The sequence below is a fragment of the Schistosoma haematobium genome, chromosome 7 (genome assembly GCF_000699445.3).
Source record: "Schistosoma haematobium chromosome 7, whole genome shotgun sequence".
NCBI lineage: Eukaryota > Metazoa > Platyhelminthes > Trematoda > Strigeidida > Schistosomatidae > Schistosoma > Schistosoma haematobium.
Genome location: NC_067202.1, coordinates 9,855,674 through 9,997,764, shown reverse-complemented (window position 1 = coordinate 9,997,764; position 142,091 = coordinate 9,855,674). Strand labels below are relative to the sequence as shown.

Below are 142,091 nucleotides of genomic sequence, written 5' to 3'. Positions count from 1 at the left end.
TATTAACATCCTCCTTTTAGTAGATCTTTGTTTCCTAATCACTTCATAAAGTGTTTCTCTTAATCTCTCCAAAAAAGAATAAGGTTGCTAAGCAACTAGTGGTTTTGTCTCTTATATTGTAAACATTTCGTTTTTCTATCATTTAATAGTTATTAACTCGTTGTGATCATAATATATTAACCAAGCAATCAATCGATAGAGAATGCAATAAGCATAACTATTCTGTTGGTCGTTTTAGCTCAATAATTTGTACGTAAGTTATGCTTTTTTGTAATGAGGAGAATAATGACAATGGTAATAGCTAAAGGACATTTAAAACAATGACTAGTGATGTAATTCATCTGAGGAGCATGTTTACTGTCTAATTTTGTCTAGTAGCATAATATAGTGTGTCTTATTAAAGACACAGTTTTTAATAGTGACACATTTTAAATGTCGATTCTGGGACTTACATATTACCATTGGTAGGTTTTCTTAAACTATTATTTAGTCGACAGAACGCTTCTAACTTAATCAGACCGTACTGTTTTATGGAATAAAATCAGTACATAATTACGATACAGAGATGCATCGTCCAACGCTCCTTGGTTTTCAGAGGCACTCCGACGAACACCAATCCGACCTATAAACTAATCTCCACAAAATTCACCCAACTAAGCTACATAGTCTTTGAGTGATCTTAAGAACGGCCTTATTATAAGTTGATTTTAGTTGGAAGAAAGCTGAGAATCTTGAAGTATATGATAAGATTTTCTATTCTATGAAGTGATGGATTTCCAGGCATATGACATTCATCTTATTTGTAATCTAAAGATGAGTTTGCCTCAATAGATATGTAAGTCTTTTAACCACATTAGTGCTATGGAAAGGGAGTTTGGGCCAGCTACTTCTTGTAACACGTTCGGATGTTCATCGCCCTGGAAGTATGAATATGATGTTCAGAGACTCCGCTGTGGCACTAAGCACTACAGTCGATACGACATTAATAAACTAAATTCCGATTACAGTGATTTGTGTGCTGTTAAACTACAAGGTTCAACAGAGCTAAAATGGATTATCGTATGAAACGACGTCTTTTCATTACCACCTCAGACGTTCGAACAGATCCCATCCGAAATGTAATAAAGAATTGATCTTTCGCCATCAAAAGTCTCCGGGTATATTTTATAGGGCTAGCTCTTGGCTCGAATATGCTTATCCGGCTTTTAAGCCTAGACGGGAGTCGTTTGGATCAATGATGGGCACAAGAATATAGTTTCTTTCGGATTACATGTGTCGATTCTGATCACGGTCTGGTTTAGTTGTCATAACAACATTCTTAACGGAGTGACGTAAGCTGATTAGCTGTACCCAACGTCTCAACTAAATATCAAACTGAACTAGGTTCAAAGCTAACTAATTGTTCACTGGGAAGTGTGAATGAGAACTTGTTGCATTTACAATACATTGAGACTATGATACCATTTTGATTTAATCGAAAAACAAAGATTTACGTTGATAGCATTCATTACACTATATGGTTAAAAACGATTCAGCTAACTATTTATTTTAGATTAAGAGAGTTTCTGTGGTATTTGTGTGAACTAACGAATCCTTTGTACTTGTTGAATGCTTGATTTCGAATTCCAAATATAGTACATTCATTAGTGCTTATCTAGTACTTCTTGTCCTAATAAAGTTATTACTGGGATTCCTAATGTGTACTATAATTTAAATACTCCTAACTATCATATTGGCGTCGCGATGGGACAGTTAGATATTCATCCAACTTCTGAAGCTTTTGAGGATTATTTAGAAATGTTTGGAATCTGGAGCATGACCAAGAAAGATGTTGAGGGTGATAAAATTGTGGCACATTTCCTGACATCGGAAAAGAAGCATACAGCTTAATAAAAACTTTGGCGCATCCAGAAAAACTTATCTCACTTCCTTATGCAACTCTTAAGAAGCTATTGATTAAATCATGTAAAGTGAACTAGTTTTGAATGCCGTGAAATGGCGAAATTTTATAAGATGATTCGTCAAAATGACTAAAAGGTTAGGAAATTCATCCTTGAATTGCAGAAGCAGGCTGCCAAATGTAATTTCGGTGATCAACTTCATGTGCAACTGAGAGATCGAGTAATTGCAGGAATTAGCATATGGGGTATGGAAAGAGAACTGTTAAGAATGCCAAACTATTTCCTTTCAAGATGCTAGAGCGGCATGTATTAACTACGAGGAAGTGAATGAACTTGATATCCAGTCGATGAGAATTTCTAGTACTTTGCTTCGTCGTCATGATGAAATACAATTTCATCCACGTAATTCATGTGCATTTCGTACTGCTAAATGTTTTAAATGTGGTAAGATAGGACACATTCAGTCAGTATGCAAAATTGCTGTTCATTTTACCTCAAGTAGTACCAAATCTCTTAATTTATATTCCAATAATTGGGCTGTTCCTAATAATCATTTATCTTTGTCTACCACTTCGAAAGGTAATGCTCATATTCAAAAGCGATTATGTACATCGCCTGGTTGATTTCATGACTTTATTGTGAACACAGGCAGTATAGAGTCCAGTATTTCATTCGAGAACATGAAATCTTTAGATCCTAACGTTGTGGTGCGACCCACTGAAGTATCAATATTTGGGATTACTGGACACAGACTGCCCATACGAGGATGTTGTGAATTGCTAATAAGAGATTATAATTCTTCATACATACCTTGTGAATTTTTAGTTAGCGAAACAGGACTGTCAATACTGGATTTAAAGAGGCTTAAGGGGAAGTTTCTAAAGAAAACTCTGATACTTTACTTAAAGATTTGATAGCTACGTGTGCTAAGAGCAGTGGGGGTTTATTATTATTTATTTGAACACATAAATATTAGTACAAGGGGGCACCAAATATATATGCGACACACAAAACAATGAGAATGGAAAGAGAAAAAAGTAAGGAGCGTAAAAAAAGAACAATAACGACCAGATTAGTGTAATAGTAATTAGGGGAAAGGAAACGTACAACCAGTAGAATTCTTTCAGTTAAGGGAGATACAACCACTTTTTATGAAAAAAGTAAAAGGTTACAGCGAGATCTCCACTGGCTTCTATTCTGAGTCATATCTAATAACGTCTCTAGCCACTGTGTAACACCATCTCTCGGACCCCAGTCAGGAAGGAACAACAGAAACTAGTCCCGTACAGCTTTCTTTCATGCCCCGACACCATGTCATACACTGACCACCTCTCCGCTTCTTCCAACCAGTCCCAGCGTCGGCAAATAATGCACGACGTGGAATTCTCTGGGACGACATTCGGAGAACATGTCCAAGCCACCGAAGTCGGTGTTTCAAGATGGCGGCACCAATTGGGTTATCGTTTCTGCGCCCAAACACACGATGCCGAACCTCTGCATTACTAACATAGTGTTGCCACTGGATGTCAGCCATCCTTCGGAGACAACGATGATCGAACACAGAGAGTCGTCTAACGTCCTCAACTCGGAGAGGCCAGGTTTCACAAGCATAGAGCAAGACTGCTCTCACCGACGTGTTGTAGATCCGACCTTTTACAGCCAGACTAACATCACGAAGGCGCCAAAGGTGGCCCAGATTGGCATAAATCGCTCTGGCTCTCGCTATACGTGAACTGGTCTCACCACATATGCCACCATCCGCACTTATACAGCTACCCAGATACACGAACTTCTCGACTACTTCTCTCTGCTCACCATCCGGGGTGACTACAGGATTGAACTGCGTTGCGAAGAATTCTGCCCATCGTCCAAGACGTCGATGGACGTTACTGATTGGCATCCCGTCATCCTCTCAGATTGTTTCGCTCACATCAGGTCTCTTGCTGCCAGTGACTCGGATGAGTTGGAAGAGCTTCTGGTAGCTACTAGATGCAGCTGCTGCCTCCAGCCTATTAGCACGTTTCGGCCATCAGGCTTCTCGGTCATTACGCTAGCTTTGCCCGATTTGATTACGTAACGGTCTTCGTTTCTTGTCAAACTCAAGGTCACCAGAAGTAGACCGACGGGCTTCGATGAGTTGTAAGTAGCCCGAAGAAACCCAGGCTTATAAGTGAGACGTTTCGCGAACCTTCAAGAGACTTTACTCGCCATTTTCATGGCGTCATGAAGTTGCAACCAGTGCTCATCTACATTTTCCAGTGGAGTGATAGCTAGCCTAGAAGCTAGCTCGGTTCGATACTTAGTTGCAACCAACGTTGATGGCGGTCACTTCGTTGGCCACTGATAAGTGAGGTAGGATTGGCGCAGACCAAGGCATGGTCAGAGTCCAGATAGGTACTCCAAAAGGAGTAGCAGTCTTGTACAGAACCACGCCAGCGGCAGCTGATCGCGATGTGATCAATCTGAGTCCAGGCTTGAGATGAAGACGGAGGACGCCAGGTGGCACATCGGCGATGACTGTGCCGAAAGTCAGTGCTAGCCAGAAACAGGTTGTGGTCTGTGAACAGTTGCCGTTGACGGTCCTCATTATCTGTCCTTCAACCAAAAATTCCCCATCGGCCACCTAGACGACTCTCTTCTGTGCCTAGACGCCCGACCTGAGCATTCAAGTCTCCGGCTAGTACTACAATATCTGTCGAACGCACCTTCTGGAGAAGAAGAGATAACTGGTGGTAGAACTCATCCTTGATTGCATCCAGGTTGCAATCTGTCGGGACATACGCGGAGATCATACCGATTTCTTCTCACTTTGATGGAACTTTCTGATCTAACAACACATAACCGACTGTTAATGGGGATCCAATCGAATAATGCTGCCTCAGATCCAGCGCTTAGTGAGATACCAACGCCAGCATGACCAGACGGAGACGCCACATGGTCGCCAGATAAACGCACGTAAAACAAGCTTTTTGAAGCGACAGATGGAGATAGGATTTGTAGTGCTTCGCCAGAGTCTTCAATACGGGTCTTGGATAGACAACAAACGTCGATATTAAGACATTCCAAAGACATAGCCAGCCCTATCTGTTGTCCAACCTGCATAAGTGTGCGAACGTTGAAGGCAGCCAGTTTGTATAGTGCAGGGGGTTTCAGAAAAACTGCTTCAGTATTCGTATTTGGTGGTAGCATACAATTTTCAACTAGGCAGTGACTCGAAAACATTTAGATAGAACCGAGTTTCCACCATAGGCGAGCTGCTATATAAGTCGAAAAATAAAGATACATAAAGTGGGGACAAAAGAGAGTGAATAAATGACGTGGTAAATAATAGTAATAATAACAATAATAATAATGTGAATTTTTGAATAGAATTTTCAGTATATATCGTCATTTTCATTTTATTTGTGTGAGGGTTGTGATACTGCCCGGGTGCCCAAACCTAAGCAGGTGGTTTTCTTAGGGGGCCAGTCCCCGAGCATTTGACCTAAAGGTCTAACCCACAAGGCAGTGGAGCATCGTAAGGAGATGCAATCCCATGGCAGCCAGTGACCAACGATTGCTTCATACGCCATTTGTTCCCGCAGGATACTGGAGCCCATGTGCACCATTGGTTTGTGATCCGGTTAAAGCTCCGAGTATTCGCTTTTCGTCACCTCATTTTCGTAAACAACACTGGTGCCACGAGAATTCAGTGAGTAGGACTTCTCTCCCAGAGGCTATATACGCGTGGCCATGTGAGAGCATTTCGAGAGGGAGGGTGAGCCCACCCCACTCCCGGCCATACCAGGGCATTTGGGTATTTGGAGGTATGAAAACTCAGCCTATAAACCTCAAATCCAGGGTGATCCAGTCTTTCTCAACAGATGAATAATTCCTTATGGTCTTCGAGAAGCAGTACATAAGACATTAAACGATTTGTGTGCGAAAGGCATAATTTAGCCGATTCAGTCTTCAGCATGGGGTACTCCTACTGTTACGTCACTGAAGTCGGACGCCAAGACCCATGGAATATGTGGTGACTATAGATCAACACTGAACTCCCGTCTGTTGAAGCAAAACGTGCACGACGGTAGAGGCTGAAGATATTTCAAACCGACTTCATGGTTCTAAAGTGTTTTCGAAAGTTGACTTTAAATATGCTTATCTTCAAATCCCTTTAGATCAATCTTCATCTTTTTTGACGACACTAAACACTCCTTTTGGTCTGTTCAAATACAATTTCCTTCCGTTTGGTCTAAGTTGTTCTCCATTCATATTTCAGGAAGCCATGAATAAGGTAGGTAGTAATCTGAAAGGTGTTTAAGTTTATCAAGATAACCTCATTGTTCACGGTTCTGATAAGGCAGTTGATGACCAGAGACTTAGTTCACTAGTGGGTGCTCTTCAATACTATCCCCGTTTTATTCCTAATCTTTTTTGTCTTATAAATTTTTTATTTATTATTTTTACCTCCAATTCAATCACATGGGGTGAGGAACAAAGGTCATGCTTATGAAGTCTACTAAAGTTTCTTCAAAGTAACGTTCTTCGAATTTACTCTTTTGGTGTAAGTTCTGCGTTTATCACTGATGCACCACCTGTGGGTATTGGGGCAGTTTTGGAGCAGGAAGTTAGACCAGTTATTTGTGTTTCACGCAAATTTACTGTTACTGAACAAGGTTATTCACAAACTCAGAACGATTCACTAGCTGTGTTTCTGGCTGTTAAAAGACTTCATAAATATTTATTCAGACGGGAATTTGCTGTTGTTACTGATCATGAAGCTTTAAAGCTAATTTATCATCCTGAAAAATCTTGAGCACGTTCCTCAGCTGCTATGGTTCAACGATGGAGTATTGCCTTGAGTGCATATGAGTATACGGCTCAGCATAGGAGTGCCAAACAAATTCAGCACGTTGACTACATGTCTCGACAATCATTACAAGATAGACCTGTTAATACTTCAGTGCAACCTTTACCAGTGAGACGTTCAGATCTCATTAGAGGAACTCGCAGATACTTTGGATGTATGCTGAATGCTATACGGAAAGGTTGAAATGCCAATCTGAAACGTAGATTTCCTGTCTATTTTTCAAAGCGGGATGAGCTATCAACTACTCCTAATGGTGTTTTGTGCTTGAATGATCGTGTTGTTATTCCTCATTCACTGCGTAAATCTGTCCTTGAAGATCTTCATAGTTGGCATTTCGGTTTTGAGAAAATGAAGTTGTTTTCAAGGCTCACATGTTGGTGGGCAGAGACAAATGCAGATATATGTCGAACAGCGAACAATTGTGAAAAGTGTCATCAGTTGGCCATGGCCAGTGTCGTCTGAGGCCTGGCAGAGAGTTCATGCAGACTATTGTGGTCCGTTTCTTGGCAAATACTCTGCACTTGTAGTCATTGATTCTTTTTCAAAGTGGCCTGATGTTTTTTTCACAACTTCACCAATTGTGATTTCACAATCCAAGCCTTAAGAAAGGTGTTTAGTCGAGAAGGTGTTCCCATGGTGTTAGTGACCGATAATGACTCTCAATCTGCTGCAGATGCAGCCAATAGCTGGTTGAATGTTATGGGGTGCAAACATCTGTTTACTGCTCCCAGACATCCTTGTTCTAATGGTCAGGTAGAAAATTTCGTCAGGACATTGGAAACTGCTACTGACTCTATTGCCGCCTCAACATTTGATGGACTGGAGAGGAGAGGAGATACTTTTCTACTGCAATATAGAAATGCCAGACATTCGGTGACGAGAGAAACTACATGAAAGCTATTAAAAGGAAGAATTGTTCGGTCGAATATGAGATGTGTGGGGTCTGCAGAAGCTACATTTTATCGTGAAAATGATCTTCGACCATCCACGGGGATTGTGCTGAAGAATGTCGGGAAATCGATGGTGCGAATTCTAGATATCAATGACTTGAGTACACACAATCGACATGTTGATCAAATACAAATCCAGGAACCATGTGAGTCTGTTCCAATTTCGGTTGTTAATTCTAATGCTAGTGAATACAGAGTCCTTATCGAATGCACTGTCCGACAGACACAGGATGACCTTGAGGAGACGACGTACAACTGATTACAGACACCTCGACTACAATTTAAGCTGTGGCAGATGTGGTGTTTGAATGAACTAATGAGTCCTTTGTACTTGTTGAATGCTTGATTTCGAATTCCCAATATAGTACATTCGTTAGTGCTTATCTAGTACTTCTTGTCCTAATAGAGTTATTACTGGGATTCCTAATGTGTACTATAATTTAAATACTCCTAATTATCATAGTTTTCTCTTTGTGACCTGAAAAACGGAACCTCATTAAACTACAATTCATTCAGAAGGAAGTATAATAACTTCTGCATTTTGTTACTTTGTAGAAGTCTGGTCTGTCGTAAGACTATTTTGACTACGAGAAAAAATAAGGGGGATAGATGTTTCGACAAATCACCTCAAGACTTGACAGTAATTAGCTCGATTCCTCACTGTTTCAGTTAAAAAACAGTATTGTCAAGTATATTTTAAAAGTACTCCAGATGGCCAAGTTCCACGGTGAAAACAATGTTACATGAAATACGCCCATTACATTATAAGACAGTTTAGCGAAGGAATTCTTTTCCAGAAGTTTGTTTTTAAATCTATACACTTGTATAAATATGTGATAAATTATCGGTAAATCAACAGTTATATCTTTCAGAATTCGACTACACCATTTTCAAAAAATATTGTATCTGTGGTGTTTGTATGAACTAATGATTCTTTCATACTTGTTGTTTGCCTGATTTTAAGTTCCAAATGAAATAAGTTTGTTTGTGCTCACCCAGTTTTTTCTGGCTTAAATAGCGCTATTCTAGGGGCTTCTAGTTCGTATAATAATTCAAATACTTCTAAATATCACATTGGCTTCGCGATAGAGCCTGTGAAGGAACAGTTGGATGTACATTCAACTTCTGAATCTTTCGAAGATTACATAGAAAGGTTCGAAATTCGAAGCATGATCGGAGAAGATGTGAAGGATGATAAAATTCTCTCATTTCCTCACATTGGAAAGGATGCCTACTGCCTATTAAAAACTTTGGCATTTCCCGAAATGTCTATTTGAATTCTTTAAGCAATTCTCAAGGAACCATCATTAAATCATGCAAAACATACTATTTTCGAATGTCTTGAAAGAGCAAAACACCATAAGATGATAAGCCAGAATACCAGAAGGCTAGGGGATTTATCCTTGAATTGAAAAAACAAGCTGCCAAATGCAATTTTAGTGGTCAACTTTATGTGGGGCTGCGGTATCGACTGGTTGCAAGAAATAACATACCATATCTAAGAAGAGAGTTGTTAAAAATGCCGAACTGTTCATTTCAAAATGCTAGACCTGCACGTAACTACGCCCGTAACTCTTGTAGGGCTACTGCCGGTCCCAAGCCCGGGTGAAGGAGAAGGGTCGGGCGTGGGCACGGCAACCCCACCCCGTAGACAGAAACCCTTCTAAACAAATTAAACCATATAAAATCCACCTTGGAAATTGAAGGATCGTCTTCCAGAAGAATTAGGAAGGCTCATAGTGAAGGCCAACATTCTTGAGAAGTCTCTAGGCTGATTCCTCTCCTAACAACCAGAGCAGCAAATAAGGTAGGTACATGGAATGTTTGGAAAATGTGGCAGACCGGGAAGACCAGTCATATGGCAACGAAAACGAGTAGACACAGTAGATCAATTTAGATTTTTTATTTTTATCTGTGGGCTACATAATCCTGATGTCGATATTCACACCAGGATTTTAGCGCGTGTTGATCTGTAACCAAATATGACTCTGCAAATGGCCACAAACGACTGCCAGTGGTTGCTAAATCTCAAATATGATACTGTGATTGTGTTTCGAAAGGCTAAACCTTACTTTTAGTTTCGATGAATTCACTCAGACCTAAATCTTCCAAGAAAAGCACTCCAAGCAGGCAGCAACCTTCCGGAAAACCACCATCACCATGTTATTCTAGTGGGGCGTGACATTTAGTGAAAATTTGCCCGTTCAAGAATTGCGAATGCCGCCAATGTCACTGCATTAGTCATAAAAAAGGCCACTGGTCATCGAAAAGAAGCCACTCTAATGTCGTTGCGGAAATGCGAAGCGACAGTTGCAGAGTCAAATCAAAATCACGTTAGCGAATTCCAGAACTTATTGGTGAATGGAAAACCTATACGTCTTCAGTTGGACACGGCTTCCTATGTTACATTGATTTCCAAGAAAACGTGGTGTAAGCTAGGGTGCCCACGCATCCAACCAACAGAACATGTTGCTCGGAATTCCTCAGGAGATACAGTGAAGCCAACAGGAGAAATCATGTGCAACGTTTAATTCAAGGAATATAAGTTCACTGATGTTTGTTATCTTACGAATCGGCGTGATTTAGATCTATTAAGATTAGACTGGTTTGAGAAGATTAATATCTTGAATAGTTCATTGAATGGGGTATGTTCTCACAATCCTTCCTCTGAATCTCACCAAATTCCTCATGATATTTCTGAATCGAATGCCTCCGATGTATCATGTTCTCCTTATATCTATGAATCCAATGCTTCCTATGGAACATGTTCCCGTAATATTTATGGATCAAATACTTCTGATGTAAAACGTCCTCACAATGATTCTCAATCAAATGCTTCAAATAAAGTGTGCTCTTGTAAGATTTCAGAACCTCATGTACTTTGTCCTAGTGTTATTTCCACACCAAGGTTCTCTATTTCCTTTCAAATGTCGACCGAATCTCACTTAAATCATCTTCGACAAAAGCATGTAAGTGTATTCCAAAGCAAACTGGGCTGATGTAGGCTCACCAAAGTATTTTTGTCGTTAAAGCAAAATAAAATGCTCATCATCAGACCAGAACGACTAGTGCCTTATGCTGCTCTGTCAGTCGCTGACTTAGAACTTGACGGATCGGAAGCACTAGGTGTCGTTTAAACAGTAAATTATTCACGGTGAGCTGCTCCCATAGTAGCTGTGAAAAAGCACTTCGGACTGTTCGCATATGTACTGACTTTTCCACTGGTCTGAATAATGCCCTAGAGGATCACACTTATCAACTTTCCATGCAGGAAGATTTATTTATTTATTAGACTAAATGGGGGGAAGTATTTTGCTAAAATTGACCTTGGTGACGTATATCTTCAGATGGCAGTTGATCCAGCATACCAATCACAACTGATGGTTAACACCCACAGAGGCCCTTACCAATATAAACGTTTATCTTTTTTTGTGAAACCAACACCAGCCACTTCTAAACAATTAATGGATACTATATTGGCGAATTCGTCCGGAGTCGCTGTCTGTTTGGATGATGTAATCACTGCAGGTTCAAATAAGTCTAAATTATTCGATAGAGTCAATTCTGTTTTAACAAAAATATCTGAGTATGGATTCTATCTAGAAGATGGAGTGTAGATTTTTCATGGACTTTGTTTTGTTTCCGACAAAAATGGACGACGCCCATATAAAAAAACGTACGGGCTATTCAAAATATGTCTCCTCCAGCTAATGTAGCAACACTACATTCATTCCTGGATCCCACCAGTTATTACAGTAACTTTTCGCTACAATAGCGTCGCCTCCCATCACCCCATGGACCATTCATAAACTGATAATGTAAAATGAGATCGATCCACCGAATGTCAAAAATGTTTTAACAAAGTAAAGTCATTATTCACGTCCGAACTACTTCTTACATATTTTGGTCTCTCACTGGAAATTTCTGTTTCCGCAGATGCTTGTGACTACGTATCTGTGCTGTTATATCCCATAAGTCTCCAGATGGCAATGAAAAAGCTATTCAACATGCTTCAAGAACGCTGACTTCGGCAGGACGCAAGTGGAGTTAAATTAAAAATGAATGATTGATATTAATTTTTGCAGTTAAAATATTTGACAAAATGCTGCATGGTAGAAGACTTACCTTGTTCACTGATCGTAAACCCCTATTATCGATTTTTGGATCTAGGAAAGGTATACCGGATTATATTGCAAACCACCTCCAACGATGGGCAACAATGCTGTTAGGTTATGATTTCACTATCGAATACAAATCATGCCGATGCATTATCGCACCTAATGGGCAATCACAAGCTTGAAAATGAAGTAACTGCTATTGCTTCTATATCAGTAAAAGATGTAGGCAACATGTTACTCAATTCAACGCAAATCTTTCCAGTGGCAGCTGGTCAAATGGCTAATCACACTCCCCGTGATCCAATCTTGAGGCAACTAGCTTCATATATTCAACGCGGTTGGCCTCCACGTATAACGTTTCATGAAATAAAGCAGTATTATCAACGACACAAATCTTAATCCATTGTAAACGACTGTATTATGTTTGCTGATTGTGCTGTAGTTCCAACCTACTCTCACTTATCCTTCAACAGCTGCACACAGCTCATTCAGGCACTGGAAGAATGAAAAATATTGCTCGAAGTTATGTATACTGGCCTGACATTAATGAACACATCGACAATTTAGTGTGTGTGTGCAGAAAATGTGTTGCAGCTTCGAAACGTTTACAAAAATCTGAACTCTATTCTTGGCCATCTCCAAATGAACTTTGGTCGCGTATACACATCGATTTTGCAGGCTCATTCCAGGGTACATGTTTCCTCGTTTGTGTCGAGGCTTATACAAAATGGCCGAAGATTCTTCCTATAAACCAAATCACTTCCCAAGAGACGATTGTGAAGTTATGGCACCTATTCACCAGTTCCGGAGTCCTAGATATTCTATAGTCGGATAACGACACCCAGTTTACTTCTTTCGTTTTCTCAGATTTGGAGTCAAACATCTTAATTCACCTCCATATCATCCACAATCGAATGGTCAAGCGAAAAGGTTTGTGGATACCTTCAAGAGAGCGCTACTGGGCAGAAAATGGGAGAAGAAAGTAAAGTAAATTCTTGATGATTTTCTATTGGTCTACAGAACACCTCCAAATCCACCAGCCTCAAATCATTTATTCTCCGGCAAAAATTATGTTTGGCAGAAAAGTCAAACCTGCTCTCGATGCTATAGAACCAAAGCGGAACGATACACAAAGGAGAAACCGGAAGATGGAAATTCAATCATGGGACGAAACGTAGAATCTTCCAAAATAATCAAAAAAGTATACCTCTGTGATTTCCGGACTCACCTCCGCAATGGACCAGTGGATGCATACTTAGGAGAAATGAAATGTAATGTATGTGGTAGAAGTTGAAGGTCAAAAGTAGATACGTCATGCCAACCACATACTAGAAAATGATGACACCATAGAAAAACGAGAAATTGGGCTAAACGTGGGAAATCTTCCTGGAAGGTCGTTCAGTGACTCAAGAGACTATTCAGTCTGAACAAAATTTTATCAAGAGATCATCACAGAAACGCAGAAGACTAGATATTCTGCAAGTGGACCCAAAGAGAAGAGCGTGTGTTTCTGAGGGGAGATGTCAATGATGATATCTTAGCTATTACTTGTTACTAGTGACTAATCATTTTTCTCTCTTTAATTTATTCCAGGTAACCAAATTGGTCACGTCTACAAGGATCACAACGCCATCCAGTTTCCCTTATTTGTGCACTTGGTTAAATGGTGGTCGTAACTTTTTTATCAAGGGGGATGATGATGTAAACAGAGAAACAAGAAGCCCCGACAAATTACGGAAGTTATTTTCCGGGACATTATTTCGTACACTTCAAGGCCTGTAAAACATTAGCATTAATTTTTGTCCCTAGTCTATTTTACAGATCATACGCTTTCGTTTGACGTATGATTCACTGCCATAGTACGTTCGGTTCCAAAGCTATTGTAATTTAAACGTAATATTTTGTACTCTATTTTCTACTCCGATCTCAGGATTTGGGCATAATTATAATTCCCCAATTGTTTTCTTGTTGTGGTCTTGTTGGTTATCTATTTATTCATGTATCTTTTTACACCGATCTGAAATCGGGAACCAGATCAGAATTGAGAATAAATCGTGTAGTGTTTCAGTTGACTTGCCTCCCCTCACGTGCTCGTCAGTCAGTCAAGTGATAGAATAGTTTTCGTCCCTCTATCCCAAGCAGTTGATATCACTTCTAACTCACGCATGCTAACCTCAAGCTTAAACCAGTCAGCCTATCACGTCAAGGTCTTGATCTATATTAGACAAGCCATCCTGCATAGAAGTGGGTAGACAGATCATGGATGTAACATTTTGCAAACAAGGAAAGGCGGAATCTCAATGAACGTTATCCAATGTTATGCATCCATCATGACGGCGATAAAGATTAGTCCTATGAGAGGCTGCAATCGGTCATACCGAATTGTCCAGGAACGGACCTGACAACACAGCTGAGTAATTTACTACAGTGAAAACTGTATATTTTGTAACAGTTTCATGTTGCCTGTAAACTGGGATGCCTCGTGCAACAAACTGTTATTTGAGAATAAATTATCATTAAAATTAAAATTATCATTATTAATCTTGATCGGAGATCTAAATGCCAAAGTTGGAATTGACAACAACGGTTATGAAGATAGCATGGGACGACATGCACTAGGAGTAAGGAACAAAGATGGTGAGAGATTTGCAAATCTATTTGCATTCAAGAAGTTGGTTATAGATGACAAAATCTCTCCACACAAACGCATACACAAATCTGCATGGGTCTCATCAGACCACACCACGTAGCTCTGGATCGATCATATCTGCATCAGTAAAAATCTCACAGGACCAACAGAAGACATGAGACCCAGGAGAAGATCTGCCATGGCTTTGTACCACCACCTGGTGGTTGCCAAGATGAAGCAGAAGCTGAAGAGGCATTGAACAGCTGGGAAAATAGCATCACAAAGGTTAAAAACAGCATTACTTCGAGAACCTAAACGAATTTAAGATAAGTCTCAACAGCAGGTTCTCAGTCTTACAGGATCAAATGAGTGGAGAAAAAACTATTAATTTCGACGTTTCGTGAGCTTCTGGGCCACAAGAATCATCACCATAAGGGATGGATCTTCATTGAAACCCTGGACAAGATCCAAGCGAGGAAAAACAAGAAGACAGCAAATAACAGCAGCAAAACAAAAACCGAGGAAGTCAAACCACAAACTGAATACACTGAAGCAAACATGGGATAGTAACCGCTAGGAGTTGTGATGGATTTATATATATATATATATATATATATATATTCGTTTTATTATGAGTTTTATTCGACCTATTGACTACTATAATTCGATTTACTACTCTTATTCACAATTTATCAGTTAGAGTGTCCCACACTCACAACCACTTTCAACTCGATCTTTTATAATTGTTATTTTTTTATTTTATGGTGTGACGACGTTTGGTCTGCTTGTATGTAAACTATGTTTGTCTGAAATATATTATTCATACAGCGAAGGATGATGCCTATGTACTGGGCTGAATAGACAGGACTAGGCAAGACATTACTACACAGACGGTCAATAAGGACTACAAATTGACTCGAAGCTACTAGTTCTGTTGTATGCATCGATGGCTTAGCATACAGAGAAGGCCAAAGAAGTCGGTATTCCAATAGGTGACCTTGTCACCTGATAAAAGACAGGGCCACAGAACATAATAATAATATATTTCTACATGAGCAGGTACACGCCATTTTTACAGGCTTGATCTATAAAGTACAACATTTGTTGGCGCACATGATGCTTCCCAACTTATTAAGTTTATAGTTGTTATAAAGTAGACTCATGGAGAGCTTGCTGTAAACCATCACCTTGAGGAGACGCGATTAAATTCACATTATCTCTTGTTAGAGTGGAATGAAGTCAGAGGCTCCATATTAGAGAATGTAGTAATAAAGAACAATTAGTTGTGATGTTTAGCAAGTTGGAGTAAGCTCACGTAAAGGAAGGGAGGTCAAGGTTCGTAAAATGAAAGCGGCTTATTAGAAGGGAGTGTGCATATAGAGGGTGAAGTGTTAAGAATACCAATGACAATATCTTTTATTGTCTAATTTTTTCTTTCTTTTTTTGCTCATCTGATGCCAGCCACACAATCCTAGTGTAAAAGTCCGAGTTAGCATGTTATAGGTTGTCTTAGTAGACTAGCTAATCCAGCATAAAATTGGAAACATGAGTCTGAGTGGTCAGTGTAGGAACGCAATCTATGTCACATAAAGAGCTTGATACATACAGTATGTTCTGCCTCACAAACATGGGTGGATTGAAGTCATCGCCCTTACCATCAATGCTTGCTGGTCAGTAGCTCCACCCTCCCACCTATTGTGATTTTAGGCTCATTTAAGCGTATTTTGGATATATGTCATACCTCACACACTCCTCTGTGTTTCACAAGCTGTTGGAAAACACCATTTCAATAAGTACCATTTTACAAGCATATCAGGCAGTTACAAGTTATGGACTGAGGGTAAGGCATCGAAGCAGTGCTTTAAAGTACAAAGTATAGTTTGCCAATCAGAGTATATGCATTAAGAAGGGTACCGTGTAGGATAGTCGTTCACTAAAGCAGGTGGAAAAGTATAGATAAGGTAACGAGTGGAGAAATAATATTAATTGCTAGTCAACATAGCGTACAGAAGAGTAAAAAGCTAATAAAGAATAAACAAGACGAAACTCACATTAACTTGGTGCTGATGTTATTTTGTGTTATCATAACCAGTTGATGGGTAACAGGCTCCATAGATGCAAGACCACTGGTAGTAGGTAGTCGATTGTGCGGTCCTCTTGACTTTTTAGGGTGGTAGTTTGTGTCCCTTAGCGACCGAGCTTAGTTGAACAGTATCGATAGGTCCAGTGAGCTACCTGTCTACTTTAAGTGAAGAAATTGGGTGGGAAAAGTAACTAATACAGCTGCAAAGTAGGAAAAATAGGGCAAACTGAACTTGAAGTCCATTTTGGTCTAGACATGGAGAGAGCCTATGATGTCTGAGTGGGGCGCAGATGTGTTCGTACGTGCAAGATCAGTGCAAGTAACGGCTTGGTCAAGCAGTTTCACAAACGTATGTAATTCATCTACCATGCGAATTTCGGAGGGAAGACTGTTCCATACTTGATGAGGAAGATGTTTACAGCAGGATCTGGCGATACACCAGCTGAAGCACTTAGGTCAGAAATGGAAGCAGCTACAAACATGCTCCACATTCTATTAAGGAGGATTTAGGAGGAATATTAAGTGCTGAAGGTCTGGAATAAAGACATCTCATCAAGATTTCAAAAGCAAGAAGCCAGAGCAAATGTGAAAACTGATCTACAGAGGCATCACACTACTCTCAGTAACAGAAAAGGTTTTTAAAAGTGTTGCTGAACCGGACGAAAGATTCAGTAGACTCCCAACTTCGAGATCAACAGGAGGAATTCCGTGAGGATAGGTCGTGCACAGACCAGATTGCGACATTACAGGTCATCGTTCAACAATCAGTTGAATAGAACTCACCACTATACATCAACTTTCATGATTATAAGAAAGCATTTGACAGAATGGCTAGGAGAAAATTCTTCGACGCTATGGAGTATCTGAGAAAATCGTTAACATCATTCAGAATTCGTACGACGGACTACAGTGCAATGTCGTGCATTGAGGACAGTTAAAAGACCCATTCTAAGTAAGGACTGTAGTCAGATGCTACCTTTTCCCTCCTTTCTCTTTCTTCTGGTGATTAACTTGATTATGAAGACCTCGACGACTGACGGAAAGCATGAAATATGTTGTACGGCTTGAAGTCAGTTGGAAGATTTCGCCTTCGCAGATGACCTGACTCTTCTATCCCATACACATCAACAAATACGGATGAAAACAACTAGTGTAGCTGCAACCTCTACATCAGTAGGCCTCAACATACACAATGGGAAAGACGAGATCCTCAAATGCAACACGGAGGACGCCAACTCAGTCATACTTGATGAGAAAACTCTGGATAAGGTGGAAACATTCACGTGCCTAGACAGCATCATCGATGAACAAGGAAGATCTGATTCGGACGTGAAGACGAGGATTGGCAAAGCAAGGGCCGCGTTCATACAACTCAGGTACATAAGGCATTCAAGACAACTGTCAACTAATATCAAAGTCACAATTTTCAATACGAACGTCAGAAAAGTTAGTTTTATTGTACGGATCTGAAACGTAGGGAACTACCACAACCATCATCAAAAATGTACAAGTGTTTATACACAAATATGTACGCAAGATGCTCAATGTCCGTTGGCCGGATACCATCAGCAACAACCTACTGTAGGAGCGAATAAACCAGCTTCCGGTTGGAGAAGAAATTGAGAAAAAACGCTAGGGATGTATAGGACATACATCATCAAACTGCATCACGAAATAAGTGCTAGCTTGAAACCCTGAAGAGAAACGGGAAAAGAGAAAGACCATGGAACACACTGTGCCGAGAATTGGATGCAGGCATGAATAGGATTATCAGGAACTGGAAAGAATTGGAAAGGACTGCTCAGGACAGAGTTGGATGGAGAATTCTGGTGAATAGCCTGTAATCCTCCACGCGGGGTATCAGGCATAAGTATGGGCGGCCACGTCCGCATGGCCAACCCATGCCATACCGATTAACTATTTTGAGTTCATCATTTCCAACCTTTACTAAGTGTTGCCTTTTGGTGGTAAATTTTTATCAGTTATCACACGATCTGCTTCAAGGAACCGGTTCCACCAGTTCCACCTTACTTATAAGGCAGGGAAAAAGTGATAATCCCGTTCAAATCTGTCCGCCGTTTCGTTTCGTCAACCTTGAACGGCCTGATCAGAGGCGGTCATTCTGCATTTCAGTTGCTGTGGGTGTGTTGGGTCCTATGAGGATTAAGTTTTTCCATATTTAAGTCATCTGATGCATAAAAATCACAGACTAACTGCTAAGAGCATTAATTTAACATTTTCTGTTTTGTAGTGCACACGTTAGTTCTGTTGTTCCTTCGTAACTTGATCTGTGGTCCCAACTGCTATAGTGAACGCCAACACCTTTATATAATTTCTTGATAAGGTCCAGAAAACAACGTAAGGAAGATAAGATAACGTAAAAAGTTATAGATACGCATAGTTTTCGTGAGTTAAGACGAAATGTCAACTGAAGGGTAAGTCCTAAATATTTGTTGTTCTTCTTTCAGTAATTTTTATTCATGGAATAACCCTTTTTTAAATAATTAATGCGTTTTGTCTGTAGTGCTTCATGCTCAAGTGAAATTTCAGTGGACCTAAGCGACGCGTTTCAACGTATTATGCTGAACAAGGGATTCGGAAGCTGGATTGAATTTGATAATTCGCTAAAGGATTTCCGTAAAGTATGGTAGAATAAATCTATGTTTTTTCAGATAACCCATACACACTACGTTCACGCAGGAAGTAGATTGTTGAAGGATGTGAGATTTAAATACTTGTTCATGGTGTTTCGTTGCACGTTTGGTCGTAAACGTAAATCAGAAGGTTTGACAGTGAATAAAAAACCGTGAGGACTTTAACTAATGTGTGGCATTTAAGGTCTAAGTTTTTAAACTGCCAATCGATGTTTCGTATAAGACTAAAGGGTCAAGAATACGTTATAAAGTCTTACAACATGTCTCACAACCATCTGTGTAGTAGTTCTTGGATGGTTTGTGATCCGTGAAGTAGAAGATTGTCATCAGAAGAAAAAGAAAACTTGAAACCAGTTATATTGCACTGTCAGTCGACAGATGAAGTTGTAGAAAGTATTAAGGAGAGAACAGGTAAGCAAGTGACCGCTGCTGACGTCAAAAATATGAAAGCTGAACTCTTCACTGGTAAGTGTATATAAATATATTTCAGGTTGTACTCGGAATCAGGTAATGCGCATGATGCGACAAAACGGTGAAGTTAGAGAGCATGTAGAAAATGGATGTATTACGGCAATATGCTTCAGCAGTTATGACCAGATACGGTTGTACAGTCAATATCCCGAAGTCGTGTGTATTGATTCTACGTATAAAACTAATAATAAAAAGTGAATATGATTTTCGTTTTATTCTTCTATGTAGATATTCATTATAAATTCGAATAACAACTATGTTGCAAGCACAAGCATTACGGAAATTAATGTGTGATGGAAAAAAGCCTGTTAATAACGACAATATGTAACGTGTGCGCGCAAACCAGTGGCTTACCCTCCAGTCCGTGCCTACTTATGCGTTATTGAACCTATGATTTACCCTCCCTCTAAGTGATGTGCAAAGGCTTTAGGGTGGTTAGAATAATTTTAATACCAAGATATTTAACAAATCAAGCGCGCGAAACCTGTATTATGACACATGAACATTTTATTATCCGATATAGTATAATCAAAATTACAATGCCCACGTAAAATAAACAATTGAATAAATATTAAGGCTATAACGTTTAATCTTAACTGGAGATTTAAGGAAACTTATCCGTGTATGGTATTTGTAATAAGTGATGACTACTCCATATTCTTGTTCAGTGGCTGATTAGATTTCCAAATATAATGCGTTCGGCACTGTAGAAAAGCGACATCTCCCATTTTTGCTCACACGCAATGTATTTTCATGTGTATCTTGAAACCTATATGATCTCGGGCTACTTTTACAGAGAGCTTAGACGCCATCTGAAACTACATTCAGGATGCAGCCGAAACAAATGCAACTCTTCACTTTATGCAAAGACAACTTGGTACACTCGCCCCAGAATTGTTTCCTCCACATTAACACGTACCCAAAACATTACTCCAAAGTCCACAATATTGGGTCTCCACACTTCGAACGAGACATGTGTCACAAACCAAGTATAAAGACCGACAACCAAACAGGTCAAAGAATAATCTTACATAGACAGACTACGACACTTGGAATTATTCTCGCTGAGCTATAATAGAGTGTGTGGTGATCTGATAATGATGTACAACATATGAGTATGCCAAGTCGCCCCAACATGTGCATCCCACCAGAACATTATGAGCATGCTTAGCAAACCAACCACCGGAAAACTGCACATCAAGGAGAGAAAGCTCGGTCACACTCACATTTTTTCTCACTTTGTCTCTCCCATTTGGAGTGTTCTCACAACCGAAATGATCGCAGCCTCCTCAGCGCATACCTACAAGAAGAGACTTGACGAACACACGCTCACCCATAGATTACCATCTATCACTTTGACTAGCTGTGCTGGATGCATATCTCGTAACTTATCTACTACTATCGCTATCAAATGTCATTAATTTATTTCTACCTCACTCACTGTCAACTCCGTCTCCCCTTTTATTCCTACACTATGGTTTGCTCACGATGTTTCCATTGCTAATTTACTAACCTGTTTATTTACTTACTCCTTGAAGTGGTTGTTCACTTTTAGCATTGGAGTTTTCGTCATATTATTTCTCACATTGCAATCATCTAACCTGCTGTCTGGTAATGTGACATTTCCTGGTTCAAGAAACCTCAAGTGATCTGAGAAAAACCCACTCACTATCATTAGAAGATGTACAAATCCAAGCCATTAATAATAATAATAATAATAAACTAGATACCAAACTGAGTGGAAATAGTAAAGTCGAGTGGCTAGACTGTCACTCACTGAACACTGCGAAAGGCCTAAAAGCGCACAAAAACATTAAGAGGCGAAGACAGAAGAAGCAGTCGATTTACATAAGCTCATCACGAAGCGGTTGGAATTTGGATCCAAGAATGTGAAAATCCCTGTCAAGGCCATTATCACTAGTTTCAAAACGTTACTCCACCAACTCTTAGTTTTGACTGTTGGGTTGTTTCTACCTCACGGTTGTGTAAGTGCTGATTGTTGTCGGTCAGTCATCTTCAAATGGTGAGTTTGGCACCGGGAGTAAAGCATCTCCAAAGATTTCTGCCACCGCTTAACTCGAAAACGTAATTATTTGCTTTGTCACCATCCTATAAATTTTAGTGGTCGCGTGCATATATTTTTCTTCACTTTGGTGATATACTCGTGCTATCACTTATCCCGAAAACCGATTAGTATTGTAAAGTCAGTACTTCATCAGAATTGTTCTGAAGAAGCCCACAAAGAGGGGAAAATCATAGATCCTGGAAACGAAACATTCTGTGACTGGGCCCCTTTTGGTATGTGTTCGTAAACTGACAGCTTTGAGTCTTACTCCTTGTGTTAGATGGTCAAAATTATGATTCCCTTTTTGGAACACTTGATCTTATTTTCCTCTCCTTTTACGCCGTTAGTATGTTCTTAAGGTAAGTTGGTGATTCATTTTTGTAAACATGCTGACACGGTAGTACGGACTTACTTTTTTATTGGTCCCATGGATTGAAATTTCTTAAACAATGTTTTCGGTTACTGAATTTGCCTATTACCGCAGAATCACTTTCAAGAACTATCTTTTTCAGTCTTGCACAATGAAGCGGACAGCATATAACAATGTATAATCAGTGTAGTGCAAGAGCTGAGTAGTTTTTGAACAGCGCTAAAAGACAAGTGTTTACAAGAGATTTATGGACAGGGGGTGTTTTTAAGTGGCCTTTATGAAAGTGAAATATTTGTGAGGTTATTGACAAAACCAAGCTGTTGTAGGAACAGTGAGTTGATGGTCAGTCGCTCGGTTATCAACTGGTAAGCCATGGTTCTGGCCCTCATTCCACCTATTTCGGGTTGAGCAATTTGGTTGTATCGCTATCCATCATACTAGTGGGGTTCAAATCTAGAGTTGTAAATCTGTATTTGGTTTGTGATTAGGTCAAGACGAATACATGAGTCGTGAGAAGTGTTGAAGAAACAACGTTCTTTTTTAGTGAGAAAAATACCGTAGTAGTCATGATTCCACAATGCCCTAATTCACATCATTGAATACTTGTCTTCTTCTAAAGATCTAGCTCCTACTTCCATCAGTCGTACTTTATTTGGACACATAAACATTCATACGAGGGGTCACCTAAAAATGTGTCCCACTAAGTGGTTATCATTCAATTTATGTGGGCTGGGATACTCTCCGAGTGCCCAAACCAAAGGTTGTTTTTCTTAGGGGTCATCTCCCGAGCCCTTGACCTAGAGGTCTAATCCACAATGCAGTGAAACTGAGTCAGATGCGATCTTATGGTAATCACTAGTCAAGAATAAGTTCATCCACCACTCGACCTCCCAGGATCCTGAAGCCTGTGTACACCTCTGACTTGGAATCAGGTTTTGCAAACTTCTTTAGGTGGATCCGCCGTACCCACCAAATCGGTTTAGCCTCCAGATATTCACTTTCTGTCCTCTCACTTCCGTAAACAACGCCACCGCGGCGAGAAAGCAGTGAGTAGAAATTTCCCGGCAGTGGCTTTATTTGTGTGGTTATATGAGAGAATTTTGAGAGGGAGAGCGAACTCTCTCCACTCTTGGCCATATTAGGGGATTGTGGGGCACTTACATCAAACGATATTCGCTACCTTGCAACATATAGAAAATCAGTTATCCCAATCTCATAGTGTCACGACGGCTCGCTAGTATAAGTAACTGCAGCGTTCAGAGATTGTCACTACATCGTTTCTGACAACTGAATATTTTAGTAGCTGTAGATTAAGCATTTTTTCAAGGAATGACAATCAGGAACAGAAGACTAATAACGACCAGATAAGTGGTTTTTAAACAGGTTCTCCCATTCAAAATCAAAGTCTAGCAAAATTCGTATCATGAAAATCTCCAACAATCAAACTTGTCCTTCAGTGTTCAAAAGCAGTCTTCCATTTATTTCCTGTGGTGTTGGTTTACTACTAACGTGCCCTTCAAAATGATCTGTCATGAAGTTTGGAAACGTCTAAACATGCTTACAGTAAATTATGTACAGTTTAGTGCTTCTCTGTTTAGAAGTCCGCGTCCCAGTCAAGCATTTTTGTCTGTAGTTTCACTACGTGAACAGTTTTTGCAAAGCACATGATAAGCTATATGTAACCTCTCGTTTTTTTGCCATCAACGGTTATACCTTGCAACCAGAGTTGGAAGAACTACTGCAGCTTGGCATACTAGTTATTTAGAGAAAATCGCTGTCTCGAACGTTACGTGCAAGGAAAGTTAACAAATAACGAAGAAGTTCGTTCATTCCTAATAAGCTTTCACTGGTCACAATGTGGTTAGGATTAACAATTCTCAAATAAGTGGAGGAAATATGACATTTAATAACTTCACATATTAGCGTAAATGTTAAGCTAGGTCAATCCTAAACCATCATTTAAAAACATTTGTGAAAATATTCATTTTAGGGTCATTTCTTTAGGTGTTGCCAAACATTTTCAGCTTCATGTTTAGCTCAAAAACTAAGCCAACCAAAAACCACCAATTTGTAGAACAAACTTCAAGTTGCAAAACATGTTTTGATAAAAAGGACTTAAATGTGTGCAAAGGTCCTACTACATAAGGGTGTTACGATAGCATTTTCAAGGTGAGTTTAACCACCTTCCATCTTTCCAGTTCGTTCTGTATTCATTAAACTGAAGTCACGTTAGAAATATGACGATTGCACATTGGAAAGTATGACGAAGCCCTTCATTTTTCTATTGAGACTCAAATTAAGTTGTCAGGCAGTTGGATATACTCTTGGTCAACGAAGTTATCGTAACCAATGATCAGAGACTTTGAATGATATGGCTCAGAATCGTTTACCGTGTTGTAAGTGCACTCACCCTTTGTCGTCCCTGAAATCCTGAGCTTTTGAATTCGCTATAACTCTTTTGTTTCACTAATTTATATTTTCTCGAATGGTATCTTTGATGTCTAATCTTTTCTATCACCGCTCATACTATTACTACCTCTACTCTTCGGGTGCCTGGCCTGATAGTTTAATCTTTCTGTGCTTATTGGATGTGGGAACTCAAACCAATATACATACGTACCAGATTCCACATTTTCAATGACTGATTGATTGAGTATGGTCTCAGTATAACCTATTCTTTTTCCCATATATATATGAATTTTATTATAGTGGACATGTTGCCGATAAAATTGACCTTAGAATTTACCTATGCTTTGGTACTCTTCTTTCTGGTGTGACGACAATAGCCTTTGGTCTTGGATACTTTTTCAATGTTCACTCGTTTGCTTACTATGCAGTTACTCAGGTAAGCAGACATTAATAACATGTGTATAAAAAATTTTCGGTTATGGGGTTGTCGTAGTAATTTCTTTAGTATATTTACAGTGCGGTAATCTCTCATTTTGAGCTAATATTGACTTAGTAATCTTCATTATTTAGTATCATATACGTTTAGATGTTTGTATACTCACTATTGCCTGTTAGAATTACTTGGTAGATTTTGAAGTAGGTGGAAAGTGAATTAACACTTAGATTAATCCATCTTATCGGTTTGTCTCTAGTTTATTCTGTGATGCGTTTATGTATTATTATATTGTTTAAAAAAATAAACCAATAAGTAAGTGTGAATATGTTTGTCTATGAATTCATTTACATGGATTAACTGGATCGTTTGCTTCACGTGTGCTCATTTTCAAGCCGTGTTGTCTGTATATGGTTTTGTTTACAATCAGTAATGCTCCTATTATTTCGACTCCTTTGTTGTTCATCTTGTCAATTTCATCTCAATGTGTTGATGTGTCATGGTTGGTTGGAACACATGACAAGGCCATTGCTTTTAGCTAAATACATCCTCACTACACACAAACTTACAGGTACTTTTAGTGCAGACAGAAATGATGAAGAGTTCTTTTTTGTTGGTATTAAAAGATTACATTGTGAACTAGTTGTTCCAAGCGATTCCTAAAATGGTAAGCAATAACAAGAAAGCCGTACGATAGTGATCACCAATCGAAAAGAAGTCCGGAAGCAAAAAGCACAGATGAGATACTACACAACACTAAGACAGAGCGAAAACTATTCTTTTAACAGACGACTAAAATAATGACGTAATACTTTGTTGGATTCATACACCCTGTACATTCAGTCAAACATTGTGATACTAGAAGAAATTAACAGGCAATACGGTTCGCAACCGCAAATATCTATATCAAATTAAAGTCTTGTCGAGGTTCATATAATTCAGATGTAATTTTCATCATGGATACCTGCTACAATCCTACTGGAAACTGATGAATAATTAGTATTCACTTTATCCAACCTTGAGACAACATCACAGTGTGTATTATCGACCGATACAGGGTCAAGTCAATCGGCTTCCAAGTCTCGTGATGACCACGATATTCTTGAATCACCATATTAGAACTCAATGACTCATAGTTTGTAACTCTTATCAATATGAGATAAATCGTGAGTATCGTTTAGTGTCATCCGATGAACATCCGTTTCACTCCACGCATGACTAATTTCATGGCTTCTAACTAGAGGTTCGTAGACGTTCTCATTTGAGCCATCAATAGTTACTACAAAATATTTAGATTTAAAAAGGTTGACAGCTTAAACATTCTTAACTCGTTTATACGAATATTCGTCATCAATAGAATTTAATAGTTTGAAAAAATTGGGCGCCGAATATAGAGAAGACATGTGAAAATTATATTTAAGATAATCTCAGCAATTGAAATTTAAATAATTCCAACGTTTCACCCAGTAAACTTGTCTGGACTTCTTCAAAACCATCAAAGAATTATATAGGGTTAACAATGTTAATCCAATCGTTTTTGGATGTTTATTTTAGTAAATTGGATAACATGAGTCAGTTTAATGTGAATCATGTAGAAAGTTCACGTTGTGAAACTAAATGACTGAACGAATTGTGTATGTATGTGTAAGATTGAGTTATTAATGCTTGATATTCAGTGTTAATATGTTTTATGTGAAGGAAAAATAAAAGTTTCGATAGTGTAATAAGAAGACGAAGGTAATCAGAACTATGTGATATGTTAGCGCAATACATTTCGATCCATCTGATCACACATATACTTGTTAAGAACTTACTTACTTACTTACGCCTGTTACTCCTCGTGAAGGAGCATAGGCCGCTCACCAGCATTCTCCATCCAACCCTGTCCTGGGCAATCCTTTCTAGCTCCGTCCAGTTGTAATTCATCCTTTTCATATCTGCTTCTATTATCCGACGCAATGTGTTCTTTGGCCTTCCTCTTTTTCGCTTCCCTTCAGGATTCCAAGTTAGGGCTTGCTTCGTGATGCAGTTTGACGATTTGCGTAATGTATGTCCTATCCATTTCCATCGTCTTTTCCTAATTTCTTCTTCAGCTGGAAGTTGGTTTGTTCTCTCCCACAGAAGGCTGTTGCTGATGGTATCCGGCCAATGGATGTTGAGTATCTTGAGAAGACAGCTATTTATAAATACTTGTACTTTCTTGATTGTGGTTGTTGTAGTTCTCCAAGTTTCAGCTCCATACAGTAGAACTGCCTTGACGTTCGTATTGAAGATTCTCACTTTGATATTGGTTGAAAGTTGTTTTGAGTTCCATATGTTCTTCAATTGTAGGAATGCGACCCTTGCTTTGCCGATCCTCGCCTTTACGTCTGCATCGGATCCTCCTTGTTCATCGATGATGCTTCCCAGGTATGTGAAGGACTCTACATCTTCCAGAGTTTTGCCATCAAGTGTGATTGGATTGCTGTTCTCCGCTTTGAATTTGAGGACCTTAGTTTTCCCTTTGTGTATGCTGAGGCCTACTGATGCAGAGACTGCTGCTACACTGGCTGTCTTCATCTGCATCTGTTCGTGTGTACGTGATAGGAGGGCTAGGTCATCTGCGAAGTCCAAATCGTCTAATTGGTTCTGAGCTGTCCATTGTATTCCGTGTTTTCCTTCAGATGTCGAGGTCCTCGTAATCCAGTCGACCACCAGAAGAAAGAGGAAGGGAGAGAGTAAACAGCCTTGTCTGACTCCGGTCCTTACTTGGAATGCATCTGTCAGCTGTCCTCCATGCACTACTTTGCACTGTAGTCCGTCGTATGAGTTCCGGATAATATTGACAATCTTCTCAGGAACTCCGTAGTGTCGAAGAAGTTTCCATAATGTCCTCCTATCTACACTGTCGAATGCCTTTTCATAATCAATGAAGTTGATGTATAATGATGAGTTCCACTCAACTGATTGTTCGACGATGATCCGTAGTGTTGCAATTTGGTCTGTGCACGACCGATCCTTACGGAATCCAGCTTGTTGATCTCGAAGTTGGGCGTCTACTGCATCCTTCATCCGGTTCAGCAACACTCTGTTGAAGACTTTCCCTGGTATTGACAGTAGTGTTATGCCTCTGTAGTTTTCACATTTGCTCAGATCTCCTTTCTTTGGAATCTTGACGAGTTGTCCTTCTTTCCAGTTCATCGGCACTTGTTCCTCCTCCCAAATCTTTTTAATAGAAGGTAAACCATGCTTGTAGTTGCTTCGATGTCTGATTTCAGTGCTTCAGCTGGTATGTTGTCGGGTCCTGCTACTTTCCCGTTCTTGATTTGTCTGACGGCCATTCTAATTTCTTCCGTAGTTGGTGGATTGACATCTATAGGAAGATCTATGTGTGCTGCTTCGATGTCCGGTGGATTCATTGGAGCCGGCCTATTCAGGAGTTCCTCGAAGTATTCTACCCATCTGTTACTCTGTTGTTGAATTTCGGTGATTTTCCTGCCTTCTTTGTCTTTGACCGGCCTCTCTGGTTTACTGTATTTCCCTGCTAGTTTCTTCGTTGTATTGTGAAGCTGTTTCATATTTCCTTCTCTAGCAGCTTTTTCTGCCGTCGTTGCTAGTTCTTCCACGTATTTCTTCTTGTCGGCTCTAATGCTCCTCTTCACTTGTTTGTTTGCTTCTATGTATTCAGCTTGTGCTTGGACTTTCTCTGCTCGTGTTCGGCTGTTGTTTATTGCTGCCTTCTTGTTCTTCCTTTCTTTGATCTTGTCCAGTGTTTCTGTAGAGATCCATTCCTTATGATGGTATTTCTTTAGACCGAGAACCTCTTGACACGTTGAAGTTAATGCTTCCTTGATGCCTTTCCAGTTGTCTTCCATAGTAGTTTCTTCTTTCAGTAGATCTTGTAAGGCTTGGAACCTGTTGTTGAGAGCTATCTTGAATTCATTGAGTTTGTCAGTATCTCGAAGGAACGCTGTATTGAACCTTTGTATTGCTGTTTGTCCACTTGTCCAGTTCTTTTTTAGCTTCAGTTTTAAATTGGCTACAACTAGGTGGTGATCTGAAGCTACGTCAGCACCTCTCCTGGTTCTCACATCTTCCATTGTCCTTCGGAATTTTTGTTGATGCAAATATGATCTATTTGGTTCTCTGTAGTGTGGTCCGGTGAGATCCATGTAGCCTTGTGTATACGCTTGTGTGGAAATATTGTGCCTCCTATGACCAATTTGTTGAATGCACATATATTTGCAAATCTTTCTCCATTTTCGTTTCTTTCTCCCAGTCCATGTCGTCCCATAATATCTTCATATCCAGTGTTGTCTATTCCGACTTTGACGTTTATATCTCCCATCAGAATGGTGAGGTTCTTTCGTAGGCAATGCTCTATGATTGATTGCATCCGCTCGTAGAATTGATCTTTAATGTCGTCGTTGCTATCATTGGTGGGTGCATAACACTGGATAATATTCATTAAGATCCCCTCCTTCTTTGTTTTGAATGATGCTTTGATGATTCTGGATCCGTGAGATTCCCATCCTACAAGTGCATTTCGTGCTACTTTGGACAGCATAAGAGCGACTCCCTGAGTGTGTGGAGCATTGTCCTCTTCGTGACCGGAGTATAGCAGCATCTCTCCCGTAGCTAGCCTTTTCTGTCCAGCTTGGGTCCAGTGGGTTTCGCTGATTCCCAGTACTGCTAAGTTGTATCTCCTCATTTCCATTGATATTTGACTGGTCTTCCCGGTTTCCCACATTGTTCGAACGTTCCATGTACCTATAAAAATTTTTGCTCTGGTTGTTAGAAGGGGCATCGGCCTCGTGGCTTCCGAAGGAACTCGGCTTTCACCATGAAGCGTCATAATTCTTGTAAATGAAGACCTTCTAACTCCCAGGGCAGAGTTAAAATGGTTTGGATTATTTTTTCTGGTAAGCGCTTTTTAGCGAGTTAGTTTTCTACGGGATGGGGACGCTAACCCCATGCCCAACCCTCCTCCTTTACCCGGGCTTGGGACCGGCGGCAACCCTATAAGAGCTACAGGCGGAGTTACTTGTTAAGAACATTTATATATAAAAATAAAAGGTCAACTAGACTAGAAGTGAAGGGTTAGAGGAGTCAGAGGTAATAAGGAAATAATGTGAAAACAATCTGAAACCTCATCACTCTGGATAATGAGCTAATATTACCAGGGTAGGTTTAAGGTGAGAACAAACTGTTTTTGAATACACAAAGGGGGTTGGAATTTTCGTATTCAATTATCTGGATGTTTCTCCCATATAAGCTGCATTACAATCATGGCAGTTAATCTCATAGACAGTATTTTGTTGTTCTTCCTTTGGGAACCTATCCTTAACCTTCACTAATGCCGATCTTATGGTGTTACACGCCCGAAAATACACTTATGTCATGTTTGTTTAGAGTCCTCTTGATTTCTCCCGATGTTTCACTGCGGTATGAAATGACCACGGTGAACTTCCAATCTTTTGGTATACATTCTAGTTTCATTTTTCTTTCATTTCTAATAATCTTCTTTAACAACTCTTTTGGATAGTTGTTATCCTTAGGTGTAAACAAAACTATTCAGTTCAACTTGTTGGTCTTCCTTATCTGTAACGAGCTTAATACTTCTGTTGATTAATTTTTTTACAACAGTGACTTTCGTACATAGCGTGTGAGCCGAACCATAATCTAAGTATCTCTCAGAATGTGTTGATTTCCTAAATACATTTATTTTCAACTTATTATTATATCTTCGTCCAACCAAACAATCGAGAAACGCTAGATTGCGGTCACTGAATTTTATTTCCTTCGTTAGTTTAATGCTCTCCGAAATGTCGTTTACATCTCCAAACAATTCTTCCAAACCATCCCACTTAGTGATGATAAAAATGTCACAAAAATGACACACTTCTCGCGATTGTACTGGTTTGTATTGAATGCATGAATAAATTCGCTATAATCGAAGAAACTAATGAACCCCTTGCTATACCTGCTTTTTGTCTGCGAAGGTCTCCTCGAAATACGAATTAGGTGGACCTTAGACATAATTCCAAGTATTTGATAACGTCAGATGTATCTAATGGGCATCGTAAATTCAAATCTGAGTCAGATTCTAAACAATCAAACAATATCCAACACTATTGACAGATACATTAGTAAATAAGGAAGATACATCAAAACTTACCAATATTTCATCCTCTTCTATATCGATGGTATCGATAATATTCTTGAATTCCAGAATCTCTAACTCTATGATTAATCAGTTTACCATACGGTTTAGATATCCTAGTTAAGTATTTCGCCAGATTGTATGTCGGTGAATTTGTAAAATCGACTCCTGCTCTTAGTGGAGTATTATTCTTGGGAATCTTTGGAAGTATAGAGTCTTCAAGGGTTACAGCTCTTTGGATATAACATGTACCATAATGACGATCCTAGTTTAACCTTTAACGATTGTAAGATTTTACTGGTTTCATCCTTAAGTTTATTAAGCGTTATCCTACTTTTTATTAAATAAAGAAACGAAAAGTAGGGTTTTCATTATCCACCCGGCAATTTTTGTAAAATTTTTTTAAAAAATCCCCCCTATTAAAAATTTTTTCAACCCCAAAATTACAATATTTTTCACCCCGTTTCGTCCAATGAAATGGCTAGTTTTAAAATTCGTCTTAATTGGTTAGTTATGTCTTGTCGAATTGTTATAAAATATCAGTACTTGTCGACGAAGTACATTTTAATCATCATTACGTGCCGAGTGCAAGCACTGTTGTTTCTCACGTAACAGAAACGGAGGAAGTCTTTTTGACAACATTGTTTCTCGTTGCGTTCCCATCGCTTGAAGCGTTAAAGTCCGCTATCACAAATTATGAAAGATCGACTTACTGTCATTGTGTAGTGAGAGATTCGTATTTGGGCAGAGATGAAAATTCGTATATTAGATTTGTGTATTGGAGAAATGGCCGTATAAGATCTAGCGGTTCGTCACAGCGGATTAGATGGAGGAGGTAATTTGGTTAATGTTATTATAATTTTCTTCACGAAGGGCTTCCATGAACACTCAATGTCCGGCCTTCATGTTTTGTAAGATTATAGACGGCTAATGGACTGTTGTACGTGGGAATGTGCATCACAATCACGAGTGCAATTCCCTGAGATATCAAAGTAATTCATAGGTGCGCAGGTTAACGGAGGCCGAGTTTGAAACTGTGCGACCGCTGCTGATATCTGGTACCGCTGCATTCCACATTAAGAATTATGCTTACCATTCTTATGGGAAACGTCTGAATGATCAAGATATCTTTAATATGCGGTACAAAGTGTTCTCACACGCGAACCTTCCTGGTAAGCAATTTGCCAATTTATAATGTAAACGATAGGTGATTACGGAAAATTAGAAGCTCACATAACATCTTTGGGTGGGCTTTGCGAATACGAATTAGACGATGATAACTGTCTATCGTATTTTTTTCTTCACGACTGGTGATCAAATGATTTTGGCAGGTCGTTTCTTTGATGTTATTGGTTTGGACGGGGCATACAAGACGAATAACGAGAACATCTATTTATATCAGGTCGTCGCCCTTGATATGAATTTTAAGGCAATACCTGTTTGTATTTCATTTATAAGTCGCGAAACATCGACTTTTATTTCTCGATTCCTGTTGTTTTTCCAACGGTCAACCAACAGTCGACAGGTGGTAGGCATTGTCACGGATGATTCACCTGCAATAGCTGCTGCCATCACGCAGGTGTATCCAAATGCTCACCATATTTTGTGTCGTGTACACCTTGTTCGCAATGTTATAAAGAGGGTAAGTGTTTCGTTCATTAACATTAACCCATTAACCGTAATTGTAGAGGGTACGATCAGAAGTGATATAACTTTTTTTTCGCCTGATGTTCACTCGAACGGTTGAAAGGTAAATCAAAAGCTACATAACATTATTTTGTAGTTTTAACAATGTATTATCCTTAATCGAAATATCCGACGGAACGTTTGTCCGATATGTTAGAGACCACCTACTACCGAGAAAACACAAATGGTCTACTGCTTTTCGACCATCAGCAACGCTACTTCAACTAAATAATACGGACTTCGTTGAGACAAGTCATCGAATTTTGAAGGTGCATCAGCTGAATCGAAAAACACCGGTGCTGAGATCTATTTTCAGTGTGCTACTTCGCACTGGATATTGGATGGAAGCAAGATGACAGAAATATACCTCAGATTGTCGGATAAAAGCCAACATTAGTCAAGAGCCAGAAATACGTCGACTTCAGGAACGACTGACACCAGCTGCACTTTGTACCGCATATTAAAGATATCTTGATCATTCAGACGTTTCCCATAAGAATGGTAAGCATAATTCTTAATGTGGAATGCAGCGGTACCAGATATCAGCAGCGGTCGCACAGTTTCAAACTCGGCCTCCGTTAACCTGCGCACCTATGAATTACTTTGATATCTCAGGGAATTGCACTCGTGATTGTGATGCACATTCCCACGTACAACAGTCCATTAGCCGTCTATAATCTTACAAAACATGAAGGCCGGACATTGAGTGTTCATGGAAGCCCTTCGTGAAGAAAATTATAATAACATTAACCAAATTACCTCCTCCATCTAATCCGCTGTGACGAACCGCTAGATCTTATACGGCCATTTCTCCAATACACAAATCTAATATACGAATTTTCATCTCTGCCCAAATACGAATCTCTCACTACACAATGACAGTAAGTCGATCTTTCATAATTTGTGATAGCGGACTTTAACGCTTCAAGCGATGGGAACGCAACGAGAAACAATGTTGTCAAAAAGACTTCCTCCGTTTCTGTTACGTGAGAAACAACAGTGCTTGCACTCGGCACGTAATGATGATTAAAATGTACTTCGTCGACAAGTACTGATATTTTATAACAATTCGACAAGACATAACTAACCAATTAAGACGAATTTTAAAACTAGCCATTTCATTGGACGAAACGGGGTGAAAAATATTGTAATTTTGGGGTTGAAAAAATTTTTAATAGGGGGCATTTTTTTAAAAAAATTTTACAAAAATTGCCGGGTGGATAATGAAAACCCTACTTTTCGTTTCTTTATTTAATAAAAAGTAGGATAACGCTTAATAAACTTAAGGATGAAACCAGTAAAATCTTACAATCGTTAAAGGTTAAACTAGGATCGTCATTGTGGTTGATGTTATGTACACTGACATCAGGAGATCATTTACTGTATTCTGGTCGTGGAGAAAATGTTCCTCATCAATTTCACGTTTCAAAGACACACAAGAAGCATTTATGATATAAGAAACCTATACCTCTTGGGTCATAGGGCATCCTTCAGAACAAGGACGGAAAATATTAAAATAAATATCATTCAATGCTATGTACTCATCAATGATGACAGTGAGGACGTCAAAGACCTGACAATGGAAAGCTGCAGTTTCTACTAGAAAGGTACCCATGAAAAGACTTGACCATTTTGATGGAGAACGTAAATGCCAGTGTCGGAATAGACAGCATTATGTACGAACGCATAAGGGGGCTCCATGGATTAAAAGAAAGGGACGAGAGTGGTCAGGGATGTGAGAGCAATAAAATGTACCATCAAATTGTTAGGAATGAAACCGAAGAAACTAAGTCGTAGTAGGTGCAAGAAACACAGGAGGATCACACTACTGTCAGTACTAGGTAAGGTTTTGATAATCCTGCCAAACTCAACGGGAAATTCAGTTTATGTCCGAATTCGGCACTACTAAGCTAGCCTCAGAATGTGTCAATCATGTACCGAACAAGCCGCAACACTGAAGATCGTTGTTGAACCATTGATTGAATGGGACTTATCACTGTACATCGATTCCCTTAGTTATAAGAAACCATTTAGCGTCATGGACCAAACAACCCTGCAAAATCTTCCTCGACATTATGGAGTAGCTGAAAAGATTGTTAGTATTATATTGATCTCTTACAATGAAGTGAATTGCGAAGTTCTGCATAGAAGGAAGCTCACGGATGCATTCCCAGTGAAGACCAGTGCCAGACAAGGCTGCCTCATCTCACCTCTTCTCTTCATGTTGGCTATTGACTAGATTATGAAGACCTCTAAAACTCACGAAAAGCACAGAATTTAGTGGACATCTTGAGCACAGCTGGTTTACCTGGACTCTGCAGATGATTTAGTCGTACTGTCGCATAAAGCAACAAATGCAAGTGAAGACACCCAGTGTAGCAGTGGCCTCCGCAGATGTAAGCCTCAACATTCACAAGGGAAAAAGCGAGATTCTGAAGCACAACATAGCGAGCACCACCAAAGTCACACGTGGTGCTCTGGGACACTTTGGGGCCTCATCTAACTGGACACCATCGTTGATAAACAAGGAGGATCTGATACAGATGTGAAGAGACGAATTGTCAAAGCAAGGGAGAGTTTCATGTAGTTGGCCAGTGTCTAAAACTCTGAAGTACTATCATGCATGATCCAAGTCAATTTCCAACATTTGAAACGTCAAAACAGTTCTACCGTACTGAGCTGAGAATTGGAGAACTACCCCAAGCTTCTGAAATAGAGTACAGGTATTTATAAATAGTTGTCTGTTGAAAATACTCTAGATCCGTTTGACCAGAGACCAGATAACAAATGAAGTACCGGATAAGGAGGGAATTGGGAAAAGATGATTGAGGTGGATCGGACACAGTTTACGGAAACCATTAAACTGTATCACAAGGTAAGTCCTAATCGGTAGACTTCAAGACAAAAAGTAAGAGGCAGACCAACTAAACGTGTAGTGTCGACAATCGGAGTCGGACATCAAGATCATTGATCGCACTTGGCAACAGTTGGAGAAAGGTTCCCAGGACAGATTTGCTTGGTGATTCTTCGTCAGCAGACCATACCTCAATAGGGATAACAATTTTCAATACTTACTTACTTACTTACGCCTGTTACTCCTCGTGAAGGAGCATAGGCCGCTCACCAGCATTCTCCATCCAACCCTGTCCTGGGCAATCCTTTCTAGCTCCGTCCAGTTGTAATTCATCCTTTTCATATCTGCTTCTATTATCCGACGCAATGTGTTCTTTGGCCTTCCTCTTTTTCGCTTCCCTTCAGGATTCCAAGTTAGGGCTTGCTTCGTGATGCAGTTTGACGATTTGCGTAATGTATGTCCTATCCATTTCCATCGTCTTTTCCTAATTTCTTCTTCAGCTGGAAGTTGGTTTGTTCTCTCCCACAGAAGGCTGTTGCTGATGGTATCCGGCCAATGGATGTTGAGTATCTTGAGAAGACAGCTATTTATAAATACTTGTACTTTCTTGATTGTGGTTGTTGTAGTTCTCCAAGTTTCAGCTCCATACAGTAGAACTGCCTTGACGTTCGTATTGAAGATTCTCACTTTGATATTGGTTGAAAGTTGTTTTGAGTTCCATATGTTCTTCAATTGTAGGAATGCGACCCTTGCTTTGCCGATCCTCGCCTTTACGTCTGCATCGGATCCTCCTTGTTCATCGATGATGCTTCCCAGGTATGTGAAGGACTCTACATCTTCCAGAGTTTTGCCATCAAGTGTGATTGGATTGCTGTTCTCCGCTTTGAATTTGAGGACCTTAGTTTTCCCTTTGTGTATGCTGAGGCCTACTGATGCAGAGACTGCTGCTACACTGGCTGTCTTCATCTGCATCTGTTCGTGTGTACGTGATAGGAGGGCTAGGTCATCTGCGAAGTCCAAATCGTCTAATTGGTTCTGAGCTGTCCATTGTATTCCGTGTTTTCCTTCAGATGTCGAGGTCCTCGTAATCCAGTCGACCACCAGAAGAAAGAGGAAGGGAGAGAGTAAACAGCCTTGTCTGACTCCGGTCCTTACTTGGAATGCATCTGTCAGCTGTCCTCCATGCACTACTTTGCACTGTAGTCCGTCGTATGAGTTCCGGATAATATTGACAATCTTCTCAGGAACTCCGTAGTGTCGAAGAAGTTTCCATAATGTCCTCCTATCTACACTGTCGAATGCCTTTTCATAATCAATGAAGTTGATGTATAATGATGAGTTCCACTCAACTGATTGTTCGACGATGATCCGTAGTGTTGCAATTTGGTCTGTGCACGACCGATCCTTACGGAATCCAGCTTGTTGATCTCGAAGTTGGGCGTCTACTGCATCCTTCATCCGGTTCAGCAACACTCTGTTGAAGACTTTCCCTGGTATTGACAGTAGTGTTATGCCTCTGTAGTTTTCACATTTGCTCAGATCTCCTTTCTTTGGAATCTTGACGAGTTGTCCTTCTTTCCAGTTCATCGGCACTTGTTCCTCCTCCCAAATCTTTTTAATAGAAGGTAAACCATGCTTGTAGTTGCTTCGATGTCTGATTTCAGTGCTTCAGCTGGTATGTTGTCGGGTCCTGCTACTTTCCCGTTCTTGATTTGTCTGACGGCCATTCTAATTTCTTCCGTAGTTGGTGGATTGACATCTATAGGAAGATCTATGTGTGCTGCTTCGATGTCCGGTGGATTCATTGGAGCCGGCCTATTCAGGAGTTCCTCGAAGTATTCTACCCATCTGTTACTCTGTTGTTGAATTTCGGTGATTTTCCTGCCTTCTTTGTCTTTGACCGGCCTCTCTGGTTTACTGTATTTCCCTGCTAGTTTCTTCGTTGTATTGTGAAGCTGTTTCATATTTCCTTCTCTAGCAGCTTTTTCTGCCGTCGTTGCTAGTTCTTCCACGTATTTCTTCTTGTCGGCTCTAATGCTCCTCTTCACTTGTTTGTTTGCTTCTATGTATTCAGCTTGTGCTTGGACTTTCTCTGCTCGTGTTCGGCTGTTGTTTATTGCTGCCTTCTTGTTCTTCCTTTCTTTGATCTTGTCCAGTGTTTCTGTAGAGATCCATTCCTTATGATGGTATTTCTTTAGACCGAGAACCTCTTGACACGTTGAAGTTAATGCTTCCTTGATGCCTTTCCAGTTGTCTTCCATAGTAGTTTCTTCTTTCAGTAGATCTTGTAAGGCTTGGAACCTGTTGTTGAGAGCTATCTTGAATTCATTGAGTTTGTCAGTATCTCGAAGGAACGCTGTATTGAACCTTTGTATTGCTGTTTGTCCACTTGTCCAGTTCTTTTTAGCTTCAGTTTTAAATTGGCTACAACTAGGTGGTGATCTGAAGCTACGTCAGCACCTCTCCTGGTTCTCACATCTTCCATTGTCCTTCGGAATTTTTGTTGATGCAAATATGATCTATTTGGTTCTCTGTAGTGTGGTCCGGTGAGATCCATGTAGCCTTGTGTATACGCTTGTGTGGAAATATTGTGCCTCCTATGACCAATTTGTTGAATGCACATATATTTGCAAATCTTTCTCCATTTTCGTTTCTTTCTCCCAGTCCATGTCGTCCCATAATATCTTCATATCCAGTGTTGTCTATTCCGACTTTGACGTTTATATCTCCCATCAGAATGGTGAGGTTCTTTCGTAGGCAATGCTCTATGATTGATTGCATCCGCTCGTAGAATTGATCTTTAATGTCGTCGTTGCTATCATTGGTGGGTGCATAACACTGGATAATATTCATTAAGATCCCCTCCTTCTTTGTTTTGAATGATGCTTTGATGATTCTGGATCCGTGAGATTCCCATCCTACAAGTGCATTTCGTGCTACTTTGGACAGCATAAGAGCGACTCCCTGAGTGTGTGGAGCATTGTCCTCTTCGTGACCGGAGTATAGCAGCATCTCTCCCGTAGCTAGCCTTTTCTGTCCAGCTTGGGTCCAGTGGGTTTCGCTGATTCCCAGTACTGCTAAGTTGTATCTCCTCATTTCCATTGATATTTGACTGGTCTTCCCGGTTTCCCACATTGTTCGAACGTTCCATGTACCTATAAAAATTTTTGCTCTGGTTGTTAGAAGGGGCATCGGCCTCGTGGCTTCCGAAGGAACTCGGCTTTCACCATGAAGCGTCATAATTCTTGTAAATGAAGACCTTCTAACTCCCAGGGCAGAGTTAAAATGGTTTGGATTATTTTTTCTGGTAAGCGTTTTTTTAGCGAGTTAGTTTTCTACGGGATGGGGACGCTAACCCCATGCCCAACCCTCCTCCTTTACCCGGGCTTGGGACCGGCAGCAACCCTATAGGAGCTACAGGCGGGTGGGTGATAAAACGTCAAGAAAATATTTACGCGGAAATTCTTCTGATTCGTAATTCTCACTTGCTTCGGTTCGCTGTGTGATGATAATGAACGTGTCTGGATTCGTTAAAATGAATTTAACACACAGAGATATATGGGATCTAGTGATACTATGTGTCTGCAAATCAGTTTCTCACTAGACTTGATTATCTGTCTGAATCTCTGTATAAAATGGTTTTAAAGGCAAGGTTACCAACCAGATAAACTGGGTTTCCATTCAGTAATATGATATGCCTATATACAGAATATGAACGCGGAAGCAACATGATTAGATACTATAGGCGATTAGAGGATTTCATATTTGTAGATCATTAATTTCCGGTGAATTAGCGTTGGGCTTAATGCTTTCACACTACCAAGTTTACACGTATATTAACTATACGTACACGTCTACTCCATAAATTACATGAGTACAGAGATTCCTCTTTAGTATGTTCAAATACTGAGTGCCGTGGTGTGATTTTACAATCTAACGTTTACAATACATTCTTCTGGTCTTTGATTATTACCATTAAGCCCGTTTTCTCAATAAAATACGACGCACACGACTTATAGTGACATTTTATCCAAGTCTTTTGATATATATATGGCTTGTTGCTAGGTCCAGGTATCCAAAGTTCATTGAATATCTAATAATTCAAATACCTGTCAATTATCTATCCATCATAACAGAAACCAAGCTCTAACATAAATAAACTTTATAAAGGTTCATGGTCATATTGAAATATCCTATTACTAAATTCAAAATTCTACAATAATTCACTGTTGTTGCTACATATTCTTATAAGAACAAAGATAAGATTAATAGCTTGTTTGTAACATCAATGCATCATTTGATTAATCTTCCTCTATGTTCACTTCCTTCGGAGACTAATTTTAAGTCTTCTTGAAAAGTGTGGATTCTTATCTACATAACATTCGCCATTTATTATTTAAAAAGCGATGTTGAAATTGAAACTTTCAAGTTCCCATAATTTCTTAATTATGAACAACATAATGTTTTCCAATCTTTGCAATATTGTACGCTGATATTTTTTAGGGTGTTGCTGGAATAGTTCAAGCATCCGGTTGGCCGGCAGTTGTAGCTTGTATGGGGAATTGGTTTGGTAAAAATAAGTAAGCAGCTTTACCATTTTTTTTTCTTTTCTACAGTCCTGCATCACAGAAATGTACTAATATTATGCCTTGACGTCTACGTTTCTATATTTAGAAAACACATATACTTTTCGAATTGGTCCACCAAGGTTTTTGATACCTGTATGATTACGCCACCGGATTGAGCTGTGCTGTTCAGGTTGTAAAGAGCTTGAATAGTGTCTGGTTCTCCTGAATACAGAATGATATAACGGTCAAATAGAAATATTTCTTCCCCTCTATGATACATTTCTACTGTACGATAATGAGACTGGTGACCGATATTATGCTACCATTAGACTAGATGCTGAATTGATGTTTGCCCCCAAATCCCCAGGTACGGCTAAGAGTGGAGAGAGTTCGCTCTCCCTCTCAAAATTCTCTCATATAACCACACAAATAAAGCCACTGCCGGGAAATTTCTACTCACTGCTTTCTCGCCGCGGTGGCGTTGTTTACGGAAGTGAGAGGACAGAAAGTGAATATCTGGAGGCTAAACCGATTTGGTGGGTACGGCGGATCCACCTAAAGAAGTTTGCAAAACCTGATTCCAAGTCAGAGGTGTACACAGGCTTCAGGATCCTGGGAGGTCGAGTGGTGGATGAACTTATTCTTGACTAGTGATTACCATAAGATCGCATCTGACTCAGTTTCACTGCATTGTGGATTAGACCTCTAGGTCAAGGGCTCGGGGAGCGACTTTCTTTACCTTCTTAAACAATTATCGTAAGTACTTAATGACATACAAAATCATTGTATACTCCCTTATCCTTCTATTCCTTACTGTCCCCATTCTATGTTTACTTTTATTTTCCAACTCACGCAATAGCTCACTTGTGGTGAAAATTCTGTCTTGTCTGAATGGTCTCAAGTCACTCACTGGTCATAAGTTGAATGCTGCCACCGATTACAACTTCTCAACCATTCTTTCTTAAACTATGCGTACTTTTCAGACTAGTTTTCTACACTAACGCATGTCGGATAATAGATATGGGGTTGAATCTGTCTTTAAATATCTTATCACCGACGTCGGTTGTCTATCAGAAACCTGTATTCAAGATTCTAGTGAAATACTACACATTTGATCTCCATTTCATAAATCAAGAGACTTGTTTTGTATACGTTTTTCTGGAGACTGTGGGATCTTCGTCCGGTTTTGCTGGCCTTTGTGTCACACTACGCTCCAGAGCAGATGCAGCACTAATAGATTGGATCCCTATTAACAGTCGATTATCTGTTATTAGATCAAAATGGGAAGAACGATGTCTTTCGTAATGTTTGCCTACACCCCGACAGATTGCAACCCAAATACAATCAAGGATCAGTTCTATCACCAGTTAAATGGTCTACTCAAGGAAGCTCGTTCGACAGGTACTGTATTATTAACTGGAAATTCAAATATCCAGATAGGGTGTTTAGGCACAGAGTAGAGCCCTCTAGATGGCCAGTAGGGACTTGTTGGTCACAGGTCAAATAGCAGCGACCGTCTCCTGCAGCTTTGTGGAGACTACAACCTGTTTCTGGTTGGCACTAACAATCGACACAATCATCTCCGTCATGTTGCGTGACGTAATTTCTCCTCAACTCGAGCCTGGACTCAGATTGATTATATCGCGACTAGTTCTTGATGTTGTGGTTGTATATCGGACTGCTGCTCTCTTAAACGCACTTATCTGGACTCTGATCATAACCTCTTTTCTCCAGTCTTATTTTACGTTTCAGTGGCCTGTAAATTCATAGAATTTGTATAAACACATTTTCTGTACCCGAATGTTAAGGCGAGCTAGGTTCGAGACTTGTTATCAACATATCGTAAAGCATAGATGAGCACATGACGTCATGACAGTGACGGATAAAGTTGCTTGTGGCTTCACGAAGCGTCCCGGTTTTAGGCACTGGGTTTTTACAGGCTCCTTACAGCTTGAGGCACGTCGGCCTACGGCTAACCTCTAGTTTAATGATAAACGTAATTCCTTACGTAATTAAATTGTGGAAAATGTGCTTAAGGACCTAGGAGCCTAGTGGTCGGAGTGTGTTATCGAGTTGGAAGCAGCAGCTGCATCTGGCAACTGCCGGAAGCTCTTTCAACTCACCCGAGCCACTGAACTCAAGAAGTCTAGTGTGAGTGAAACAGTTTGTGAAGCTGATAGTACGCTAATCAATAACATCTAACGTCTTGGATGATGGACAAAGTTATTCGAGAAACAGTCCAGGTGGTCTGCTGCCCAGGAGACATCAACCAAACTGTTCTTTCCTTTCTGGCCAGTCTAAACTAATTCACCTAAGGAGGCGGAAGTCCACACGTAACTTCAAGTCCTGGAAGCACTATGAATTGCCAGACTCAGATGATTTACGTCCGACCATTTTTAAGGATGATGGCGAACTTCTGGTTAAGAAACTGGGTTATTTGCAAAGGTTTTGGAACCAGAATATGTCCCAAAATTCTGGAATGGGACAACTGTCGTCCATATCTTTAAAAAAAGGTTTACTTCAACTATGCAACAACTAGTGGGGGATAAGTCTACTTTCGATTTTGGACTCTTATTTATTAGCTTCCGTCATACTTTGTAGATCATTCAAAACCAATGTAAGGTTAATTCACAAACAGCATGGTGGTTTTTGTCCTGATCGAGAATGTGTTGATCATATCTTCACTCTCCGCCAAATTTTAGAACACTGCCATACTTATTGCAGGCCAACAATTCCGGTTTTTCTTGATATCAAGGCCGCTTTCGATTCGTTGGACTGAACTGTCCTCTGGGATTGTCTTTCCAAGAAGGGTGTGCTTAAGAGATTTATTAACATCTTGAGGAAAACGTGCCTGTCCGGGTTGAGGATGTTAAGGAACTCTGTGTTTGATAATTACTATCTCTAAAGGATTTCTGACATTCAGTGGTAATACCATGTTAGTTATGCGGAAGTTCGGCGACGTGTGTTCGTTCACGGTGACGACAACTCAATTAGTATCACCATCTTGAAAGATCGACTTCGGTGGCTTGAACGTGCACTACGATTATCATCCCAGAGAATTCCACATCGTGGATTATTTGCCGTCACTGGAAATGTTTGGAAAAGGCGGAAGAGTGTTCCGTGTATGACAGTGTCGTGGTATAAAGGAAAGCTGTACGGGACTAGCATCTTTGGTCTTTCACGGCTCTAGTTGCGGTCCTGGAGATAATGCGACACTGGTTTGGGATGTTTCCGGATATGGCTCGGAATAGAAGTCAGTGGCGTTTCTGCTATAACTTTCTTTATATATGTAAGAGAAACTTATTTGACTGAAAGAATCCCTTCTGGTTGTATTTTTCTTAACTAAGCTGCTCTCATTGGTATTATTTTTTTTTCACTTCCATCCACTTATTTATTACGCTCACCTTCCTTTCTTTATCCCTTCACAATCTTATTTTCGTATTATGTGGTTCATGTTTATTTTGATCCCTTTTTGTACCAATATTTGTTTTCAAATAGTAATAATAATACTATATATACACAAACTTGACCACCTTATACCAAATACCTGATTCACGATTATAATAGAAAACCCGGTTAATACACCAGACAATACCTTATTCAACGTAATTACAAGCAGTCACTTGATGAGTCCAATGTAGAAACCAGTAATATGAAGGCAATCATATTCAGTAATTAGTGTCTTAGTCCATTGTCAATGGTCATTCCTGTCTTACTTTCATTACTGCACATCACATATTTAAAATGATCCTTTTACAGGGTATATTTATCATTGTAAATTGGAACAACGGTTAAGGCATTCAACTGTAGCCAAGGTATTCGTCCAAACCCAGCTGCACTTACTTGGGTCTGGGGAATCGGTTAGTATTGTTGCCCCTCACACTTAGAGTGGAACTCGAAGCCACAGACATGAATCCATACCGAAATGGATTTCCAAATCCAACACATAAAACAACCAGTGTTTTCTTTTAGCTATTCAGATTATTATTGTTACTTCATTCTACGTTCAGCTGTTTATCATCGCAGGATACAATAAAAAAGCTATAATTAAACAGCTGTCTACTTTTATTTCAGGATACAGGTTTATTCACTCTCTGAGGGATTATAATCCCTTTTACTGAAATAAGTGAGGTAGTGGTGACTTTATGTTATAAAGTATGGGGTTTTCAAACAGTAGGTCATAGGTTCAACCCTTGCTCTACCTACTTCGTTTTCGACAGCAATGTGGCTTGAAGTTGAGTTTGTAAAACTTTACTTCTTATTTGAACCGCATTATTATTAGCATAACAACAGTATTTATTATAAGGTAACTAATGCTATTTTGAGATGGTGGAGAAGATTTGTAGCTCAGGTGGATGATTTTGGTAAAGTTTTGTTCTCTAAGCTGGATGGTTTGGTCGTGGAGCTTTCATCGTTCTTCTGAATGACATCATCAGCACAAACTCCAGACTTCTATCTGAAGTTTGTGCTGATGATGTCGTTCAGAAGAACGATGAAAGCTCCACGACCAAACCATCCAGCTTAGAGAACAAAACTCCACCATAACTATTGCTATGTACGATTACTATGCAATCTATTATTGTTAAAATATATTAACATCACTTTTTGATAGTCACATAGATTGGGATCCTCAAATTAGACTTTATTCTTCATTCAGTTAATCGGTAGGAATAAGAGAAACGTGTGATGAATGCTTTAATTAAGCGTGTTATGTTAGCCGGTACAGTAATGTATTGGGAAATGTCTAACCTTGGGAAAACGAAGACTTGCTATCATCATTCTATTTGGTCATCACCCCTTGGTGTGTACCATTCAGGGGTTGTATAAGCTTCTTGATTGGTGACAACAAAATTATTAGTTAGAGATATTATATGAAACGATGCATAAGTAATTTAAAAAAATTAGTCCCTTTGATAAATTTCGATAATGCAATGAGAAGACGTAGTTTATCAGAATTATGATAAACTACGTCTTCTCATTGCATTATCGAGATGCGTAAGTAACCTAAATAGTTCAGACCCATCTATTTTTTATTGGTTTAGATCATAGATGTAGTATTTAGTCTTAGCCTTTTTTATTTGGGTTATTTATTATTATGATTATCATTATTACTACTTGTTATAATCTCTTTCTTCTTACGGTTGTGACCCAGCTATTCCTATTGCTTAGTATTCTTGGACACCGATTCACTCGACAAGTCCCCAAATCAGAACACGGTTGAACAGGAAGGAGATTATATTCCAAATAACAAGGTTAGATGGAAGCAAGAAGCAAGTCAGAAGCGCAATAGGGAAAACGTCAGTATATTTATAGTTTTTACATAAGAAGATTCCAGAGTATTCTCCAACTATCGACTAGTGCTGATTGGTTAAGAATTAGCCAATCAGCGTGCATCAAAACAATCATGTATTGAGCATGCTTTAATCTAATCTATGTCCCGCTAACACTACTACTGCTATTATTGCTATTACTGTTGCTACTATTACTATTTTTATTATTATTATCGTCATTACTATTATTATTACCGTTATTGTTACTACTATTATTATTGTTGTTACTATCATCATTATTACTGCTACCATTATTGTTATTATTACCATTATTATTGTTATTATTATTATTTCGGGCAACACTTTCTTCATGCTTGTCGATTGATTGGTGCTTAGTGTCGGAAACGAACTGATATGCTTTTATGCTAGATCCTAGGGTATTTCTATCTGAGATTATGGAAGTTAGTAGTATCGTGGTGTGTGCTACTTATATGATGTTGGTTGTGAATGGAAGGTCTGGCAGCAGAGAGACAAGAGGATCGAACAGTGAAGAATGGAAACAGGATGCAATTTGTATGCAAATGCAAGAACAATGAAGTCGGAGTCATTTTGAGACAATTGGCGGACATTTTGCAAATTAGGTATTTACTTTATGATTGCTAGATTTTATTAACAAGTCCTGTAATTTTGTGTTAAATACATCCGATTGTCCCCACCCGTGTTCTATTCACTACAGTATAACTTCCATTTATTTTTACCTTAATTTTCAGGAGAGGATTTTTTATGGGAGTTTGGACAGCGCATTCTAGCATTGGAAACATTTTGGGCTCCTTAGTTGCTGGTGCCTTTGTAGAAATAGCTTGGGGATGGTCATTTGTTATTCCAGGATTAATAATTGGACTTCTCAGCGTACCAATTTATCTGTTTCTTGTACCGTGTAAGTTTACTTTGTTTTTTAACACTCGATTTGAGCCTTTGTGTGATGTGTTTTATTGTTGAAAACTCGCTACGCACTTCGGAAATATCGACACAATAGTGGTGGAAAGGGTTAACTCAGTAAATGCAAATTGATCGGATTGAGTTAACCCAACAACGCTATGCGTCCACAATTCAAAAAGACAAAGTTTGACCTGCGACTGCAGTAAAATACACTTGACGGAGGAATGCTACTGTTGATGTATAGATTTCCTTTTCAGTAATTACTATTTGCATTTAAATATTAACTTAGCGGAATTTATTCTTGGATTATGATTGATATCAGTTCGGAGTAAAAATCTTAGTGATTCCTATATAAATATTTATTCTTGTTGCTGAATCTATTATAATCATATTACCTTTTTAATCATAAATCAATTCGTAACCAAACATTGTGTTGTCGTTGGCTAAAAAAGTGATTTAAGATCGTTTGTATGCTTTGCTTCCATCCTGACCACAACATTAGTAACTGAATTTGTCGAAATTTATCCGGATGCTAAACTGAATGATCATCATATTGAATTCATCAGTATTCTTACTCTTGGTCGCTTTTTATCATTTACATAGGTTTTTGTTTTGTTTTCGTATTATACATTTTTTAAAATCTAGTGGGGTTCAAGGTATGAGTTACATAATCGTGTTTTTGTAAAGCTCTTGTTTTTCTTGAAATTCGGTTTGACATAAATTGGTACTAGCTTCGTAGCAAATTACTTTTTAGGATACTGTTATCTAAATAGATGAACTGTAAACAATCACCAGATCGGTTTGATTTATTCTAATTTTGATGATACGATTTGCGAGTCTGGATAATAGCGAAGTGAATTAGAATATCACAATCTTTATATTTTTGAATTGTGGATATGGTAGATAGGAAAAACCTTGCTTATCACCGGCGACTGATGACTCCACTAACTTTGAGAAATTAACTCCAAGCATCCGTTTTAATCGGTTAACAACGTATGCATTCTATTGTTTATCCCAATGAAGTTTGAATCACTGGATTTAGGGACTCACAATAAACGATGTAAGAAATCACTTAGTACTCCATCTGCTCAGGTGATCACAGTTCTTAACAGGATGCAAGAAAAAGTACGAGTTCTTAAATAGTGTTCATGAATCGTTGTGTAAATTTTATTCCACGTTACTCATATCGTCTTCAAATACTGGCTTGTTAATACACCTCAAAATGACAGTCTTTAAACCAATAGACCGTCTTTGTAGCGGAATTAGGACAAGGAAAATAAGTATAGAATTGGTAGGTTAGCATGTGAGTTACGCTAACTGCTATTAAGTTAGTCATGTAAGATAACTGTGTTATTCACGTGAGGCTAATGCTTTAAATTACACAACACTATACAGTAGCCCTGATTCTGATCAACTTTGTTTATATTGCCGTTCAGGTATTATATTCATTGACGTGTAATCTAATTCCCAGTTAGGTCTCAGTGTTATCTCAAAGAAGACCAGTTAATTTTTGTTTCTCAATTTCATGTCATCGGTAATCGATAAAAACAGTGTTTACGGTTTGTGTAGGCCATATCACTTGTTCATTCCCTATCGACTAGAAAAATAGTTCGAGATTTTGTTCGTTTATTTGTAAGTTGAGTGCCTATTTGCCTATGCTCAGTGGTTAATTACATATACTTTCACTATCGTACAAATTTACCAAGTATAAACTCGTGTACTCGGTGCTATGATCCACAATATCCAAATATTAATCGGAGTCATATCATACATATATTCTTTTATATTTAGATCCTGAATGTGTTGAAGTTCAACTTCCTGTCCAGCATAACGCAAGTGTATGTTTAAGCACTTTAAATATATTTGAAAAATGTCTTTTTTTAAAAAAAATTTTTGAACTTCCAATGTACAGTAACTTGCACTTAACCGTTTAAAGTGATAATAGAAAGTTACAAATGTTTTTTTCATTGTGTATTAAAATGTTCCTAATAGTGTTTCACTAATCATGAAGAGCATTTTATAGTGAATGTAATCCTTTTACTAATTTTAGATCTATTTAGTCGGGTTTGTGGCAAGCCGCGTGTATGTCTGTGTTATAGCCCAAAGCCGCCAATCAGAAGCAGCGAATTACCGATCGGACTAAGGCGTGTAAAACACGTGCGAGCAACCTAGAGTTCTGATTGGTCCTGCTTCCCGCCTAGCCCAGCCAGTTAAGTCCAGAACACAAGTCTAAGCCTCTGCGATATGAATCATGTATTTCAAACATACTCTGTTTATATACCAATCAAGCAGACCACATCGTATCATAAAATAGAAAACAACAGTTGTACAAGATTTGGCCAAATGTGGCTGTGAATGTGGGAGGTATAGATTAATAGACAGGGAATAATTCAAGAATGGAAAATCGTATAATAACAGTTCATATGTTAAAATAAAGCTTATGATAAGAGAGACATGAATATGAAAAGTTAAGTTATTTAACAATTATACTCACAGTATTGGTCCATAAATAGATCCCAAAAAATTACCACTCATTATTCTTATCGGGAGGCAACAGACTTTGAGAGCTAACGATAATAATACCTTGCTCCTTAAACTCAGAGTAGAGTGGCGTTTCAAGCCTTATTGAAAGCTGAGTCATTTAAACAGTTACTCCATTCATCCTGTGAAGGTTTCCTGTTGACTACCTTCAACTACTATCTAAATCTCAATACATAGTGCCCGCAGTGTCGAGTCACCTAGACTGGTGGCCACATTGCAACATGATCGATAGCATTCGATCTGCACTAATAAGGACTAGACAAGCATGACATTGATCACCACCCAGTGATCAATCAATTGTGATTACATCTCAGTCCTACAGGAGGTTAGTCACGGCTCGGATAGCTCAGTGGTAACGTCTCTGACTGTGAAGCTGGGTGACACGAGATCGAATCCGCCAGGGAGCACCAGTTCCCTCAAGATTACAGGTACACCTTGCTGACGAGTGCCAAGTAGCACGAAACCCGGGTCCAGGGTTTCCTATTGACTAACTCCTTAACAGTTTCCCAATTTGATTGTACGTCAATCAGTGTTACTAGTTTTAAGAGATGGTTTGATATTTAGCCCCTAGACGGCCTGGTACGGCCGAGAGTGGGGAAAGTCCGCTCTCCCTCTTGAAATGCTCTCGCATGGCCACGCGTATACAGCCATTGTCAGGGAAATCCTTCTCGCGGCAGGGGTGTTGTTTACGAAATTCAGAGGAAGAAAAGCGAATATCCGGCGCTTTTACTGGGTTGGTAGATATGGAGGATCCACCTATGGGAGTTGGAAAACTTTGATTCCAAACCAGTGGTGCGTCGGGGCTCCAGGATTCTGAGACACCGGATGACTCATTGTTGTTCGCCGGTTACCATTAAACTACCTATCCTAACGTTGTTCCGTTGCCTTGTTGATCAGACCTTTGGATCGATGGCTCCGGGTATATTCCCCTGAGAAAACCACCTGCTTCAGTCTGGGTACCCGGGCATTATCACAGCCCACACACAAATGAAGTGACTTGTGTTGCACATATGTATACGGTGTCTCTTTGTACCAATATTTATGTGTTCAAATAATTCGATATGTAAAACATCATATCCAGGCTAATTCAGTCAGTGCAAACTTGAAACCCCATCAGTTTGGCTACCGTCAATTAAATTTTTAATGTATAATGGAATCAAAATTACCTAGAAAAATATATGGAAATAGTCAAATATGGATCTAATCACTTACGTATTTATTGAATCATTACATAGAGTAAATTTGTACACATAATCACGTTTATATTAAGGACACCACCCTACTTGATCAACGTCGAATCAATTTAAACAGGAAATTAAATGATTTGGTTTTATTTAGGCTGTGGTTTTGCAAACATATTTGCCCTATACTTCGATAGAGTTAATGGTTATATGTAGTAAATCAGTCAGTCAGTCGGCAACAACGTAGAACTTCGCATCATATCATTATGAGTAAAGTTTTCGCATAAGATCATGACAATAATTATCAAAATTATTTGAACTATATTAAGTGTTTTGGATTGTCAATTCGAGCATTTCGATAATGCAATGAGAAGACGAAGCTTATCAGAATTATGTGATATATTTGCGCAATACATTTCGAACAATCTGATCACATATATACTTGTTATGACATTTTTATGTGAAAATTATGAGGTCAACTAGACAGGTTAAAGGTAAGCCGTAACAAAAAAATAATAAAATACACAAAAATGTGATAACCACTCTGGATAATAAATCAGTATTATCAAGGTAGGTTAAGGGTAAGGACAAATATTTTTCGAACGCATGAAAGGGGTTTCAGTTTTCGTATAGCTAAGGCTTCAATAAACCTTAGCATACGTCCTTGAAGGCTTTTGTACAACACTACAAATGCTGACTTGATGTCAACCTTATGACCAGTCTCAATCAAATGTTTCGTAATGGAGGATGATATCTGTCTATCCTGTGACCATTGGAATTCATTTGTTCCTGCAACCATTTTGGCATGTTTTCACCCACCCTTGATTGCAAATCATGATTGCTCCTCCCTATGTACGTGTCCTGCACATACATGTAAATTGATAAACGGAGAGTTAAATTAGCCATCAACCGGACATTTTATGCAGCCCAATTCGTCATTATTGAAAAGACAAGGTGCATGTTTCATCAAAAGCCCAAATAGCACGTAAGCGATTGTGTCACATTCCATGGATGGATAGACACAAAGACTGTATTCATTGAAGTTATATGTAGCAAGACTTCAATGAAAACAGTCTTTGTGTCTATCCATCCATGGAATGTGACACAATCGCTTACGTGCTATTTGGGCTTTTGATGAAACATGCACCTTGTCTTTTCAATAATGACGAATTGGGCTGCATAAAATGTCCGGTTGATGGCTAATTTAACTCTCCGTTTATCAATTTACATGTATGTGCAGGACACGTACATAGGGAGGAGCAATCATGATTTGCAATCAAGGGTGGGTGAACACATACATACCACTGTAATTTTATGTTGGTTAACATATATGGTTTCGATGTTATTATTTTTGTCATAGGGACTAAGATGTTGACTTACCTACGAATTGTTAAATATATTGCATATTTAATGATCTATGGTTATCATTTAGTACCAATAGTTCATGATGCCTGTGAATTATTATTAGCGGGATGTAGATTGGATTAGAGCACGTTCCGTGCGAGATTGTGTTGGGGCACGTTGATTGGCTACTTCTTAACCACTCAGCGGTGGCGAATAGTTGGAGAGAACTCTAAAATCTTATGTAAAAATATAAATATACTAACATTTTTCTTATTGTGATTCTTACTTCCATCCAACCTCGTTATTTTAGATAAAATTATGTTCTTGTTCAACCGTGTTCTGATTTGGGACTTGTCGAGTGAATTAGTGTCCAAGATTACTAAGCAATAAGAGTATCTGGGTCGTAGTAAGAGAATCGATAACCATTATAGCCTCGTTTATTTCGTATGGGTATGGTATTATACGGACTGGAAATATAAACATGCTATCTGTTCCTTCAGTTTTTATTGTGTGTGGGGCTTTTTTAAAAGTCGGGTTTTAATTTGTCCTTTGACCACCTCATATCGATCCGAAATATCGGACGGACGGACGGACTGTCACCTTCTTAACCATGCAGTGATGTTTTAATGATTAGACTGCCTAGCTTTCATCCATCGGGTCACAGATTCGAACTGCATTGCAACTACTGCTTGGGCATTCGGGTAATATTACTATTCTTGACACGACCGTTACTCAAGGTCAGTTGATGAATAAACCTGTATTTGGCAACCGAGTTACAGTTTATCTTGCTAGCGATTTTTTATCAAATTAGTAAATTCTGCTTTTGCGTATCGTATTATCTTGTACTGTTGTGTACATTTTACAGGATTATGGTTCCATTAACCAACAAATCAGAGATGGAAACTCGTTTGAAGTGAGTCTACCTGTTTTGCACTTCGCCTGTAAAAAGCAAACTTGTTTAATCAAGTAAATAACATGCTTAAGCATTCAAAAGTATTTATATATAGGTTATCAAAATTCCGTACTAGAGAATTCTTATTATATTTGACGGCCACATTGTTACTCGTACTCGATGTTCAAAACGACGATTAGGCATATCTATTATTTAAATAAAGAAGGGTCTGTAATGTATCATTAGTAGCCAGGCTAATTCGTGTACATTGGGTTTTGTCTATCAGTCAGTCGGCACCAACGTAGAACTTCGTACGTACGTACGTCAGTTCGAGTTGCCATACCACATTAGTAAAGAGACGCAGTTGTCGATTCAAATCCCATAGTACTAGAGGTAGTAAAAGTATAAGCAGTAGTCGGAAAGATTAGGGTTTGAAGATGTTATTCAATGAGTATAATCCAGTGAAATAAATTTGGATAGAGAGAAAAGAAAGGGAGATGAAGAATTCAGAAGATTAGAATTTGGGAGAACACAAAGAGTGTATGCACCTGCGCCATTGCAAACAATTTTGATCCATGTCACTCAACGTATCTAAACATCGGTTACTATCATCTCGCGGATCCCAACCAGGTAGTTTACACCTACCAACGTGGCTCAGTCCACTTGTCAGTGGCTTCATGGATTTGTGCCATGTTTTGGTCTGGCCGCCCCTAGATTTCTCCCAACCTACACCTACACTATAAAACACCGCATGTCGGTGCAGTCGGTGGTTGGGCATACATAACACATGTTCCAACCATCTCAACTGTCTGTACATTAAAAATTGTCATATTGATTCTTCTTTGCACTCAAATGATTCTATGGCCTACTGTTTACGCTTAGCAATTGCATTCCAATAGGACGAAATTGTTTCATTTCATCTCAATGAGTCACCATCTAACAAATGAGTAGAATCCGATCTTTTTTTATACTAATTTTAGTCGGTTTTTGTATATTGAACTTCGTAGAAGTAAATACTTTACAAGTTTTTTCTTAAATTATATAATGATAGTAGTTTCATATAATCTCTGCAATTCTCAGGATACTACTAAGTGGATCATGACCATTTTTTGTCGATATATATAATAGTCACTTAGCCTTTATTTTACGGCAAAAACAGCATTACTCATTGTTAGGTGGGATTATGTATTACACGTGAAAACAATAACCTTTACTATATATACTGACACAAGTTTTCTAATTTTGTTGTTTTCTTTCTGTCGACTTAGTTTTCATTGTATCAAGCAAATAAATTCACTTTATTTTAAGTATTGTTGCTTAAGTTGGAATTTATTATTGCTTATAGTAGATGCTAGCTTGAGTTTTTAAAACCACAATTACCAATTTATTATCAACATAAAAATAGAATCTTAATTAGCACATCAAATAGAAATGTTTACTTTGCAGCATAATTTGTAAGAGACTGACCTCATAGAACTCGTCAGTCGGTCACCACCCATAAATATGATAACCTCATCCATTCCTAGGAAATAGTCTGAAACTTACCAACACGGCTCAAACCAAATATTGATGACTTCATAAACTGACACCATGTTTTGGTTTGTCCACTCTTCGCTTTCTTCTAATCTAGACCTACACAAGGAAACCGAGCGTTCGTTGTTGATAAGTAATACATGTCTTAACCACCTCAGTTAATTCAGATTCATAATCTTAGCAAACGATTTACTATCTTTGCCGACAAAACTCGAGGGTAAAGAGGGTCTTCGTCATCACAACGTAAAACCTGACAGTTATGTATGTGGGTTCAAGGTGCCATACCCCATAAGCACAGAGAGATGAAATTATCGAGGTAAATCCCAGAATATTAGAGGTAATAATAGTATGAATAGTGATAGAAAAGATTAGACATCAAAGATACCATTCGAGAAAATATAAATTAGTGAAACAAAAAAGTTATAGAGAATTCAAAAGCTCAGGATTTCAGGGACGATAAAGGGTGAGTGCACTTACAACACGGTAAACGATTTTGAGTCGTGTCATTCAATGATTCCTTCGTACTTGATTGTCCGAATTCCAGATATAGTACGTTTACTTGTGCTCATCTAATTGTACCTGTCCCAAATTGCACTATTTCGGGAATTCCTAGTTAGTAAATTAATTCGAATACTTCTAATCATCACAGCCTGGTAATGCCCTTGGGACATATGCTTCCGACCAATTTATTTATTTTAACACATAGATATTGGTACAAGGAGGCACCAAATACATATGTGCAACACAATCTCATTTGATATGTGTGAAGGCTGTGATACTACTCGGGTGCCCAAACCGAAGCAGGTGGTTTTCTTAGCGGGCCACACTCGGAGCCTTCGGCCTGAAGGTCTGATCCATAAGACAGTGGAGCATCGTGAGGAGATGCAGTCCCATGGGAGCCGGTGACCAACCTTAGGTTCATATGCCACTTGTTCCTTCAGGATACTGGAGCCCATGTGCACCATTGGTTTGGAATGAGGGTTTTCCAACTCCCCTAGGTGGACTCACCGTGTCCACCGGCCCGGCTAAAGCGCCGGACATTCACTTTTTGTCCTCTTGATTTCGTAAACAACAGTAATGTCACGAGAATGCAGTGAGTAGGACTTCCCTGGCTGAGGCTATATACGCGTGGCCATGTTGGAGAATTTGGAGTGGAAGAACGGGCTCTCCCCACTCTTGGCCGTACCAATGATCTCCAACCAACCTTGTCATGGGCTTTTCTGTTCAGCTGAGGATTTCAGTTTAGAGCTTGTCTCATGATGTTGATGAGAGGTTTCCATTATCCGTGTTCGACCCACCTCAAACATCTTTTCCCCATTTTCTCTTCAACCGGTAGTTTGATTGTTATCTGAAATAGTTGGTTATTATTGATGGGCTCTGACTAACGGATCTGATGTATTGTGGGCAGAAGGCTATTTATAAATATATGTACCTTACTTGGAAAAGTTGTAGTAGTCCTCTATTTCTAGGCTCCGTTTAATAATTCTGTTTTGACGCTTTGACACGTTGGAAATTCTGGCTTTGATCTTGAATGACAGTTCTGTAGAGTTCCAAATATTCTTCAATGGCAGGAAGTATTCCATGTACCTACATCTTGTTTTAAGCATGGTTACTAACCCTACACCTAACCGTCCTCTGTTACCCATGCTGGACACTGTCACGAGATCTTTAGGTTCAACAAATGGAGTTTTATCACCTGACTGTTCAGAGTTAAAACGTTTATGAGGGTTTTTAAATAATGAACTAGTGGCCAAAAATAGGGTAGTTTGATCAACAAAATTCACTGTTTAAGACACCTTAGCTCACACGAATAGATAGTAAGACAAAAAATAGATAAGGGTTCGTACTATTGGGATCCGTTTTAAGTACTTATTGATATGATATCGTTCTAAAATCAATTTATTTCTTATTAGTTCCTACTACCAATCCATAGATTGTACATTTTTAATACTAATGATTAAATAAATATTAGTCGGGATCCGATTATTTTGGTTTGGTATACTTTTTGTTTTCTCGTTACCACACAGACACACACACAAGGTAAATGTTCTCACCAAGAGAGAAATGCCATTATCATAATAAAAACTAGTTAAGATTGTTTAAGTTGTCAACCTTTTTAAATCTAAATATTTTGTGGTAACTATTGATGGCTCAAATGAGAACGTCTACGAACCTCTAGTTAGAAGCCATGAAATTAGTCATGCGTGGAGTGAAACGGATGTTCATCGGATGACACTAAACGATACTCACGATTTATCTCATATTGATAAGAGTTACAAACTATGAGTCATTGAGTTCTAATATGGTGATTCAAGAATATCGTGGTCATCACGAGACTTGGAAGCCGATTGACTTGACCCTGTATCGGTCGATAATACACACTGTGATGTTGTCTCAAGGTTGGATAAAGTGAATACTAATTATTCATCAGTTTCCAGTAGGATTGTAGCAGGTATCCATGATGAAAATTACATCTGAATTATATGAACCTCGACAAGACTTTAATTTGATATAGATATTTGCGGTTGCGAACCGTATTGCCTGTTAATTTCTTCTAGTATCACAATGTTTGACTGAATGTACAGGGTGTATGAATCCAACAAAGTATTACGTCATTATTTTAGTCGTCTGTTAAAAGAATAGTTTTCGCTCTGTCTTAGTGTTGTGTAGTATCTCATCTGTGCTTTTTGCTTCCGGACTTCTTTTCGATTGGTGATCACTATCGTACGGCTTTCTTGTTATTGCTTACCATTTTAGGAATCGCTTGGAACAACTAGTTCACAATGTAATCTTTTAATACCAACAAAAAAGAACTCTTCATCATTTCTGTCTGCACTAAAAGTACCTGTAAGTTTGTGTGTAATGAGGATGTATTTAGCTAAAAACAAAGGCCTTGTTATGCATTACAACTACATATTATTTTTTGGTAAAACTTTCTCCTTGTCTCTTCAAGTTTCACAGTTTAATTATTGTGTTTACAATACTACTTGTCATATCAATCGAAGAGCCTCTGAATACTGTGGAACTCAATACATGAATGCTTTTTTACTGAGTCATGATTCTTCAGTAGTATGTGTTTTGAAATACGTTCAAGACTAAACTTTAGGTCATCCCGTTTCTGAAGTTAGAACTTATTCTTTGTGTTTAAGTTTTTGTTCTGTGACAGATTTCGTGAGAACTCGATTTTTGTACTAAATATTCCTTAATGTGCTTCCAACTCAATATCCGTTCTACTGTATCTGTTACCAGACCTTGTTTGTAGAATGTGTTCTAGCTATTTTAATCCATTCATTTCCGTCCCTGGCGGTTAGGTCTTTCTAAGTACGTAGCTGACACACAGAATATTCCCAATATAAAGATCGTATGTTTCCGGTCTCAAGCACCTGTTCCTTGAGCTATTTCGTCACGTTTCCAGGTTTTTGTGTCATTTAATCCAGTTTTCTTTTCAGGTACCCCAAGAAAAAATATCCTTACATGGTGTGGCCCACGCGAATTCTTTGTCCTCAACCTACACTATCAGAACAACATGCCCGATTTACATTTCTTACTCACCGATTACAGAACCACAACTCACTACAAATAGGAAGTCACAATATGTATTTACCTAGGTCATTTGTAGTACAAAAATGTATAGCAGCCACTGTGAACAACGGTAAAAGATATATTAACAGCCAGTAGATTACGTGAAACCTTGTACATCAGATTTAATGAATACCCGGTAAAATGTATATAGTAATCCGCGGTAGCATCGTCTACAAAGTTCCACCTATTCGTTCTTATCTAAAATAACCTTTGTAGTCTTTGTATTTTATCCTTTTTTTCTACAACAAGCTTTTTCTCACTTTATCTCTTTCAGGGTGTTATTGAATATTCATTGACTTTATTCTTCTCTAAGCTAGTTTCTTATACTTTCCTATTTTGGTTACCTATGTATATACGTGAAGCAGGCGGTTTCGACCCATCATCATCAGCTGATTTATCAGCTGTTTTTGATTTAGGTGGAATACTCGGTGGAATTATCGCTGGTTATGTATCCGATTGTACTGGATCAAGTGCTATTACATGTGTTGTAATGATTGCTTTGTCGATACCTACGGTAAGAAATCTTGCATAGTGGTTATGCATTTTCACTTAACTTTTTTTCACTTTTGTATTGAAGGGAAAAAAGTCGATAATATGTGTATGTGTATGTGTAAGTGAAAGAGATGGAATCCATATTAAAGTTGAAACAAACTGTGTAATTTATGTGAATTTCGGCTAAGTATACTTACAACGGGGAGATGAACATAAAATATCTACTAACATCAATCTTCAATGGTATTTTATTCCAGTAAAGCCACTTAGGTTATAAATGATAATGTGGTGCGTTTGGTTTCAATAATAAAGATTTAAAGAAAGAGAGTATTCACAAAATTGTTTCGATATTAAAAGACTGATTAGACGCTCTCTCTCTCTCTCTCTCTCTCTCTCTCTCTCTCTCTCTCTAATTAATTTTCAAATTTTTGGAAGTTGCAGAAATCGTTGGTTTTATTCAGTGGAGGTACGCAATTTTGCTAACAAGATTTAATTAATCTCAAAAATCATTATTATAGCCATTTTTGATTTCAGCAGATTCTTTATCACTTATAATATTCTTTTTGAGAATAAATAAAGATAACATTCTTCAAGAGCAATAGTACCCATGTTCATTTGTTGTATAGGCTTGCGAACGCATCCATAATGTTCTCAACATAAATATCTTATCTGTCCAATTTGCCATAGTTTATATCAATTTACTTATGTTTGTTACCCCTCGTGGAGGAGCGTTGGTCACCGACCAGGATACTCCGACCAACTTTGTCCTGGGTTCTCCTTTTCAGCTGTTTCTGATTGCTATTCGTTCTTTTGTTGTCTGCCTCCAATTCCCGACGTAATATGTCCTTGGTTCTTCCTTTCTTCTTCTTTCCTTCAGGATTCCATGTTACGGCTTGCGTCGTGAACTTTATATCATGATATATATGCATTGGAAAGTCATCAAGAAGAATAAATTTGGAATTATTGATACCAACGGTAGTTGGAAGATGAAAGAAACACTTAAAAATATGCAATAAGAGTTTCGAAATATATCATGACGTTGGAGATTTTGTAAATTGTGAAACCACTATTTGTTTAAACGTCAGTTCAAACAGGAAGCCTAAAATTCTTTATTTAGTAAAGGCTTTCATTAATATCAACTTTTAGTCTTGATCTAATCACCTTGTATTCCTATCTGCCCTACCTCAGTTAAACCGAAAGAGCATGCCGATATGAATGACGATCGGATTTACTTAACACATCTGCTCTATCCGTGTAAACTTCCTATATTGTTCATATATTTCCAACATATTTCAGTCACCAGATGATACCAGATAAAATCTAAGCTTAAGAACATGATTTAGCCCTATTTCAACATTGATATTATGTTCCTAATATGAAAAATCTTAATCTTGTTAGTTTGAGAATCGCTTATTTGTTTATTTGTAAGTACTAGTCAGTTAGTCGGGAAACCATTGATACGTATAAGTAACCGCTACTTTTCAAATTGCACTTTAAGAATGTCGATCTCATTAAGTCATTTGACTTCATTTCATATTTAAAGAGGAGGTCGGGATGTAGTTTGCTTGATGGTATAACACGATCTTCGTTAATGTTACCAATATTTACCATCAGAGTCATGAAACAGTTACTGACCTTTTCCTCGTTCTCATTTAATTTTTCACTTGTAGTATAAGACAAAATCTCCGTAACTATTATCTCCGATTTCATTATTCATTATTGTTTTTATTCATTTATTTTTATCCAACATAGTTGTATCTATACTCAGTCGTTGGATTTCGTTCTTTAGCTCATTGTATCGGTAAGTTGAGCAAGGTTAGGTAGTTCATTTTATTTCGGTGTATAGTTGCAATTTATGTGTTGCTAAGTTTTGGGAAAAAATTACTTCTTGTTTAATGTCCGCACTGTGTAATTGATAATTCTGTGCGTTACCACACGGTCGTTTGACACGTTTCTGGTTTCCAAAGAAATCATCCAATTAGTATTTTTGTATTTCGTACAAGAAACTAGTTGAATTTCATGATGAAACTTACTAAACTGTGATATATCCAATATCACTGAGTAGAAAGAGAGTGAACCATATTTTGATAAATAATCGAAAATTTAGTACTGTAAATACTCTGATAAGGGTGCAGATCAGTGAGTAAAGTGTACATCTTACAACCATTAGATTAAAAACTAAACCATCACTGCTGTTGGCTTCAGTTTAGCCAGATCAGTAGTATTTTAACTACTTATCTGCGTAAACAAAAAGATTGTGATTCGAAAGCCAAATGAATATACGAATCAGTAATCGGTGCAAAGCTACATAAATATATGACTTATTTGATAACTTCACTGACGTTGATTTTACTTCAGTTGTCATTCTTTCGATAAAACAGAACGACCTTTGTTTTAGATGGTAAGATTGATCAGTCAGTTACTCTTCATCGTCGTCTAGAGTTTTTGACTGATACCTTGGGGTTGATGTCAAGCATTCTTTTCTAGTTTCGAAGTAATTTACATATGCTCAATAAGTAATTTTTAGTTTGCAATCATTATAGGTAAAGTAGAATATCAATGGTCCATCGCAACACTTAAACTAATATCTTTCTTTGAAATAATTCTATGATGTATAACAACTTATCCTTCATTTTCATCACACGGTAGTCTGCGGACGTACTGATGACAGATACTAGAATAGAGCAGGCGACAGCTATTGTTGTATATATCCGATACCTTCAATCCTTTTTGAAATTTATCTATCATCATACTCAGCTTTTCAGTACTATGGCATTTTATATGTCCTGCAGTCATCCACTCCTAGATAGTGTAAAACTTGGAACATTATATATATATATATATATATATATATATATATATATATATATATATATATATATATATATCACATCAGGACAACGAGATGAAATTATCAAGATAAATATCGAAGTGGTAAAAACAGTAGTTGTATTATCAATGGTAATAACAATGATTAACCATAAATGTAATTCGAGAGGGAAGAATTAATTCGTAGGATGAGAAGTATGAAACAAATTTGAAGCTCAGAATCTAAGGGAAAATTAACATATATTGGATTTCTAGCATGTTTAATTAGAAACCTAATTCTCCACGATGTATATTTGTGACCAGTTCAATTGTTTGCACATTATCTCTTACTGAGATTTAAGCAATCAAGTAGTATTATCAATCAATTGTTCAAAATTGTAAATGGTTACTGGTTCTGTTATTATTTTTATTATGCTTAACAGATCCTTTAAAAATATACTTTTCTAATGACTAATTTCTACATTATTTTAGGTTTATTAATCCCATTGGGATTGTTTGTTAATGGTCCTTACGCTTTGATTACAACAGCAGTTTCAGCTGATCTAGGTACTCATCTTTCATTGTCTAAAAATTCTCGTGCATTGGCTACAGTAACAGGTATTATTGATGGAACAGGTTCAGTTGGTACGTTGTGCTAACAATACTCACTTCATGTTGCACTTAGTTTTATTCATAGTTGCGGCTATTTATCCTTGATACTTTGATGAGGAAAATCTTATTAGTATATATCTAAAGCTAACAAATCCGTAAAAATGTAATTCAAATGACCTAACCTATCGACAGTGGAGATTTGTATACCATGTGTTGAATGGAGTCACAATATCTAACAGTTTCTACACTTTGTTGATAACTTTAAGTAAATCCGTCCAATGGTTAATTAATATTCTTAATATACAGTAATATATTGTCAGTCATTTGTTAAACATAGGTTTATATCAAACATTTTATAATCTGTTTCGAACCAGTGAATAACCAAAGTATTATATATTTTGGTAGGTCTTTGCGCAAATCAAGCATTAAATTAGTAATATCAAATGAAGGGAATTATTTAATCTTAGAATGTTAATTATTGAGTCCTGACTTATTGCCTCAGCTGTTATATTCATATTTGTCCATCACATTGAATATACATTTAAATATATGTGGTGTTCATGGTATTCGAATGTCCAACTAATCTGCATACCGTATTGAAAGAAGAGTAAAACGATGCCGTTAAGAGTGAAGGAATAAGTTATTTCATAATTGGTACATCTAAGCAGCTGCAAATTGATTCTAGCCACTTTTTAGTTAAATTGTTTCCATTATAAAACTGCTGTAGAAGTTTAACCGTTAGTTTCTTCACTAACTGAACTTATTTGGTAACATTGAAGTATAGGGTTTTAAGCTGTTTATTGTTAGATTGTGTTTTAATACCTTTTGTCGACTTCATTATGATCGAAGAATAAAGGTGAATGAAATCTAGGTTAAACTATATTATACCGATGACCTTAGGTAGTTTTTAGGAGTGACCTTGAGATCAACTAATCATAATGCAGTCTTTGTGAAAGAATTCTATATTACGAAATGATAAAATTACAAAGGATTAAATATTTTAAGACGAATAGTAAACTTATCAGGGCTAAATATCGGCAAGTTAGACTGAAGATCATTACCGTAACCTTAACTCGTATTCCTAACACTTTATTCCGCAAAAACGTCATCCCGTCGTTTCAAGTTCCGTAATAGTTGTTGGAACCATTACTTTCAACAACCAGCTATTCACACTGGCGTTTTAAATTTGTTCGAATATTCCCTAATTAACTATCTTAATTTTGGAACGACATATGTAAACGAACAATATTGTTTTAAATTAGATATTCATCAGGCTTTACTCTAATGTACATAGATATTTACATGGAAATATTAAACCAATGGAGGCATTACATTAGTCAATAGTCACAATCCGGCAGATTACTTAACTAAATATGATAGTATCAGAAGGGATTTTTGTGGATATTATAGTAATTTCAATAGCCGAGATCATGAGTCACTTGAATTTGAACCACCATGGGAAACCTGAAAGCACTGGACGGCCGTCTCGTCCTATTGTGTGACTCCTCGGCACTGCGCATCCACGATTCCACCTCGCGAGATTCGAACCCAGGACTTATCGGCCTCGCGCGCGAACGCTTAACCCCTAGACCACTGAACTTGCCGGCATCCAACGGTGTTAATGTCTAACTCACTGACGGCAATGGTGGACGTGTCGCTCAATTTCGTGGATTAGTCGGAGTAAATAATGGAAATTGATAGTAAGAAGGCAAGTGTACAAGTAGTAGTGATACAGTTTATAAAATAACAAAAGTTCTGATCAATAGTCCAACATAAGAAGTAGGTCAAACTTCGATAAATAGTTTTTGAAATAATAATCGCATAAACTAGTTAAAATTTGGCGGCCTGCTTGAATATCTGGGTTACTTGTTTTTGCCATCTGATTATTTCAACAAGTTATCTGTTTTTTCATTTGTTTTAACTTATAATTATGTCCATTAATCGCATAACCTATTCAGACGCTTTTATGAAAAGCCTACGACCTTTCGCTGCACAAGTTACCAAAAAGTACTATCAAAGACATCGTGGTGGTTGGCAATATGCGTTAAAGAGAATGAACATTAATCGTATGTCGATTCCCGAGCTGCTAAATTCTAACTACTGATCACTAATCAACAACATGGACTATCTTCAATTCCCACTAAGTCAAAATATGTATCGTAATTGTGGTGTCATCAAAATTCAAGAATCTTGGTTAAATGATTTACAGGATGACTGCCTAGTATCACTACGTGATTTCAAAATTTATCGTCAGGATCGATCAAACAACAAAAAGAGGTGTGGTGGTAGTGTAGCTACGTTTGTAAACATAAACTGGTGTCGATCTTCGTTTGTGTGTTTTAAGTTTTCAAATGCCTTTATCAACTGTCAAACTCTAAGATGTTGTCCAAAACATCTGAATAAATACAAATATGTTTATGTTACCAATATCTACGTTACTCCAGATTGCACATCATCTGCACTATCTGTTTTCGCTGATGAATTCACTGAGTTCGCTGTTTCTGCCTTCAGTGACTCACTTTCAGTTGTATGTGGTGATTTCAATTCATGTGACTGTAACTTCCTTACGTCACTAGGTCACCAAAATTTAGTAGATTTTCCTACCCGTTTGAATGCTCATTTAGACTTCGTCTTGATTAATGATGTGGGTATATATGCGACTCGTAAACGTGCTCCACTGTCTAGCTCGGATCACTGTATAATTCGTGTTCTACCTAAAGTATATGGAAAGCGTGGGAAGAGTACACTCTTACATCAAACCAAGAAAGTCAAATATAGGGATTACTCAGAAGAAAATATCCGAAATCTGAAAAACATGTTTCATACGACTAACTGGGAATCATTTACAGATGACACACTGGAAAACACTACTGATGTTATCACTTGTTACCTTAAATTCTGTTTTGATATTTGTTGTCCCACTGAAACCATTTTTGTAAGTTTTGATCGACTTACATCTTCACAACTAAAACGACTACGGAGGGTGAAAGAAAGAATGTACAAGGAGAAAAACTCTTATGAAATTCGTAAGCTAAATGGTCTGATAAACCTAGAGATTAGACGTCTCAACTGTATGTCTACTCAAAAACTCTTGTTTTGCAAAAACTCTCCAAGTATGTGGAAACTCTTTAAAGAACTTACAGGTGACAGACAGTTTAGAAGCGATAACCAGCTGAATGTTTGTGACTTAAATATGTCTTTTGTACGTCAGTCATCTAATGTGATGCTCCCTCTATCCACGGGTTTAAATAATAGCTGTTTTCCTACTTTCACTGAGACTGATGTACGAGGATGTCTCCAGTCGCTTAATTCATCTCGATGTTTGGGACCTGATGGTATCCCAAATATCCTTTGTAAAAAGTGTGCTGACGTCCTATGTTATCCGTTCACAACTATCTTTAACAGATCCTTCTCATCTAATCTCATACCGAAAATGTAGAGAAAGATGTAGATAATTCCTGTACCCAAGAAAGCATCTGGTGATAAGAATGTAAAATTTAGACTTATTGCAATAACTTCACTCTTCCTCAAAACAATGGAAAAATTATTAATACTTCCACTTCAGCCTGCGATAAAAGAGCATATTGATCCATATCAGATTGCATACAGACGCAAAAGAAGCACTTTAGATGCTGTTGCTGTCCTTCATCACAACATAGTGTTCAACTTAGAAAAGGGTAAGAAGTATGTTCGATGTGCTTTTCTGGACTATGCTTCAGCTTTTGATTCCATACCAAGACAACGATTAATCAACAAGTTAATCAGCGTCGACACTGACAGCTGGATAACCAACTGGCTATGTTCCTACCTCTCTGGAAGGGAACAGTACACTGTGTTTGGAGGAAAGTGTTCAGAGTCTCTTCTGTCTCATGAAGGGGTACCACAAGGAGTTGTTCTTTCACCTCTTCTTCTCTTTTTTTCTGCATGATCTGCCATCTTCCACAGAAAACACTCTTGTGGAATATGCGGATAATCTCACTGTATGTATGCCTATCTCTTCCTCTTTACATTCCATAGAAATGAATGAGTTTTGTTTCGTATTGATTGTTGGTCTGTTGGTAATGGTATCATACTTAATCCGTCTAAATGTCAAGCTGTTAACTTTAGCATGAGACATGAACGGGATCTAAACACCATTTTGAGATCCCATAATGCTTGTACCATTGGAGACTCTTTGATAAACACAGTATCGAAGGTCAATTATCTTGGTGTCACCTTTTCCTCTGATCTATCTTGGTCTTCCCACGTTTTATTGTTATCGAAGAAGGCTTTCCGTCTGACTTACTACATAAAGAGATTGCATGCTCTCGGGATTACTCGTCATTTACTCTTACAATTTGTCAATTCTTGCATATTACCTATTATTCTTTACTGTTCTCCATTATTCTTTCCCGGGCTCTTGAGAAAAGACTGCTGTATTGCGGAGAGTGCTGAAGGCAGTTAGCAAGATGTGTGGTGAATCTTTCGAGGTCATAATTACTATGGTTGTGGATAGACACCTAAAGTCATGCAAACTCCTGATAGGTGTTATTTTATCAGATACTAACCATCCCCTTCACTCATATCTTTCTCCTTGTATATCTTTTGGTAGAACGAGACGTAATTACATTAAAATCCATGCACCCAAGCAAAAGTATAAAAGTTCTATAATACCTTACCTAGCAAATATACTCTGTGACGAACAGGTTGTTAGAGTTAACCTAGTCAATAACCTGCATTCTTAACATGTCTCTAATTTTAAAAGTTGTACAGGTTTTCGGTTTTTTTTTAGAAAAAACTTTTATTTCTTTTTGTATTTGTTACTGTGTTTTTTTTGTTGTTGCGTAAGTAACTTGATAGCGGATAATACCCTGTACTGAGAATTCTATATTATACCAAAATATAATATTAAATAAAGCCATTAATAATAATAATAATAAAATTACGTAATAAAACTCGTGTAAACAATCAGATAGTGAAGAATATAAATAGAATGAGATGATTGACGAAAAAATGCGTAATGTGAAGAATTGATAAAATCGTTCGTTAAGTCGTTTTGTTTTCGACAATAATTATTGTAGACAAATTGATAAAATAGCTATGGGCTCATATTTAAGTCCAGTTTTAGCTTATTTCTTCTTAACAATAAGAAATGAACCGTTCATGTAAGCTATCAATAAACTAGATCTACACTTCCGTTACGTGGATAACACATTCGTGACCGTAGATCAAAATACTAATAATGAAGAAGTCGTAAATCAGTTTAATAGCGTACACTCATCAACTTCATAGGTTGATACTATAGTTTGGTCTGTTCACTCCTAGATTTTCTGCTGATCTACTCCTATGTCATTCAAGATCTAACCTGGGGGCAGCCAGTAACAAGGCCTGTATAACATGTATATTAGCTATTTCAGTTAATAAACGTTTATGGTTTAATTAATTGACTTATCATTTCTATTTATATATCATACATTATTACTGTCGTCGTTTTTACAATCATTGTAACTGTATAAAAGATAAATATTCTTATTTCATCGGCGGCATGATGTGTTGTTTTCATTTTTCACATTCGTTAAATTAGGTGCAGCACTCGGACCTTTACTGTGTGGTCTCATGAAACCATATGGTTGGTCTGTCATTATTATTATGCTTATGGTCGCGTTAGCTCTGGCTGCAGTCGTAAGTTGTGTTTTCTATTACTTATTCTTTTATCTCCAAATAATCTGCTCTTAAAATGTGTTATAAGTTCTTGTGTTCTGCGGTCTGATCCATTTACGATATGTACGCTTCTTGCAGTATACCAAACCCGCTATGCAGATAAGAAGAGTGCATGACTGGGATGTTTAATTGCCGAGCCGAATAGTAATGTGGACAGATCATGGATAGTTAAACAGTTGTCTTCCGTGACCTAGATAGCTGTATGTGGGTTGAGACCCTTGTCTAAAATATATGCTACTTCTTTCCGTCTCATTTTTTCTAAGTGATTTCCCACTTAACATTTAAACTTCAGATGACTCGTGACCGTCTAGATTTGGAGAAATCAGGCAATATCTAAAAATCTTATTATCATCTCCCCCTCCTGATAAGTTTTTCCGTTTATTTTTAGTTGATGTGAGGAACATGAACTTCCTACGTAATAAAGTATTTAAGAACTTGTGGAAGATTACTTCCTAATTTAAATATTTCCACCCCATATATCAGCTAAAAATTGCTAACTGGGACCTGCCACCCACCATATGAGGTAGAAAACTCCAACTAAGAGTCACCAGACGATTCCATTCTAGGATCTTTCCACCTGTCGCCAAATGCTACTCATGATCTTGATGTCTGGCTCCAATTATCAGCGACATTTTTTGGCCTGCTTCTTTTCCTTTTGTCTTGAAGAATATAAGTCAGGGCTTGACTTGTGGTTCAGTTTGATGATTTCCGTAAACTGTATCCGATCCACCTCCAGTTTCCTTTCCCGATTTCCTCCTCAACCGGCAGTTGGTTTGTTATCTGTAATAGGTAGGATTTCCCATTCGGTTCAGCAGCACTGTTGAAGTGGTTTTTGTACTGACAGAGGCTTGATTGCAGAATTCTGAATGAAGCTCTCTGTCGTTACCGCAAGGTTCAAGCTGTGGGATGGATTATGGTTAGTCACAGGATTGACAAACACCTCATCAAATTTCATCCAGCCGAAAAAGCAGTCAAGAAAATACCGTAATTGAATTATTTTGATCACATAACTTCCCATGTTCATAAATTATCTTGTGTCATTTTATATTGGCTTTTGTGTTTAATGGATAGAAAGTATACTTGTTAACTTATTTGATTTGATTGCCTGGTATTCACAGTTAATTCTTGCATAAGAAATCCGAATACTACTTGTTTAAAGATAGAGTAATGCAACTATCATTGTATTATAATTTGCTGGTTTATGATACGACACATGGTCAACTATCTCTAGATTCTTTTATTTCAAATTGTATTGCACTCGATATAATCACATTAGATAGAAAGCATGTACTACCACGATACGTTCATTTTATAAGTTTAGGAATTAAGTAAAAAAATGATGACATATATATGTGCTTATTTATTATGCTAAGCTTTTATTACTGTCCGGTTAACTGTTAAAGTGGAAATATATTAAATGGTATTATGATTCGAAATGGTAGTGAACAAGAATACGAGTGGGGACAATCGAATACAATTTGACAAAAAATTACAGAGGATCTCAATAAAATCTGAGAACCATATAGTAAATCATTAATTTGCAAAATATCAATCCATTGTCTCAAACTTGACTGTTCCTATTGCGAACATCAATCCATTGTCTCAGATTTCATTGTTCACCCGTTCTCATACCAATTGCGTTCCGTTCTCGCTCTTCTCTCATCGACCTCCTACTCAAATACATTGTATGTCTGACACCGTTACATACTACTTATGTGGATATAAGTAAACCACACCATGGTATTAGTCATGAGACGTAATTAGATGTTATAAATAAATTACCGCTATTTTAATTTTTATTTCTAATGCCGATGTAACTCTTTTGTTTTAAAAATCTCATCACAGTTGCTTTTCCGTATGGTAGCCAATGAAAGTCGTCAATGTTGTTTCAGTGTTGAACAATCATTATTACCATCATCTTCATCACTGTCGAATGCGGCTGATGCTTAAAATCAGAAATGGTTATTCAGTATTTTCCAAACCTAAGCAAGATTTCAAAGAGATTAAGTCGAAATGCTTCAATAGATTTATAAAACTTGAATTTTGATACTGTATGTTCGTGTTTTCTGCAAAAAAAGGAGAGAAAACAATGTAATATCATCATTGCTTATTTGTCAAAGTTGATTTTCCCATTCTGTTGGTTTGTCGATTTATTTTCTCTTTTTTTTGAACTGACAATGTTCTTATCCATTTTGACATTGATAAAAAATATTTAAGTTTTCTGTATCCAAGAGGTGACAATTATGATTAAGATAGGGGGTAATTTTTAATCCAAAACTACTTATCCACGTAAAAACTTTTTAAAAAAAATGAGAGTATAAATGATTTAATAATTAATTTTAATAATAGTTTTCGATACATATTTAGCTGAAATTATTGATTTTTCTATTTACAATATAATATACATAGAAATATATATATATATATATATTTTTTTTCCGTATTATGTGTCATTTTATGAGTTCTATTGTTTTATCCGTTTACACGACTTGGCTACCCTTTTCATTTTGCTTAATGTAAAATTATAACAATTTTAATTTGTATTATTCTTGTCTTTCGTTCTATTTTATATTCAAAAACTTTTCAATTATTACAAATTAATTATAATAATAATAATAATAATAATAATAATCTCTTTATCATATTGTAAAAATTGAGCATGGAATTATGTTTCTTATTAATTGGTTATTAGTTATTTTCAAAATATAATCAAGCAATAAACTCTGAATGTATCAATCAACGTTCACTGATCTATATATGTATTATGAATTCTTTTAAAAGATCGTCTTCCTTTTAATTTATGATAAATAATATCAAATGTATGAGATTAACCGCGGTACACTTACGTTTATTACTCCTCGTGGAGGAGCATACGTCGCTCACCAGCATTCATCATCCAACCCTATCCTGGGCAATCCTTTCCAGCTCTTTCCAGTTGTTATTCATCCTTTTCATATTTACTTCTGTTTCCCGACGTAGTGCTCTTTTGCCTTCCTCTTTTCTGCTTCCCTTCAGGATTCCAAGTTGGCACCTGTCTCGTGATAAAGTTTAGTGACTTCCGTAATGTATGTCTTATCCATTTCCATCGTCTTTTCCTAATTTCCTCTTCAACTGAAAGCTGGTTTGTCTTCTTCAACAGTAGGCTGTTGCTTATGGTATCCGGCCAATCGATGTTGAGTATCTTGCGTAGACAAATATTTATAAATACTTGTACTTTCTTGATTGTGGTTGTTGTAGTTCTCGACGTTTCAGCTCCGTACAATAGAACTACCTTGACGTTTGTGTTGAAGATTCTAACTTTGATATTGGTTGACAGTTGTTTTGAGTTCCATATGTACTTCAATTGTAGGAATGCGGCCCTGACTTTGCCAATCCTGGCCTTTACGTCTGCATCGGATCCTCCTTGTTCATCGATGATGCTTCTCAGGTAAGTGAAGGATCCCACATCTTCAAGAGTTTCACCATTAAGTGGGATTGGGTTAGTGTTCTCCGTGTTGTATTTGAGGATCTTGGTTTTTTCTTCGTGTATGTTGAGGCCTACTGATTCAGAGACTGCTGCTACACTAGTTATCTTCATCTGCATTTGTTCGTGTGTATGGGATAGGAAGGCTATGTCATCTGCGAAGTCCAAATCGTCTAATTGGTCCTGAGATGTCGAAGTCTTCATAATACAGTTGACCACCATAAGAAAGTGGACGTATTACACTGATTCAATTCAAATTAGAAAAAAGTTCTAGTAATCACTTGATCACACAAAATACCAAATATGTTTTGGCTGAAATATGAACCACATTGGTCTAAGTCGGTAACGTCTACTGATTAATTACAGGTGGATGATTATAGATATTTAAAAATAAGTCATTGGTTGACCTGCTTTCAAAAGCTGTGCTCAGTGTATCTGGAATATCATTAAATGCACGGCGGTTGTGAACACTATTTTTTTTCAGTTGTATGGATCATTGAAATGGCTGCAAATGAGAAATTTAAACGATTGTGGTTTTCTATCGTTAGCCCTATATATATAATTCTATTAGATTCAAATAAATTTTCTTTAAAGAAATTGGCTAAACTTGAGAAAACAATTGAGCGAGAACTACAAGAGTATTTTTTGTTTAGCTATGGATTTCTAAAACTTTATTTATAAGTAGTCTAGTTTTGCATTTCTTCGGTTGGGTCAGAAATACAACTGGATAACGTACTTCGCTTAGATTATCAAGTTATAAGTTCTACATAATTTATAAAATATGAGAAATAAACCATGGACAAACGAAATTAGTTTAAAACATCTTTCAGTATACTGCCATTTTCTCACCATAGGTCTACATTAATATAATAATAGTAAATATACTATGAAAATAATAATTACACAATTTATATCAGTTTATATACATAATCAGCTTAATATAGATAGTAGCATTATATGTAGAGAACAGGTATGTGATATCAGATTGTTTTGAAGTGCTTCGTTCATGTGTGTTACGGCAACACCCCGGTACGGCCGGGGATGGAGGTCACCTCTCACATAGCCACGTGCATACAACCACTCCCAGGGAAGTTCTGCTCACAGCCTTCCCTTGGTCGGGGGTGTTGTTTACGAAATTCAGAGGAAGAAAAGCGAATATCCGGCGCTTTTACTGGGTTGGTAGATATGGAGGATCCACCTATGGGAGTTGGAAAACTTTGATTCCAAACCAGTGGTGCGTCGGGGCTCCAGGATTCTGAGACACCGGATGACTCATTGTTGTTCGCCGGTTACCATTAAACTACCTATCCTAACGTTGTTCCGTTGCCTTGTTGATCAGACCTTTGGATCGATGGCTCCGGGTATATTCCCCTGAGAAAACCACCTGCTTCAGTCTGGGTACCCGGGCATTATCACAGCCCACACAAATGAAGTGACTTGTGTTGCACATATGTATACGGTGTCTCTTTGTACCAATATTTATGTGTTCAAATAAATACATAGAAGGGGATCAGCCGGGAACCGAAGATAGCTTACTTACTTACGCCTGATACTCATAATGGAGCATAGGCCGCCGACTAGCATTCTCCAACCCACTCTGTCCTGGGCCTTCTTTTCTAGTTCCATCCAATTCTTGTTCATTGTTCTCATGTCTATTTCCATTTCCCGGCGTGATGTGTTCTTTGGTCTTCCTCTTTTCCTTTGGCCTTGAGGATTCCATGTGAGGGCTTGTCTTGTGACGCAGTTGGGTGCTTTCCTCAATGTGTGTCCTATCCACTTCCGGCTCTTCTTCCGCTGGGATCTGGTTTGTTCTCTCCCACAGTAGGTTGTTGCTGATTGTGTCTGGCCAACTGATCCGAAGTAGTTTGCGTAGACAGCCGTTAATAAACACCTGTATTTTCTGGATGATGGCTTTCGTATTTCTTCAGGTTTCTGCCCCATACAGTAGAACTGTCTTGATATTTGTATTGAAAATCCTGACCTTGGTGTTTGTCGAAAGTTGCTTTGAGTTCCAGATGTTCTTCAGTCGTGAATATGCTGCTCTTGCTTTACCGATCTGCGCTTTCACATCTTCATCAGATCCACCATGTTCATCAATGATGCTGCCCAAATATGTAAAGGTTTTTACATCTTCCAAATCTTCGTCAATTGTGACTGGATTGGTGCATGCTGTGTTGTATCGGAGAATCTTGCTTTTCCCTTTGTGTATATTGAGACCTACTGCTGCTACACTGGTCGTCTTCTCCTGCATTTGTTGTTGTGATTGCGATAGGAGGGCCAGATCATCTGCGAAGTCTAGATCGTCCAGCCGTATCCTAGATGTCCACTGTATCCCGCGTTTCCCTTCAGGTGTTGACGTCTTCATGATCTAGTCGATCACCAGGAGAAAGAGAAAGTGTGAGAGTAAGCCGTAGTATCGAAGAAGCTTCCATAGTGTTGTTCTGTCCACGCTGTCAAATGCTTTTTCGTAGTCAATGAAGTTGATGTAGAGTGATGAATTCCATTCAATTGATTGTTCCACAATGATCCGTAGAGTTGCGATTTGGTCTGTACACGATCTATCCTTACGGAATCCTGCCTGTTGGTCACGAAGTTGGGCGTCTACGCAGTCCTTCATCCTGTTTAGCAAAACCCTGTTGAAAACTTTTCCCGGTATTGAGAGAAGAGTGATGCCCCTGTAGTTATCACACTTGCTGAGATCGCCTTTCTTTGGTGTTTTGATCAGAAGTCCTTCTTTTCAGTCTGTTGGTACTTGTTCCTCATCCCAAATCTTGCTGAAGATAATGTGGAGTATCCTTTCAGTTGCCGCTACATCTGCTTTCAGTGCCTCTGCTGGAATGTTGTCTGGTTTTGCTGCTTTGCCACTCTTGATTTGTCTGATGGCCATGCTTATCTCTTCAATTGTTGGTGGGCCAACATCTATTGGGAGGTCCGTGGATGCTGCTTCAATGTTGGGTGGGTTCAGTGGGGCTGGTCGATTCAAGAGTTCTTTGAAGTGTTCTACCCACCTGTTTCGCTGTTCTTAAATATTGGTGATTACTTCGCCTTGCTTGTTCTTCACTGGTCGTTCTGGTTTACGATAATTTCCAGCGACTTTCTTTGTTATATCATACAATTGTCTCATGTTTCCTTCTCTTGCAGCCTTTTCCGCCGTCGTTGCTAAATCTTCCACATATTTACGCCTATCAGTTCTGATGCTCTTCTTCACTTGCTTGTTTTTTCTGTGTATTCAGCTTGTGCCTAGGCTTTTTCTGCTATTGTTCGGCTGGTATTAATTGCTGCTTTCTTGTTACTCCTTTCTTGAATCTTATCCAGTGTATCAACAGTGGTCCATTTCTTGTGATGGTGCTTCTTGTGGCCCAGAACCTCATGGCATGGTGAAGTGATTGATCCACTTCCAGTTGCTCTCCATAGTAGTGTCTTCTCCATTGAGTAGATCATGAAAGGCCTGGAACTTATTGCTGAGGACTATCTTGAATTTGTTGAGTTTGTCAGTATCCTGAAGAAAGGCCGTATTGAACTTTTGTGATGTTGTCCGCCCCATTGTCCAGTACTCCTTGAGTTTCAATTTCATCTTGGCGACCAGCAAGTGATGATCTGATGCTATATCAGCTCCTCTCTTGGTTCGCACGCCCCCCATCGTCCTCTTGAACTTTTTGTTGATGTACATATGGTCGATTTGGTTTTGTGTAGTGTGATCCGGTGAAGTCCATGTGGTTTTGTGTATGCGTTTATGTGGGAATATGGTGCCGCCTATGACCAGTTTATTGAATGCACATAGGTTTGCAAATCTCTCACCATTTTCGTTCCTTTCTCGCAATCCGTGTCGTCCCATGATGTCTTCATATCCAGTGTTGTCCGTTCCAACCTTGGCATTGAAATCTCCCATCAGAATGGTCAGGTCCATTGTTGGGCACTTCTCGATGATTGACTGCAGCCTATCGTAGAATTGATCTTTAGCGTCTTCATTGTAGTCGTTGGTAGGCGCATAGCATTAGATGACGTTCATTGTAATGCCCTCTTTCTTTGTTTTGAAGGAGGCTTTGGTGATCCTTGGTTCATGAGATTCCCATCCTATAAGTGCATTTTGTGCTTGTTTGAACAGCATCAATGCAACTCCTTGTGTGTGGGGGGCATTTTCTTCATCATGGCCGGAGTATAGCAGAAGCTCCTCTGAAGCTAGTCGTTGTTGTCCAACTTGCGTCCAATGTGTTTCACTGATCCCGAGCACCTCCAGGTTGTATCTTCTCATTTCTGCAGCAATTTGGAATACTCTCCCGGTCTCCCACATTGTACGAGTATTCCATGTACCTAAATATATGGTTGCTCTGGTTGTCAGAAGGGGCATCGGCCTCGTGACTTCCGAAGGAATTCGGCTTTCATCATGAGGCGTCATAGTTCTTCTAAATGAAGATTTTCTGACTGCCAGGGCAGAGTTTAAAAGGTTTGAATAATTTTTTCTGGTTATCGTTTTTTTAGCGAGTTAGTTTTCTACGGGATGGGGTCGCTAACTCCATGCTTAACCTCAACCGAGGATAGCCATCATATATATTTCGATAGCAATCATTCAATAGCGATCAATATATGATCTAATTGGAGTCAGATCTCGGGCCATTAAAATGCAATCTATTTCATTGTTATCATTGATTAGTGAATTATCTCATTTGGCTTCATATTTTCACATAAATATTTATGCACGTTAGATTAAAGCCTGATGAATATTTAATTTAAAACAATATTGTTCACTTACATGTGTTGTTCTAATAAAAGCGTTAACAAAATATTCGGATAAAAAGTCAATTTAATTGTATTTGCGTAGAGATAAAAGGATGAATATGCAGACTCTGTAAAAAAAAAAATGAGTGGTGGAAAATTTTTGCAGAAGGTACGGTGAGTCAAAGTTCTGTTATAACCCACTTTTTGTATGTTGACATGCAATATATGCAATCTTAAATTCACATGGTATATTTGTAAACGATGTATTAGTTCACTATTTGGCCCCCCTGCTGAATCAATAGTTTGGATATATAACCGTAGAATCTCATAAGAGTCCATTGGAAAGAATATCCTTCGTTGAGATATGTGTCATAAAATATACACTTAGCAATCAAGTTGGTTTGATATTCGAATGTCAAGTTGAAAATTCTTGTACAAAAAGTTGCTGCAGACACATTCAAGTGAAATGTCATTATTGTAACTATTGTTTTACTTTTTGTATGCCATATCCACTTAGATACTCGTTGTTTCACACACTTAAGATTTGTTATTACTCATCTATGATCTAATCTGACTCAACCCTTAAAGTGATGTAAACTATTTAATTCTTCTATAATTGCTAAGCGATACATCTTATTGAACTTCAAAATCTAGGTAGCCGTTACTTAACTATATTTCTGTTACAAGCCCATTTTATTAATTGACTGGTGTCCATATATCACGTAAAATAATTAGTGGTGTGTACACTAAAGTAGTTATCACTATTTAATTAATCAAGCCTGATGAGTATAAGAAATTCTATTCTCCGTAATTCTAACAAAAGCAAAATATTATGGTTGATCATTTTCAATGATACCTCTTTGACCATATCATGAAACGTCTGCAAATAAAGTCCACTTTTCGAAACAAATGAAATACACAATGTAAAAACAGGACATTCGCGATTTAAACCATGCATCTTCATAATTATGTGTATGACGTCAAAGAAGTTTGTTTTGTCTTACTTAAACGGCTTGTGGCCTGAAACATTGAGTTCTTTTTTCGTTTTTACTCAGGAGGTTATTTTTGAAATAACACAAGAAATTGTAATTTTCAAGCTGAACAGCATTTAAGTACAAGTAGAATCCAAAATGGTAATATTGAACCAGATATATTTTTTGCCGTCCAGTGTTTTTGGTGTACATTGGTTGAAGAAACAGTCGAAACCTAATGATTGACAAGTTCTAAAGAGAGCCTGTTCGCATAATGCAGCGACCTTGCCGGTCGAAGAAAGTTGAGTATTATACAAACTTAGAATAGTGTATGGACAGGAAGATAGCCCATTTTTATGTTACGGCCGTAGTTACTGAGGAAACATCCGACTAGTGTCTCGGCCAAAACACTGTCCCGAAAAATTTCTGAGAACCTGTCAGTCAGGTCGGAAGTTTTCCTGTTTGTAACTCTCAAGGCTTCTGGCTTAGCCTTCACAGATACATCTAATGCCTCTAACAAGAACTAGGTTTGATATGTTTCTCGAAGATCAAGATAATCTTAAAAAAAGCTATAAATTCACTCGCCTTCTGCACGTAGATTAACCTTGAGCAAAGCTTTTACTCATGATTCTCCCCTTTTCCCTATTGCCCTAGTTCAAGTCCAGAGTCAGTCATCTACAGCGTAGGATCAGGCACACATATGCATCGGTCCAAGTTGTCACACCTCATTAGCACAACAAGATAATAACCTAATTCATAGAAGCAGTTCTTTCAATGCTAGTAATATATAAATAAAGATTGCATATAAGAATATAATGCTGGGAGAAAGAATTAGTTCGTAGGAAGAAAGGTATAAAGTAATTTTAATCTCAGTTTATGGGAAGAAAAACAGTGTATACATCTACACCATTGTGGTCGATTCTGAGCCATATCACCCAGAGTCTCCAACAATTGATTAACATAGTTACGCGGACCCCAACCAAGTAATCTGTATCTACCAACATGTCTCAGATCAAAAATTGGTGATCTTATGGACTGATGTTATGTTTTGGTTTGGCCGTCCGTAACTTTCTTCCATCCGTCTCAAACACTAGTCAGCATTGCGTTCCGCTGTGATCAGTAGTTGAGTATGCGTAATACGTGGCACAACCGTCTCAGTCGATTTAAATTCACAACCTGATCAACTGATTTACCATCATTCCCTAATACCCTAGTGTCCAACCTCACTATTACTTACCCGGTGATCTGTGGCATTTGTATGAACTAATGAGTCCTTCGTACTTGATTGCCCGCTGATTACGAATTCCATATATAATACGTTCATTTGTGCTAATCTAGTTCTACCCTTCCTAAATTTCACTATTTTATGTGGAATTCCTGGTCATAGCATTGACTCAAACATTCCTAATTATCATACTGGTGTTGTGATGATGCCTGCGATTGGACAGCTGTATAAAAATTCAAATTCTGAAGCTATCGAAGTTTAAATGAAAGGTTTGAAATCCGGAGTATGATCAGAAAAGATGTTAAAGATGATAAAATTGGGGCTTATTTCCAAATATTCGTCGGAAATTATACCCAAAGCTTACTAAAAACTTTGATATTCCCAGACAAGTCTATTTCGCTTCCCTATGCAACTCTCAAGGAACTACTTGTTAAATCTAGAGCTTAGATTCCAAATATGCCGCATATAACTTGAGAACTCGACGCTAGAACACTCCCAAGTCGCAAATGAGAATACGGAAGACAAGTGAAAGGAATGTTATTCCTGTGCACATTTGTTGTACTCAAATTTTAAACTTGTTTGTCTGTAACTTTGACCTCGTACGTCTTCGGTTTCACGCTGCTGTTTTGGTATTTTAGAAATTGTGCTTCTGAAACCCTAACATTGAAGGCTTGTTGTGTAATTGTTATAATCACCATTTAAACAATCTATCTTATTGACTACATGTGATCTACGAATAAACTTTTGGCACCTGAACTGTAATTTTATTCAATCGTTATTTGCGTCGTAAGTTACGAGTGTGTCAATCGACCATACTTCAATAACGAACTAAAGTAAAATTTTGACGTAACATGAATGTTCTTCATTTTAGATTTGGTTTGGATTGAATTTTTAATTGTATTCTTTGATTTCATTGAGTTACGTCTGAATTTATTTGAATTTGACTTGTTATAACTGACTGTGTGGAAAGGAGATATACTATGGAAACGAGGAAATTTTCCATTTTTACTCGTTCGTGAGCCACAGATGTGCTTCTGATTGCCTAAACAGGTTTTGATGCTACTTCAGGACTACTGGGTAGATGTTTCTAAATCCTGGGAGCTGTAATAATCGCATTGATAATAGTTTCCTTGATACTATTCTCAAGTGATAGTATATTTCTCAAGCTTTCAGCTGGTATCGGAACGGTAGTGTTTTCTCCTTGTTTATGCTCTAATTTATTTGTGAACAGAAATAAAGGTTGGATATGTTTATTATTTTTAGGTTAGTGAGGTCGCTGACTCTGTTGTATGAGATGTTGCATGCATCTTATTTTGTCGGCTTCCGTTGAGTCATGAACCTACCTCGTGTTGGTTTGCATTTTGTTGATTAACTTCGTCTGGAAGTACCTTCCACCGTTTAATGCCATGAAGTTTCATCAGTTTCTTGGTGCTTAGTGTGAGCTATGGTCATATCTTTCTATGTAAATTTTTCATTATCCTAGGCTCTCATTTCTACCTGAACCAGACCATGAATTCAATAAATTAAGTGAGCTTCGGAATGTGGTTTTAGTTTTAGAGTTTACAACTCATTCCACCCCTAAGAGTGTCCAATAATACTACAAAATCCAATCACTTAGCAGCGAATCGTTTAGCTGAAAGATTCCATCACCAACAGAAAAGCTAGCTCATATCATAAGCTGATACAAGGAACAAAAATGATTTACTCTCACTAGTTCTTCTTAGCGAAATCTAGTCTCTTATTAAAAATGACATCAGACGTACAACAGTTGGATTACAGTGCAAACGTAGTTACATTCGAGTAACCAGTCAATGGAAGATATTAAACGAGTAGCGATTGTAACTTCCAAACTAAATACGTTTGGAATGATGAATAACGGTCTAGGTTAGTCTACGTAAGTGCTATCTCCCAGCTGAAACCAAAACAAGGTAATAAATGACGGTTCTAAATTTCATTATAGATTTAAACGTACATTATTACCGAGACAAATATTATCACCCAGTTATTCAGACAATAATTGCTGTCAGAGGTCAAATACTACTTTTTCTGGTTAGCTCTTTTTTAGCGATTTAGTCTTCTACGGGATGGAGTCGCTAACCTCATGCCCAACCCTCGTCCATTATCCGGACTTGGAACTGGCAGCAGCCCCAAAGGGGCTCCAGGCGGAGTAGTCAAATCTAACTTACAATAAATAACCAAATTGATAAGAGAACTACCAAGTGCAACAAATAAATGTTGTCCTATCACTTTTGGGTAGATCACATACAGTTCGTCATAACGTGGAGTGTTCCCAATTCTGGAACAGTGCTTCCGTTCACAATCAAACATACACAATTCTACTCAATGCAAGCAACGCAACCAAGAAGGGGGTATGATCAATATGTTGGCCCCAAGACTAAATTTTGACTAAAACAACATAGATGTAGTTCAGAGAAAACATGGAAACTCAGTGAAGGCGTAAGAAAAACAAAAACTGCAGTAAAATACAAATAGTGCCATCTTAAATGAAGTTAGAAGCTCAACAAAATGTTCATCTGAAGGAATCAAGGGAAATAAATTACAACAGTGTGTATGTGGAGGGATTTTCAGATACAACACTTTCGAAGAGAATCTTACAGTGATTTATTTGGACTCACCATATATTTGCCACATGCTACTGGGCAATTAAAGCTGGTTCTTGTGAGCATACACACTAATCGCGACCATACAAATAAGCACCCATGCATATGCTGATTTGCTATTATTCGTGTTGATACAGTCAAAAACCTCTAAAACCACTACATGAGAGTTTTCATCGAGTAATGAAATGAATATAAATCTCCTCATCATAGTAAATACTATCTTAAAAATTCCCATTTTACGAATAAGAACAACATAACATAACATATAAACGAAAAATATTATTTTCAACTACATTTTCATCAGGCTTTATTCTAATATACAAGAATACTTATTTACATTTATGTAGTTATTTAACCAATCAAGGCCGTTTATGAGTTTGTGATAATAGTGGAATTGACTACATTAATAACTAATGAGTAAAAAGTACAAATTGTTTGTGTAATCACAGGTGTACTAGTCGTGACAAAAATAATAAAGGCTTAAATCACTGACTCATAGCAAGAAGTAGGTCGGTGACTCGAAAAAGTAGACACAAAAATAATATTGACTAAAAATTATAGAATCACTTAGTAAATGCCCAGTTAACTGGACAGTGGAGCTTATATCTGTAAAAAACGGCGAGGAAGAGTAAACGAACAAAGAGTAGGGAAATTAGCAATAAATAAAATTATTTATTAAGGCTGATTCAGCCAGAGAAAAGATAAGGGTGTTACGAATTTTTTATGAATACAAAGACTTGGTTTATCATTTAGAAATACTTGGTTTCCACTATGTGTAAGGGACGAGATCAAACCCCATAAAGAAAATCATCAATTTGAACATTTCTATTGTTTATTGATGTAACCAATTCCGCTGTTATCACGGACTCATAAACAGCCTTGATTGGTCGAAAAACGGTTAACCGCGACTCGACGCCACAGTACAGATGTAAATGAACTATCTATATCTTTAGACGTAAGTCAGATTCCTTTGATAGTCAAATGGAGGAGGACGTTATAAAGATGGATAAGCAAATATTACTTTTTGTCACATCAAGACTAGAAAACGACAGCATTCATCCTTTAAACCTCACTCGTACTACTCTGTTGTTCAAAACAATGATCATACATTTTTATCGCTAGCTGACCATTTTTAGTGTTGTCAATTCTTCTTGTAGTTTCACTTACACCAACAGTGTTACCTTTCTCACGCACTGGTTCTTATATAACTGTTCACATTCAGCTTTTTTAGCTACCTTATATGACATTAAAAAATATGTCACTTCAGTCTGCACATATTTTGACAGTGTTTTCACTAATCAATTCTACAGTTTGTCCTCTATCGATGACATCGACCACCTAGAATGTTCGGTCAAGTCAGATCCCACCCATTGAACAGCCATTGTTCATTACTGAATTAGTCATTATTTCACAGTGGTTGACTGAGATTTTTCGCTACTTAGTGTTTAGAAAAGTGACTATAAATGAAGTAAACCTTTTTATCTAACCGTCTATAAACCTTAATTGCCTGGTAGCATTATGTTGCGACATTACGGTATTGCATCCAGTTTCAATTGCGTTGTCCGGATAACTACACGAGCTTTACTCCGCATTTTTCTGGTCGATTTTGGTTTGATAAGGCTGGGAGTCATATCATTCTCTTCCTACCAGTGATCATCAATCGTGTCAAGTGTGTGGAAAATAAAGTTGAAAAATTCTGTATGTTAATTACTGAGTTTCCTATAATGCATTATTATTTTTTTCATTATTGTCGTGTTCTAGCCTTAAAGTGATGTTTAACCAAACGGTCAAATATTAAAGATATTCCTGTCTAGCAACGAGAGTTATTCGCCTCATATATATATATATATATATATATATATATATATATATATATATATATATAGTTTTGTAGCAGTCTTAGTTAGGCAGTTGGATGCTAGCCGATAGTCTATTAGGATTAAACCATTGTAGTTAAAGTGTTTTCTGTCTCTTTATTTTTTTAATGGTCACTATATTTCCTATCATCCCGTACTAATTGCTAAAATGTCTGTGTTTAAATAACACTCATGCTCTATTTGTTTAGGCCTTTGGTAGTAAACCTAATACAGCCACCTTAAAGCCTTTTCATATCCATTAAACAAGGGTAAATATGAATCCAATAGATTCACCGTCTCATTAAGATATCATAGTGGCTTTTTCAGAAAAAGATGATTAGCCATTGCTTAACCGCTATTTAACTAACTGTTTACATTCACTCTCTTACTTAGAATACTTTCCGTTTACTTCCTTTGTATTAGCAAATGCTTATTTTAGTCTTCAAACTTTTACGACCATTTGCATGATCTACAATGATGGTTCACTTTGAATGGTGTGTGTTATATTTATAATGATGTTTATCCTTATTTTGTTCGGTAATCATATTTATAAAAACACCTTGAGGTATTTATAACAGACATGCAAAATCCGCATAATTGTACACACATTTTTAAAAATGATATCTGACTGAGCATATATCTGTCAAGTGCATTAATTCTTTCCTATAGGTTGACTTGTTTTCATTTGTATGGTTAACTCGAAAACCTCATGCGTAAATCCTTGCGATTTCCCTTTGTTTGGTTGTATGTCTATCTATCCATCCATCCCTTAATCACATTCCACTACTATATTGTTGTATAAATACCTGAGACATATTGACTAATTGACACTTCGTTCATTCTGAATCAATTTCAATACAATGCAGGTTAGCCCGAGTTAATGCAGTCCTGGATTTGTTTCACTAAAATGCAATTGCTGGACAATATGTTCCCAGAGTTATTTCCATTCTAATACAATTACTGGTGATTCTAGGTGCTAGTATAAGCATAAACCCAATCTACTTACAAAGGAGTCTACTTCTTGTGTTATTACACTGTGATTCCAGGCCACTTGTGTACACTCAGTTTTATTACACTTTGATTGTTTACTACGACTGCACATCCTAATACATTCAAGTATATAAATATACTTTCAGGAACATTTGTAATTTAGTTCTTATTTAATTCGTTTCTCCCTGGTCATCGAGCATAACAGCAACGCATATCTTGAATGAATAACTTAAGTGTGCCCTATGTGAATACACGGAGTCGCCAGAAGAAAATCCCTGTGTAGAATTCACTTTATATGTTCCAGTACGAATCGGTAAAAAAATCTTTAAATGTATGTCTTTTCCTAAGATTATTCCCTTATTTTCTTTTGTACGTATCGTTTCTTCGGTCGATACATGTGTAGTGACTCACTTTTATCACGAGAACACGACTGGTTTGATAAAAACAATTATTATTATAACCAACTGTACCAGTGCTTGTTTTAACGTGCTTTTGTTTAACTGTGCTAATTACAGCCATTTTGTGCTTCCATTACCTTCCATCATTGTTTCGCGGTTTTTGGTATTGTTCTCACGTACTCCTTTCTCCTGCTTCAATTTGTACCATCCCTTGGCACGATCTTGGTATTCGTTCAGTACCACGAGATCGCCAACGAAATAAATCTGGTTACGTTCAACCTCTGCCTTCTGGTTTACTTGGCACGTGTTTCTTGGTAGCGGTGTTCATAGTCAATCTCGACTCGACGCCACGCTACACATGTATTTACATGGATTTCGGTTTTACTTTCGTCTATCTGCCAATAATATTACATTGTTTATAGTTTCTGAATAAACTTTTGGTGTAACAGATGTTGTTAATTACACAGTTACTTCTGTACTACCTAGCATTTTGACTTTGATTCATGACATATTAAGAGACTATATTGCTCATTATTACTGTCCGATTCGCTGAACCAATTATCCTTAAGAGATGGTATATGATTTATGTAAAGTCCGGTAAAAGACCGATTATCCAGGCTACAATAATAATCAACCTAGCCCAAGGGTGTGAACTTGATATGATATGGCTGTTTAATCTATAAAATCATATGCCAGAGTCACACCATTGTCCATACTGACTCGTCCTGCCATCACAGTCAGCAATACTTGTGATAACCCTTGAGGGAAATATTTAGACTGGGAACAGAATATGTCTAAAATGAAGATCCAGAGGATACGTAGAGTGAACACGCCTGCGAGGCACAGATACGCCGTGCCTACTGATTGTTACTTTATTGACTTTTATTGACCTTTTTGAGTGCTTGTATCTCGGCATGTCTATGACGTCGGATTAAAGTGATGAGTTAGCTCTCATGCTCGTTAATGTCTCGTTAATACAGACTCAGCAAACTGGGCTTGTAAGCATGAAAACTTCATGGACCTTGAGTGACTTCAATTAGGGGGAAATTTCGTATTTTCAGTGCTCGAGGTCAGTTGAGCGTGTGTTAAGCTGCACAAATCCGTAGTTTTTGTACAATTAAATTGTCCGTTAACATATGAAAATCTAGAACGTCTCTATTAATAATTTCAAGTGTCTTACTCTTCTTTTTTTGTTTAAACATTCGAGTTGCTTTGGGGTGTTTGTCCATTGAAAAACTGCTTTTATACCCGCTTCGTTGAAGATCGTATTAAGTCCCAAAAATAACGAAACACCAGTAAACACAGTGACATGGAATTCTAGGGACCGTTTGTTCACGTCGGCAGAAAAATGTCTAGCGTTAATTGCCAAGCCCCTAGTTCCCCAAATGTTTCAGTTGATATAGGTGAAAAGTCTAAAGGCTGATGTTAAACAAACTTTTGTTGTTTCGGGATGACTTCCAGGAGCCATTTCATGAATTTCAGCGCGTAAAATAAGAGTGGATCTGTTGCTTTGTAGACTTCGCATACTCGTTGTATGCGTGTGTGGAGATATTCTCAATGAATCATCAAAACATAGATAAGGGATCAGTTTCGTTAATGATGTGCAAGTCCGGGCTGAATTATCAATGAATCGTGTATTTTCACATACTTTCAATGAATGGACAAGTCTAAATATTCCAGTTTGCTATCTTTGTATTGAGTGACTACCTTTTAATGTGATTTTACCGAAGTATTACTTTTACCACTTGTAGGAAGCAATTTCCTACAGATTCAACTCTAAGCTAGTCCCTAGACTGTCGAATACAGAGTCTTGGTTCAGCCAAAGTCAGAACAAGTAAGCAATTTGGCTCGATAGACTTTATCTGTTTCTAAAACGTAAATTAACACTGTTAGTGTACAAAACAAAAGTACAGTCTATAAACTCAGGGAAAAACGGAGACATAAATAACGTACCGAACAGTAGCTAGAGAGTAGGAAAATGAGTCAACAGTGCAAATATTGTTTTATAATAAACATCGAATTGTGATTGGTGAATAAATAGGACACAGTCATACAAGGTTAAGAAAAGTTAGTGTAGTGGTGGGCGTTTCAATTTACTATTGGTGGGTTCGTTTTTCGATCACATTTTACACCACTTATTTGACAACATCCTATTTTGTTAGGTAAGCATTATTTTCTCTTCTATATATTATGTTGCAGTTCTGTGGATGGCACGTTCAAAAACACGATTCTGAATACAAGGCAGATGTCGAAATAAAATAATTGAAAACCTCAACTGTCCGATTATTTGCGTTTTAAACCATTTAGTCTCAAAATTCTACCGATGTTTTACTGCCATTGCCAAATGTGTCTAGTTATCAAATCATGCAACGCAGATTTTGTTATTTTGCCTGTACTGAATCTGGTAACGCTGTTTATCTACTACAGTATCTTTATTGCATAATATAACATCCTCAACCCATCTGGTTTATATAGAACTTCCTGTATTTAACCATATAATTCCTAAACATGTAAGTAGCACCATTAATTTTTGATACTGGCATTTTCAAAATAACTGGTGGTTATTACTTTGCATTGTATTGTATTCCAGCCAGTGACGATTTTAGTTCTCAATGAACAACCAGCAAGTATAATCAAAATGCTTGTTGTTACAAATATTTGTCTTCAAACTCGTCATAACTGTAATAGTATGGGTGACCAGGCCGTTTGTATATTGATAAAGGGGTTTTAACTGCCTACAGACACTGTAACTAGTTGTGATACCGCACCCGAAAACGTAAAGCTTATTCATGTATAGGTGTTGGCCAATATTTAAATCTTATAAACCTTTGCTTGACATTAATTTCACATACTTTGAGCTAACATCAAATTTAGAATCTTTAATAAGAATATCAAGACAGTTCTGCTGTACGGATATGAAACTTGGAGAACTACTACAGCCATCGTTCAAAAAGTACATGTACAAACAATTGTCTACGCAAGATATTCAATGTCTGCATACTGGACACCATCAGCAACATCTTACTATGGAAGAGGACAAGCCAGCCTCCCGATAAAGAGGAACATGGGAAAAAACGCTGAAGGCTGATATGACATTACAGAAACGATCTAATCACAACACAATACAATCCCTAACTTATGATTCTGAGGACAAAGGCAAAAGAGGAAAACCAAGTAACACTGGGTTGGGAATCGGAGTTAAACATTAAAAAAAATGCATAGCAGTCGGAAACAACTGGAAACGAAAGCCTATAACATAGATGACCCAAGAATCCTAGTCATCGAACTAGGCTCCAGCATGAGGAATAACAGGCGTATGTCACTAAATAGGTGATGTCACATATGTTGTGACGGGCCATGTCCAAATGTGATACTGAAACACGGTGTGTTACACGCTAACCTCCAACCGTTATATGAGCAAGAAAGTGTACTAGACTACCGAATAAAACATACAAATACTCATCCGTATATACACCATTCTAATCCTATGAAGTTGATCCATTTCTTAGCCTATGAGATGCGTTTGTTCTTTGTGTCACTTCTGGTTGCTATCGACTAACCTTTTCATTAAGCCACTTCTGATTGGTTTAGAAAACAACCCTCCCGCTCAACTTGCTGTACTGATTTATTTGTTCTTCAAGGACCAGTAATCCTCCAACTGAGTTGCTTACTGAAACCAAACGTTGTTCCCAAAAGTAGTGTGCATCTGGAACGTCACATCCATTGAAGGTCCATTGTCGATTGTTTCACAACCCCGGAAAAGTTGTATGCTTTAGATGCTTCCAGTGTCTCGACAGTTGTTTGATTAGGGGTCTTACACTGTCGGCCGGTAGCCACTTCGTCGTATAACCTCTACTGATCTGTGTAGATCCACTATCGCCCAAAGAAAATACCTCTAAATTTACTCCCAAACACTCTCAAGAAGTGTCATTTACATCTGTTGTATTTCTCAAGGCTTATTTGCCTTCGAGACCCAACTGATTAGTTATTTCTTCACAAACGAGGGAGGTGTCAGAACCGCTATCTAAAGGGGAATGAGTTTCGAAACATCTTTTGGTGCCAAATATCTTGACTAGAATAATGCCCAAATAAATCTTTGAGGAGTTCAAATCCCTTGCTAAACTCACTACATGGTTATAATTATTACCAATTTGTGGCATCAAATGGGTTGAAACTTGCAGTTGTTAAAGCCACAGTTTAAGGCCGAGTCATATGATCTAGTTATATGACCCTTTCAGAAACACAGATAACAAAGACCATATCTTGTTACTTTCTGTCTCCCTACAGAATGTTCACTTTTGATTACTCTGTAAAATCTTACACCTTATGATAACCTTGGCAAAACTCGCCACTTACCACATTAATGCATGCTCTACTATTAGCTTGACCTTCATAATATGTTCTACTAGTCTTCTAACTACGTTGTGCCAGCCTATCATACGGCGCTACAACAAACATGGCCCCCTTCTATGAAGGTAGTTAATTATTCAGAGTTGGGCACGTTGACGGCCATTATGGTCATGCTGTCAACTTCTGCCCACTTGTTCTGTAAATACAATGGTAGGTGTGACAGTTGTTTCCCAATTGTTTATTGAATTCATATCGACCAGATATCTCACAAGCTCCAATGTTTTAGATATATTACGTAGTCTGACCACAAATTCGGTCAAGCAATCAGCTGTGTATGCAACAGGTTTATGGATGAATAAACCTCTAACTCGTTCACGAGCAACCAGACATTTTGTTCCAAATAAATCATGCGGAATCATCCTATGGTATTTCGCTCCTTTTTTCCATAGTATATCTCCGTTCCAAACAGACAGCTATAACAAAAGAAATTCAAATATATTCAGACGTGACTCAATGAAATCAACGAATACAATTAAAAACTCAATCCAAAAAACCAGATAGATTTTTCTAATAATGATTATAACAACTACACAACAAGCCTTCAATGTTAGGGTTTCAGAAGCATAATTTCTAAAATACCAAAACAGCAGCGTGAAACCGAAGACGTACGGTGTCACAGTTACAAGCAAGCAAGTTTAAAATTTGAGTGCAACAAATCTACTAGAAGCACAGCGAAATTATTGATCTGAAAAGAGATATAAGAAGTATCCAACCTGTTTATGACCAGTCTCACAAAGGTCGTCAAGATAGGCTTTGCCGCCTCACTTCTTTTCTGCCTCCGAAGTTATTTGGAGAGTCAAATGTTTCACACAAGGATAAACAGGGGCTATTCAAACTGGAGATCTCACATGGAGCCTTTTCCTTTCCTAGTTTTCTTTGAATAGGCTGACCAGCTACCATCTATGCTGATAACGTGAAATTCTGAAGTTTCGTGGGATCTGAAGAGGACTCACGTGAGTCTTAGAGAATTTTCATGTCGCTGGAGAAATGGGCGGAAGACAATCGTTTAAATTTATGCCTGACTGAACATCAAGTTGTGAACACCCAACCTCATGTGACACAAACAACTTGTATCCTTCATGAATATCCAATTCCTGTTGTCTCCACATGGTACGATATTAGCGTAAACTATACTACGGGTGTGGCCGAAGTACATAGAACTCCACAATATATCTGAAGATAGCTTAAAACTCTGACCCGAGAATAATTCCTAGCACTTTGAGTCACAGAGACGGCTTCGCCTTGAAAATTAGGAGAATGAAAAGATCTGATAGTGGTGTACCACATACTAGGTAACCCAGGTCACCGGGACACAAAAGTTTTCCCTGACACCCACTATCGCACGCCACAAGATAATTGTCGGAAGGTTCCACATCAAAGTGCAAACACTCTGGCAAGATCAAACGCTTTCTCACAATAGGCCGGTTCTATCCCGAATGTTCTTCCAGCTAATATGACAACGGTTTCCTCGGTAGATAACCCTCAAAGAAGGTTTGGCTATCGTCCATACACTCAATCTTGGTCATCTTACTCTTGTAATGGGGGCTAGTTTTATCCCAGAGCGTGGAAAGACATTTAGTACCTACTTTCCTATCTGATTGCTGTCCCGCAAATTATCCACAATTACTAATCTATTTTAATAATACTGTGATTATCATCAACCTATTCTACCCACTTTGTTCATAGTCAGCTTCGTTTAGCTGTTATTTTCATGCGTCTAGTTGCCCATATCAATTCATTTACTTATTCTGACCGTCATCTTCTCTTGAGTACTCTTCAGTCTACTTTCCTAGTTTTTCACACTACAACTACCAATCGATTGCGCGGTAACGTGGCGGCTACTGGTTCTTGCAACCCTAGCACTTGAGGTAAATGGGTCCACTTAAATTAAAGATATGTAGAATTATGGTCTACTATGATATTAGCACTGCTCTAATAATAGACCTAATCCTAAATTTGTAGATTTGTCATGATATAACTGCCCAATCTGTAAGATCTTACGTGGAAGTCACACCATCGACTAAACCAACTCACTGTATCGTATCAATTACCAATACATGATGTAGAACAAGGTTAGGCTAGAGAAGGAACAATATATTTAATATGAATAGAAGATATAAGGTAACATTCAGCAGAGACCACGCCTGCATGGCCGAGCCATGCCACTCGATCAACCCCAGTCCATTCAATTCATTCTCTGCGCCTTCTCCATTGTTAGGTATTTCTCCGCGTTAAATATTGAATATCTATTTTCTGAGTAGTCTCGTGTTCACAGCTTTGTGGATTGTGCGGCTATTGTCCAATGCCACTACACTACTCTCCCACCAGAATCAACGTGATGTTGGTTCGATACCAAATTGGATGGGATCGTCGCGCGCCGGAGGTTACCAAGGATAATAAGAATCCTCCGGGTATTGGTAAGCTGAAAGATAAGTCAAAAAGAAAGCGGCAGCATCTGGTCGGGAAATACATGTAATAATTTTAAAATATCTGCCTTCATGCTTAAGATGCTTGAAATGAAAATTTGGTTGAAGATTATTTGAACTATAAAAAAATGGGATTACAATAATAATAATAATAATAATAATAATAATAAAACGATGCGTGTTAATAACTTAACTTACAGGCAGTAATTATTTTGTGTTTAGAAATATTAAAATAATGAATATTGTAGAAATGTTAATATTGGTATTAGTTTTGGTTTAAATTATGAAATCAGATAACGATTATGCCGGTAAGTTGTCCATAAGAGTTGAATTCCAATTGCATCTGTATTAGTAGGCTAACTGAAGGAACAAAAGTATACCGTGGAAAAGAATTCCAACTAGTGTTCCAGTTAGTTTGATACGGTTTATTTAGTTACGAGGAGATTTTCTCAACCTCATTTTTACTTGACCGTGATAGAATTTAGTAATACTACTAATACACATGAATGGTTATCAGAATAAAATTTAAATACATGAGTGATAATTATATGGATTTTGGACAGATAGCTAGGAAAAATCGTTAAACATGAGTGTGTTCGTAAGAGACATGCTCTAGACTCAATGTTCTGATCTGCGATAGACTATTTATTTTTATTCATACTTGCCGGCTGATGGGCATACAAGTTAGTTGCACGTATGCGGGCAGAATACGATTTAAATGAGATATGGTGATTATAAGTTACTGAAATCAGTTAAGCCTGTCACATTACTAAGTGATGTGGTGCTGTAAGATGTACTCGGCCAAATACGTTTTTACAAGATGATTAACCGTAAGTGATGCTCATGTGATTATCAGGGAGAACACAAGTTGTAACCAAGGGGAGTACACTTCCATCTCATGTCTATGATAATGGCTTGAACCCTAGTTAGTGTTGTGGTAAATTCGACATTGATGTTTTCAGTTTGCAGGAGATTTGCTCGACTGCTTATACTGATTATTTGCATGCATGATTGTGTCGCTAAACCATCAATTAGACTGACAAGGTTTTGAGATATTTACTGAATGAGCAACTGATAGAGAAACATACTGTAATCATCTGTGATGGATGAAGATACCAAGAAAACAACACCATTTAATGGTAATTATAAGTCAATTTGTTGACCGATTTCGTTAATAGTTTCATTAATTTTATCAGTCATATTACGTGATTGTCAAGTTATGACAATGCTTTATGACGATATCCTGAAACTATTAAATTTAACTAGTTATAGTGTTGATTGAGGATTAGTCAGTGGAAAAATAGGTATTATTGCGTTAGGTGATTCGAAATCATCAGAAACTTATAACGTTAAAGAATCCGAGACGCCTAATTTAATTATAAATTTCAATTCAGAAATATTCGTTTAGTGTTAATTCTAGTAGGCTACGGAGTTTTGATTTTAAACGTTTGTTTAGCCAACAGCTTCTTGGGGATTTAGTTATTTTACTAGTGCAGTTGATAGTACCTAAATTTTTAATCTTATTATCTAAACTATGTTCGCATTTTAGGCTGCTAATATGATAAACCAATCCATAAACCCAAATACGATTCGCAACAACGACTATGATGGGTTTATTGATAAATGTTAAAGGCGATCCAGATGATTTCTAAATTTAGAAGACATGGAGATATAGTGTAACGTATGTATGGGCCAGGTTAACATGCAGGTTGTTGACGTATATGACGATTTAAAAATAATGAACATGACCAGAAAATAATTTTAAAGTTTAGACTGCTTGTGAAACTTCGGGCAGGAATATGACGCGTTATAAACATTCCATAAGAAGTTACTGCATTTAGCCTAGGGACACTTACAAATATATAGCAAAAGGAACCGGAAAACATATACATGTTAAGTAAAAAAATCACTAAGTAAAATAGTTGAACTCGCCTGGATTATTTTTGAAAATTAGATTATTCAGTGGACGACATATATAAAGCCATTCGTGAGGAGTAGTAATGATCCAAAAGTATCCAGAATAAAACATGCAGTATGGCAATTAATTCCATGGTGCTTGATGCTGTTGACGTTTTTGCCACTCGCTCGGATCAGAACAACCGAATGAATCCAGATAACTGTGTGTGCCATTTAAAATGAACTTATGATTGCAGAAAACTTATAGCTGGAACTCACCGTATGTTTTTGGAGAAGTGTCATCCTTGTTGTTTGGCAATGGAACTCGAGAATATGAAATTAGGCAGGCAGTGGTCGGAAGAAAAGATATTACAGGATAGTGCATAGTTTAAAACAGGATGAGGTGTTAAGTGAAGGAACACTAAGAATTAGATCCGGATAACTATTCAATCCTTGATTGCATTGTTAGTCAATGTATATTTATGCTATTTACAGGTCATATTTGCGGGAGCTTGATGTTTAAACAAGTCTATGTTGCTGAAGCATGTAAATGCTATTAAAGCTTGTTAACGAACCATCAAACCTAATTAGTTGATATAGATGATCAACTTTTATTATCGATTGAGCTAGTAAGTTATGTGAACTAATAGATATAACATTACGATAATATATGTGACCATTAATCAAAGGACCACTAGAATAGTGGATGTACAAAAATAAAAACCGATTGAGAAGGTTAAGGTGGAAATAAGGATTAACAATAATAGGTTGCGTTTCGTTAGTTGGGCTCACCAATGTAGAATTATGGTCTACTATGATATTAGTACTGCTCTAATAATAGACCTAATCCTAAATTTGTAGATTTGTCATGATATAACTGCCTAATCTGTAAGATCTTACGTGGAAGTCACACCATCGACTAAACCAACTCACTGTATCGTATCAATTACCAATACATGATGTAGAACAAGGTTAGGCTAGAGAAGGAACAATATATTTAATATGAATAGAAGATATAAGGTAACATTCAGCAGAGACCACGCCTGCATGGCCGAGCCATGCCACTCGATCAACCCCAGTCCATTCAATTCATTCTCTGCGCCTTCTCCATTGTTAGGTATTTCTCCGCGTTAAATATTGAATATCTATTTTCTGAGTAGTCTCGTGTTCACAGCTTTGTGGATTGTGTGGCTATTGTCCAATGCCACTACAGATATGCAAACATCGAGAAACTATCTGATTCATCAAGACTGATGCTATCAAACGTTATATTACCCTCGTTGAACTTTATTGGGTACCATAACACCAAGGAAGTAATCCAATTAAAACAACTCACCATAAAAATATTGAATATTGATTTCTTCTCATAGTGTGGGGAACTTGGATAATCTGCTAGAACAGGATATATCCCACCAATGTGTGGTGTGTTCGTGAGGTAGGGTCTCTGAACATCTGAAGTCTCACAAAGAATCACCTTAGGTACAACTACTCTGCTTGGTTCTAAATGATGACCTCTTAGATAAAATTAACTTTCTGACTGTCATACGCTCAAGTGATAGCAATATGTGGACGTCCATTAGAAAGTAAAACGATTCACTCGAGCTCCGAAAAGACCATATAATGGCAGAGGGATGGGCGGTAGACGAAGGGTTAATGCTTAACCAGTCGAAATGTTATGTCACGAACATTCTGCCTCATTTGACAGAAATAATCTACGTGCTTCATGGAAATTCGCTTCTTATTGTCTCCTCAGAACGTAATCTCGGGCTATTTTCACAGAGAGCTTAGACGCCATCTGAAACTACATTCAGGATGCAGCCGAAACAAATGCAACTCTTCACTTTATGCAAAGACAACTTGGTACACTCGCCCCAGAATTGTTTCCTCCACATTAACACGTACCCAAAACATTACTCCAAAGTCCACAATATTGGGTCTCCACACTTCGAACGAGACATGTGTCACAAACCAAGTATAAAGACCGACAACCAAACAGGTCAAAGAATAATCTTACATAGACAGACTACGACACTTGGAATTATTCTCGCTGAGCTATAATAGAGTGTGTGGTGATCTGATAATGATGTACAACATATGAGTATGCCAAGTCGCCCCAACATGTGCATCCCACCAGAACATTATGAGCATGCTTAGCAAACCAACCACCGGAAAACTGCACATCAAGGAGAGAAAGCTCGGTCACACTCACATTTTTTCTCACTTTGTCTCTCCCATTTGAAGTGTTCTCACAACCGAAATGATCGCAGCCTCCTCAGCGCATACCTACAAGAAGAGACTTGACGAACACACGCTCACCCATAGATTACCATCTATCACTTTGACTAGCTGTGCTGGATGCATATCTCGTAACTTATCTACTACTATCGCTATCAAATGTCATTAATTTATTTCTACCTCACTCACTGTCAACTCCGTCTCCCCTTTTATTCCTACACTATGGTTTGCTCACGATGTTTCCATTGCTAATTTACTAACCTGTTTATTTACTTACTCCTTGAAGTGGTTGTTCACTTTTAGCATTGGAGTTTTCGTCATATTATTTCTCACATTGCAATCATCTAACCTGCTGTCTGGTAATGTGACATTTCCTGGTTCAAGAAACCTCAAGTGATCTGAGAAAAACCCACTCACTATCATTAGAAGATGTACAAATCCAAGCCATTAATAATAATAATAATAATAAACTAGATACCAAACTGAGTGGAAATAGTAAAGTCGAGTGGCTAGACTGTCACTCACTGAACACTGCGAAAGGCCTAAAAGCGCACAAAAACAACAAGAGGCGAAGACAGAAGAATCAATTGATTTTCATAAGCTAGTAAAGAATATATTGGATTTTGGTGGTGCCCAGCGCGTGTTTATTTGTACTGCCTAGTGACTTAAGGCGCGAAGATTTGTGTGTTATCTGTTCTTGTGATTCTCTGTATGATTGTTCGGTGGGTTTTCGCATCGTGTTACAACTTTTATTATGAAATTATCTTACGAAACTGAATTCTGCTGCAAAATTTCTGTTTTGTCGCAAAACTTCAAATGCGTGCTGAAGTGTAGGAAAATCACTGAGCTCATCCAACGTCCGGGCGCATTGCGTTTCCTGTTATTACCCTTTTGATTTTGGGACTTGCTAAGTATTTCGTGAATTAACTGTTTTTTCTCTCTCTGGTATCCGCAGAACTATATATGTATTTAGAACATTTATGTAAAACAGGTGATATGTCCTCTGTAAATTGAGTTAGGACGACAATCTATAGTCAGTTACCTTTAGTAGGTGCTTCGATTTCCATAAATGTCTCAGTTTTTGCCAATAACTAACAGTAGTTCCTGTTGTCGAATCTAAATACTTAGAAGTATCTGAAGGATTATGTATGCTGAAGTAGTTGGATTTGGGGATACATTTTTTTTCGGGCACTCGGTGGTCTGTCTGAGTGTATTTATTCACCTCTTGAGTCTAACTGGGGATGTTTCCGAACATTAGACAAAAACTAGCAACTGGACAGCTTCATTTATTAGCTTTGAATCCGTTCACTAACATTTTAGTCATGAGATACAAACATAACATCACTTATTCCTACAAAGACTGGTCACCTTATATATTAGGTGCTTATTGTGCCACCAGAGACAACTGCATTTTTCAGTAGTTTGCTTGGATTTGACCTCTTGTTTGGCAGTCATTGTTAAATGGTACCACGGTGAGACTAATTTATGGACGACCCTTGAGCGACGCTAAGGTGACCTTGTGAGTGTCTACCTACTTACTAGGGCTAAGTGAGGGTTATAAAGCAGTTTCAAGAATAAGGGTTATGATTTGTAGTTGATGATTGGGGTCAGGAATTAGATTTAAGGTTTTCATCACTAACTGACATCAGCTATAATACCAGGATTCCATTTAGCCAAATGGGTGAATGAATTTCGCGCCAAAATGCAAAATCTATTATCGTAAGTCTGATTCGTTCGTCCATAAATTGTAGTCTCGCCGGTACCACAGTCTTACAATCATTAGCATCCATGAACTTGATGCATTCTTAAACGGTTTATTGTTCACACTGAAGTCTAGTTAACCAAACCTAACCACCCTAAATGTCTCCAAATAATTTCGATGTGGCTGTATCACTAATTTGATCTGTATTGGTCTCACCATCTTAAATGTAAATTCCAATAGCTTAGTGTGAATCACACTACTTCTTGGCACCCAATTGTACTAATTTTACGTGAAATAAGTAGAAGTAAATACATTCTCTACAGTGGGAATTATAGGGCGATGTATCCCATCCACTTGTTCATGTTTGACGTAAAACGCAGCAAATCTGCACCTTCATTTGGCTCATGATTGTATATATATTCACTCTACCATAATGTAGACTTTGATTCCCAACGTCAATTCATATTACTTATGTTGCAAATTTATCCTTCCTTTACGGACCGCGTCCTTTATCTTTAGTCTTTTTGCTATCACTGATACTACTATCGTCCTAACCTATTTACCAAGAACCTTGTTGATTTCGCCTTACATTATAAGATTAACGAGATTCTTGGTAAAGGAGTTGAAATGATAGTAGTATTAATGATAGCGAAAAGACTAAAGATAAAGGACGTGGTCCGAAAAATAAGCTTGCAAAGTAAGGAAAATGACTTGACGTTGAGAATCACTCTAAATTATAGTATAGAGTGAATACATACGCAACCCAACAGCGAATTTCTAGTCACCCTGTTAATGACACTACACGTACCAATATAGAATAATGGTTAGTGGCACCGTCTGTTTAATAGCTATCTTTAGAGGTCATACAGATAACTGTGACTGCGACAAAATTAGTCCAAAGAAATTCTGTGTCTGAAAACGCACTAGGATTATTCATTTCGTCTCTTGCGGCCTACAAACTGATGTGCGGCGTTATGTGGGTTTTTTGAAGTAAAGGAGATAGACACATCTAGAATACGGCGCTATAAAAAAATGCTCGGTTCAAACCATTGGCTTTAATATGGAACGTGTGATCTAACCTTACTCAAACGGCTGGTAAACATTTGTTCAAATTGCTAGTTTAAAGACGAATTATTGACATCCACAAAGTCGTAATAGTACATTTATTTAAAACCGAGGACAAGTTTTGTGATTTGATACATCCGGGACTACTTAAATCTGTTATGATATTCGAATATTCAAATGGCATATGAACCTAAGGTTGGTCACCGGCTTCCATGGGACTGCATCTCCTCACGATGCTCCACTGTCTTATGGATCAGACCTTCAGGTCGAAGGCTCGGGGTGTGGCCCTCTAAGAAAACCACCTGCTTCGGTTTGGGCACCCGGGTATCACAGCCTTCACACATATCGAATGAGATTTGTGTGGCGCATATGTATTTGGTGCCTCCTTGTACCAATATCTATGTGTTAAAATAAATAAACAAATGTGATATTCGAAGGGTAACAACACCGACTATTTTTTCAGTTATCTTTTAATTATGTGATGAAGATTAAAAGAGTGGATTCAGTAGTAAAAGTGTTATCTTTGTCTTTCAGATAAACCTAACATGGTTACAGCTGTTCAGCCAATGTTTGGTCTTTTAAAACGACTCCACCTACATCCAATGGAAAATGCTTTAAATGAAATAAGTCCACAAACTTCCCTTCTGCAATCTATAAAGTTTGTAAGTTTTATCTGTTCCTCAGCCATTTCAGTAGAAAGCCCAGCCATTTCTGTTTCGTAAAACCAAATCTGAAGAAATACGACGTAGTCACGACAGTATGGGCCAGAAGAGACCATCACCTTACCTTTCTAACACGGACCTGAAAACTGCCAAACGTTGTAAGTCTTATTTGCTATTATAAACCACTTCCACTATTTCAGCGTAGTCTCTTAGTTGCCTCATTCTTTATGTGATCCAAAATTATTCATTACAAAGAAAAACTTGATAATACGTCAGTGAGTGTTGAATACGAGTTTTGAAGACTTGTTTTGGGTTAAAATGATAATTAAAACGCTGATCAACAAGTGATACACAGCTACACAATTTGTTCCACTGTTATGTGCTTGCCACATCGAATTATTGACGTTAGTCTACGGGTGAAATGTAACGAAAAGACAACGCATCTGCTCAAAGAATAGATTCCCGCTAGTTAAATGACATGGTTGCGTACAAAATATATAAAACAAAAACAAACATGGTTGGGAGTGATTTGAAATAAGTAAATGGAAGACGTGGATTTTATATGTTGCTCAAGCCTTAACGAAATTAATGTCTGTCTAACAACCTCATATGATTAATTGAGGTAATTTTTGATGTAACGTTTGTTAGGATGAAAATCCTTCATTATTATACTACTTCACGCCTAAAGTATCTGGTTCTGTTTCTTTTGCAGGATATTTCATTTTAAACGCCCTTTTTTACCATCACGATTAGTTTCTGAATTGGGGGTATGCGGAACTGTTCAGACACTTACAATATGTTTATTCATCCTCCACAAAAGTTGTATCTGGACTATCAGGTGTAATAGACTATTTAAGAAACTAGAATCATTAATTACGGTCTCTATCTCGTTCAAACGTTATGTTGTATCGGAAATCAACTATCCTTTTAAGTAAATTAGTACGATGTTATATTTTGGATTCGATTAATGTTGAATATTAATTTCGACCCCACTTTTCATGAGTTGTGATAAATAAAACCTGATTCTCGAATTTTTCATGCAGAACACTATGAATTGTAAGTCTCATCAACTTTACGATCTGGCAATATTTTAGTATATCCATACAAATCCTGATCAAATAGTCTGACATCTTATGTAAACCGTAGCATTCTTATAGTAATTGCATTTTCTATGCTTTTTTTAGCCCGCCGTGTTACGAAATTAACTGATAAGATCGTAAATCCCGTGGATGTAAACTTTAAACCTAATTATGAGAACTCAAGCATAAATTATTCAACTTTATCTCCTGGGGTAACCCCATCAAATCCACCGATCTTTCCATCTCCTACTTCAATCAATTCCCCCAACCTTTCTGTATCAAATGTTTCATATTCTTTACGCATCCCGAACTCTAGCGAAACCCCAGTAATTTCTCATCCGAAATATCTGTGCCTCCAAAACTCCCCGCACCCAGTTTGCCAGTATCGATCCCAAGTTACTCCCGTCGTTAGAACTAATCCCACAGAGTGCCAGACACGTATTTCTACACGTAGTACGGATTCATTATTAGGTGAGAATCATTTTGTGATTGAAGAGGAAACACCCGCTACTTCTATTTGTGCAAAGGACTCCCTCCATTTAAATAAAATAACTGGCCATCTTAGTGGACAGAATCTTAAGGGTGTTCGATACGTGAGTCGCTCACGTAATACCAGCAGATTGTCTCCTGTATCTTCAGTATCTAAAAGATATGGTAATTCGGACGATAACAAATGTGATGTGAAGTTGAAAAACAAAGATAAAGTTATGATTGTATACAAGGAACCACCAAAGCGTCGGAAATCTATTGATCAGCTCGTTGAACCTTCGATTCATGGATTACCAGATCCCGAAATTTCCACTAAACCTCGTACACGAAAACCAACTCAATTTTTACAACTTAATGCACAAACTACTGAGCCTTCGTGTAATGATCAAAAGCCTGCCTATCTCACTACTCAGTCATATTATTATGTACCAGATTTTACTAACCGTCATCTCCGAAGTCCAGAAACTGTCCGAGTTCATGTGATAGAGCCGAGAGGTATACCAAAGATGTCCAATTCAGCTGTTCTTATTGAAGGTAAGTTATATTTTTGCTGTTATCTCGTCAATTTCCGACCACAATTTTATTTAAAAGTATTATCATATAGGGTTATCTCTTCAATTTGAGGGCTAAAAAAGTCATGTACAAGTGGTATTTGATTGGCAAAAGTACGAAACTAACCAGCTAAGTTTGTAGGCTCCAACGACGGCGTTAGGGAATATATATAGCTGTCATTAGGTTTTGTAAATTTTTTATGTGAACTAAAAGAAAAACGGAAATCAAAGGTTTTGATGCTTTTGATAGACTCATCTAATGAAATAAGAGTACATCAGAATTTCAATTAATAGCTTTCTGGTTTAAAAGTATTCTGTTTGTTAATTAATCAAGCTGCTGAAATATGGTAACGAAAAACAATCTCAATGTTATTTTACATTATTACCCATCAAGCAAGTCATGACAAAACTTTTACACTACTACCGATGCTAGGAACCTACCTGTTATTATTTTATGACTGAAGTACACATTAAGTTCAAATTTTCTAAAAGTTACAGAAGTCCATTCTACCACTCCTATAATCATGGTGACCTTTTCAAAACTGAAGATTTTTACTCATGTAACTCTAGTTAATTGTAAGTTCATTTGGTTTTAAACTGCATGTTTTCCACGTTACTGGGATGCCGAAGCTAGAATAGATGGGGTGATGACCAAACTTGCGATCTACTGGTTTATTGTCAAGTGATTTTGTCACTAAGCCATTAATCTATGACTTTCCAAAATGTTAAGTATTGTAGTCAGTATCGTTATAAATTACTGCTGTTTTTATGTATATTATTTATATGACCCTCATTCTTTAACTAATGTTCTTTTACAATACACACCAAGCAAACCGCTTCTCCACAGCATCTTGTGATAAAAGAAGATTCATATACAGAAGAGCTCGACAATATACGTTTCAGAAATAATTTGTAGCTAAAATTATTTGTCGACTAAGTATTCAGTTTTGTCCCCATAATTTATTATTACGATTTTTCCCCATACAAGCCTCATTTCTTACATTTCTTTGTTTAGTTCCTAGCTGGCGTGTTATACCTATCCCAGGTGTCGAGATCTATATGGATTGTTCTTGTGGGACAAAACATTCCAAATCATGTCCCAAAAAACACCCAGACAGACGAAAACTAACAGATACGGATACTCTTAAATCATGTAATCTCCGCGCCTTACGATCCAGCTTACTGACTATTAACTCTGTCCATTCAAATAAAAATTATCCAACTCCAGAACTTAAGTCAAAACCCAGGTCTAGATCTTCCCAGACACAAAAAGAGCATTACCAAGTTGGAGAACCTATCAAATCAGTTGGCGTTTTGGATGAAAACATATCAGACCCAGCATTCCTTGCTCGCCATTCGCGTTTGGAAATTGAGGAAGTTCGTCACGAACGCTTATCTCGCCAACGTACTGCAGAACAAGAACTAAAGCAACGTTTGGAAGAAAGGGATCAAGCCAGTTGGGTAAGGGAGGAGCGCTTTACACTGAGTTATCCAAGAGTTAGTAAAAAAAAATCTAAATTATCAGTATGTTAATATTTTCGTATATGATAGTTCGGGTTTCAACCATTCGGTAGTGTAACATGTCTAGTAACTACATGTTTAATCCTATGTTAACTACTTGCCACATGTACATGGAGAATCAATTTACTACATTTCACAGCTGTATTTGTAAATCTTGGTTAGTGGTGTGCTGTAATTGCTTAGCTTTTTGAAGTATAGATTTATGATTTACGAACGAATTTCCGATTATTTAAAATAAAAGAGCAGAACTTTTGTCGATGGGTTTTATTCATTAATACGATGTAGTTGGATAGTGACTGCTCATGAAATAAATTATTGACGTAAGCCGCTGAGACCGAAGGCACAACTACTAGCTAAAAGAATAGGTTTTTATATATTGAGATAACATGTTCATACAAAAATAACGGGACCAGATGTTTTCAATTATTGGACAGAATTAGTTTTGTAGGTCGCTCATTCTCCAACAGATAAGGGCCTAATTGTTAGACTCCACCATATCACCCAGTTAGGTAGCCAATTTTGTTTTCGTATTTCGCTGGTTACCTTAATGTTTCGTTTCTAACGAGAAAACAAGTATAAGTCTAATTTTTACATATTCTACAGATGGTTTCTGTCAAAATTTACTCGGTCCAAGTGTTAGGACGAACTGAGGATAACCGTTCATCGTTAACATTCCTATTTCAACGCTTAGATTAACCAAAACTAGTTCAATCCTGGTAGGTTTGAAGCTATTACGACTTCACTTAGTATGCGAACGGAACAAAGACTTGTGACCGTAGACCAGCTAGCTATTTGATGTGTCCCAGCCCCGCTAACTAGAGGAAGAAGTCCAAGCTTGGAACTGAAAAGTATATTCCGTAAACCAGAAGCACGAGTGAATAATAACAGATACAAATCAAACGTATATATACAGCATAAAACTCCTTGGGAAGCGTAACAAAAATAGCATACTAAAAATGCATAACGGACCAATAGCGTTGAAGATTCTCCAAAGTGGGAAATACGACATGAAGGTGAAAAAGAGCGCTTTTGGCGCGAAAACAAAGAAATTTAATTTTCTAAAATAAAATTACAAAATTAAGGGATTTACCAAGTAAGTTCTGGGGATCTAACATCCCCAACAAATCCCAGCTATAAACTCCGTTAAGAAGCGACTTACTAGTTTAGGAGAATTTAAACTGCTTGTAATATTCGTTCAGTTTTTGCACTGTTTGTATGTGAAGTAGATTGCTTTCGTTGTCCACCAATTTCACAACCTTATTTTATGAAGCTTTTTTATATCCATTCCCTTGATTAGCATAAGAGACAACCTGGTCGTTTGGATCCACTTCTGAAGTATAGACCAGCTAGTCGGATGCCGACTCAGCTAAGCTACGCACTCAAGCAAGGTCAGAACATTTTTTTTGAAACATTTTTTAATTCTTCCTTTTTCGATCCATATTTTAGCATCATTAAAGCTTAAAAAGAACTCGTTTCGATCCAATAGAATTTATAAACTGCTTTATGGGTCATTAAGTATTTTATCTTCGTGTTTAAGTTGTGAATTTTCAGATATTATTCAGTTCATTTAGTCCGTTAAGGCCGATATCCTTGATGAAAGCCGCGTGATTCTCAGTTGATATTGTCATAGATTATTACCCATATCAAATTGTATGCAGAAAGTTAATAAAAATAAGAGTCTATGCTCACTTAAAATCCCATATTTATGCTGCAACATTATATGACTTAATAATTCACCTACTAAGTAAATCAAGATTATGTATCCACTCAGTGTTCAGTAGGACGATAATACTTGAGTTACATTAAACTGCTCAGATTCTCCCACTCTAGTCCGACTAACGTAACTCAATCCACATTTTCACCAATTAATTTACTTTCCCTAAATAGATCACCTGACTTCAATGCAACAGCATAATATGAATCACAGTCAACATATTTCTACATTGTTTACTTACCACTACTACAATAACAACATTTATAAAAAGACACTTTATGATTATTTTTAGGTTTGTTTTGATTTACTGGCTACTCAAAATCATTCTATACATCTTCAGACCATATTTTGAAAATTTGTTCCTTGTTTATCAACCCAATGTTTCCACCCTATCAATCTTTGTTATTTACTTTTTCCCAAGGACATCAATTTCACGTAGATAACTCTATACCGGTGGTCGCATTCGGTTGTCGTGTGCCAATAGCCTCACTAAAGTAAGTGATTGATACTTGTTCTCATAATTCGGCTAATACCTTATACTTTATACATTGTTTTCATTTTTTAATAGTTTTACAACTATAACTGGTTGTGTTGTTGCAATAACTTCTGACACTAGTTGTGGACAGTTGACTGCAATCTATGGTCATCAAACAAAAAGATTGTCGAAAAATAACTGATAGCTGCTAACTTATCATCCACGGCTGAATAAAAACGATTACTTGTGCAAAATACAACGAGTGAATGTGTCTGTCGTATTTGATGTAGTCCACTTATAATCTTGGATCACTAGTTTCTATCATCTAGAGACTCTTCTCCAAAAACCTGCATTTCCCTATAAATAAAAAATCGTAAATTGATCCTATGATTAGATTAATATCAACGTTGACAAGAGTTACTGACCAGTCGAAAACTGATGCATGGAATAAATCAATTTCTGGAAGTTTTATAAAGATTTCAGTGTAATCTATACTTCATGTTTATCTTTTCTTTTTTATTGATATCGTATTCAGTACTTTGAAATCATTGTTGTAATGGAAATATAAATATCAGGGACTGTTTATTGATTGACGTGGCCATTAATTTCCTCTCACTGTTGAAGTAGTAGTACATAGTTATGCAGTATCGTATGTCATTTTCGCGTGGCCAAACAAAATACGTGGGATTGAGATCAGGACAGGTAGAAATCTTGTATATGGAAAGATAGTTGCATATTCGTGGTTCCAGTTTAAGTGGTGAGGTGTCACATTCGTTATTCAGTATTCGGTGTCAACAGTCTCTACAAACTATTCACCATTGATTCATAAATTCTAATTTATGAACCATAACTTAGGGCGACTTGTCTTCATGGACTTTAACTCAACCTTACCGTTTTAATGATAGTGCTTCTAATTATGTTACTAAACATTCGAACCAAGTAGGTTTAGGGGGATACCTTATTCAGCAATGTCGGTATATTTATTTATTTGAACACATAAATATTGGTACAAGAGAGCGCCAGTATATATGCGCCACACAAAACAATGAGAATTCGAAGAGAAAGAAAAAAAGGTAAGGAGCGTGAAAAAAAGAACAATAACGGAGAGGTTGGTGTAACGTAGTGTAGTAATAATAATAGTAATAATGAGGGAACGGAAAGGTATAATCAGAAGAAATCTTTCGATTAAGGGAGACACAACCACTTTATGAAGAAAGTAAAAGGTTACAGCAGGATCGCCACTGGCTTCTATTCTGAGCCATATCTAATAACGTCTCTAGCCACTGTGTAGCACCATCTATCGGACCCCAACCAGGGAGTCGTGAAGGAACGACAGAAGCCAGTCCTTTGCAGCTTTCTTTCATGCCATGGCACCATTTCATGCACTGACCACCTCTCCGCTTTATCTAACCAGTCCCAGAGTCGGCAAATAATGCACGACGTGGAATTCTCTGGGACGACATTCGTAGAACATGTCCAGGCCACCGAAGTCGGTGTTTCAAGATGGTGACATCGATTGCAATGTCGGTAACTGTAATATTTGTGAAGAATTTAATCTTTGTAGCTTTTGGACATCCATCATCGCGTCTTTTATTTTTCTCTTTATAGACCCTTCACAAAGTTCAGCATTCAATAAATTCGCACTAACGTCAGGTTATTCACAGCATGTACAGTCTTTCGTCTTAACTTTTGAAGCTTTTCACATTGTATATATTAGCTTTTGTTACACTATTGTTCCTACGATTTATTCTTCCATCATCAGTTGGCTAAGTGCTTGATTCCTGTTATCTACCCTCACAAATACAATATACTGACCCTAAAGCTGCTTCCTTTGAATTTTTTCTTTGTTAATATCAAATTCATTTTCATCCTTGGACTGGCGTTATTATTAATTGGCCAAATCATCCATATATCAGTTTTTCGATAAAGGTTCATTTTCTAAATGATACTATATTTTAAAAAAAATTACGAATCAAACTTTATGTTATTGTAATTCAGTAGTTTAACTTAAGCTGTTTTAATCGCTACCAGAAACGCTTTAAATAATCCACTTCATAAGTTTGTCGTAGTGACCGTAAAGCTCTGTATAAAATTCCACATGTCTTTTACGCTAGTTTTTCTTCCAGCTTACTACACTATCTAAATACATGTATGCATTTCTTTTCATATAAAAGATCTGTATTTATAATTCTATTGTTTTCATTAAATCCACTACCAGTTGTCATCAGTTAACTTTACACTTTAATACAATATAAGTTAGTAATGTTTACTCCTGTAAAAAAGTATTTGATGGTAAAAGCATTTAGGTAAGGTACTAGTTAATTCTTATCCTGGCATTTATGTCGAAATGAAAACTGAAGGGATAGGTGAATAAAAACGAGGTATTAAAAGTATAGCTTGGAGAGGTATTTTTCTGCTACAGAAAATAAAACAAACGACAATCTCGGCTCTCTAAGCTAAAATCATGTGTGGTAATTTCTGCAACGGTCTCTAAACTGAGACCAATCAAATTACCTGTATTTTTCACCTCCGGACAGGTGCTGTGAGCTTGCTCAACCCCGTCCACGGGTCGGCCTCGTGTTGCATTATCTCAAGAATTGGCTAGCCCCCAAACGCCCTGGTATGACCAAGGGTGGGGAGAGTCCGCTCTCCCTCTCAAAATGCTCACATGGCCACGCATATACGGTTACTGCCAGGAAGGTCCTACTCACTGCCTTCTCGCGGCATTACTATTGTTTACAAAATTGAGGACGAAAAGCGAATGTCAGGCGCCTTAACCAGGTTGGTGGATATGGAGGATCCACCTAGAGTAGTTGAAAAATTCTGATTCCAAAACAATGGTGCACATGGGTTCCGGTATCCTGAGGGAACAAATGGCGTATGAACCAATCCTTGGTCACCGGCTACCGTAGGACTGCATCTCCCTACGTTGCTCCACTGCCTTGTGGATCACAATTTAGAGTCAAAGTCTCTGAGTGTGACCCCCTAGGAAAACCACCTGCTTCGGTCTGTGCACCCGGGCAGTATCACAGCCCACACACAAATGAAGTGACCTGTGTGGCGCATATGTATTCAGTGCCCCTTTGTACCAATGTTTTCAAATAAATAAGTGGAGATGGTAATACTTCACATCATGTACTTCCCATAGGAAACCAACATATCCAGCTCTATCGCTTTTCACTGTTAGGAAACCTGTGTCACTTATGCCACTTTGTAAATTGTTCAAGTATTCAATAGGACGAATATTTTTCAAAATCTTTGATCAATTCTTTAGGTTGGTAAGACTCACTACTGATCAAGATTCTTTAGACATCAAGCATAAATATCCTTCGTATTCACAGATTTCGTGTACCTTTCATCACGGTAGAACTTATCTGGATGTGGTGAATTGTTACTGAATTATCAGGGTTATTTGTGACTCGATAATATATCGATCTGTATGGTTACATAGTGATCTTTATTAACGGTCGTAAAAACATTTTATATTCTTATGTTTAGCATTATGTGCCAGATTGCATGAGGGTGGATCATAAGGTGATGCTACGTCATAATTGAGGTGATCACCCTGTGAAACCGAACCCATAGATAGTTTCTTCCTAGAACCTAGTTGCACACATTAAAATCCTGAGTGACTACTGTCTCACAACTCTGGGAGTTTTGTGTTAGTGATTGCCTTATCTTGAGTCTTAATAATTTTGGTGTTGGTGACGTCAATTTGGTTGGTAATAGAACGAGGGAGGCTAGATACACAAATTCAGATCTCATCAGACTTATTCTCACACCGAGCAGAAATTATTTTCTTTGCTAAATTTAGACAATCTTAAGTGATAAGGTAAAGTGTATATAAAGCAGGTTGTGTTTTACCACACTATATTCCATACAGTCAGTACAAGTTGATCTATCAAAATGTTTTTATATAAATAGGTAGAAATGTGAAGTAAATTAACATCAAACTTGTCGAGACTGTTGGAAGCAACTAATGTAAGCAATAGTATGAACATAAGATTCAGGCCAATTCGATAACTACAACAATGAGTGCTCGCATAAGACAGTATTGTGATATCTAAATTTTACGCAAAAACCTAAAAGTTGCTTGTAGATTCTGATCATCTTGTTCTTATACTATTCTTTACCTAATTTATCCATTAAGATTCATCTTGATACTTATTTTTGACACATTAAACGCACTGTTTAGCTTCCTTTAAAGCAATTGGATTTTTCCACACGACACTACCTATCATATCATTTGTTCAACTTGGGCAACCAATTGACCTAGAAATATCTCGTCACCAAGTAAATTCATTCTATAAAATTAACATTTCCATATTTTCACTCTGATCAATGGATTTTGAAGGTTACCCTCATATTTTTATTAGTCGTTGTGGTATATTAAGAAATACTAAAAAACATTGGTATCATATGACAGACTTTTATCTCAAGGTCAGTTGATGTTCATTCGTTATTTCTTTATTTTTCTAGATTAGATTTATAGGATTATCAATAGCATAGACATGAAGAATATGTAATCGTATCTTGATTTAGTTGACAATATAATTTACAACAATGGACAAATTATCAATCAATTGTAATGGTATCACAGTGACTAATAATGTTACTTTTGTTTTCAATATAAATACAGTTCAGATCTAAATTAATAAAGTAATTAATTTTATATGTAACTACCATGAGTAATACATGAAGAATAAGATTTAGTGAATATGTTGGCTGTTACATCATTAGTAAATGCTTGATACATCCAGCTGAGGAATCTTAACGATGCAAATCTTAAAAATAATCCTTAATGTAGTTAACAACACTTAAAGTGCTCTCAACTTGTAGTTTAATCATTATATGACCTCAGTAATCCAGTTTTCAATAATTCTAGAAACACCATAATTTTTCTGTAGTTACTTAAATGGTATCGATTTAGAATGAAAATTGCTTTTAAAATTGACAAACGATTGATAGTTGTCAACTTGAATTGTAGTCATCAATAGAACTTAGGACTAGTGATTTGTCATATTTGAGACTTACCATTTGAATGTTCATTCATCCCAGTCTTGATGTTTACTCTGAGGTTTGAAACCAGTACCTATCACCTCGAAAGTCTAACTGACAAGTCCCAAACATGATGGAAAGAACATACTAGGTTCTACTGCTAGCCACAATCCACCTTTATTAAAATATGCCACTAAATGGTAGCGTCGTAGTAATACTCTCGGGATGTACATATGCCAATAGAGGCTGATCAGTTACTGTCATTAATACCAATAGTTGGAAAATACAAATCTTTACAAATTAACTGATGACGTATAATTTCGAGATGTTTGGAGATAGTTTGAACCAGTGAATAATCTTGAAATGATAATTATTGAAAATCCGAGAATGACAGATATCTGTTACATTTTGGCATAAAATTCTTCCGGAGTAAGCACACAGGACTATATGAGGAACTGAAACTAGAGTCATTAGGCGAGTGTAGTGTACTTATACCACTGATTTGGCAACTTAATAAGGTGGGCTATTGAAGGGAGTCGACTATGTACCTATTGAAGATTTCGGCCTATACTTTAGTCTAAGTATGAATAACAATTAGATATATATACCTCAACATTCACAAGGGAAAAAGCGAGATTCTGAAGCACAACATAGCGAGCACCACCAAAGTCACACGTGGTGCTCTGGGACACTTTGGGGCCTCATCTAACTGGACACCATCGTTGATAAACAAGGAGGATCTGATACAGATGTGAAGAGACGAATTGTCAAAGCAAGGGAGAGTTTCATGTAGTTGGCCAGTGTCTAAAACTCTGAAGTACTATCATGCATGATCCAAGTCAATTTCCAACATTTGAAACGTCAAAACAGTTCTACCGTACTGAGCTGAGAATTGGAGAACTACCCCAAGCTTCTGAAATAGAGTACAGGTATTTATAAATAGTTGTCTGTTGAAAATACTCTAGATCCGTTTGACCAGAGACCAGATAACAAATGAAGTACCGGATAAGGAGGGAATTGGGAAAAGATGATTGAGGTGGATCGGACACAGTTTACGGAAACCATTAAACTGTATCACAAGGTAAGTCCTAATCGGTAGACTTCAAGACAAAAAGTAAGAGGCAGACCAACTAAACGTTTGGAGTCGAACATCAAGATCATCGATCGCACTTGGCAACAGTTGGAGAAAGGATCCCAGGACATATTTACTTGTCGATCTTTTGTCTGTGTTCTCCTATGTTTCAATATTAGTAACAGGCCTAAGTAGGTAAGTAAGTATCGTAAGAGGCGGATGGATATAAGTGGGACAGTGATAACAAACTTCACATCTAAAAAATGTATTTTTATAGGCTGAATATCCTTCCATGAGATTATATAGATGCTACAAAGTATTCCCACTGTTTACTACTATATAAATATGACGAAAATTAAGTTTGTCATTAAGCAGTCTACAAATACTGAACTACTAGCGAAAATCTAGTTTTACAGATATGGAGGGTAATAATTCGCAAATACTTTATGAATTGTGCAATTTACTTCGGAACTATTAAAAATTAAGTTATCTTATTGATGAATTATCTGTTGAAATCTGCTCAATTTTTAAACCATTTTCTAACCATAACTTAATATGTAATATAGAATCGTACATAGCAAATGAAGTTAGTTATTAGTATATACATGATGATTGTTGTTATAGGATGTTGTAAGGATTATTCAATTTGATTTTTCAAACTGATGATTGATTATGGTTAGAAGGTTTAAATTAAACAATTTCCGCAGCACCCTATTATTATTTAGTTTTTGTTGAAACCTGAGTTATGAAAGGAATCAAACAATCCAACCGGGGTACGAGGGGAAAATCATCCCTATTCTACAGATTGAGATAGATTAGGTTCGAGTCTGACAATAAACAATGTTAGTCATCAGGGAGTTTATAAGAAACGACATACAATGTATTTAGACTATGAGATGTACGTAAAACTCATCTGGATGAATATAACTCACCAGAAACTATGTAAGTAAACAAGTGAAAACCTACTTGTTGACAAAATCTTCTACGCAATATCCATGGAATGATCCTCTTTTCAACAAATTATGTTCAGTTGGCCACTATCAACAATACTTGGCATAATAAAACGTCATATTGTATGTACACATAAGAATACAAGAGCATTTTATGTTATTAGTTCCCTTTATTAATTCAAATACAAGCACAGCCAAACATAATACTGTGGTTTGACTTCAAAAATTACGGATTCGTGCATTAGTTTCTATCCTATGGGACTTAATGATAAAATGGCTTCAAAAGAATGATAGTGTGAATATGGAATTCCTGCAAGTCATTTTTCACTAAGATGAATAGTGAAGACTATACAATGTCTAGTAGAGAAAGTTTGTCATCCTATTGTATGAATCAACAGTCAGTTCAAATTATGACAAACAATTCATACTAGGCTGCTAATGTCTTAAATTGGGCCAATAAATACTTCACTCAATTCGCAATTGATTATCCAAGATACCAGTAAGCTCACGGAGAATGTTTACGACTATTTTGTGCTACTCATAAGTAGTAAGGTTTCTGAGATTTAAAATTGATCGCTTTAAAAGATGATAGATATTATGAAGAATCTAATTTAAGTTTCGTTAGTATGTTTCTATGTTTTTCAGCAGTGCACGTTTCTGAATATTTTCGTGGTATAAATCAATTCTCTTTTTACAGGAAAGTAGGATTATTAAAATTAGTTATGAGTTACATTTTTTTAAAGTTACGTTGTGGCGGTCTAAATAAGACAGAAACAATCTAAAGATACCTATGAATCACAATTGATTGATCACTGGGTGGTGATCAATGTCATGTTTGTCTAGTCCTTATTAGTGCAGATCGAATGCTATCGACCATGTTGCAATGTGGCCACCAGTCTAGGTGACTCGACACTGCGGGCACTATGTATTGAGATTTAGATGGTGGTTGGAGGTAGCCAACAGGAAACCCTGGACCCGGGTTTCGTGCTACTTGGCACTCGTCAGCAAGGTGTACCTGTAATCTTGAGGGAACTGGTGCTCCCTGGCGGATTTGATCTCGTGTCACCCAGCTTCACATTTAAGCTGAAGAGAGATATGTGCGTGGCTGTCACATGTGATCGAGCATACACGTTTATAAAGACAAGATAGTGATCATAATAGCGCGGATAATTAGGGGAATTGTTAATGTCTGAATAACCTTGTCTGTTAAGTATGTTAATAAAAGGGCTTGATAAATATTAACCATAATCTGAAGTATTTGTAGGAGTGTTGTTATAATTATAAATTTCCAATATTTCATGCAAGAGCCTTAACGTAATTAGCGCCGTTGGATAAGGGCTCAGTGGTCTGGAGGTTAAGTATTCACGTGATAAAGAAGGTCCTGGGTTTGTGTCTAGAGTGTGGGATCGTGGATATTCACTGCTGGAGAGTCCTGTACTGGGACGAGACGGCAGTCTAGTGCTCCCCTATTAACAATGGTGGTCTATCAATGATCATTTCATAGTCTCAATAAAAACTCGGCGATCTTTACAACCCTATATTGATTATTTGCGATAAAGAGTTTGAATTTAAAACAATGGAAAATGAGAGACTATATGCTACATCGTCAGAGATATGATAGCCTAGATTGACTAGTTCCAATATGTAGACTGAAATTGTTATTTGCAGATGTATTAAAAAGAAAGATCTAGTTATGTAAATAAATAAAAATCTGAAAATATGGTACCATATCTAGACAAAGAAGTTTAGATCCTAGTAATCTTTCTTCATGTAATACGATGACAACCAAATGATACTGTTGGTCTTATTCAAGAGGTTTAAGGAATTTTATTTCAAACCAAGTGTTACTCTTAGGAGCAGACCAAACGTTGGTCAAGCAAATATGTACCACCTACTTTGAAATCACTTACTGCTCAAGTGAGACTCGTCAGAAGATGTAAACCTCCCAGTTACGGTCTACATGACTGTGATAATCTGTGGATGAAGATTTTGGTTGATATAGATCAAATTCGATTATAGTAGTGCAGCTGCATTTGTTTCTTTATCTTTTCCAAAACTTTGATAAATGAAATGTAGTATTTCTCAATTTCACTTATTGTTTTAGAAATACATTCTCTATATTTCATTTCTTACTAGCATCCCTTGTTATTCATTCTTTGAATTTTCTGCCTCTGTATTAATATGAATAATAACTACATGATCCAGTATACATTTGCATCTTATCCTAAGATATTTGTGATTGATTAACCATTCTATTTTTTGGAAATATCAGATCACATTTAAACAAATTAAAGAAATATTCAGGATAATATGCCAAATATATATGGACAAAGCTTGAATAAATCTCTGTTGGAGCATGTATTTATTCACATGGGGAAATGAAATGAAAACACACTCATAACTGAAGATTTTGTTTCTTTTTTTCAGCTATATTTTTTGGTATTACGCATTGTTATATATATATATATATATATATATATATATATATATATATATATATATATATATATATATATATACTTATTGTATAACTATTCAGCAACTAGATTATGTATATCCATATTCCTCTTATTATAAGCTTCATTTTGACCTGTAGATTCTTACTATACGATTTACTATTCTTAAATTATATTCACTTTATTAGTTACAGTTTTCCACGTTTACAGCCACTTTTTGGCTTGGTCTGGTATAAATGTTATTTCCTATTTTATCATGTGATGCGGTCTGTTTGGGTGTTATATAAACCAAGTATGTTTGAAATAAATGATTCGCATAGTGGGAGCTGTTATTAGTGTTGTGGACTCAACTGGAACGGCTAGGCGAACAAAAAATTATTGATGACGCTGGGCTTCTCACACCGGTCGAACGTTATGTTTTGACACAGTACTAAAATTGTATAAGTCGTATTTCGATTGGCGAATAAATCACGTGATAATTAGTTGGGCTTGAAGTCACACCAATATTCACAATTCTAAAGACTCACGACTGAATCCAAATACAAAAACATAGCATGGAATAGATACTACATATCAGACGTAATTAGACGTACTATCATTATGATATTTATAGAACTTCTTTGTTTATTTAAATTTTCGATATAAAAGCAAATCGGTCGATAATTATTATACTGGAAAGAATAGGAGACGTATCTGTGAAATTTCAGGGCATCTTATTCTCAATATTAAATATGTGTGCAATATCTAGCATGTTTTTGTTCATTTTATAAGTGAATGGTAAATTAAAGAATATAATTTTCATTGAGGATTTCATTTTCTAAATATCAATTTTCATGCTTTTCTTATTCAGTATCGTTAAACGCAAATTTAGTTAATTTTAAATGATTGGAAAGAATCCCTTAGTGAAAATCATGCAACATTCACTTACTAAATGAACAAGCAATGTTCGAAAATGCTAAATATTGTACTTTTATTCAACACCGAAGAGAGGATACTTATCTTCATACTATCGAAAAGAATAGCATTTTCCTATATATCATGTATAGATTGTGTTAAAAAATTAAAAAAAAAACACAATGATAACAGAAGATTTCATACATATAGTCCCCTTTATTACCTTAAAGAGAACAAAATTAAAGATTGATCTATGTATCCAAAAAGAAGCGGTAATAAATCTATTTTTTTGCCTTGATTACATTACACCCATTTTATTACATCATTATTTCAACTCTTTCTGAAGTTTGATTATATCATTGTCATTTTTCCTTAGTTCATGACTGACTGATTTCAATTCTTTATTATTATTATTATTATTATTATTATTATTAATCTATTTCTAATCAGTTCATTATATAATCATCTAATGTCTGTTAACTCTATCAGTGCTAATCACTAATTCAATGTTACGGAATTTTCCCTCTCAAACTTTATTTATTTATTTATCTGAAACAAACAATTTTTTTAATAACCTTATTAACTCTATTGAAATATTCACTATATTATGATATACATATTTATCTTTAATCACCCTTGTACGTATAAATATGTCAATATCTGTAATAACTTTGATTTACAAATATTTAAGGTTTTAAATAGCTAATGAGAACTTGATGAAATAAAAATGAATCCATTTATTATTCTGCAATAATCTTTGTTTTTAATCTTTTTTTAGAATAATAAAATAGACTAAAATACATTGATACGTGAATAATAATAATAATAATAATAATAATAATAATGAATGCTGAAACAGACATAAATTTTCATAGACTATTCCATGAAGTTGAGAATAAATAATGAGTACCAGCATCTTTTTTTCTACATTCAGCTACATTTTACTCATGATAATTGTGGATTGGGAGAGACAATCAGAAGCATTTGAGGGATTTCAAGGTCATAGCGCCAATTTCAGTACCTGATGTTCACGTACGATTTGTTCACAGCGTATTGTAGAGAAAACGAGATACTTGGTGATTACAATAAATGGGACTACTAAGAAGTTTATTTATTTGTGATTGTGGTGGTGACTTGTGCAGATTACCATGATGATGTTGTCTTTCGGTGTAATATATGTTGAACGAAGAAGTTTGCTAGAATAGGGTTTTTCACTCGATTCAGATTGAGACTGAAGCAAATTGTGAACTGGATGATTAAAGCACCAGTAACACTGGCTGCAGCCGAGTACTACAATATATACGGATGATCAGTGAGCGTACAGATGCATACATAGACTTGATTATGTGTATCATGTCATTATCCACAAGCGGCATTTTGTGGACCTGACAACCGGAGTGCACACAAACAATATTGAAGCTATGTGGTCGAGGCTGAAAGAGTTTTCGAGACCTTATCATGGCTCCAGAGGCCGACTATTATGAAGCCATATGGATGATTTTCTCTACTATATGCATTGCAATTTAAGAACCTTTGAACCTCCTTCTTACATTGACAAATTTTCGAACCATGTAAAAGAAATGTATCCACTTTAATTCTTTGATTTTGTATAACATAATTTTACTCTATACTAACTGTTTTCTGATTGGCTAATATTTCTCAAAGACGTTTATGATTCTTTCAAAGGTTGTCCATAAATTATAGTCTCGCCGTAGATTGTCATTATTATCCTTTAAGCATCAATATGTTGATGTATAGTTCTTACCGATGTTGTTAACTAGATAATATAATTGGTTAGAACACATTAATAACTAATAGTTTTCAATGTTAATTCTTTCCCCTAATTATAGACAACTGTTATAACCAATAAACAATAAAAGGATTCATCCATGTTCAATACAATACGGCATTACTTTTCTCTTTTAAAAGCTTTATGCATTAGTTACAATACTGATTATATCCCATTTATCTTTAATATAATTAATTGATTTATTTCCTATAAATGATTTATCAGTTTTTAAGACTCATTTGTAATAATAATGTGAAATTAGTAAGTTTTCTACAGAAAAGGGTTTAACAATGTTTTACTAATTTGTCCCTATATAATAGTGATTAATGATGTAAAGTGAATCACAGGATCTCATATGGTCGGTAAGGTATAATATATTGACAAGCTTCAGTTAACTAATCGGAATTAAGATAATGTCACAATTATATTAGTATTACGTTTAAAGTACAGTGATGAAGAGTGTGTATATTATTATTAAACAAGTGAAAATTAGCAGTGTTTGGTTCTTAAAATGTTTGAAATCAATGAAAATATTTACCATACAACGATAAAGTAAATTTTATATGGTGCTTAAACTGAATTACATGAAATAGCTGCTTCTAAGGCAGATTGTGTGTCTAAGTACTTAATGTCATTCATTGCGTAACTAAGAATGTTTAGTAAAGCTAGACAATGTTTCCCCTTTCTTAATCTCACTCTAAATCAAAACTCTTGGTTTCTCAAGTTTGTAAACGGGAATGTGGTAAGGCATTGGATAATAGCTGATGTCAGTTCGTGTTGAAAACCCTAAATGGTAAACCCAACTCAAAACACTCGTTTAAATCTTAATAAGTAGCCCAGACCATTTTACATTATAACTGATGTCAATCGGTGACGAAAATTCTAAGGGGTGATAACCATCACTTATAATACTAGTCTGACTCCTGATGTATATGTATATAAGTAAAATCAGGAAATGTGTCACTCTAGTTTTAGTCATTTTCAGCAATGTGGAATTGTCGACTGTTAATCAAGTCAAATTCTTATAAATTTGCCTTCAGTTGATAGTACTCTAAGTGACAAAGAGAATGGGATTCAAACCTATTCGCAAATAAAAAATAAACTATTCATCTAATCACTGCTGATTCTTATATATATATATATATATATATATATATATATATATATATATATATATATATATATATATATATATATATATTCCTTTAGATACTTTTAAATAAAATCAATAATTCTGAAAATAACTATGATTGAGCATCAACTGGACACTTAGCAGCAATAAACTTTATTTAATCGAGTCCTTAGCCCCAACTGAATGCTGGTCAAATTAACTCCATATCTCTGTGCACTTTCTAGGTATAAATAGGTTGGTTGTATTCAGTCGTCTGGAAACTTTAAACTCACATCTCATCTCAGCTGACGCTAGTCAACAAATGATATGGTGTTACTCGTCGCTTTTCCGAAACTAAATTTTTATTCTGTTTTAAGAACCAGTTGTATTAGTTGTTTTCACATTCCATTTAGTGATATTCATCCAGTTAGTTAGATTACAAACCAATCTCTGCATTTCGTTGTGTTGCTCGTTGTCCTATTTTGATTTTGATAAGCAATCTTCCTATACACAAACCCAACCGACTAGCTGAGTTAAAAGACTAAGAGTGAATGGGAGTTTATTGGCTAAAGCGAATTAGGAATGCATGTATACTCAGTCATATACACACGTGTCTACCCTTTGAAAAATTAAACCATCAATAGTGTTTATCTCATTTTTTTGAACTACTAGCCGTTTCTTACCCAAACGCATACACTTATCATTCAACTGATTTCTGATTGTCTTATTGTAACACCTTTTGCTCCTGAAAATAAAATTAGAACGGTGGGTAGAGCATATTCAGTTTTTTAGGTCTTGAATCTTTACTTTTGGGAAATACGTTTCACTGATGAACATAGATGGATATTGGCTAACAATGGATGTACGTGCATCTCAGAGTTGATGTTAACTCAGGTACATCCAGCTGACGAGTCCCAAATATGACGAAACGTGCGTCAAACTGGATGCTACTGCTAGTCACTATCCATTTATGCTTATAATGCTTGTGAATTAAGGCAATATCGAGGCAGTCCGCACAAGTTCAACACATGCCAATAAGAGACTGATCAATTGCAGTCCTAAATAACAATGGGAAGATACAAGTAAACAACAGCAAGTGAATTCTAGTCACTAATGATTTGTAGAAAAATTTGCTTCGGTATGTGTGACTAATTCACTTGTACATCATCAACGTAGGTGATCTGTGCCGATTATTGGGGGCCTACTCAAGTTGAACGATATTGGTGTGACCTCCTAGCTTATGTCGAAGTCATACCTCGCGGCTAATACCTAACGTGGATTACTCTTTCGCCTTATCCAGGTACTATAGCTATTTTGATAACCATACAACACAAACATTATTATAACAGAAATATATTGGTTAGAGTACATGCTAGAAACAGAGAACGACCACTAACGCATCGGCCAGTCGATGGTGTGAACTAATTGATGCGCGTTGGTTGTCTTTAACCTTGATGAGGATCCGTAAACTGTTCGATATTCAGTGACCTGACTGGCGGATGATTTGGCTAGGGTTGTGACAGTTCACTGGTTCTACATGCTCAATCGATTGTGGATTGAGCCAGTAATTCATCGGGGATATTTGTTAAGAATTGTGTTCTATCATAAATAAATTTAAAAATGCAAACCAGTCGATTAAGTCTGTAATTCTAGACCCGACATATGACAACTGTTCACTTAATTTCACATGGGATCATTGATACTTACTGTTGGTCTTAACACTGGGGCAAACTAGCTACTCGGTGTTCAATCTTGGAAAATATTGAAATGTACGGGGACAAGTGTTTGAATTTTACATATTTGTATCCTTCGACTAATTAATTTGTCAGATATCGAGAGTTGTTTTTCTTCATTAACATGCAATTTATTTTCACAACTTTACTGATTGTATTTTTGTCTGTTTTCTTCTTTAGTTGAGTTTCGTGAGGACAATAAAATTCATTTTAAAGTGTCCTAGTATTTATTCAATAATTTAGAAAGTTTTCAAAGCAAATTTGTTTACGCTTTTACATACTGGTTGAAATGTAAATAAAACTCATTTGGACTATTATATTTTTATACCAATCGTAAGAATTTTTAAAAAACTCGAAATACAAGTATAAATATTTATATTTGTAAGGGTTTGTAATTCCCGTTATTAATGTGAATGACTTTGGTTGATTCCACTTGAAACAGAATCCACATAAAAACACTAAAACTTTCTTAAATATTTCTAATCGATTACCTCGGATTAAATCATGACATAATACGCTCGATATCAAATCACCTAGACTATTAACTTTAACTGTTATAACTTGTAACCTTGTGCCTTATTAATATATAACGTAATGATATCGTCAGTTAGAGAACAGTGATTTATCGACCGGACCAATGACACATAAACACGTACGAACAGTCTAGAGTCCATGTCGGTCCGTCCTCTTGCCTAGCACTGCCTGTTAAATCCAGAACACCAATCCCAGCCTCTGTGATATGAATCATGTATTTCAAACATACTGGGTTTATACACCAACCAGACAGACCACATCGCACCATCAAAATAGAAAATAACGTTTGTATAAGATTTAGCCAAAAGTGGCTTTGAATGTGGGAGACCGTTATTTATAGACTGGGTATAATTCAAGAACGGTAAATCGCATAATAATAGTCTATGGGTTAAAATAGAGCTTTTAATAAGGCGAACATGAATATGTATAGTTTAGCTACTTAATAATTATACAATAAAAATATATGGTCCATAAATAGTTCTCAAAAGTTACCTTTCATTATTCTCATCGGGATATAACAATTTTTTTCAAAGGTATCTGTGACTCTCTGAATATTAAATATCACAGGATGATAGTGAGTAGCTTCACACAACAAGCTATTAGTAATTTGGAAAATTGGTAGGATTCTAACGATGAATTTCTATTAACATGATTAAATCACTCAAATTAAAGAACTAGTCTTTTTATATAGAACTGTGACCCATAATTATGTGCAAGTTTATGTATATAGGTTTGTATTCATATCTGTTAGTGTATCCTATACAGTTAATGATATATTTATGGATACTGGTTTGAATCTATGACTTGGTGAATCAAATTTCAATGATTAGATCTTGTTTAAACTTTGTTTCCATAATTTAGTCTAATTCAACATTCTTACTGAAATTGAAACGTAATCAGTTGAAATAAACACAGCACTATATTATAACACTTTATAAACATTAACTTAAGTATCAAAAACCAATTTGTTGAGATTCAAACATGATTTGTAATTTCCTAAGACTAATAGTTTCAATATATTACTTTAGATTTTGATGAAAGTTCATATAGAATAGTTTGTGTCTTAACGTAACTAAATCAAATTTTCTTATTTGTAATACTACTGTTGTACTTTATTTAACATTTTGAATATCCAAATTTGAGTCATAGATGTCCATCGTTAATAGGAAATCCATTTTCTGTCATGATCTTGCCTTTCTTTTACTAACCGCTCAGTCTATTAACATGTTAATTTGTGTTTCTCAAGGACATCAATAGACTATATATACTAGTGCTATAACTGTGACAGCAGCAGGTTAGAAGACAGCGAATTATCGATCGGACCAAAGACGCGCAAACACGTAAGAACGGCCTAGGGTTCTGATTGACCCCGCTTCCCTGTCTAGCCCAGCCAGTTGAGTCCAGAACGCAAGTCTCTGCCTAGGAGATATGAATCGTTATATTTCAAGCACACTCTGTTTATATAACAATGAAGCAGACCACATCGTACCATAAAATAGAAAATAACATTGTACAATATTGGCCAACAGGAAAGTGACACGTTAAATAAATATTGACCAATAAGAAAATGACACCATTTCCAAGTCCAAGAATAGCATTAGACTTAATAGAATAATTTTCGGGATATTTTCCTGAATATCCCAACAACTAGTTATGCCATAATTTTTCCTTTAGATGAGCCACTAATAGTTTTCCTTTTTTAGGGTTTTTCCGTATGCTAGACCAAGGTGGGCAGAAGTATTGTGGTTGTATAGCATAAGCGTTCACTACACTCCCATAATTCATAAGACTGACAGAGTTTTAACCTTTGAGACTGACTGAAAAGTGATTGTTTTAGGCATCAAACTCTCTCTTGTGTTTCAGCTACGGACAACTGTAGTGTTGAAAATTAGCTGATGATAACACTATACCAAAATGAACAGAATTAATGATTAGGAGACAACCATTCTTTCGAGAAAAATGATATTTCCGTAAAAGTGACCAAACAAAAGAACACGAATAAAAGACAGTTCGAACACAATTATATGTCAAATGTTATGTCAGGTAGTAGCTTAGTGATTAAAACACTTGATGTTCAGAGACCAAGTTCGAACCATTTTCTATAATGATGGTGAATGGAATGATGTTAAAAGGTTTGTAGAATGTTCCTTTGTAGACAACACTTCAACAAGATTTCTTTACAATTTAGTTAGATTAAAATAATGTAAAAAGAAATATTAAATTTTTGACAATTTCAAAAGATTGACAAATTTTCAATTAAATATATTAAGTGACCTTTGTTTTATTTTGATCTGAGTGTAAAATCTCAGAAATCTGAATTTAATTTGGAACATTTCATGATCACTTGGTCTATCATCGAGTAATAACCGGTATCATGTTTATCTAGTCATTAGCGTTTATCCGCTTTTATTGATCAAGTTGAATTATGGCCACTGTTCTAATTTCTCTAGAAGTATCAATTCATTAAAGATTGGAGATATATCTTGATCAGTTATGTTTATCAACACGAAACTTAAGTTCAGGGCTTTCAGCATATTGTTGAAACCACCTAAATTCAAAACATAATGTACTAAATGTTACATCTTTAATACCGGCAACTTCATTTTGCTAGTACTAAAAACCAAACAAACACTCCACTTGTTACTAGTCAGTGATCGATCAACGTAAATATTTAACTTTTTATATTCGAATGGTTTTAAAACTAAAAGAATTTCAAATACGATTATAGTTATTGAAGTACATGAAAGTTTCGAAACTGTAATTCTGGAAATTGTAAGAAATGGACAATGAAAGACTTAGTTAACTTCATAGATAAGAATTCTCACTAAAACTAGAAAATCCACCTCTAGATGTCAATAAGTTATTTCTATAGTAAATTCTATCAATTTGTAGACAAATTCATCCTATCCACATTATATTCTCAATCAAATAAAAATGTTGACACAATAAAATGCCAAAACATTGTACCACATACAATAGGAGGATAAAACTATGAAGAATTAAAAGTTTATTATCATTATTAGTGGCTTCGGTACAATATAGAACTTTCAACACAAGGTATTTTAACAGTATAGTTAATAGCCAAATGAAAAAAGATTAATATTTAATGAAAGATACAGTTCAATTAAAAATAAAACTAAGATAAATTGCTTTCAGTTGAATGGGTTTATCTTACATATATGAAGAATATAACAGAAGACTTCAGCAGGGTATATAATGGTTTCTATTTTGAACCACAAGTGATAATGTCTTAATGTACTATTTGTCATAATTTTGGGCATCGGATCCAGGTAGTCGTAATGAGCCAACAGACACCAGTTCTATACAGCCATCTTTCGAAACACGGCATCATCCGAATATCTGAACACTTCTACTTCCCCATCCAATCCCGAAATCAGTAGTTATTGTCGATTGGGAACACTTTCGTAACTTGTATTTAAACCATCTAAGTCGGCATTTTAAGATTGTAATACTGACTAAATTATTATTAATATTAACAGTACTCTAACACATGACTTAAATAAATAAGTAATTAATTATAACTAATATTCTAATTGAATGTGGATAGTTTATAATGCTAGTTTGTAATACTAACTCTTCCTTATGGTAAAGGTTAAAAAAATATCGTTCCATACTTGTTAAGCATGTTTTTTGCTAAGCTCAGCTGGTTTTACCTTGATAATTTTTTAAAATTGAGACAAAGATTGTTTATATAGTTTTGTTATATATATATATATATATAAACAGTGTATAAAAAAGTATCGTGTCTGTTAGAATGATATTGGCAAATATGATTTGTCGCATGTAAACCTTTTACTTCATTAACATTAACGTTATGAGTAATCAAGGTATGTATAGCATATATATACTAGACAAATAAACAAGTCCATTAACAAAGATGTCTATAAATACATGTCATTATAGTTACAGAATTATGGGTAAAACTGTGAAATAGCGTTTGTAAGAAAAGAATTAGTGTATAAAATTTTATTAGCCCGAATCAATACATTTATGTTCATAGTAAGTAATGGAAGAACAAAAACAATTCGACAATGAAAGTTACAAAGGAAACTTAACGAACAAACTATCTAATTTAAATAGTACATTTATTATTAATCAATAGGGTCAAAAATGTGACCTTAGCTCTATAAATAAATATTTATAATTTGAATGAATCATCCAGTTGGACTGTTTGAAAAAGGTTAAATTTATTCTATGATAAGCAGTAAACGGGACCTTTTACTCTAGTATGATACAGATGATAAAAGTTTTGGGGTTACATAAAATCGAGAGCATTGTTTACAGTTATGACTGACTCATTACAGAGTGGTAACTGATAAGTCTTATCGATTGAACGCTATGTTAGTTTCCTAAGCTATTATGGTACCCCGAAAGCTAGAACTGCACAGCGACTTGAACACCAGAGAGAAGACGCAAGTATGAGGGAAAATACTTTACTCCGAGGTTCATTTTATTACAGAAAATATAGGGTTTTTATAATATATCTAAATGTCCTTGGGTCGCTGGAATATTCTGGAATGCTACTAAACATAGTAGCACTGTAGTAGCCAACCAATCAGAGCTTCCGCATGTGACGTTTCGCTACCTTGATATTTCTGGCCAAGACTCCAAATGAACGCTGATTGGACGAAACACTTCTTAGTGATTCTTGATGCTTGCTTATTTTTTGCAAGCGATTTCTGGATCACTCCAATACCTCCCCTCTTGCAAAAAATAAGACTTCTTCTTCGGGTCTACTTGCAGCTTTATAACTGGTTTCCTGCGGAGTTCGGACTTTCTGGGTATCCGGCGTCTATGAGTATCTGTTGGGGTTCCTGTCATTGGAGTATCTGTAATTATATCCAGCGGAAGCCTCACTTGACTATCTACCCTGTCTAGAGTCCTTTTCTCTCTGTGTGTTTGATTAATGTGTCTAATCCACACTCCGAAAGTCCCACGCACTTTGTATAAAACATTCCTCATTCTCTTCTCAATAACTCCCGGTTCCCAACGATTTTTTCCAATGTATGATTTGACGAGCACTTTATCACCGACGTTAAAACTACGAATATTCTGATTTTGTCTGCGTCCATCCATTAGTTTAAGTGGTAACATGACGTTGAATATGGTTCGGATACTTCTCCCAAACATCGCTTCAGCAGGGGATTTACCATCTGGGACAATAGGGTTAGGTGTAGTTCTATAAGCTGTTAAGAATTTCGTAATTACCTGACTTGTCCCCTCTCCTTCCCCTTTCATTAGTGCTCTTTTGAATGTGTCCACGAAGCGCTCTGCCTGGCCATTTGATTGAGGGTGATACGGTGGAGATCGTATGTGCACAATCCCATTAACGTTGCAAAAGTGCTTGAATGATTCTGCAGTGAATTGTGAGCCGTTATCGGTCACTAAAGTCTCCGGAACTCCAAAGCAGCTAAACAGTTCGGATAACTTGCTGATTGTTTCACTGGCTGTGTAATTCACCATGGCGTAGATTTGTGGCCATTTTGTGAGTGCGTCTACTATGACTAGATACATTCTTCCTCGTATTGGACCGGCGAAATCTGCATGCAGCCTCTCCCAGGGGCTATTCGGCTTTTCCCATTGTTGCGGTTCACACTTGCTTGGACTTTTGGCTGCTTGTAGGCACGGTGAACAATTGCGGCATCTGTTTTCAATATCTTGATCCATCGTAGGCCAGTATGCGTAACTTCAAGCCAGCGCTTTCATCTTATTGATACCAGGCTGACCGCTGTGGAATTGTCTCAGAACCTTGTAGCGTAATACTTTTGGAACAATAATTCTGTCACCAAACATAATACATGAGTCGACCATCATAAGTGAGTCCCGTCAGCGAAAATATTGTAGCATTTCTCCTTGAAAACGACGGTTCGGCCACTTAGTGAGAAGATAACCACTAACTTCTCTTAAAGTTTTGTCATTTTCCGTGGCTTCTTTGATGGCCCTGAAGGTAACCGGTAAGCCATCGACTGCGTCTTCCAAAACTCGATGTACTTCTGTTTCCGTCTCGATTGCTGCCCCCAAAGTGTCTTCCTGTTTTACTTGTGAACTAATCAGTCTAGATAAAGCGTCAGGTTGTCCAAAATCAGTAGTGGGCTGGTACTTGATCTTGAAGTCATAACCCAAGAGTGTAGTTCCCCAACGTTGCAGTCTGTTTGCAGTGTATACAGGTATACCTTTCTTCGACACAAAGATGGCTAGCAATGGTTTATGGTCAGTTAATAGGGTGAACTGACGTCCAAATATCATCTTGTGAAATTTCTTGACAGCGAAGATAATTGACAATGCTTCCTTCTCGATCTGACTATAGTTACGTTCTGCTGACGTTAACGATCTAGCCGCATGTGATATCGCTTTCTCGGATCCGTCTGGCATGATGTGAGAAATAACTGCTCCAATGCCGTAGTTTGATGCGTCTGATGCCACTACAATGGGTAAGGATGGATCGTAATGGGTGAGCAGCAGTTCCGAGACTAGTACTTTCTTGATTTCATCGAAAGCGGCTTGGCAAGTTGCAGACCAATTCCATTTTACATTCTTCGCCAGAAGGTTATTCATGGGGGGCACGTAATGAAGGTTCGGAATAAAAGCTCCATAATGGCTAACTAGTCCCAAGAAGGATCGTAGTGTGGGGACATCCGTCGATCTGAGCGTAGTTTTCACTGCCTGGGTATTCTCCGAACCTGGTCTTCTGCTATCTTTGTCGATTATAAATCCAAGGTAGCGTACTTTTTGGATACAGAAGCTACATTTCTTTGGACGAAGCCGGAGTCCATATTCGGCTATTCGCGACAGCACCTGGTCGAGCTTCTTTTCTAAGTCTATTCTATCTACTCCCATAATTATTATATCATCTAGGTAAGCTGCAGCACCTGGGACATTCTGTAGGATAGTATCCATTATTTGCTGAAATATGGATGGGGCCGTCTTGACTCCGAATGGCAGTCGATTATACCGGAATAGGCCCTTGTGTGTGTTTATGGTAAGCAAGGTTTTAGACTCGTCAGCAACAGGGATTTGTAAATAAGCTTCTGATAAATCCAACTTTGCGAAAAGCTTACCTCCATTCAATTTAGCAAGAAGATCTTCAGGTAAGGGTAATGGATACTGATGAGTTTCTAAGGCTTCGTTCAACCCGGTTGAGTAGTCGGCACATAAACGGACGCTACCATTAGTCTTCTTTACTACTACTATCTGTGCGGCCCATTCTGAGAAATTCACCGGTTAAATGACACCCAGTTTCTGGAGTCGTCCTAGCTCTTGTTCAACCACTGAGAGGGCAGCATATGGTACGGGTCTTTTAGGACGAAACACTGGTTTTGATCCCTGTCGAAGGGTAAGAGCAGCCTTAAATTTAGTGCATTCTCCAAGACCATCACTAAATACCATTTTATGTCGTTTTAATAATGCTTCTACTGAGTTTTTCTCATCAACTTTCGACTTGCTGACGTTGTTGCAGATTGAGTTTATGGGGCGGTCTGTTAACTTCAACTTTTCTATCCAATCAAGCCCCAATAAATCGAGTGATGGACGGTCTGTCAGAAATATTACACCCTTCTCCGTGGAGTCTTTGACTGTGACTTCACAATGAATCTCACCAGCTATATTTAGAATTCCCCCGGATGCACTATGTGCTAATTGATGAGTTGAATATATTTTCGGTCTCCCAATTTTCTCTCACGTTTTCCTGCTTATAAGCGTTATGTCAGAGGCTGTATCTAACTGTAAGAGGGCATCGTACCCATTAATCTTGAGAGACACATACTTTCTACGGTAATGGGAACCAGCTTTGTGAAGAGCTACCGTTACTTTAGCTGTTTGTAGTTTGAACCTTTCAGAATACACTTCCGGTTGACGGCGTTTTCGGGTTCTGCAATGGCTTTCTTTGTGTCCTTTTCTGGAACACACAGTACGACGATGCTTTCTAAACGGACAAAACCTTTTGAAGTGCCGACCGCCACATAACCAGCATGTGGACGATGGTTTGTTGCTTTCATTATGATAATTCTGAGTGCTGGAACCTTGTGAGATTTTTTCTCGACTGCATTGACATGAAGGAACCGGTTGCCGTTTTCTACCATCGAGACATCATGCTTCAGATTCACTAACCTTTGGCATTCGGTAGCTACTTCCCGCAATGTCATGTTGGGGCAGTGTTCTAGTTTGCATAGAATTCTTGTTCGGATATCAGCATCCTCGGGTGAGCGCAGGCTACAGATAAATACTAGGCTTTTAATTGGTCTTCAGTCATGGAAGACAATTTGAACCTCTCACATTCTCGATTCACAATTCCTGCATGCTTCACCCAGTTATCTCCTGGTTCTTTCGTTATTTTCAAGCATTGATAACGGATATTAAATAGAGATGATTGTTCTCCGAAGATTTGGGACAGGGTTTTGACTGTTTCATCAAAACTAAAATTTCGTGGATTCTTCGGCAGAATGAAGTTGCTATAACGTTCATGTTCCATAGTCCCAAGTTTTATCAGAAGTATTCTGACTTTTGAAGCATCATCCAGTTTGCAGAGATCAATGTAAAACAAATCTTCATACTTCTTAAACTACGACTTAAAAGTTACACCTGCTACATCATCAAAATTAAACTCATGGATGGCGTTAATGACTGAATCAGTATGTGATACTTGAGACTCACTAGAAGCAGGGTTTCTCTCGGACAGGCAGGATTTCTGCATTACGGTTTCCATGATTCTAATTTGGGACTCTTCGAACCTCTTTTCTTGACGCACCATATAGGCTTCTAATTGCTCCAAGGAAATATTCATTGCAGTTTGCATCCCCGTCGCCACTGATAAGTCTTATCGATTGAACGCTATGTTAGTTTCCTAAGCTATTATGGTACCCCGAAAGCTAGAACTGCACAGCGACTTGAACACCAGAGAGAAGACGCAAGTATGAGGGAAAATACTTTACTCCGAGGTTCATTTTATTACAGAAAATATAGGGTTTTTATAATATATCTAAATGTCCTTGGGTCGCTGGAATATTCTGGAATGCTACTAAACATAGTAGCACTGTAGTAGCCAACCAATCAGAGCTTCCGCATGTGACGTTTCGCTACCTTGATATTTCTGGCCAAGACTCCAAATGAACGCTGATTGGACGAAACACTTCTTAGTGATTCTTGATGCTTGCTTATTTTTTGCAAGCGATTTCTGGATCACCCCAACAGTAACCAATGCAATTCTGTCTGGTCTTCTAGCATTAATTGAATTCCATTGAACAAGTTACGATGGTGTTATATCCCGATGAGATTAATGAAAGGTAACTTTTGAGAACTATTTATGGACCATATATTTTTATTGTATAATTATTAAGTAGCTAAACTATACATATTCATGTTCGCCTTATTAAAAGCTCTATTTTAACCCATAGACTATTATTATGCGATTTACCGTTCTTGAATTATACCCAGTCTATAAATAACGGTCTCCCACATTCAAAGCCACTTTTGGCTAAATCTTATACAAACGTTATTTTCTATTTTGATGGTGCGATGTGGTCTGTCTGGTTGGTGTATAAACCCAGTATGTTTGAAATACATGATTCATATCACAGAGGCTGGGATTGGTGTTCTGGATTTAACAGGCAGTGCTAGGCAAGAGGACGGACCGACATGGACTCTAGACTGTTCGTACGTGTTTACGTGTCATTGGTCCGGTCCGACATTGGTTGTTAATTAGTTATACTGTATCTTATATTACCGTGCTGATTCATACAGAAGCATAAAATGACTCTCTCTCCCGATCAATTGCTGTTGTTATTTTCAGCAACAACAGCAGCGTTTTAAGAAGGGTTAGTTGGAATTGATCGACAAATTGCACACACGGCTGCTGAATCATCCATGTGTTGTGTGACGGTAGTTGATGAATCTATTCCTAAATTGCGTAAAGAGCTGGAAAATGATTGCAGAATGGATGAATGTGTCAGTGAAAGCCTCCATTGATCCTTGACAAGCAGTAATTTAAACGAAACAGTAGCAGTCATTCATGATCTGCCCAGAGGTCTAGAAACGTCCATTTCAGAGACATGCCCTGTAGTGGGTTCAAATCTCATTATCCCCGAACGACAATGTTCAAGCAGTGACTTGTCCAGCTCACAGAAAGACGGGGTCTTGTTAAATGCTGTTGAAATTGTTGAAGTACCCGCCCATGAAGAAACAGAAAATAAACCGAGCAGCATAATGAGTACAGCTGCACCAAATGGAGCTCATCATTCTGCGACAAAATTCCTGACGAATCTAGTTATCGGGATTCTCTAGTTGTTTTACCAGGTATGGGTTATCTTAATGATTCACATGTTCTTGATGAAATTTCTTCTAAAAATGAGAAAAATATGTCGGATACACCAAATGATAATCAAGAACCTAGATCAGACCTAAGGACTAGAAGAATATGACATTGGGTACTACCAAGTAATCAATCGGTGTATACGACTCGGGCATACGTGCCAGTTACATCCCGAACAGCTCAATGGGAAGACCTTAAACTGTAAAACTGAGTTGTCGGGGTTCGAATTCTATAAGGGGATTGAACTCCTTTAATAATACAGATGCGCCTCGATGACAAGCACTAACTGGCACGAAACCTAATTCCAGGGTTTACCGCCGAACACCTTCAACCACCTAACACTAAGTAGACAAGCACCAGGTATGGGAAGAAGTATTTTAATGAATGAAAACAAGTTTTTTCTGTAAGATATAAGAGCATGCACATTTATACAAAGAAAAATTAAAAAAAAACCGCTCACACACAAACAAGGAATGCCTAATTAAAAGTAAGATCCTTGTATGCTTGATAATTTTTAACCATTTATCAAGATTGTTTGTATTCTTATAAAAACAATCAACGAAAAAAGAAGGAATAAAATCACATTTGATATAAGACGTCATACAGATATCGATGAGGATGGTACACACGAATATGGATCCTTGTGTTGTTTTCATATATCTACAATATGTACTGACAGATTAAGTCAAACAAAAGGCAGGTTAGTAAAATGTATGCAACTAACACATGTGAATCAATATGTCGACACAGTATTTTAATAAGTTGTTTACTCTGATGGACGAACCACTCTTAAATTGTTTATTATAGAAGAAAAAAGAAAGGTAAGTAGACCACTATTATATCTGAGAAGATAATGATGAGTGGTAAAACGCATGATGACATAAGGGTGTTAAGTTGAAGAAAAAGAATTCTGAAAATTATATGCTACGTTTTATGGTTATTAGTGGCATTACTTCATTGGTACTACTATCAATAATAATAATAATAATAATAATAACAATAATAATAATAGTAGTAGTACATTTATTAATATGCATTTAATCGAAAGTAATAATTAAGAATATAAAATGAATCACTAGTAGTACTGAGACCAAATGACACATTTCACTGTGTATTAATACTTAAATAAAAATTCTATTGTCAATATCCTGTAGAGGTAGACAGAAAATAGAAAAAAATCCTAACTAATCTAAAAAAAGTATTTGACGAAATAAACGAAGATTTTTATGAACGTGAAGCTCTAGATCAAATGAATTGAAGTACATACACATCACTTTAAGTCATTGTACAAATTTCGTCTTTTTATTTACTAAAATCAATATAATTTAAATGGTATGTTAGTGAAATGAGGAGTAATTTTTTTCCATCAAAATAACGAACAAACAAATACTACTATTCTGTTGTTATAAAAGTTTCCTTACTTATTGTCAAAGAATGGTGATATATCATTTTGTAGAATGATATTATGTAATTAACACAAAGAGGAAGAGAAAATGGTGAGTAATATACAGATAACAAAATAAAACATATTGTAAGTTAAAAAATGAAACAAAGTAACAACATAGAAATGAAGAAAAAAACTCACAGAGAAAGGCATGACACAAGTGAAAATGAGACGAAATAAAAGCATTATAAGCATAGTCCACTGTTTATCTACATATTCACTTGCAAGTCTAATAATAATAATAATAATAATAATAATAACAATGAGCAATACTGGTATACCTTGATATTTTCATAAAAGGTTAGGCGCTTTACATTCAACACAAATTATTATTATTGTCATTATTGGTGCCACGCTCAAAGCTATAAATATTAGTCTCTTGAATTATAAAGTCTCCGGTGAATAACTCATGAAAATACCATGGCAACTGTTCAGTTGTATTGCCGTAGGCTTTTTCCACAAATAAACCTTGGTTGCACAACGTAATTGAACGCAATTCAGTTAAAGCCATGAGAATCCTCGGCCAGTACTGTTGTTGTTGTTGTTGTTGTGAAATTCCATTGATGTTAACTGAACGACTTGACATGTTATTATGATTCATTCGATTGGAACGAATTTTTCGAATACGATTAGCATAACGATTGAACGTCTCCAATAAAATATCCTGAGTATGTTCGACAGTTTCACAGTCAGTTAAGCCAAAACGATCTTCAGTATTGTAAATAAAAATAAAAAATTAAGTAATTAATTTACTAAACATGGTCGACGACAAATAAAGGCGAAGCATATATTTCTTCAATGACAATTACAAAGCTAACTTTACAACGATAGATAGATAAGTATCGGTCAAAATAACACATTATTCTATGGTATATTATTTATTTTATTTATTTGAACAAATAAATATTGGTACAAGGGGGCACCAAATATATATGAGCCACGCCTTCTATGGTATAAGGCTTTACAGTAAATCGATAACCTAATGGTTATACTCTTGGGTAAATTCAAAACGCTCTTCATTTATACCGGCAAACGAGTTTTATAAATAGCTCTCATACACTAAGTGTGTCTTAAAGCTGGGCATATATCATCTTAAAGTTAGTTAATTCCTACAGAACACAAAAAGACTTGGATGTTTATTATCAGTTGTTGTTACTACAAACCTTTAATATGAATGCGTGGAAAATGAGAATGAAATCGGATAGCAATTGATTAAAATAATAAAGAATACTAGTCGAATATCTTATAATTCATGTATTATGCAATTAAAACGAAAATTATTCACTATAAAGAACTAAGGTCAGTAACCGTGACCATATTTAAATTACACCGACGGAATAGCTAGCAGGAATAATGATTTACTTGCTAAAACGAGAAAAATATTAGTTTATTTCAGAAAGTAATTAAAGAATAATCCAAAATAGCTGCTTTATAAGCCACAACTAACATCAGAAATAAATAATAAGGGGAAGATTTTAGACAGTGACAATAAAACAAGCATAATTCTCCTAGTCAATGATGATAACCTGAAACTATATGTGTTGATGATCCTTTTCAGATGCTATTAATTACTTAACCAGCTTTCATGTTAAATTTATTGCTAACTGACATCGAAATATAAGGCAGAACAAGAAACCGGGAAAGCAATTTGATCATTCATTTTGTATTCGTAAGCTTTCATGTGAGTGCAGTCTGTTTATGGTAATTAGTATACTGAAACATTTCACCTACTTTTTAAGGAATAGATATAACTTTATATAAAAAGCATTAGAGGTCGACCCAATATAGATAAGGTTTAGTTGATTTCAATGTAACCATATATATATGTCATTTATTCATATAAACGTCCATATACGGAATGAGTCGAGTTTTCATGGTGGTGTTAGTTTAATCAACTGAATCATTCAGCTTAAAGAAAGTAAGTCTTCTGTAACTACAGAGACATGGTGATAACGTATTAAATCACAAGTGAATGACACGTACATATTAAGATGGAAAGCAGATAAAAATTATTCATCAGTTAGTCGAAACATTTGAACATCTGGCATGATGTTGGTCAGCCTAGGGTTTTATAAAAATAAGTGTAAGTTATTAACCAAGTGATCTATGTACTTGGTTTTTAAACGTACTTTAGGTGTGGCGGTCATTACTTTATTTCCTATCTTGATGATAACAATCGGGTTTGCATGGAGAAGTAGTCCTACAAAATATTACTTGACAATCCATAGGTCATAATTATTACCGCACTATGTAGATTCCAAAATTTTCAACAGAAAACTTCACTGTATTTGATATATCACGTATAGTAAAAAAAATAAATATTTGCCTTTGTAACTCATAGTGGTTAGACATATACAATTGATGCAAATATGCTAAATGGGTCAAACCGATTAGAACAATTTTAAACTACTTAACCATAAATTCTAAAGAGCAAAACGAAATCCGCTCAATTTACTTCTCATAGCAAAGTGAGAATATTTGAATTGCAGAAGTATAAAAATTTATACATGAACGTAGCGAATTTGATCTCAAAAGTGACTGATAAATATGGTTTAGTGGTTAGGGCGTTTTACTTCTACCCATTAAGTCATAGGTGAGAAATCGTCTCCTCTTACATTGATTTAGATAACCGGATAGCATCACTGGCCCTCATATTTAGAGTATGATCCAAAGCCAAGTATCTGGGAAATGAAATCAGTACTTTTGTTTCTCGTCCATTTCTTTAGTTTGCATTACCAGCTGACTAAAGCTAGACAATCACTGAACACTAGTCAGTCCTCGATCCCTACTTTACCATAGTTTAAGATTCTCTTGCAGTTCATACAACCAATTTATTAATCCATTTGTATTGGTTATTTGAATCTTCCCATAGATGTTTAGGACCGCAATTGAGAAGTCTGCTTTGGCATACATACATCCTACGCAGATTGCTTCCATATTGCTATTAACTCATAAGCGTTATAAGCAGAATGTGTGGTTACTAGCAGTGGAGTCCAGAACTTACGCCCAGTCCTATTTAAAACTCGTCAGCTGCATGTATCAGCATCCCAAAGTTGATGTTCTCTCCGAGACCTAAACCTAGTGCCTTTCGGTTTAAACTCCTGCATATTATGCACAGATGTAATAGCGACTGACCAACTGAAGTTCTAAACACCATTGAGAAGGTTCAAACAACCAATAAAAATGAATCAAAATTCATTTTGTACAAACCAGCGGTTATCAGGACTCAGTAGCTAAGTGGATAACGCGATGTTCTTCGAAGCGAACAGTACTGGGTTCAAGTCTCGGAGTGACTAGCAACTATAAGAAGCAGGCATATCCAGCTAACGAGTCTCAAATAGGACGAAATGAGCAACTTGGATTCCAATGCCATTCATCTCTGCATACAGTTCACTAATTCTTATGGTTGAGTTAGTCACTAGTGAGCATGAGACTGTATGTAATCAGAATTGTTCGATTGGAAAGCTGAGTTAGTAAAAGACTTAACAAACAAAATGTGGTACTTAAACATTGACATACCTGGGGACATTAATAAAATAGATGTCATTAATGCAACTTCTGTTTGGTCGATTTCAAGGCGAGCTAATTTCAATGCTACCGCACGAATCATCTGGGCACATTTCACATCAGAAGTGCCTAATTGAGGGTAAATATTATTTGGAATAACAGACGCAACATTGTGTTGATGTGAAGGAAGATTCTGCACAAAAATATCGACCGAATCTAATGGACTTGTTGTAGATTGTGGCTTGTTATGTCCATTAGAATCAACAATTCCAAGTGAGACAGCAATGCGACTTAATAAGTACGCAGCACGTAGAGTGATAATATCTAAGCAGCAGCCACGTAACAAACGCGTTTGATCGTTGGCATCTAACTAGAATAAATACAAGAAATATAAAACTAAGCATAAGGAATATCTGGAGAAGTTATGATGTGAAAGCACCAGTAAGTATAGTACAATTATCTTAGTCTACTACTGTTAACAATAACAGGTTTACAAATTTTATTTTGCTCTAGTTAAATTTTCTAATGATGTTCTGTGATAGTAAAGTTTGTTAAAATTTAAATCTATATTTACACTTCACTAGAATACAATAATCCGAATCCATAATCGAATACAAGCTTCAAAATTCGGCTTTTTTAGTACGAAGATCAGTGATATAACCTAATTGTTCGAAGCCGGATTCGAACTATTGCCACTAATAACCGTTAGAAATCGAGTGTTTTAATCATTAACAGACACTTTCGTCATTTCCTTAGTTTATAAGAGAATAAAAATCAATTCAAAAACCCAAATCTATAAAACTTAAAAATAGTTAACTGACTTCATTTTCCCCTAAATTATATATACATATGCATACATATCAACAGTAATATTTCATACATACCAATTCAAATCCAGGAACTAATCTGGCGAATGCAACAAGTGATGCAATCATTGGTTCAATAAGTGAACTGATTTTTGAATCTGTTGAAGAATAGAAAGCTTTCTCAGGTTCTTTGTCAACATCTCCATTGTCAATCTATTTGAGAGAAATAAAAATGTAGATTTAAACAAGTAGAGAGACTAATATCATTGCAGTTAGTGAGCAACGAAACATACATTTATTGAGAATATGCAATAATGGATTAATTAACTATAGTTGTGAAATATATATAGGTTTAATTCTTACAAATTACAAATTATATTTGTTCATTAGTTTAGAAACCGAGAATCGATATAATTCATTCAAATTTCAATGATAGAAATAGCTGAAAATTGGTTTTTGACAATCACTAAAAGCACACTAGGATAAAACATCAGTTTTGTTTTGGTAGTCTAACTGATGTCAATCTGTGATGAATACTATCAACAAATTAAACGAATTCCGACCGAGGATAAACTCCACTTTCGCTCGCAGTTTTGACCTTTCACCTGGCAACCAACCAAAATGAAGCGAGGATTAGTATTTACGCTATCATAGCCCACAATGGATGGCGTGTTTTGTTCGCTGTAGTTTTCGCTGGTTTGCATGACGACGAAAATGTCACTCCATCATGTTACGGAGGTGTCAGTTGTAGCGCAGTCAGTCATAACGAAAGGGAAACAATATAGCAAAAGTCACACATCCAGTTAACACTATGATATAAATTATTCCAAAATATCTACAAGTGAGTGACTAAACGAACGAAAACGTAACCATAATTACTGACCATGATACACTAAGATGACTTGACAACGTGGAGTTTATCCACAGCCCGAATTCCTACATGAACCTTATAACCAAAATACAAGTAGACTTTACTGATAGAAATATGTATCTTTAAGAATCCATTTTTATGTTATTCAAGGTTGACGTGATTAGACCAGTAGTGTGTTCGAAGCATGCATTTGCAAGAAATACGAGGGTTGGGCATAAAGAACAGGCTGTCGCAGAAGGTTGAGAAGAAAAAGGGTGAGCTGATTGGAAGAACATTGATCTATCGCTGACTTGAACCAAATTGACAAGTAAAGACTTGCTTAGAGTCTTCACAACACTTCTAATTATTGGCGTTAGGTGGTATGGAACAAAATTCGTCATAATGGCGGAACTTACTCATCCTTCTCCTCGTAAACTAACAGTTAATTGTCATCTATGATTGTCCATTCTTTGTTCTCATTCTCTCTGTTTGCATTGTATATCTTGCGTTTAGTCTTCTATGACATTTGAAATTAACCCCATTCTGTTGTTTATTGTCTTGTTATAAATTCCTGTCGGATTCTAAGTTAACTATGATTGACTAGATATAACACTTCAGTTATCATAAGACTGTTTTCATTATGTGTAAAGCTGAAGATACTATCAAAAATATATATCTTTTGAAATCACTAAGGTGATAAGATGTCATACCCGTTCGTATGAGCTATTTTTCCCCAAAGTAAAACGTTTAATCAATGCTTCAGTACTTCACAAGTTGGGTTTTATCCAGTAAATAGCAAGGATAGTTCAACAGCAACAAAAATTATGTTAAACTCACGACTTAATTAACAATTTGTTAAATGAAACAATCAGCTATCAACCATGGTGATATGTAAAGTATGACACTGCTTAGAAACTAACCGTGAATTATTTCACATCAGTCTATGAGCCATATTGCAGTGATGATCAACGACATTATGTAAATGCATAACACGAAATAAAGAAGTAGAAGTTAAGCGTTCATCCACCGCTACTGTGGAGGCATACTCAAAGTATGAGCTAGAACATCAAAATGTAACATAATTATCCAGTTATCCATTTATCAGGACTAGAAATTTACAGTAGATAAAACTCACAAAATCATATGTAAAAAATTAATGGGTAATACAATACCTTTCGTTTGAAGTTTGGATTCAACATATTACTATAAGCTTGAACAATAGAATCAACCATATTTTGATCTTCTGTTGTCCATGGGCAGTCATTATGCACTGTATCATTTGAATCCATCATACTAATATACTTAGGATATGAAACTGATAAATGATCTTTGATCGCTGGTTGATCACAAGATAATGTTTGACATTTCTCAGGTGTTATAGGAGAATACTGTTGAGGCTCATAATCTGTATTTGTTTGGACATTATTAACATTGATATTGTTAATTCGGTTATTATCTTCAGCATTCGTACACACACTTTGTTGGCTATTAAAATAATTATATTTACTTGGTAAGTTGCAGTAACCATCTTCACTAGAATATAATGGAGTTTTGTTAATTTGCATTGATACACTAGACAACTGAATTCCATTGATGGATTCTTTAAATGAAAGTGGGATTTTAGAATTATTGTTATCATGATTACTAGTATCATTCATGAAACACTGTTTATACGGAGCTCCGCATATAGGATTCCAGTATATGTTGTTGGGCATAGTAGTTAGTTGTAATTTATCGATTCTTTGAATAGGTTGTACAATTAATTGTGCCTCATTTGCAGGTGAATATGTTGCATCTGGAGTTTTTGGATCGACAAATGAGTGGCTATCATTGTTGGTTACCTCCAAATAACGTGTTTGAATAGGATTACAGTTAAACTGACTTCCAGTTGTTGAACTGAGTGCAAATTGATTGGTAAAATGAGTATTAGGATGGATTGTAGAATGATAAGGAACCGTTGACATAATAACAGGTGTACTAGAGATGGTGTTCGATGTAGAGATTGGCTGATTGTGAATGAAATGATATTTTGATACTGAATTAGGATTTGTAAAATTAGGTATATTAATTGATGGATCTGTAACACATGCAGCAGTGGAGGCTTCTATAGCTTCAGCTCTTTTACGTGCTCGATTTGCTTCGATTAGACGACGTTTAGCTAAACGTTTATCTTCATCAAGTACGACTATTAGAAGAGGATTTTTATGAAAAAAAAGACAACAAACATTTGATTAACATTGAAAATTGTTGCTTTCAAGTCAACTTCTTTGTGTTATATCGCAATGGTAAAATTTGAAGTCGAAGTTATATAAAACCTTTTATTAAGTTGTACACGAACCGTTAACCTACCAATATTCTACTGAATAATATTACTCATAATGTAACAGAATTAGTTCAGTGACTTTGCTTTACAGCGATAATACAAATTAGTTAATGAATAGTTTAGGTTAGTAAACGTCAGTATTCATACAAATGCTAAAGGTAAATAGTTCATTTCGTAAAGACAATATGTATTGGGTATTCATGGAAAACGTTAGTGGGATTCCTTATATGTGACGGTCTAGAGATGTAACATAGAATAGTGTAAAGAAATTCAGTAATGGAAATATACAACTAATATTTTCCATTTGTACGAGGATGGTACTGATATTAGAAGATGAATTATGCAGAGTGGTCACTTCGTTTTGTAGTTATCATTATATGAACTCTCGTGAAGCTAGTTACATTGGTCAACCATGGGAACTTACATTTACTTGCTCGTGTCAAGGAAAAAATGTAAGATGACGGACGGGTTGACCTCAGTTCAGATTGTTTATAAAGTCGACATTAATCGGCCGCTTTCAATAACTGGTTGTATTTGTACTAATCTATCAAAATCCCTCGGGTCCATACTTCCTTATACTGGAGAAGCATTAAGCATTCCAGTACTACATTTAAAAGAAGCATGTCTAGCTTCTGCCCTTACCAGGGCCGCTCTTACGGTCAGTAATTCTGTATTCAGAAAAGTAAATAAACCAACTAACTTGTTAAAAACATAAAGATATTTCAACGTAGAGAATTTTCTTTTCTGAACAAAATAATCAGAAGTTGACTAAAATGATGCAAGTATTGAAAAATGAGTCAATTATTAACGAGGATCTATTCAAATACCTAAGATCAATGGCTTCTTTTATCCCGTGATTATATGGACTCTCAAAGGTATATGAAAAAGATCTTCGTCCTACCATGGATATATATAACTGTCCATACCACGCAACTGCCAAACATTTGGTGGAAATTTTACAACCTGCCATAAGCCAGATCTGGAGACATAGTACTTCTGACTTCATTATATCGAGAAAGAAAATGGTATCACTAGACATCACTTCTCTATTCATAAATGTCTCACTGGTCATAACAAAATCGGCGTGAGCCTCCCAAAGCACTGAACAAAAGGATTAAACCTGCACTGTACTGAAATTTCGAAATGCAGTTTGGATTTGATGAAGATTTCCAGAAGTAAATCGGTGGTGCCTCATTATGATCGCCATCGAGTGCTCTTCTGGCACACTGTTTTGTGACAAATCTGAAGAACCCTATAGTTTCGCCAAACAGTCGGCATATTTCACTTCTATGAGAGATACATGGATGGTACGTTGATCATATGACGAGAACAGTGACCTTAGTAATATGTTACGTAGTCTCGGTAATTGCTAGACCTCAAGAAGCACCAGCATAAAGAGAAGATATTTACTGATGCCGTGGGTAAGACCCAAGAAAAGAAGGATAAAAAGACAGTAACCAAAAAAGCCGAATAGGAAAGAGGAAGTCAAGACGCAGACCGAAAACACAGAAGTAGGCAAACGAGTGAAGGGATGCATTAATGCTGATAGGCGGAAATTCTTGAAAGACCTAGCAATGACACTGAGAAAAGTTGCACGAGACGGAACTTTAGGAAAACCATGCCATACAACGCAGAAACTAACACGAAAATATCGAAAACCAGAACGACCACTCAAAAACAAACATGACGAAACAATCACCGAGATTTAGAAATAACGAAACAGATTGGTAGGGTATTAAGAAGAGCTCTTGAATAAATTAACCTAACTGGACCCATTAGACGTCAAAGCAACACAGAAAACGCCTTAGCAACGTCATTGGATATATCAAGAACGTCAAAGTAGCGGACCCAGACAGGCGGACAAGCAACAACAAAGATGTTCAAAGCATTATTCAGAAAGGTCTGAGAGCAAACATAACTATCAAGAGACTGGAAAGCGTGACCCCCTTCAAAATACCAAAGAATGGAGATCATAGTAAGTACGAGAAACACAGGAGGATCACACTACTGTCAATACTAGGTAAGGTTTTGACAACCCTGCCAAACCCAACAGGAAATTCAGTTGACGCCCGAATTCGGCACTACTAAGCTAGCCTCAGAATGGGTCAATCATGTACCGAACAAGTCGCAACACTGAAGATCGTTGTTGAACCATCGATTGAATGGGACTTATCACTGTACATCAATTCTCTTAGTTATAAGAAACCATTTAGCGTCATGGACCAAACAACCCTGCAAAATCTTCCTCGACATTATGGAGTAGCTGAAAAGATTGTTAGTATTATATTGATCTCTTACAATGAAGTGAATTGCGAAGTTCTGCATAGAAGGAAGCTCACGGATGCATTCCCAGTGAAGACCAGTGCCAGACAAGGCTGCCTCATCTCACCTCTTCTCTTCCTGTTGGCTATTGACTAGATTATGAAGACCTCTAAAACTCACGAAAAGCACAGAATTTAGTGGACATCTTGAGCACAGCTGGTTTATCTGGACTCTGCAGATGATTTAGTCGTACTGTCGCATAAAGCAACAAATGCAAGTGAAGACACCCAGTGTAGCAGTGGCCTCCGCAGATGTAAGCCTCAACATTCACAAGGGAAAAAGCGAGATTCTGAAGCACAACATAGCGAGCACCACCAAAGTCACACGTGGTGCTCTGGGACACTTTGGGGCCTCATCTAACTGGACACCATCGTTGATAAACAAGGAGGATCTGATACAGATGTGAAGAGACGAATTGTCAAAGCAAGGGAGAGTTTCATGTAGTTGGCCAGTGTCTAAAACTCTGAAGTACTATCATGCATGATCCAAGTCAATTTCCAACATTTGAAACGTCAAAACAGTTCTACCGTACTGAGCTGAGAATTGGAGAACTACCCCAAGCTTCTGAAATAGAGTACAGGTATTTATAAATAGTTGTCTGTTGAAAATACTCTAGATCCGTTTGACCAGAGACCAGATAACAAATGAAGTACCGGATAAGGAGGGAATTGGGAAAAGATGATTGAGGTGGATCGGACACAGTTTACGGAAACCATTAAACTGTATCACAAGGTAAGTCCTAATCGGTAGACTTCAAGACAAAAAGTAAGAGGCAGACCAACTAAACGTTTGGAGTCGAACATCAAGATCATCGATCGCACTTGGCAACAGTTGGAGAAAGGATCCCAGGACATATTTACTTGTCGATCTTTTGTCTGTGTTCTCCTATGTTTCAATATTGATAACAGGCTTACTAGATGGAACTTTGGTAATTCGACGAGAAATTCTCACTGAGTTGGAATTTATTTTTATTTTCAACTGGAAAAGATGAGTGACAAATGGTAAATTTCTCTGCTTATCAAAAATATACTATAATATTATAAAGATAGCTTAGTAACGGTTACTATGTTACGCGAATATACCTTATTCTAGCTTCTGGAAAATACAATTAATTGACTTTATCAATTATTCGCTTATCAACCTTCACTGTTTTTATATGAGCGTATGTGTGTGAACTTCTATTCTATTCATCACATGTCTGTGACTTATTTTTGTGTGACCACAAATGTCGATTAACGCTTGACTAAACTGAGTTGGCTCACACGCCTTCTCCATTGTGTGTTATTTCGCTCCGCTCTCTTCGCCTCTTCTACATTTTGTCTGAAACAACGATTGTATGAAATATACGTATTCATCATTCATTCTCGTATTTGACTTATTTAATTCCTTTGTTCATCAACACGAGTTACGTCGATGATCATATACGAGGATATT

At 36.9% G+C, this 142,091-nt stretch overlaps 3 protein-coding genes across 6 annotated transcripts in view; 2 read left to right on the top strand and 1 right to left on the bottom strand.

The window, feature by feature from the left end:
- The first annotated feature begins 21,342 nt into the window (after positions 1–21,342).
- Positions 21,343–70,792, top strand: MS3_00009574 (uncharacterized protein). 2 transcript variants are annotated; one of them, XM_051217953.1, is made up of 14 exons: positions 21,343–21,743; positions 21,781–21,956; positions 22,004–22,082; positions 24,803–24,938; positions 40,121–40,197; positions 46,226–46,392; positions 48,186–48,232; positions 52,326–52,373; positions 56,643–56,732; positions 57,742–57,981; positions 59,712–59,760; positions 61,260–61,412; positions 66,943–67,040; positions 68,925–70,792. In XM_051217953.1, exons 1-14 carry the CDS (start codon positions 21,679–21,681, stop codon positions 69,027–69,029), a joined length of 1,530 nt encoding a protein of 509 aa, XP_051064387.1. In that variant the 5' UTR covers positions 21,343–21,678; the 3' UTR covers positions 69,030–70,792. The 2 variants fall into 2 exon arrangements, with proteins under 2 accessions (XP_051064387.1, XP_051064386.1); XM_051217952.1 differs by having other exon boundaries at positions 61,260–70,792.
- An 8,283-nt stretch (positions 70,793–79,075) lies between these two features.
- Positions 79,076–107,887, top strand: MS3_00009572 (uncharacterized protein; the record flags this gene model as incomplete). Of its 3 annotated transcripts, XM_012943562.3 has the most annotated exons (8): positions 79,076–79,338; positions 97,588–97,715; positions 97,750–97,873; positions 98,900–99,817; positions 100,850–101,295; positions 102,653–102,743; positions 103,491–103,563; positions 103,638–103,746. In XM_012943562.3, exons 1-8 carry the CDS (start codon positions 79,266–79,268, stop codon positions 103,744–103,746), a joined length of 1,962 nt encoding a protein of 653 aa, XP_012799016.2. In that variant the 5' UTR covers positions 79,076–79,265. The 3 variants fall into 3 exon arrangements, with proteins under 3 accessions (XP_012799016.2, XP_051064385.1, XP_051064384.1); XM_051217949.1 differs by lacking the exons at positions 79,076–79,338; positions 103,638–103,746 and adding exons at positions 94,930–95,008; positions 105,153–105,732 and having other exon boundaries at positions 97,588–97,873; positions 102,653–103,563; XM_051217948.1 differs by lacking the exon at positions 79,076–79,338 and having other exon boundaries at positions 94,930–97,870; positions 97,916–99,817; positions 100,850–107,887.
- Positions 107,888–128,840: 20,953 nt separating this feature from the next.
- Positions 128,841–142,091, bottom strand: part of MS3_00000773 (uncharacterized protein) — a 14,444-nt gene continuing 1,193 nt past the window's right edge. The window contains exons 2-5 of the mRNA XM_051208415.1: positions 137,185–138,197; positions 135,241–135,375; positions 134,369–134,726; positions 128,841–131,557 (exon numbers count right to left, since the gene is read on the bottom strand). Coding sequence (XP_051064383.1) covers positions 131,166–131,557; positions 134,369–134,726; positions 135,241–135,375; positions 137,185–138,197 — 1,898 coding nt within the window. The 3' untranslated portion in view covers positions 128,841–131,165. The remainder of the gene's footprint in view (positions 131,558–134,368; positions 134,727–135,240; positions 135,376–137,184; positions 138,198–142,091) is intronic.

Excerpts from the sequence above, each read along its gene's own strand:
- MS3_00009574 (XM_051217953.1), top strand. The coding sequence starts at position 21,679 with ATGGTGAGTTTGGCACCGGGAGTAAAGCATCTCCAAAGATTTCTGCCA. Across the intron at positions 57,982-59,711 it reads TTGCTTTGTCGATACCTACG|TTGTATCTATACTCAGTCGT; the intron begins GTAAGAAATCTT and ends TATCCAACATAG. Across the intron at positions 59,761-61,259 it reads TTCTTTAGCTCATTGTATCG|GTTTATTAATCCCATTGGGA; the intron begins GTAAGTTGAGCA and ends ACATTATTTTAG.